The sequence below is a fragment of the Spermophilus citellus genome (genome assembly GCF_964194105.1).
Source record: "Spermophilus citellus genome assembly, chromosome: 5".
Taxonomy (NCBI): Eukaryota; Metazoa; Chordata; class Mammalia; order Rodentia; family Sciuridae; genus Spermophilus; species Spermophilus citellus.
Window position 1 is genome coordinate 17,909,953 of NC_138186.1, and position 134,117 is coordinate 18,044,069.

Consider the following 134,117-nt stretch of genomic DNA (forward strand, 5'->3'; position numbering starts at 1 on the left):
TGAGAGAGAGAAATTGTGTTGAATTCATCCCTTTTATCAGAGACCCACTACTGCAGTAACTAATGCACTCTCATTGATCTAACATGAGGGCGCTGAGACCTAGTCCCTCTTAAAGGTCCTACCTCTTGATACTGTTCAAGTGACAGTTAAATTTCAACACTAGTTTGGAGGGGAAGTTTAAACTTAGTCTGTGGCTTTATTTCTACAACCTCTTCCAAAGACCCTGCCCTGGATGGAGCCCTCTGTGAGCCCCCAGTGAGCTGCAACCCTCCTCCTGCCCCCTCTTGGGCTGAATATCCTGTCCCTAGATCCCATTCTTTCCTATTTCTTGATGACTTCCTTACTTGTAAGAGGGAACACATAGAAGGTTAAGTTTTCTTGAGTTCATGCATATCTAAAAATATATTTATTTACTTTTCACGTGAGTTCTATTTGGATAAGTTTGAGATGTTAGGCCACACATTATTTTCATTCAAAGACATGAAAGCATTTCTCCATTATCTTTTAGCAGCAAGGGTTCCTGGAGAGATGTCTGAAGCCATGTGATCTCCATGTATTTGTTTGTGACGTATTTCCTCGTAGAATTTTCTTTTTAACTCGGGTATTCTAACATTTAGATATTAGATTTAATATCTAAAGTTTTCTTTCTCTCCCCCCACCCCCACCCCGGGACCATGGGGTTTATCCAAGACATAAACATTTGTATTTTTATCTGATTATTAAAATGCTTGAGGTGGGTGGGGGTGATGGAGCAGAGATGTCTGTAGGTCTCAGTACTCATTGTGCCTACTAACTCCCCTTCCCTCATTTTAATTTACCCCTACCTTACACTGTGTCTGACGGCCCATGTCTACAAAATCCAGGTTAATTTTCTCCAGACTCCCAAGGTGTGATTTCTAGTTCCTGTCTCTGAAGTCTCAGAGCCATTAGGCAGTCCTGCCTTCTGTGAGGTAACCTCCGTGTCTGCTCTGAGGAGTTTTTTTTCTTCCAGTAGCAACAACAATATCACCTCCATCTTTATGTTTACCACAGCCAGTGACAAAGACTCTCTCTTACCCAAAGAGAGAGTCAGGCTTCTGACCCATGCCTGGGCCAGGACACTGGCGTCTCTCAGTCTTAGCAAGAACCCTACAAAGTTATTCTAGTCTGGCAAGAATTCCCTTTGCTCCTGATGTCTGTTCACCTTTGATGTCATTATGGTCAGGGTCTAAATGCCCCCCAGGGCCAACGTGCTGAAGGCTTAGTTGCCAGCTTATGGTGCCATTGGGAGCTGGTGAAACCTTTAAGAGGTGGGGCCTCACGGGAGGAAGTTAGGTCATTGGGGGTGTGTTCTTGTAGGGGATTATGAAACCCCAGCTCCTTCCTGTCTCTCTTCTCAGCTGCCATGAGGTGAGAAGTTTCCTTAGCCACCTGCTATATGTATGTGTGTAGATATAGATATATTTAACCATGGAAACTGGGAAAAACAAAACAGAACAAAATTCTAAAAGTGTCCAGTCTATAGAGTAGATTTGGATCCTTTTCTTTGCTTTTCCAAGAACACCACTCAGTATGACAGCTTTCTGTTCTAGAGGGGATAGATTTGTGTAGGTCAGTTCTTCATCCCTGAGTGTTATTTTATCAACTTCTTGGATCTGTTTTGCCCATGACCTTGTCAACGTCTCCTTTGGTAAAAGCATTTTCTTTATCTTGCTTAAGAAAAGCAGGCTGCCGCAGTCCGGCTGCAGCAAAATAGCCAGGGGTGACGAGCAACTTGTGTACATTGATGCAGCAGGAGTGGGAGCCGTTTATTGTAGGACAGGAGGGGTATTTATACATTCCACACAGCTTATCTTAATTAACATAAACTAGATACAGCAGTCAACCAATAAGGAATCTCCACACTTAATGGCTCGCTGGCCTTACTTCAGAAACCACTCCCTCTGCAAAATGCCAGGCGCCTTCTTGACTTGTTTACAGACCCTAACATTTCTCTGGCAAAATGCCAGGCGCCATCCTGACTTGTTTACAGACCCTAACAGCAGGCCACAAAAAAAACGAGCGCTTCCTTTCTGAAGCTGATGAGCAGTTCCCCGTGTTGGTGCCACACGTGCGCAGACCAGATCGAGAGCGACAACCAAAGTGACCATGTGTTTCTGGTTGGGCTAAAACTGAGCCTTTGTGAATCATTTATAATCTTAAATTATGAGCCCTTAGAAACCTGAGGGAAGAGGGCTGGGTTCAATGTTTTATTACTTCACAGTGGGTGGTGAGAACAATAGTGAGGGATTAGTAGCGAGATTTAATGCTGAGAATTGCAATGTAAGAAAAGCTAATGTTATAGTTGATTCTGCAGAAGAATGATAAGAATGCAGGAAACCATGGAGGGCTCCAGGCTGGCAGGTCAACTCATTTCTGCTGTGCCTTTACCACACTGGTCCCCACCCCAGGCCCTAAACAGTTGTGCTTTGTGTAGGAAGATCACTCCGCCACTTAAGGCCCTGTGGCTTTGGGAGGATCTAGGTGGGTGGACCACAGCCAGGTGAGCCCCACCTGGGCAGGTGGCAGACCTGGGGGACCTCTTGGGAACACAGACAGGGCTTCCTGATTGGTGAAGGAATGAGGATTCACAATTAGCTTGGTTTTCCTACCAGTGATCAAAGGTGGTGGATCTTGCTACTGAATGAGAGAGTTCCATCTGCTCGGGCTTTGTCTTGGATGCCTCTTTTGTTTAATGATAACTAGTCATTTAGTGAATTGATTTAGGGGGATTTTGAAGCAGTCTTATTTCCTCCACGACAAAGAAAAGTATACAAAGGCTGCAAGTGTAACCCAAAATATTTTACTTAAAAAAAAAAAAAAAACAGAAAAAAATACAAAAATCTAGTATGTGGCACAGAAATTTGAGTGATGCTTGGACCAGTGGCTTCCATTTGATCTAACAATGTTTCTATCAAGTACCTCTCTTGCCGCAGCCCGGCTGGCTGGGCAAAATAACCGGGGTGGGGGGGTGGGGTGACAAGCAACTTGTGTACATTGATACAGCAGGAATGGGAGCCGTTTATTGTAGGACAACAGAGGTATTTATACATTCCACACAGCTTATCTAATTAACATAAACTAGATACAGCAGTCAACCAATAAGGAATCGCCACACTTCATGGCTCACTGGCGTTACTTCTCAAACCACTCCCTCTGGTAAAATTCCAGGCGCCATCCAGACTTGTTTACAGACTCTAACACTCTCCTCTCTCTCTCTCTCTCTCTCTCTCTCTCTCTATGTATGTGTGTGTGTGTGTATATGTGTGTGTATATATGTGTGTGTATATATATATATATATATATATATATATATATCTCTGGCTTTAACTGATCCTGATTTCTCCCTTACAATGGAGTTTGATCATTTACATTTTCAAAACAAAAAATTACATATGTATACAAATATAAAAAGTTTGTACCCATTTCACATGCTAGCAAGTCCTCTACCACTGAGCTACAGCCCCAGGCTTCAGGAATTTCTTTATGACACAGGTATGAAAAAGGAAAGTGCGAAGAATCTTTTTTCCCTTTTGCCTTTAAAGTAAACAGAAAAGTTAGAAGCAGAAGCAGAAGGAAAAGGAAAAAAGAAAATTAGATGAAGCAGTCATTATTTAACAGCTCATGTTTAGGAAGGGACCATATTGAACATGAGTTTCCATATTTCTTGAGATCTTGCTGCAACGGACTCCTGATGCCCGCCTTAGAATGGAGTTTGATCATTTACGTTTTCAAAAGACAGAATTACTACAAAGTAAAAGACCTCATTCTAGAATCTGGCAACACTTCATTTCATAAAATAGAGCAGTGTTTCCAGGAGCGGAGGGGTTTGGTTTTAGAGGAAAAAAAGGGCTGAAGAAAGCAGGAAAGAAAAAAAATAAAGATTGACCATTTCAGTTACTTTTCTTATAAAGCTGGGACAGGAGACAGGACCATGGGAAAATAACTGGCTAGCGTCAGGGTAATCTAGGTCACATTTCTGCTCAGTATTAAAGCAGAGGGAGCTTTACGTGTGGGTTGGAACTGGGCTGTTTGAGAAGCGTGTTGTGATATCTCTCCTGGTTCCCCAAAGGTCGGGTAACAACGGAGTCTCAGTTTGGTGATCTGGAACCTCAACACGAGTGATCCCATTTTGTTTCAAGTCTGATCCTTTGGGTCCAAGGACAGGAGCTTAGTCCAAAATAGAGCTTTCACTGCACAACGTCATTTGCTGTGACAGTCCCCATCCTGGTAGTGGTTGCATGGGGACCTTTCGCCTTCTATTCTTTTTTCAGAATATTTTACTGGGTTGACCTGCACACGTTTGCACGTGCCCAGGCTTTTTCCAGTGATAAGGATGGCGCTGGGGACAGAACTAGCTGAAAATTACGTAATGAGAGCCAACATCACAGGTGGTGGGCGCCTCCAGTCTGAGCCCTCTCTTGGGCTGTTTTTTTGGTAGTTAGTTTTGCTGAGTCTTGGGTAGACGGTGTCTTAATTCAGATGCTTCTGTGTTTGGTAGTCCAGGGTACTAAGGACATTCTGTTTTCAGAAACAAAGAAGAAAGGAAATGATCTTCCTCATGACAAGGGTATTTCAAGGTGAGAAGCCCATTTGTAAAGTTGTGCTTGGTGTCTTGGGCCTTAACCTTAACCAGAATGAAGGGGGCATTTTGATTTGAGCTATTCTGTTTCAGCAGCCAGGATAGGACATGGACATGCCCTTGCATGATAGTCGGACGTCATCTGTAACAAGAGACGACAGAGGGTTTTGCTGTTGTTGTTTGTTTGTTTAATCATGAAAAGGAAGGTCAAAAACCATCACAGTTGAAATGGCAGAAATAAAACCTTGGTGTTTTCATTCTTAACACGAGGGGAGGTGCTCCAGATCGGAACTCTCTAATAAAGGAGAGAGAGAAGGATGGAATTTCCCTTCGTCCTTCTATTAGTTATGCTATTATCCTTCTATTAGGAATACTATTAGTTATGCCTGTTAGAAAACAAAAAGTTGCACCATTTTAATATTCAGTCTTTTTCTTTCCCCCTTGACTTTGTTTCTTTACTTATTTATTTATTTTTGGTGCCAGGGATTGAGCTCAGGGGCACTCCATCACGGAGCCACATCCCCAGCCCTATTTTGTATTTTATTCCGAGACAGGGGCTCATTGAGTTGCTTAGTGCCTCATGGTTGCTGAGGCTGGCTTTGAACTCATGATCCTCCTGCCTCAGCCCCTGGAGCTGCTGGGATTATAGATGTGCACCATGGCACCCAGCTTGACTTTACTTTTGGAGTCTGCGTTGGCTTCCAGAAGTGCTGAACTACTCCATTGCTGATACCAGTAATGCAATTATGTAACTGACAATACATTTCTTCCATGGAGAGCTTCTGGCTGGCTTCCTTTTGAATAGTTAGGATATTTTGTTTAGAGAGGTTTTTCTGAGTCATCATAAAGTTTGTCTCTGGCAGATCTGCATTTACTTCTGAAGGAGAGAAATGGAGGCTGGTGAGAAATTGGCTAACGGAGCAGCATGCAAGACAAGGAACGAGAGATTGGCAGGGGCAAGAGGCCAGAAGGCAGGGTAGGGTGAAATGGTTGAAAAGAGACACTACAGTCCTTTATTTAAAAAAAAAAAAAAAAAAAAAAGCATGTATAGAATTTGTCAATTCAGCATTTACCCAGCATCTGCTGTCTGGGGCAGGGATTCCAAATTCCCAGCTCATTAGGAGCTGAAGCACCCGGTGCTACTGATGGCTTGGTGACATAGGACTCCTTTCTCCCCCTCCTCTTAAGAATCATTGCATGCCTAAGAAGGAAACTCAAGTGAACTTACAGTTGCATAGTCTAAAAATACTTTAAAGAAAAGTTTATAAAATAATTCCCCCGAAAATAATGATAGTCGTCTCTAGGGAGTCACGGAAGCAGAGCTGGAGGAGAGCAGCCTGCCTCCAGACCTTCATTGACCTGTGACTCAGAGCTGGCCAACGTCCCAGGAGTCCTTTCCTACTGTGGGGAATCCTCTTCCATTTCTGGGGAGTCCCCAGGAGACACCTGTCTGACTCCTCCCTTCAGCGAAAGGCCCTGCACCACCCTTCCCCCACCTCCTGCGGGCTCCTCCTGGGATTCCCAGCCTTCTCTGGGTCATATTGCAGAATTTCTATGTGACCTACCTCCCCTCTTAGATTCTCAACTTTCGGGCCCCTGCTTGCTCCTTATGTGAATTGAAGTACACTTTTCTGGCTTGTCGTAAGTTGAATCAGAATGAAGTTTTCAAGATCAGGTATCTTAAAAACAAACGGCGTGTGTTTTGAGATACTCCCTAGTGATTGAAATACATGAGTCGATAGGAAATTGTCTTTGATGTGGGCACTCACCAAAATGCTTCCCGGAAGACAGGCTTGATTTCCGAAAATTGGAAAGACAATAGTTTTCCTAAGACAATGCGTAGATCGAACTGCTCCGCACAATGACCAGCAGGTATTTCAAAGAAACCTGTTTCTGAACAGCAGGACAAAAGTACTGTTTTGAAAGGGGTAATGACTTGGAACTGAAGAGTTCTGGGTAAAGACCTATTGTTGGGCATTTTCGGTCAGCCAGCCCTGTGTCGGCTCTGCCTGTGCGTGGACCTCCATGCCCTGTGGACCTCTCCGCCCAAATGCCTGACTTTGAACGTGGCTGCGCTGCTCTTACTGGGTTGTTGCTTTTTCTTGCCCAAGTTCAGGCACCTTCTCAACATCATCTCACGGTAGGGATTAAATTTCAACACGTGAATCTTTGGGAGACATTCACACCAAGCCCAAACCATAGCACTAGCAGAGTTCAGTCACTGCACTGAGAAAGAGCTGGTCACAATCCAGATTCCACCAGTTTTGTGACCTTGGTCAAGCCATGTCACCTCTGCATACTTCAGTTTCTTTATTAGTAGGATGGGCCATAGGATTTGTTGCCCTGAGGATTAAACAGAACAGTGCACATGAAGATGAAATTTACTACATTATTAAAAGTAGATGTACATTAGGTGCACCATCGACAGGGAAAGCAGGTGTTTCCAGACTCTTTCCATGAGAAACCAGGTTAACTTCTGATCCTGTAACTGCCCCTCGATTCCTGCTGTTAGATGCTGTGACTGGGTGTACTTTAACGATTTTAACTAAGTTGATTTCTTGGGGAAAAGAGAATGCTGGAGTTGAAGATTTCCAGCCTAGAAGGACATCAACTATTTAACTAATTAATTAATTTCCACAAAGTTTACTGGGGAGTCTGCTGCTTGGCAGACGCTTTGATGGACTCCAAATAAGATAGTTTTTCTTTTTTTTTTTTTCTTCCCTAAGAGGAACTCAGGGTTTAATGAAAAGCAGAAGCGACACACAGACTAATTTGGCAGGAGGAATTTAGAAAAGAGGAAGACTTTTCAACTCTGTTCCCATGGATTCCAGAATGTCCTCTTGAACACAGTCAGAACTGGTTTTGTAAAGTTTTCCTTGGAATAGTATCGACAGTTACCTATTCACAAAGGATGAGAAGAAAGCTTTGTGTGTCCCTGTACTTCCTTCACAGAATTGTAGATTTGGAATATTTAAAATATCAACAGGGAAAATGTTGGGCAACAGCAAATTCTTAGAATAAGTAAACAGGAAGTGGAGTTGGAGTCCATGATGTCGACTCTAATGACACCAATTCATTGAAAAAGAATTTACATTCTACTGTCATGTATAACTAATGAAGACAAACTAAAAAAAAAAAAAGACAAAGAATTTAAAGAAGTTTAGCAATTAGAGAAATGCAAATTAAAACTACATTGAGATTTCATCTCACTCCAGTCAGAATGGCAATTATCAAGAATATAAGTAACAATAAGTGTTGGTGAGGATGTGGGGGAAAAGGTACACTCATACATTCCTGGTGGGACTGCACATTAGTGCAACCACTCTGGAAAGCATAGGGAGATTCTTCCGAAAAATTGGAATGGAAATGCCATTTGGCCCAGTTATTCCACTCCCTTGATACACACCCAAAGGACTTAAAATCAGCAGCCACATCAATGTTTATAGCAGTTCAATTCACAATAGCTAAGCTATGGAACCAACCTAGGTGCTCTTCAATAGATGAATGGGTAAAGAAAATGTGGTACATATACACAATGGAATATTACTCAGCTTTAAAGGAGATAGAAATTATGGCATTTGCAGATTTGTAAATGGATGGAACTGGAGACTATCATGCTAAGTGAAATAAGCCAATCCCCAAAAAACCAAAGGCCAAATGTTCTCTCTGATATGCAGATGCTAATTCAAAATAAGGGGTGTGGGGAGGGAAGAATAAAAGTTCACTGGATTAGACAAAGGGGAATGAAAGGAAGGGGAGGAGAATGAGAATAGGAAAGAAAGTAGAATGACGAATCAGATATCACTTTCCTGTGTTCATATGTGAACACACGACCAGTGTAACTCCTCATCATGTCCAACCACAAGAATGAGAAGTCATACTCCATGTATGTATGATATGTCAAAATACATTCTACTGTCATGCATAACTAAAAAGAACAAATAAAAAAATAAAACTTAAAAAAAAAGAATTTAAAGAGGGAGGAAGAGCCCCTGAGAGACCAGGTGACTTGTTCAAAGTCAGGCAGCTTGTAAATTACTGAGCCAGGAGTGCACAGAAACCACTAGCATATAAAAGAAGAAAACACTTCAAAGTTGCCCTGGAAACAGAGAGAGAAAAGACCTTCCACTCTGTTCCCCATAGTGGTGGCGGTGAGAAGAAACTTGATACTTGCCTACCCATTCGAGCAGGGGCACGTGAATCCTCCCACTCACCACCAAGATCTGGGGAGTGCCTCCAGGTGCCCGGCCCTGTGCCCGGTGTTTGTGCTACTTTCCCAGCAAAAAGGAAAGAGCCCGGCTCTCGTGTGTTTGCTGTCTAGCAAGGGTGGTGCGGGTGGAGCTGGGAGGGTTGATAAACAATGGCTGTGATAGATATTACAGTCCTTTGTGTATAATAAGTTAGGAGGTGACAGGAGCCAGGGAAAAAAGTTAAAAGTCACGCAGGCACAGTGGATACTATGGTGCCTGACCCAGACCCCCTTTTCTAGAATAAGGCACTGCACCTCCTTGTCCTGGGGTTACTGGCTGCTGGTGACCTACATCTACTTCTTGCATCAGGAATTGCTCTAGGTCTTGGGAACTGCCTTGCCCCGGGTGAGGTTCTTCCAGGGTGTGGCTCGGGACAACATCTGGCTGACCTGAGGATACAAGGCTCATACCCTTTCCTCAGTTTAGGATACTCTGAGGGCCATTCCAGCTTCAGAGTTCCCTGGAGGACTGGCTGAGGCTTGGAGGCAATCGGCCATTATTTGCTGCCCGCTTCTCTCTGTCTTGCAGGTGTGTGTTCCATGACAGTCCCTTGCAGCCTCCTGCGGGCCTCTCTGTCTCAGAGTCTTGTTGCAGGGAACACAATCTAGGTAGCAGAGGACCAGGGGTTGCCTCTCTTAGATACAGTGGCCAATGCAAAGCTCATTGATAAAGTGCCATTTGGGCAAAGCTTGAAGTCAGGAGAACATTTTTTCCATGAACAAAAGCAAAGCATAATTTAAATGTTTCCGTGGTTTAATTTTTAATGGCTTAAGGTGAAAAATCAAGGTAAATCCTTATCAGGAAATTAATGGGCTCTTTGCTCAGTGGAGATATTGAAGCTTCACGTGGTAAGGACACTCTGTATAATAAAATAAGAATTCTGCATTAGGGCCCCCGGCAGCCCTGGAGATAAGGAGTAAAGGCTTCCAGGAAGAAAAGGTCTAAGCCAACAGAGGAGGGAGACCCCCAGCCACCTGATAAGAGGTCTGGACCTAGTGCCAAGAAATGGTAACTATTTCTAGGAACAAGAGGTCTGATTTTCAATTTTGGTTTCTTCCTGTATTTCCATGTGTTGGCTGGTGCACACAACACCGTGACCTCCTGGGAGAGTGGCAGGGAGAGGCCCTGTGTCTACATGGGGTTATTATAGAGAGACACAGAAACCTGACGCTCCCAGGCACCGAGCCAGAGCTGGGTGTTGCCGAAAGTGGCACCGCAGGCAACCACCCGGTGACCCTCAGATCCTCCCAGCATCCTTAATAGTGGGAGGTGCTGATCCTTGTGCAGTTACCTGAGGTTATGGCTTGAATGTTCTTATTTGACTATTAAAGAATGAGGAACACCAAACAAGGACGGTGAAGCCTGGGGACATTTGGGTCACAAGAGAAACATGCGCACATAGAAATGATGCCCCTTTGGAGGTATTACCCATTTCTAGTACAATAGAGAGTAAAATAAACATATTTAAGTAGATGCAATAATAAGAAGGGAGACTTTTAAGTGCACTTTTACTGAAAGATGTGGTGAGAACGTTCAACCTTGCATTTCAAAATTCAGATTCATTCTGATGAAAGCTCTTTATTCATGAGAATTTTCATGTGTGTGAGTCGGATTTTACTGCATGCATCTCAGACAAAACTCCTTTCATTCCACCTGCCGGTTGGGCAATGCTCTCCACGGGGCGGGGAGGAGGAAGCTCCTTCCAGAGTCCTGCCAAAGACATCAGCCCAGGCCCTGGGGCAGAGGTCTGGTCCCCTGATGCGACACCAAGTGGAGAGAGAAGTAGGAGGAAGAGGGATATTGAGTTTAAGGAACAGAATGAACTGACCGTGTTCTGACTCTAGCCTGGCCGTGGTTTTCCTTGGCTGCTATTCTGTGTCCAGAGAAGTAAATGAGAGGTCCTGCCCCTTTCTCAAATGGTCTTTGCTTATCTGAGTTTCATTCTTTAAAAGTAATCTTAAAAAAAAAAAAAAAAAACCACCCAAACCTCCTTTTATCCTAAAGGGCAGACAGAAAGGGTTTCCCAGGGTCCCTTCTCTAATTTTCTTACCATTTAGGGCAACTTTCTTCTTTATCTTGTTAAACTAAATACAACATACAATCTACCACCTTAAGCTTTTTAAACAGATGATTCAATGGCATTGGGTGTGCTCAGGTGGTTGTGCTACGATCACCACCGTCTGTTTCCAGAACTTTTTCATCTTGCAAAATGGAAACTGTCCCCATTAAACACTAACAGCTCATTCCCCCCCCCAGCCCCTCATAGCCCCCCTATTCCACTTTCTGTCGTGAATTGACTGTCTAGGTGCTTCTTGTAAGTGGACTCATCCACTGTCTTTTTGGGACTGGTTTATTTCTCTTAGTAGAATGTTTCCAACGCTCATCCATGTCATAATATGGATCAGAATTCCCTTTCTCTTTTAGACTGAATATCATGAATATCATTCCATTGTGTGTGTGTGTGTGTGTGTGTGTGTGTGTGACACTTTGTTTAGCCATTTGTCTGCCAGTGGATACTGGGGTTGCTTCGACATTTGGATATTGTTCAGAATGTTGCTGGGAACATGTGTGCAAATCCCCAATATGGTCTGGCTTTGACCTTCCCAGGTAAAGATAGGAGTTGATAGAGTTTGTGAATGGACTGACTTTCTTTCTTCAGAGTAGATAAATGGTTCATTTTTTAAAAATTTCTTTGATTTAGTATCAGAGAAGGTCAATTTGTTTCTGGGGCACGGACCATGACTTCTCTGAGTGAATAATTCAGACATTTTCAAAACTCCTGTGGATTGAGAATCCAATTCCTACTGAGAACATGAGTTGGTGGACTGAATCCGGGTTAGGGCTGTTATGAGCAGACATCAGGACATCAAGTAAAGAGACTAGTCAGCTGTGAGACTGTGCCCAAGTTAGGAAAGCCCCTGCCTTCAGCTGTTTCCTTGAGTACCTCCGGGTTCAGGCTTTTAACTCGGGGTGACACAGTAGAATAAGTTGGGAATAAGAGTCTACATGACCTGTGTTCTCCGGTCTCATTGGACAGTAATGTATCTGGATAGTGGGTGGCCAACTCCACATGGGCCAGATGATGCTGCGGAGAATTTTTCACTTCACAGTACAGTTTGTCTTGTTGGCCCTAACAGAAGTGTCACAGATTCACGTCCCCGACAACACAGAGGACCTCAGCATCCATGAATGTTTGGGGGGCAATAGGGCCTGGGAATCATTACCAGGACCTAGACCATCCTGACCTCGGGGCCTCCCTCTTTTCCATCTGCCTCTCAGGAGCTATGTGGCTTCTCGTCGGTGTTTTTTCCAACACACCTGCTCTCACTTTTCTTTCAACCGGCTTCCTGTGCTTGCTTATTTTGAATAGTGCTCCAGCATGCCCTCAACCTTGACTTTGCAAGGCTACCTTTATTGACGGCAGAGTTCGTTGTCATCTGCCAATTGTGTCTGTATCTCCCTGCTGAATGTTTTGAAAGAGTCTGATGATTGGCAAGTTTCTGAAACCATTGCCCAATCCAAGTTATGCAGAACTCTGGGGGTGTGTGGGGGGGTGGTGGGAAAGGTGGGGAGGGCCATGGTGGGCAGCCAGTAACAACAACAAAAAAAAGTCTCAAGCACAGGTTGAAAGCAAATTGGATGAAAGAAAAAACTGGTTGCAAACGAAGAGAGAAACATCCTTCCCCATAGCTCACAACCCTGGCACTGTTTACCTCCCAGTCCTCCTTGTGCAATCTGTGGTCCTCTAGACATGACTCATTCATGGGGGAGACTGTAAAACCTCCGCAGAAATGAAGCATTGTGCTTCTGTTGTTCTTTTTTTGTGGAAGGTCCTCGGTTGCATTGATTAATCAGCCAGTTAATTAACTCATCAACCTCCAAATGTTTATCGAATCCTGACCATGTGCCAACCACTGGGCTTTGGCCCTCCCCACCACGTACACAGGCTGTTAGAGCCTTCAGTGCATTGATGTTGGGAACCAAGGCAAGAGGCTCTCACGTGGGGAGAATTGATACCATCTCCTGGCACGGTCGAGGAGCTTTTCATGCATTATCTCATTTAATCCACCCAGAAGTCCCAGTGTTAGGTATTTTATTTTCCCTGTTGTAAAGATTAATCCAAGGCTCAGAAATGTCGGTAACTTGCCCAGGCGACACAAGAGTCAGTGGAGCCTCCAGGAATGATGTCCTGGATAGTCTTTGGCAAATCTTGTGATTTTTTTTTTGCAAGACTTCAGGCCGTTGCAGACTGAAGCATAAATTCTTCCTGGTTTAGATTTTTGCATGGCCTTTCGCAAAGCCGTGCATGGAGGGAGGCAGGCAGGGAGCCCTGGATTGATATCTACAGGCCACGGAGGCAGATTTCCAACTCCCTGAAAGCAGTGTAATCCAGACGCATCCATGTTAAAGTGAATCAAAAGGGAATGTCGTGTCATTTTAATGATTAATCGTTCAACTATTTCATTTCATTTTATTCATTTAATTAAATGGATTTCATTGTAATGGCTGGAAACAAAGTAAAACATACAAATGTGCCTGAAATAAAATATAAAGAATATTCTATCTTTTAAAAGAAATTAGAGAATTTACAATGTTTAAAAAAAATCAAATGATCTATTTTAAACATCTAAAAGTTCTTCAGATCGGTCATCGTTGAACATTATGTTAAATTCATTTTGGTCATACAGTTGAATGCATCTTCACTATCAACTCTCTTATTCTTAAAGGAAATTAGATTTTCCATACTTTTCTATCTCTGTTTTCCATGGTCCCAGGTTCCATCCATTTATTTAAAACTGTTTTCACATTTTCCTTTACACTTGAAACATACAGGACTTAAAAATAATTTGAGTGTTTCTTTCTTTTTTTAAGATAAGGGTCTATAATATTCAAAAGAATTTTATCTATTCTGGTATTTTCAATGTAATGAGTAAAAACTACACTCATAATGTTGTTTCATTCGAAATAGTCATCAACAAACTGTCTTAAAACCGCAGGGTAGTGACTGGAGTGAACTTGACAACCTCAACCTTGCTCAGGTTGGGAAAGCAGTACTCAAATCCTCCATGGGGTCAGCAGGAAGGAGCGGGTCAACCACATATAACAGCAGGATTAATCGTCTCTCTCTCTCTCTCTGGTACTGGGGATGGAACCCAGGGTGCTCTACCACTGAGCGACATCCCCAGCTCTTAGTATTTTTTTATTTTGAGATGGGGCCTTGCTACGTTGCTGAGGCTGGCCTCGGAAAGTGTAATTCTTTTGTCTCTGCCTCTGTCCCTGAGATTCCAGACATGCACCACTGCACCTGGCTCTCTCTAACTTCTTAATGCTAGAATTCATCTGTAGTTTGAAAAGAGAAGTTGAACAGTACAAGATGGACGAAGAAGAAATAAATAACCTGCTCAACTCTTCCTCACCTGCTCCCCGACGGCGGCCCCACCCCACACCCACCTCACTGCCATGAGAGAGAAGTGCCCTGGCAGAGGCCCTGGCTCGAGTACCGGTCCTTCACAGAAAGGGACTGTGCACTTTCCCCTAACACAAGGGTCAGCCAATACAGCCAGTCTGTCCCCTGTGTTTGTATGGCCTCTGAACGATGAATGGTGTTTCCAGTTTTAAATGCTTGAAAAAAAAAATCAAGAGATTTTATGAATATAAAAATGATACTGAATTCAAATTTTAGGATCCATAAAAATTTTTTTTTTTTTTTGGTCACATTTGTTCACTTAGGGATGGTCCTGGCTGCTGTCCCACTGCATGGACAGACCTGGGAGATTTCAGCTGACGAGCTTTTCTTAAGATGCACCCAGAAAATCAATCGAAGGGAATTCCCTTTCACTGGCCCCTCCAGATCTCCTGTTCCATTCTGTCTTTGCTCCTGTTGGAAGGAGCACTGAAGGTCGAATCCCACCTTCTCTAGGGCCCAACCCTTCTCCCCTTTCTGTGTTCTTTCTTTCCTGTCTCCCCCCCCCTCCTTCTTTTCCAGATCCTGCTGATGGGTATCAAAATCCAAGGTATCTGATAACAAATGCCTTAGATAACAACGTGTAAAGAGAAAAGGCTTATTTTGGTCCACCGTTTTGGAGTTTTCAGTCCATATTAATTGGCCCTGATGCTTGGGGTCTGTGGGGAGGTAGCATCCCATGGTGGGTGCATGTGGCAGAATTATTCACCCCAAAGGAAAGACAACTGGCCAGGGCCACACTGTCCCATTTGAGAGCACACCCCCAATGACCTGGGGACATCCCACTGGGCCCCATCTTCTAAAGTTTCTACCACCTTCCTGTAGCACCACCCTGAGAGCCAAGCCTTAACCCACGGGCACATAAGATCCACACTATGGAAGGCACACTCTAAGAGCATGCCTTACATAGTCCTTCCGTGACCCAGTTGGCACCACCCAGGCTCTGGCCCACTTCTCCGCTCCCCTCCCAGGGACCCCAGATAGTGTGGTCTGCGATCAGAGCCCCCACGACCTCTCATTCGTCTCCCTTTTCTCTACTCCACTGAACCCCCATCTTGTAGGAGTCACCTTGTGGCCCACGTCAGTGGTGGCTTCTCTTTATAAATTCTTAAGCTTTTAGCCACCTTTGATACAGTGGATGATTTCTGTCTTAAAACTACCCTTCTTTTCTCTTGCTTTTGGTTTCCCGCCGTCACTTGGGTTTCCTTCTGACTCCTAGTCATTTCCTTTCTGACTCCTCCTCCTCCTCCTCCTTCCTTTTTAATTGCTTCTGTTTAGTTACACACGACAGTAGAATCTACTTTGACATGTTTCCACACACATGGAGTGTAGCTTCTAATCAAGGCCCCCGTCTTGTGGATGCACAGTGTGGAGATTCACTGTGGAGTATTCATGTACATACAGGAAAGTCCTGGCAGATTCATCCCACCGTCTTTCCCAGCCCCATCCCTCTTCCTTCCCTTCATTCCCCTTTGTCTACTCCACCGAACTTCTCCCCCACCCTTACTGTGGGTTTGCTCCACATATCGAAGAGAACATTCAAACTTTGGTTTTTTGGGGATTGGCTTATTTCACTTTTCTGGCTCCTCCTTCTGAGTCTAGTCTCTGTCTTGGGATGTCTTTCCTCTCGAAGGGGTCTCTCTAGTTTTTTTTTTTTTCCATTCTGTTCCTTACAATAAATAGCATTGCTAAGGTTTAAATGAATTCCCAAACCTTCTTGTATTGGAAACTAATATCTAGTGATATGTACATATGGGACCTTTATGAGGTATTAAGGCTCTGTCCTCTTGGATCGATTAGTGTTGTTATTGTGGGGATGTGTTTTAAAAGCCAGCTTGACCTCTTCTTATTCTGTTGACTGTCTTGCCCTTCTGCCTTCTTCCATGGGATGGAGCAGCATGGAAGCCCTCACCAGATGCGGTCCCCTTGATCTTGGACTCCCCATTCTCCAGAACTGTAAAGAACAAATCTCTCTGTCTCATTAATTAAACAGTCTCAGGTCTTCTGTTACAGAATATTGAAAAAATTAATCTCACCTAACTCCTGGGTTTTTGGCTCAATAACTAACTGACTCCAGTTCCACTTATTCAGCTGAAAATGATTAGTGAAGGAGCAGATTTCTGGTGGAAAAGGAGGGCTATATTTTGACCACTGACCATTTTCCATTTGAAATGCCTACTGGCATTAAATCAGCCTAAGACAACCATCAACATGCTATTTACAGCCCAGCCTCTGCCCCTGAGACCCAGACTCGGAAGCTACTTACCGGCCATCCTCATTGGAATATCTAGTAGGCATTTCAAATGGAAAAGGGTCAAAATACAACCCTTATTTTCCCACCACAAATTTGATCCTCCACAAATTCCCTCCACAATGATTTCTGGCTGAAAACGTGGAACTAAAATGATGAGGTCAGTTGTTGAGGCCCCAAATCCAAGAGACAGGTGAGATTTATTTATTTTTTTCAATATCCCCCTGTTCCATCCATCTCAAATTTGCTTCATCAGCACCTCATGCCAGCTTTACCATCAAAATATGTTCTTAAATCTATGAGCCTCTCTCATCTCCATGGTTGTCACTGGGGTACCTGAGCCCTTGCAGGAACTAGTAACCAGTGGATCTCTCTCTCTCTTTACTCTTCACCCTTCCCCTAGGCATGACCAGGTCCTGCCCATCTCTCCAAACTCACCTTCTATCACTCTCCCTCCCTTCAACCTGCTGCCCAGTAAGCCCTCTCCCATCAGGGGACTTGGGGCTTTGCATTATTTAAGTTTCCTGTGGATTCTTCTCCCTCCTGACCCAAATTAAAGCAGATCCTTTGATCCCTACACCCCACAACCCTTTGTAAGTTTTCTTCTTAGCACTATCTTTATAAATACATCTTATTTATTGAGTTTTTTAAAACTGTGTATTTTGCCTTTCTTTTCCATAATTAAAACTCCATGAAAATGAGTACTTATCACATAGACCCAGCACCTAGAATTATACTTGTTCCTAGTCAATACTCTAAATATTAACTTTTTAACTTGTATGTAGACCATCATACAATTTCCTTTTTTTTTGTTTTGTTTTGGAGTGGTGCTGGAGATCAAACCAAGTGCCCACACATGTTCAGCAAATGTTATCTCACTGAGCTACCTTCCCAGTCCCCAATTTTTTTTCTGTGCAAAATTTTACCTTATATCTGTGTTCATATAGTAGTTTTATATACTACTTTTTTCCACTTAACATAGAAGGTATTTTCACATGTCACTTAATCATAGTCCGAAACATTGTTTTCATGATTGCATGATGCTACACACCGTGGTTGTTTGCTTTATTTTACTGTAATTTGGTATTTAGGTCATTTCTAATTTTTCACAGTTATGAACATGAACATGCTTGTTCATTTGTTCATTTGTGTGTGTGTGTGTGTGTGCGCGTGTGTGTGTGTGTTGCCCTGTTTTGTCTGTGCCACCGGAGGTGAATCAGTGGATCTCCATGCTCCTTTCCAAGGGGTGCGCACCTGGTCTGGCTTGGGTGGGAGAATAAGCCTGAGTCTGGAGTGCAATTAGCATTTGAATTAGTGACATGAGGATAAACAGGTGATTATCCCATTTAATAGCTGCTGAATGGTGTTAAATAGACACTGTCTGACAGCTTGAGCTTCAGATGTAGGGTTTATTAACAAATGATTAAGGAATGGGGGCAGGAGGGGAGAAAAGAATGATTGGCTTTTTCCATACATGAAAACAGGATTTCAAAAATAAAGTTTGTTCAAAGTGCTTTAGACCAAACTAAATGAAATTGATTCCAACTCCTAAATCAAGTTTCTTGTTTAAAAAAGTGAATAGGATTTGGAAGATGGTGGCGAAGGGAGTGCATCACCCCCGTGCGCCGCGTCACTGTGTGGGAGAAAGACGAGGTGAAACAGCTGAAGGCTGTCTTGTTGGGAAATTCCAGCGAAATTGAGGTGCTCCAGAATCTAGTAGAGGGATTTCCATCCCATGAGGTTTGGCGGCGGGGGCTCGGACGTGGGCGATTTCTCCACACGGAGGGTCGAATTGCCTGATCGGAGTCTGCGGCATGCGCTGGGAAGCGGCGAGGTGCCGGAGCGGGGGTGCAGCGATGCGGATTCTGGGGGCTCCTGCCAGCGGCGTAATGGCCGTGCTTAGTGCTGAGTTCTGGCTTTGAGACAGAGGAGAGAAGCAGTCCAGTTCGGTTCTCGACACCGGTCGGACCACGGAGGAGGACAGCGGCCGCCATCTTGGAGAGCTGATGGAATCATCCCTGTTTTCTACTGATCTCAGCTCATTCAGCTACGGAACAGGTGATTTCAGGCTGGCATCGCTCAGGCTCAGGGCTAGAGAACCTGTGGGGAATACTCCTTGGGGCTCGCTCCTAGAAAAGCGTGCACCGAGCTCTGAGCGGCCGGGTTCTGGTTCCCACAGCTGCTTTGGCCCAGGGCTGGGGAACCCGCGGAGACTGCGTATTGAAGCCAGCTCCTAGTGGAGCGTGCATTGAGCTCGAAGCGGCTGGGTTCTGACCCCCGGAACAGTTTTGGCCCAGGGCTGGGGAACACGCGGGGTCTGCGTCTTTGAGCCTGCTCCCAGCAGAGTGTGCACTGAGCATGGAGAGCTTGGAGCGGCCGGGCTCTGGCTCCCAGAGCTGCTTTGGCCTAGGGCTGGGGAACCCGCAGAGATCGCTCCTTGGAGCCTGCTCCTAGCGGAGCGTGCACCGGGCTCGGAGAGGCTGGGTTCTGGCTCCCTGAGCGGCTTTGGCCCAGGGACAGGGACCCCGCGGTAACTGCTTCTCGGTCCGGGTCCTGCTGGGTGCAGTGGGGGCCAGAGGGGCAGAGGGGAGCTGCCGCCTGCGCCCAGAACAGGCCAAGTGACCCGCCGGTGTGGTATCATGACACCCCAACTGCAGCTGGGGCCGAAGAGAGTAGCCACCTACGCCTGGAACAGGACCAGCTACCTGACGGCGCGGTAGCCAAGTCACCCCATTTGGAGTAGGGGCTGTGTAGAACCGCCATCTGAGCCTGCAAGGTAGGCAGACCTGCGACCCACTGGCAGGACAGGCCCGGTAGCCTGCCAGCGTGGTGGACACGCAGCACCGAGGCAGTCACGTCACACTAGTTGGAGTGGGGGTGGAGCAGAGCCGCCGCCCGTGTCCGGAAAAGGCCCAGAGACCCGTTGGAGAGGCAGTCAGGTAGCCCCATTTGGAGTGGGGGCTGAGCAGAACTGCCGTCCGAGCCCGCAAGGTAGGCAGACCTGCGACCCACCGGCGGAACAGGCATAGAGGCCTGCCAGCGTGGTAGACACGTCACACGTCACCACAATTGGAGTGGGGGCAGAGCAGAGCTGCCACCCGCGCCCGCAGGGTGGGCAGACCTGCGACCGACCAGCGTGGTAGACAGATCACCCTAATTAGAGGAGGAGCACAGCCACTACCCGCCCTGCAAGGGATATTTTCCAACTATACAAGAGCAATATAAATAAATAGGGGGAAAATTTCAAAAACACAACAGTTTCACCAAGCAGAAAGAAACGCGAGCAGTATGAAAAGACAAGGAAAGAAAGGACCACAAGCAATGAAGGTCAACTCAACTTTAGAAGAAGTAATAGCTGCAACAGATTGAATGTCAGATAAAGAGTTCAGGATATACATGCTTCAGATGATCTGGAGTCTCAAGGAAGACAAGAGACAGCAAAATCAGACAATGAAAGATCACTTTGACAAGGAACTACATAAACAAATCCAGGAAGCAAAAGATCAATTACACAGGGAGATAGAGGTAATAAAAAACAAACAAATAGAAATCCTAGAAATGCAGGAAGCAATAAACCAACTAAAAAACTCAATTGAGAAAACTACCAGCAGAGTAGATCACTTAGAAGATAGAACATCAGACAATAAAGACAAATATTTCAACTTGAAAAGAACATAGACAGCTCAGCAAGACTGCTAAGAAACCATGAGCAGAACATCCAAGAAATATGGGATAACATTAAAAGACCAAACTTAAGAGTCATTGGGATACAGGAAGGCACAGAGCTCCAAACCAAAGGAATAAACAATCTATTCAATGAAATAATACAAGAAAACTTCCCAGACTTGAAAAATGAGACAGAATCCCAAATCCTAGAAGCCTACAGGACGCCGAATGTGCAAAATCATAAGAGATCCACACCTAGACACATTATAATGAAGATGCCCAACATACAGAATAAGGAGAGAATTTTAAAAGCTACAAGAGAAAGGAAGCAGATTACATTTAGGGGTAAACCAATCAGGATAACAGCTGATCTCTCAACACAGACTCTGAAAGCTAGAAGATCCTGGAATAACATATTTCAAACACTGAAAGAAAATGGGTTCCAACCAAGAATCATGTATCTGGTGAAATTAAGCTTCAGGATGGAAGATGAAATTAAAACCTTCCATGATAAACAAAAGTTAAAAGAATTTGCAGCTAGAAAACCATCTCTTCAAAAAATCCTTGGCAAAACATTACAGGAAGAGGAAATGGAAAATAACAATGAAAACCAACAGTGGGAGGTAAGACAGTAAAGGGGGGAAAGTAATCAAAGAGGAAAACAAATAAGGTTTAGTAACATTAATAAACAAATATGGCTGGAAGAACAAACCATATCTCAATAATAACCCTAAATGTTAATGGCTTAAACTCACCAATTAAGAGAAACAGGCTAGTTGAATGGATCACAAAACAAGACCCAACAATATGCTGCCTACAGGAGACGCATTTGATAGGAAAAGATATACATAGACTGAAGGTGAAAGGCTGGGAAAAATCATTCCACTCATATGGACTGCGGAAACAAGCAGGAGTGTCCATACTCATATCAAACAAAATAGATTTCAAGCCAAAGTTAATCAAAAAGGATAAAGAGGGACACTGCATACTGCTCAAGGGAACCATACACCAACAAGACATAACAATCATAAATATATATGCCCCAAACAATGGTGCAGCTATGTTCATCAAGCAAACTCTTCTCAAGTTCAAGAGTCTAATAGACCACCATACAATAATCATGGGAGACTTCAACACACCTCTCTCACCACTGGACAGATCTTCCAAACAAAAGTTAAATAAGGAAACTATAGAACTCAATAACACAATTAATAACCTAGACTTAATTGACATATATAGAATATACCACCCAACATCAAGCAGTTACACTTTTTTCTCAGCAGCACATGGATCCTTCTCAAAAATAGATCATATATTATGTCACAGGGCAACTCTTAGACAATATAAAGGAGTAGAGATAATACCATGCATCTTATCTGATCATAATGGAATGAAACTGAAAATCAACGACAAAAGAAGGAAGGAAAAATCAGGCATCACTTGGAGAATGAACAATAGGTTACTGAATGATCAATGGGTTTTAGAAGACATCAAGAAGGAAATTAAAAACTTCTTAGAGTTAAATGAAAACACAGACACAACATATCGGAATCTATGGGACACATTGAAAGCAGTTCTAAGAGGAAAATTCATTGCTTGGAGTTCATTCCTTAAAAAAAGAAAAAAACCAACAAATAAATGATCTCATACTTCATCTCAAAATCCTAGAAAAAGAAGAGCAAAACAACAGCAAAAGAAGTAGAAGGCAAGAAATAATTAAAATCAGAGCTGAAATTAATGAAATCGAAACAAAAGAAACAATTGAAAAAATTGACAAAACTAAAAGTTGGTTCTTTGAAAAAATAAATAAAATCGACAGACCCTTAGCCATGCTAATGAAGAGAAGAAGAGAGAGAACTCAAATTACTAGCATACGGGAGGAAAAAGACAATATCACAACAGACACTTCAGAAATACAGAAGATAATCAGAAATTATTTTGAATCCTTATACTCCAATAAAATAGAAGATAGTGAAGGCATAGATAAATTTCTTAAGTCATATGATCTGCCCAGATTGAGTCAGGAGGATATAGACAACCTAAACAGACCAATAACAATAGAGGAAATAGAAGAAACCATCAAAAGACTACCAACTAAGAAAAGCCCAGGACCGGATGGGTATACAGCAGAGTTTTACAAAACCTTTAAAGAGGAACTAACACCAATACTTTTCAAGCTATTTCAGGAAATAGAAAAAGAGGGAGAACTTCCAAATACATTCTACGAGGCCAACATCACCCTGATACCTAAACCAGATAAAGACACTTCAAAGAAAGAAAACTACAGACCAATATCTCTAATGAACCTAGATGCAAAAATCCTCAATAAAATTCTGGCGAATCGGATTCAAAAACATATCAAAAAAATTATACACCACGATCAAGTAGGATTCATCCCTGGGATGCAAGGCTGGTTCAATATACGGAAATCAATAAATGTTATTCACCACATCAATAGACTTAAAAATAAGAACTATACGATCATCTCGATAGATGCAGAAAAAGCATTCGACAAAGTACAGCATCCCTTTATGTTCAAAACTCTAGAAAAATTAGGGATAACAGGATCATACCTCAACATTGTAAAAGCAATCTATGATAAGCCACAGGCCAGCATCATTCTGAATGGAGAAAAATTGAAGACATTCCCTCTAAAATCTGGAACAAGACAGGGATGCCCTCTCTCATCACTTCTGTTCAACATAGTCCTCGAAACACTGGCCAGAGCAATTAGACAGACGAAAGAAATTAAAGGCATAAAAATAGGAAAAGAAGAACTTAAATTATCACTATTTGCAGATGACATGATTCTATACCTAGCAGACCCAAAAGGGTCTACAAAGAAACTATTAGAGCTAATAAATGAATTCAGCAAAGTGGCAGGATATAAAATCAAATGCATTCCTGTATATCAGTGACAAATCCTCTGAAAAGGAAATGAGGACAACTACTCCATTCACAATATCCCCCCCAAAAATAAAATACTTGGGAATCAACCTAACAAAAGAGGTGAAAGACTTATACAATGAAAACTACAGAACCCTAAAGAGAGATATAGAAGAAGACCTTAGAAGATGGAAAAATATACCCTGTTCATGGATAGGCAGAACTAACATCATCAAAATGGCGATATTACCAAAAGTTCTCTATAAGTTCAATGCAATGCCAATCAAAATCCCAACAGCATTTCTTGTAGAAATAGATAAAACAATCATGAAATTCATATGGAATAATAAAAGACCCAGAATAGCAAAAACAATGCTAAGCAGGAAGTGTGAATCAGGCGGTATAGCGATACCAGACTTCAAACTATACTACAGAGCAATAGTAACAAAAACAGTATGGTACTGGTACCAAAACAGGAGGGTGGACCAGTGGTACAGAATAGAGGACACAGAAACCAATCCACAAAACTACAACTATCTTATATTTGATAAAGGGGCTAAAAGCATGCAATGGAGGAAGGATAGCATCTTCAACAAATGGTGCTGGGAAAATTGGAAATCCATTTGCATCAAAATGAAACTGAATCCCTTTCTCTCGCCATGCACAAAAGTTAACTCAAAATGGATCAAGGAGCTTGATATTAAATCAGAGACACGGCGTCTGATAGAAGAAAAAGTTGGCTATGATCTACATACTGTGGGGTCGGGCTCCAAATTCCTCAATAGGACACCCATAGCACAAGAGTTAACAACTAGAATCAACAATTGGGACTTACTCAAACTAAAAAGTTTTTTCTCAGCAAAAGAAACAATAAGAGAGGTAAACAGGGAGCCTACATCCTGGGAACAAATCTTTACTCCACACACTTCAGATAGAGCCCTAATATCCAGAGTATACAAAGAACTCAAAAAATTAGACAATAAGATAACAAATAACCCAATCAACAAATGGGCCAAGGACCTGAACAGACACTTCTCAGAGGAGGACATACAATCAATCAATAAGTACATGAAAAAATGCTCACCATCGCTAGCAGTCAGAGAAATGCAAATCAAAACCACCCTAAGATACCATCTCACTCCAGTAAGATTGGCAGCCATTATGAAGTCCAACAACAACAAGTGCTGGAGAGGATGCAGGGAAAAGGGTACACTCGTTCATTGTTGGTGGGACTGCAAATTGGTGCAGCCAATTTGGAAAGCAGTATGGAGATTTCTTGGAAAGCTGGGAATGGAACCACCATTTGACCCAGCTATTCCCCTTCTCGGTCTATTCCCTAAAGACCTAATAAGAGCATGCTACAGGGACACTGCTACATCGATGTTCATAGCAGCACAATTCACGATAGCAAGATTGTGGAACCAACCTAGATGCCCTTCAATAGATGAATGGATAAAAAAATGTGGCATTTATACACAATGGAGTACTACTCTGCATTAAAAAATGACAAAATCATAGAATTTGGAGGGAAATGGATGGCATTAGAGCAGATTATGCTAAGTGAAGCTAGCCAATCCTTAAAAAACAAATGCCAAATGACTTCTTTGATATAAGGGGAGTAACCAAGGACAGGGTAGGGACGAAGAGCTTGAGAAGAAGATTAACATTAAACAGGGATGAGAGGTGGGAGGGAAAGGGAGAGAGAAGGGAAATTGCATGGAAATGGAAGGTGATCCTCGGGGTTATACAAAATTACATATAAGAGGAAATGAGGGGCAAGAGAAGAATAATACAAGTGGAAGAAATGATTTACAGTAGAGGGGGTAGAGAGAGAAGAGGGGAGGGGAGGGGAGGGGAGGCGGGATAGTAGAGAATAGGATAGACAGCAGAATACATCAGACACTAGAATGGCAATATGTAAATCAATGGAAGTGTAACTGATGTGATACAGCAATCTGTATATGGGGTAAAAATGGGAGTTCATAACCCACTTGAATCAAAATTTTAAATATGATATATTAAGAACTATGTAATGTTTTGAATGACCAACAATAAAAAAAATAAAAAAATAAAAAATAAAAAAGTGAATAGCACAAATAATCACATTTCATACTCCTTGCCTTTCCTCTGAATAGTTCAGAGTGATTTATAGGTGCTCCTACAATACCTCTTTAGTTGGGCAAAGGAGCACTTACAATACTGATTCATAGCTGTGTTTTGCCTGTGGGGAAACTGAGTCAAAGAACTGCCCGCAGACTTTCACAGGGTCACATTCAGAAGTAGAAGAGACAAAATCAGAACTCAAAGCTCCAGACTTGAAGCGTTCGCTTCTAAAGTGCCCTCCCTCCCGCCTCTTTTTCTTGTTGAAAAGTGTATTGACATTTTTAGAGTTAGTATCAGGTGAGAACATTTTTATGGTGCATGATGTTTATCTTGACAGTTTTTCTTTAATTACCTGTTTTGGATTAGAGCTGTGGGAACCTCTGCAGTCTGAGCTGGCAGAGCCTGATGAAATGTATTATTGCTACTATTTGCTTTGTTTTCATGAAAGTTTAGGCTTTTTTTCTTTTTCTTTTCTTTTTTTTTTTTTCTTTTTGTGTGTGTGGTATTGGGGATTGAACACAGATATTCACACATGCTAAATTTGGACTTTTCCCCTGAGCCCACTTCTTGACTTCTTTGCCTTAAGTTTCCAGTGTGTGGATTTCAAGTCAAAATAGATGTCAAGCCGTCATGGGTGATTGCATTACATACCAGTGGTCTAAGTCCTCTGGAAGTTCTACAGAAACCAGCAAAACTTTAACCAAGCCAGCCTTCAGGGTGAAGAAGCGGCAGACCTTCTTAGCAAAAAACATGCTGGGGAGAGTGTGAGTTTGATAAATGCAAATGTCATTTTCTCCCAGTATACGAGTATATCTGGACAAGGACAGTATACCATTTCTATTGGGCTTTGTTCTCGCTTCAGACTTTCTCAGTCTAATGCCCAGAAACACATGCTACTTATTCCTTAACACACACAGACACACACATACTGTTTTTCCTGTCAAAGGAACAAAAATCATTAACCTCAGGAAAGCTGATGTTTTGCTATAAGTGAAAAATTGGAAGCAGATACCTCACAAAATGCAGTAGTGGATTCTTTTCTCTTTACCAATCAAGTAGCTATTATCTAGTGTCTGAATCTGAGGAAAGATCAGAAAACTCACCTGTCAGTGGCTAGATTGAGTTGCTCCTTTCATTTTTTTTCCCCATGACCAGTACAATAGTCCAAGGGTTGGACCACCCCAAATAGCAATCTAGTGGCCCTTTATTTGCTTGTAAGAGCAGAATCTTATATTTAACTTTTGGGGTCATGATGGAAGTGAGACAGAAGGTTAGGATAGATTTGAATTGTTAGATAAACTTATTGAATATATATTCCAAATGTTGTGGGAGACATGCAAAAAATCTTTTCATGGTGTTAACATTTATTCACTGAGTTAACTTGATAAATTTGGCCTGAATCTGTTTCCCTACTCTAATGATAAAATTTGGCTCAAAATGGAGAGCCATGAACTAGGAGAAACCTAGATTGATGTAGAAACAAGTTGAAGCCCAACCACAGCTCACCTCGGATCACTGAGCCTCAGCCAACCACAGCAGCTGGACTTCCAGCCAATCAGAGGCTAAAAATGGCTAAACTATGACCACTTAAGACAATGCTGACTACAGCCAATCAGGTTGTTTCTCTTTGTCACTTCCTTCCCACCAGCTATAGACAGTCCACCAAAGCGGTGCAGTAGGTAGCATTTTAAATGAACTTTCCTGGAGAGTGCTGCCAGTTTCTAGCAACATTTTTTTTTTTGTCCAAATAAACTTTGTTAAATTTAACTCATTTCAGATTTTCCTTTAAGAATTGTTTCTCTGAAAATCACATGTAGTTGGGACTCTATATTTTTTATTTGCTAACTCGGGTTAGATTGGTGTTGGGGATTTAAAAATTAAAAAAAAATTAGTTTTAAATGGACCTTTATTTTTTATTTATTATATTTTAGAATATGTTTTAGTTGTTGATAGACCTTTATTTTATTTACTTACTTATATGTGGTGCTGAGAATCAAACCCTGTGCCTCACACAGGCTAGGCAGTGCTCTACCACTGAGCCACAACCCCAGCCCAATGCTTAGGATTCTTTTCTGGAAGGGCATCCTGGGAGTTTTCCCAGCATGCTCTGCAGAAGGAAAGGGGCTCCTTTAAGTTTGGTTTGAACCCGAGCTCTGATTGCTTTCCCAGTGGTGTGCTCCCTTTTCCCCTGGAGAAAGATGGGAGTAACAGAAAGGTCTCTCTCTGATGCTCAGTGAACGCACAATATTGATGGCTTTAGTAACAATTAGTAACTTTAGTTAACAGATGCCTCCAGGCCATTATGATAAGGCAAAGGGGGCGGGATGGGGTGGGGGGATTTGGTAAGTGCCTTGGTAAGACCCTCCCTACCCTATCTGCTGTCCTGGAACAGCCCTTTCAGCAGGGAAGAAGCATGGCATCCATGAGTATAGTTTTATGCCCTGAACGATGCTCACACTCAGAGGAAGCTTTTCAAGGTGTTTCCTCCGTGGCTATCTGGGGCTTTTGTTTTGGGCTGTGTTTTGCACAGGAGCTGGAAAGCTAACTCCCCAAAAGTGAACTTCCTTGCTTTCTATAAACTGACCCCTGGTGGTTGCTATAGCAACTGCAAAGGGCGAATAGTGAGCTGTGTAAACAGTGCTGGGGCAAGGCAGGCCCTCAGACAAGAGAGGAAAGGGGAGGCCCTGGAGATGCTGCAAAGCATCCCCTCTCCCTTCTCTCCTGCCTTTCCTCTCCCTTCTAGAATTCCCAGCAGCCCAGGGAGGAGACACAGGGTGTAGGAGGGCGGCAGGCTGAAGCCTGCCTTTGATGCTGAGGAATTGAACACCAGACAACTGAAAATGAAATCTAAACATTTACCCAGAGCCCTAGGCTAGAAATGTGCCAGGCTGACCCCGAAAAACAAGCAACCTGTGTCGCTGCCATACCTGCTGCAGGCCCGAGATGCCATCGGTGCCAGAGGAATGGGCTGTGCCCGCAGCCTTTAGCCAAGCCGCCGTTCGTTCCATAATTCAGGCAGAACTGCAGGCAGAAGGTTCCTGAGACCTGGACCGCTTGCTCTGACACTGTTTCCTTTTTTGGAAGGAAGGATGGATGGAGAAAGGCCATCCTAAAATACACAGTCCCTAAGAGTTTTGTAATTTTGAAGATAAGCGCGCGCGCACACACACACACACACACACACACACACACACACACACTTTTCCTCTCTAGGAACTTAGCTGCTACATGTAAGACGCTTTCTGCACATGACACGGGAAGTTCCAGGCCTTACTTTCAGTTTTCTGTGGTTAATTCCCTCCCACCTTCATCCAGGTTGCTTTGAAGAAAAGTTTCTGTACGTCAAGTACAACCTGTGGGGTGTGCACACCCACGACTTCCCTGTAAGCCTCTGAAAGAGAGGATCCGAGTAAGTTGGGAAAATGGGTAGAAATCCTGTGTGGCTCCTGTCTTTCACATGGCCAGTCCAGGTTCTCATTGCTTTCTGTAAAAACCCATGTTTTCTCGGTCCCTCTGATAGGAAAATCTAGCCAAAGGGGGCATTTGCAGTTGGTCCTCTGTATCTGTGAGTTTTGCCTCCCTGAATTCAACTAACTGTGGATCAAAAATATTCAGAAATAATTGTGTTCCTACTGAACACATACAGACTTTTTCTCTTGTTTTTGTTTCCTAAACAATATGGTCTACCATCATTGACCTAGCATTGGCACTGTATGGGTAGTTTAAGTACTGCAGAGATGGTTTCACGTACAGAGGGGGAGGTAAGTGGGTTGTCTGTGAAGACTCTGCCCTTTGATACAGGGGGCTTGAACACCTGCAATTTTCTACCTGGAGGGAAATTCAAGCACCAAACCCCTGCAGATGGCTATGATTTTATGATCATCATTGTTATGAACCTCTTCACTTTTTAAAGTGTTCACACATCTGTTATTTCATTGGATCCTAACAATCACCTCCCAAATCACTTGTAAGGGCGGATGTTATCTTCTAATTAATTCTTCAGGTGAGGAAACTGGCATAATGGAGATTAGATGGCTCTATTATGGGGGAAATTATGGGTGGGTTTGAAACTTTGGGTTAAAAAAAGAATGATCAAAGCATAAGTCACTTTTAATTCTAAAATATCCAACCCCTGAATTTATATGCATAGCAGAGAACAGTTCCGTGAGCCCTGTAAGGGCTTGTGTGGAAATACAGAGCATTTCCCTCCAGCCTCTTGGACTCTCTTCCACTTTGTGATGTTCTTTACATCATCTTTACATTATAGGTTACCAGATCCTATTTTTAAAAACCGAAACTCAATTCAGTTCCAAAATTAGTTGGAACTGAATTTCTGTATTTCAATTAGGATTCTTTCTTTTGTCCAAAATATTTGCCTATGGTAGCAATTGTACCTTTATTCACGCTAAACTTTATTCACTCTTGCATCATCTTCATTTTCTGATGGCATTCAAATATGACCATCACGTTCCTCTCAAGCCAAGTTAGCTATTGCCCACGGCTGGTGGGCTTTAAAATTCATTCCTCTTAATTAGGAAGAAGAAATGACAGGTCTCAGCACAGTTTTGGGGTTTTTTTTCCACAAAGTTTCTCCTCTTCCTCCTTCTCCTTCCCTTCCTCCTCCTCTTCCTCTTCTCTTTCCTCCTCTCTCTCTTCCTCCTCCTTTCCTTCACGGGACATAGCATTTGCCCGCCGTGTGTAATTGTAAACCTCCATCCTCCAGGGTGGAGTGGAGGCTCCATGACTGGGAGACCTTTAGTGTGCAATGAGGAAGGAAATATGGACCGATGATGCTGCCTTCTCAGGGAAAACAGGGAAGTTTCTGAAAGAGAGCAGTACGTTAGAACCCCCCCCCACCCTTTGTTATAACTGCTCAATGGTGGAAAGAGATAGCAGCCTTCCTGGATACAATTTGAACTCCTGGGACTCTGTTAGCAGCAGCCCGTGTGGGTGGGGTGGCTGGAGAATCAAGGAACGCATCCATTTCAGGGAACAAACTCAGTCTCCATCCTAAAGACCAAGGGAGAGGATCTGAGAGTCTGATGACAGTTCGTACCTCCCTTGGAACGGGATTAGGCTCTTTGTCATCAGAAGGTACTGGTGGTGTTGAGGTTTCCACAGAGACCATATTTTCTATCCCTCAGCCTCAGGGTTCTTTCCTCAGATGGCACAGAATTTATAGACCTGGATGCTTCCATTCCCAGGTACTGGATGTCATTGAGCTCTGGAGCCAAGATCCCCTGCCAGAGGAGCCAGCCTTCTTTCCAGAGGGGGTTTTCTAGGGGAATGAGGATATGGTATCCTTTGAGTTTTAGGAGAATGATTCCTAACTTCTCCTTTAGCATGAAAACTCTGGTTTTGGTACTTACGGCAGAGAGAGAAAAAGAGATCATAAAATACTATCCCTGGAAAGAAACTGAGAGATCGTTAGGTGGGACTGAATTTCTGTATTTAAATATTAGGATTCTTTCTATTGTCCAAAATATTTGCATATGGTAGCAATTGTACCTTTATTCACTCTAAACTAGATCCATCCCACAGAAACAAAATGTGAGCCCCATATATAACTTAAATTTTCTAGTGGATGCATTTAAAAAGTCAAAGGAAACAAGTCATTCTTTATCAATATACCAACGGCCAACAAACATATGAAAAGATGCTCAACATCATTCATCATTAGGGAAATGCAAATCAAAGCCATAATGCAATATGACTAAAAAGTTAAAAGGTAAAATAATAGAAAGTAAGTGTTGGTGAGGGTGTAGGAAAAAAATGGAATTCTTTTGCATTGCTGGTGGGAATGAAAAATGGCAGAGCTGCAGTGGAAAGAATATTGTGGTTTCCCAAAATATTAAGCATAGAATTATCAAATGGTCTATTAATTCCACTTCTGGGTATATGCCCTTAGGAAATGAAAGCTAGCACCCAAACAGATATTTGTACTCATGTTTGCAACAGCATTAGCACAATAGCCAAAAGGTGGAAGGAACCCAAGGGTCCAACAACAGATTAACAATGTGGTCTCTACATACAACAGAATATTATTCAGCCTTAAAAGGAAAGGAAATTTTGACACAGGTTCCAACTTGGATGAACATTGAGGACATTATATTAAGTGAAATAAGCAAATCAGAAGAGGGCAAATATTTTTTGGTTCCATGAGGCACCTGAAAGAGTTAAATTCATAGAGAGAAAGTAGAGTCGATGCCAGGGTGCTGAAGGTGGAGAGGCAGAATTATTGCTGGCTGAGTACAAAGTCAAATTTAGAAGATGGGGCTGGGGATGTGGCTCAAGCGGTAGCGCGCTCGCCTGGCATGTGTGCGGCCTGGGTTCGATCCTCAGCACCACATACAAACGAAGATGTTGTGTCTGCCGAGAACTAGAAAATAAATATTGAAAATTTCTCTCTCTCTCTCTCTCTCTCTCTCTCTCTCTCTCTAACTCTCTCTTTAAAAAAAAAAAAAATTTAGAAGATGGAAAGTCCTGGAAACAGATGGTGGTGATGGTACCAGAACAACATGAAGGTTGACACTACAGATCTGCACCCTTAAAAAGAACTAAAATGATAAAAGTTTATGTTATATGTGTTTTTCCACAATAAAAGGTGCATAATTTTAATTATATGTTATATTTAATCAGTAGAAGCACAATAGCAGTTTAACTCGTTATTAATACTAAGAAAATTGTTAATGAACTAGTTTACATTTTTTTTTTGTACTATGGCTTCAAAACTCCATGTGTATATTAAACATTTGGCATACTCCATTGGTCACCAGTCAAGTGCTCAACACTCTGTGTGGCTAGTGGCTACTATATTGGAATATGGCTTCAAGGACTCCTTTAAGTTGTTCCTTCATCCTCAAGTCTCTGAAGGCTGAGACCTTAACATGTGGGGTTTCCACATATTCATCAGTTTTCTGCCACCAGCAAGCAGCATGGGTCCTACAATTCAATTCAATTCTGACACCATCCACCTGGAAATAACATCTATTCCCACAGGGGAAGAGCTCAGTCTCACAAGATCACTTTCTACTTCAGACGCAATTTTAAGTAGCAGATTCCTAGGTTATCTGTCACTTCTGTTTGACTTGCCTAACAAGTTGCCCGTGATCCCCTTCATGGGTTTGATCATTTTCTAGAATAGCTCACAGAAGTCATGGAAACCCTTTACTTGTTTTTTATCCATTAATTTAAAAGGATGCAATTCTGAAATAGCCAAGTTGATGAAGGGCACAGGGCAAGGTGTGGCAGAAGAGACTCAGAGGTTCCATGACCTTTGGGTATGCCACCCTCCCAGCATGTGTATGCGTTCCTATTCAACAACATGGGAGCACCCCATAACCCACAGTTCAGGGATTTTTATGGTGGCTTCATCACATAGGTATGATCAATAATTAACTCACTCTCTAGCCCATCTCCCCCTACCAGAGGACGGTTGTGTGGAACTCAAAATTCCAAACCTGTAATCACGGCTTGGTCTTTCTGACCAGCCCTTATGTGAAAGCCGGCCAAGAATCGCTCATTAGACCATCTTCTCCATCCTCACCCTGTCATGGTGGGGAGCTGGCAGATTTGTGGAAGAGCACTCAGTTCTGAGCATCCTCCCCGTCCTCTGTCTCTCTGCTGAGGATGCAGAGGGCCTGTGCTGCAGTTGGATCCGTTATGGATGAGGTTTGGTTTCCAGAAATGGTTCTCACCTACGTGGATTGCATCTCGTTAGCATCCCAAGAAGAGAGGACAGAAATGGAGCAATTACAAAATGGAGAATGGTCCTGTGACCTGCTTGGAAAGACTTTCATTCTGGATGTGATTAAAGTGGGTTTTCTCAGACACCACCCTGCTCAGCCGCCAGCCAAGCAGATATGCAGAAGGAACGTCGTCAGTCATTAGCAGGGCCTGGGTGGCGCTTTGTCCAGCCCTGACCCCCCGACCTGGTGTATTTGTCCTGTAGGGCATGTGTGTTGGTAAATAAACAGGACGAGCAGCACAGGGAGAGAGGATCTCGTTTTGGTTTCTATCCTCATTTTGTGACCTCAGGGTCAATTTCTTCCTCTGGAAAGTCAAGGAAGTGAACTGTCACCAGTAGTCACAACCCTGTTATCTTGGAGGGCAGTTGGCTCTGTCGACGGACACAAGGCTTGTGTTCCTCAAAGCAGAGAGGAAGGGGTGGGGCTGCCATCTGCCTGCCCCTCCTGAAACTGCCACACTCTATCCCACTGATGTGGGGGCTCCTGGGAATTGCAAAATGCCTTGTGTTGGTTGTGGTGGAGGCCCTGCCCTCCTGTGCTCCTTGCACACTGCTGCAGAGAGGGGAAAAGCTGCCTGGGGTTATCCCCATATAGGTTTGTTACTGCAGGGCCTCCAAGGACACCCTGAAGTGGGTCAAATCAATGACCAGATATTGGAGGGGCATTGTGGACCCCCTATTGTGCAGCCCAAATTTCCCCTCCCAGGCCAGCTCTGGAAACCAGGCTTTGTTGGGGAGATGGGGGGCAGGGGGCGGTCCAGATGCACCCATACACTTGAGTGAGATTTGGAGTCACCACTGTGCACTGCCAGCTCCCCGGCAGGCTGTGGGGTCCAAGGACATGGGCCACTCTTCACCTCTGGGCCAGTCTTTTGCGAGCACCTTTTCAACCCCAGAGGCTGCAGCTAGCGTGTGTGGCCGATGAGCCAAGGTTGACAAGAGGATGATGGTGTCAAGGGCTCTGCTTTGATTCCTCTCCAGGATTCCTATCCCATGAATAAACATCCCACAAAGCTCGATTCACAGAAATGCCTAGGACGTGGCATTGGAGCCCCATGTTACCAGTGGCCAGCCTGGGACAAGGGACATGGCTAGGCAGGTAGCTCAGGAGGAGGGGAGGGGCCTGGGGGCTGCTGGCTGGAGGATTTTAAAGCTGCTATATCTGCACAGTGACAAGGCAGCTTTTACTGACAGGACTTGAGTCTAGGCAGGGAACCGAGGCCCAACTGCAGAGCCTAGACTCTGGAGCACTCACCTTGGTGGCCCATGCACAGATGAAGAAACTCAGGGAAAGGAACAGCACTCAGGAACCCAGCTGCTCCGTGGAGACCCTGCCCGGGGCTCATCAGTTGTTGCATTCAATACCTGAGGCCCTTCGCACCCACAGGGAGCTGCTGTGTGCTTGGTTGACAGAGTAGCTTTTTTTTTTTTTTTTTAAGAAGTCTTAAATAAATATGGCAAAATGTTAACATCGATTGGTAGAGTCTCAGGCCTTTGCTCTATTATTTCTGTGCTTTTCTAACATCTTTAAATTATTTCCTAATTAAGAAAGAAGGAACGGGGCATTCTATATTTGATGGAGCAGGAGCTGTTTGGGGAAGTCCGTCTTACCCATGCGCTTTTCCTCTGAGGTTGCTGGCTTTTCCTTCTCCGTTGTGAAAGTTCCAGGCAGACCAGGATTGCTGGACTCATGGACATCCAGGTTTGGCATCCCGGCAGGCCCCAGCTCCCTCTGCACCCCTTCAGGGCAGGAGCATCATGGGAGGCTTGGCACACCAGGGGATCCTGGTGCCCGCTTTGGGCAGCCTCCCAGCTCTGCTCATTCCAAGACCTGCAGTGGAGGGAGGCACCGAGTGCCTCTGTGAGTCTTGCTGTAAACATCCAGCATGAATCATCGGGAAGTGAGGGACGTGGATAGTCATCCACCACCCTGATCCCGGGTGGGGGGGGGCACTGCAGCCTTGTAGGGTGACCAGCCTGAAGCTGCAGAAAGAAGATAAATAACCTGGAGGAAAAATTAGAACTGAGACGCTCCAGCCTGGGCTTTCAGCCGGAGGCTCACGGGGCTGATGAGTTGATTCATATTGTTCTGGAAAGGGATCCACTCTCTCAGGAAGGGCCTGTGTGATGTAGGGGGCTCCGTGGAGCCCTGACCAGTTGGGGACATCTCTGGGCAGCGTGGCCTTCCTCTGGCAGGACTGCAGGTTTGCACTCCAGAACCCAACGGGCTGTTTCTCTGCAGGCCCACTTGGGGAAAGGGGCCAATAGTTCAGACATTCAGAGTTGGCTGGCGGCTCAGGAACTGGTAAGACTGGTTTCCAATGCCTGCAGCTGCCAGAAGATGCCAGGAGGACATGGTTAGCAGAAGTGTTTGGGGTGAGCAAAAAGCAGGGACTGGAGAAGCTTCTGGAAACCTCAACTCTTCTTCTGGCTGTCTCTCCTGGACATTTTGCATTCAGGGCATGAGCTTGTCATGTGGCAACCTCTTTGCGGAGCTGTTTGGAAATAAATCGTGTTATATATCTTTTAAGTCAAAACTTGAAGTGGAGTGACTACATCATTACCCAGAAAATGTCTTCCCCGGGTGTAGCTGCCATACGTCTTGAAAACCAATGTCATTATTTACAGCATCACGTTCAACAGCCCAGTCTGCTGTCAGGGGACTTGAAGATCAATTCTATTTACTGATCTAAAATCCGTTTTGAAGAGGTGCAAGGGTTCTTTGGCTTTGATGTTTTATGAGTGGTTTCTGAAGACGGGGAAATGTTTATTTTATGAGAACATTTGTCCTACCTTAATTTTCAAGGGACAAAAAAAGTAAATAAATAAAATAAAAGTAGCCACCAGCCATCATGAAGCACCATTTGGTTTCTTGTGGAATGTGTAACTGTTGGTGACAGAACTTCTTCTACTTCAAAACGCCTTAGGAATAACTTTCCAAGGGTCTGATCTTGTGCGCTGTCTCCATATCATGTTTTCCCAAAGCCCTCGGAGGGGCGCGGAGGCGCTGATGGGGATCCCACACGGCACAGTTTCCTTCCTTCCCAGTTCAGACAACCTGCCGCGAGGTAGGCAGGGTATTGTTCTCTCCTTCCTCACCCAGAGGAAAGTCCCCATGGCCCATTTTCTAAGCAGTGCTTTTCCACTCTTTCGTAATCTATTATTGTGACCTTGAGAGGGAGAGGGAGGGAGGGAGGGAGGGAGAGAGAGAGAGAGAGAGAGAGAGAGAGAGAGGGAGAGAGAGGGCTTTGGCAGGACTTCACAGGGAGCCAATGCTGCTGGTATCTGTGCCCTGGTGCCACACATGGGGCTGGGACTGTGTCAGACATCCTGCACCTTTCTGTGGCTGCCACTTGCTTCTGGGCCTGCAAGATGGTGGGGGTTAAGAGGTGTGTGTGTGTGTGTGTGTGTGTGTGTGTGTGTGTGTGTGTGTTAGAGAAAGGCACAGAAGGAGAGACAGAATAAAGAGAGGGACCAAGGGAATCAGTGCCCCCCCCCCCCCCCCCGCCCAAGGACTATACCTGATTGGATTCTCACCCAATTGTTAGGAACACTATGCTGATTCAAGAAAGTTCCATGGATGTTGGGAGAGGAACAGAAGGAAGCCCCAGCACATCAGGGAGGAGGCAGGAGCTGGAGGAGGACCCGGGTGCACACCATGACCCCTGCCCCCCGGCCGTGGGGGTCGGGCAGCAGGGCTGGGGGCTGCGGCTCTCACTGTGCTCTGTGCAGCCTGGCTCTTCTCTCCTCTTTGCCCTGGTTGGTGGGCACAGATGCTTCTGCCAAAGCTTCCTTCATCAGATGAAATGAAGGGGAAATCTGATTTGCCACTAATTGGACTCACTGTGGGCAATTAGGGTTAAGCTGGCATGAGGGGACAGGCACAGGCTGGGATTTTCAGTGTTTTTCATCATAGCCCTGGGAAATCTCTTGCAGAATTCAAGTGGTTATAGATCAGGAGAGTAATTTGCAATAATTTACAGTATCTATAGTTTAAAATTAGTTTAAATCAGGATACTGTTTGCCTGAAAATAGCCAGGGCCTCCACTGTCATTTTCTTTATGTATGAATATATCATGTACATTTATGTATCTATCTTTATATGAGTATATATACTAGATATATACCACATGCTAGATACACACCATATACCAGATATACACTTATTATTAAATGCTCTGCTCACCTGGAGAGACCTATATGTACACATTCACACTCTGTACCATATGCCACATATATACCATACATAGTACATATATGTATATGTGTGTGTAGGTGTGAATACTATGGGGCACATATGGTGTATATATCTTGTATGGTGCTGAGTATATGTGTGTGTATGTTTGTATGTATACACATATTCAGGTAAACAATAGCATTTAATAATAAGCACGCACAGTGTTTCCCTTTTTATTCTCTAAGTCACCTGATCCTCCATTTTCATCTGTAGTGAATCTTTCACCAATAATGAGGGTGGAGCGGTTGTTCCTGAGCCTTTTATCTCCCTCCTTGAAGGCATTGCCCATCTGATTAGACTCCTGAGTGTTTGAAATCACCACCTCTTCAACTGTTAGTGGTGCTTCTGCAGGGCCAACTTTCAAATCTTAGATCCTGAACATTTTTTTTTTTTTTGGTACCAGGGATTGAACCCAGGCACTTAACCACTGAGCCACATCCCCAGCCCTTCTTATGTTTTTTAAAATTTTTGAGACAGCATCTCACTAAGTTGCTGAGGCTGGATTTGAACTCACGATCCTTCAGTTTCAGCTTCTTGAGCCCCTGGGATTACAGGCGTGCACCTCCACACCCTGCTAGACCTCACACTTTAAAGCACATTCAGCCCCCTCACCGACAGACCTGCCCATCATCCTACCTTCATTCAGCACTCAGCGAACGTGTGTTTATTGCTTGCTCTCTGGATAGCCATGGACATCGCAGATAGGGTGTGTGGACTGTGTATGTGTGTGTTCCAGGTATGAGTGCCTGTGTGGTTCTCTGTGTGTTATGTTGGTGTTGTGGGTGTGTCTCTGTGTGTCTCTCTGTGATGTGTGTATATGTTTGTGTTGTGTGTGCCTGTGTGTCTCCGCGTGTTATGGTTATGTGTGTTATGTTTGTATTGTGTGTGTTATAGGTATATGTGTACCTGAGTGTGTCCTTAAGTGTTATATGCATGTGTGTGTGGTATGTGTGTTGTTTATGTGTGTTATAATGTATGTGTCTTTGTGTTGGGTATGTGTGTGTGGTATGTGTGGTAGTTTGTGTTGTGTGTGTGTATTATAGGTATGTGTGTGCTTGCGTGTGTTTCTGAGTGTATGTGTGTTACAGGCATGCATGTGCCTATGTGTGTCTGTATGTGGGGTCTGTGTGTCTCTGAGCTACATGTGTGTGGTGTGTGCTTTATGTTTGTGTTATGTGTGTGTGTCTGTGAGTCTGAGTGAGATACTCAGGATCTTTCAGCTCTAGAGCTTACACCCCAACACAAAGGCACACACAAATGTCCCCACCAAGACCGTGGAAGGGCCTCTTCCTACTCTGCAGTTCTCTGGCCTCAGAAATAATTGCTGAAGCCGCGCCCCTCCAGGTCAGAGCCAGCCACCTGCTTTCATTGCAGCAACTGACATTTATGTTTCCATTTCTGGCACTCAGGGGCCTCGAAGAAAGCCGCCGAGGACAAACAGATGCAGACGCACTAGCGGCCTTCTGCAGAGCCACCAAGAGGGTCTCTCCTGGGAAACTGGCCCAAAACAAGGGGCAGGGGCACAGTGGTGGCGGGGCAGGAAGCTGCTCAGGACATGCCACCTCGGTCTCTCTGCTGACAAGTGCGGTCTTTAAGCAGACAGCACGTTTTCTATGGCCAACATTTTCTGCGTTGCCCGGCTCCGGCAGTGGCTCTGGGTCAGGGACTTCCCGCTCTGCACACTCAACCCTGGAGCCTGTTTTGTGAGCTGGGTCCCTTCATCGCTGTCAGATCTGCCTAACTGTTGTGACACCAGGGTGTGCCGACCCTCTGTGAGGCAGTGACTAGAGAGATGTAGGAGATGGGTGAAGTAGAGCAGCCCTGCGGCTCTACAGCTCTGACCTGGGTGGCTAAGTAGAGCATTGGTGGCCTTTGTCCTACAGAAGGACAGATGCAGCTTTCCTCCGGACCCTGGAAAACACGTCGGGTGCTGGACGGTCTAGTCTGGAGGAGGGCCTCGCATGCCCAGAAGTTCCAACGCAGAAACGTCGTCGGGTATCAGGCCAGTGTTTAGAACATTTTAGGATTGAAATGAAGAAAATCAGAATTCCTCCCAGGGACCTGCTCTGTGTGGGCCTTGAGGGACCCTGCCTTGCTGTAGGAGGCCACAGGTAGGGACGTAGGGTCTGTCCTCCAGGGACCTTTTGCCCAGGGAAGGAGTGACTTTTTATCTCACAGTTTCCCTCCCTTCAGTCCTCAAGGAGCAAATCTATAAACCTGTGAGCCAGCTTTGTGTCACCATGACCAAAATGCCTGAGAAGAACATCTTAGAGGAGGAAAGGTTTGTTTGGGGCTCATGGTTTAGAGGTTCAATTTATGGTCAGCTGGCTCCAAGGCTGAAACATCATGGTGGAAGGGCACAGCAGAAGGAAGTAGCTGAGCTTGGGGCTCTTGGAAAGCAGCCAGCCAGAGAGGAAGGGGCCATGGACACATGTAGTCCTGCCCACACCCCAGACAGTCCCACCTTCCCACCTGGTAGTCAAATGACTAATCCATCAAATGGATTAATCCACTAATGAGTTTTCAGCTCTCCCAACCAAATCATTTCACCTCTGCATGGTCTAACACATGAGGTTTTCAGGGGGCATTAAAGAGCCAAGCATAACAATGAGGATTGTTATGCTGATGGTACTGGGAAAAGTAGGGGAAAAGACAGGTGGCTTTCTAGCTGTTAGTTTCTCTGGGAGAGAGTTTCGGTAGTATGTTCTGTGGTCTGTGTTTGAAGCCATTGTTTATTTTGTGCTGCTATAACAGAATACTGCAGGTTGGATAATTTAGGAAGAAAAAAAAGTTTATTTCTAACAGTTCTGGAGGCTGGGAAGTTCAAAATCTAGCAGCCAGAATCTGATGAGGACCTTCTTGCTGCATCATCCCATGGTGGAAGGTGGAAGGGGAAGAGGGCGAGAGCAAGAGAACGAGGTGGATGCAGAACTTGCTTTTATAACAAGCTCACTCCCCTGATAACTAACCCACCTGCTCAATAAAGACATGAATTGCCTCCTACTAGGCCCCACCTCCTAACACAGTCGTGGGGATGAGGTTTCCAACCCATGAACTTTGGGGAACATAGTCAAGCCATGGGAACACCCCTTCCTCCCGTTCTCCATGGTCTGCAGTTTGTGTCTTCACGGGTCACCCTCCAGGTGGGCCCTCTTGGTCTTTTGTCTCCCACCTGCATCATGGCTTTGCCAAACCTTCCCCCCAGACAAGACTCAGCCTGCTGCTGCCCGCCTGTGGCCATTCATCCACCAAGCCCTCCTTCCCAGGTGCTGGGCAACGTCACTGCTCATTTTTGCCAGGTTTTGAATATACACAGCTGTCCCCCAGTATCCCTCCATAGTGGGTTGGTTCCAGGTCTCCTGAGGGTCCCCAAATCTGCAGATGCTCAAGGCCCTTATATAAATGGTGTAGTATTTGCATAGAACCTACAAACATCCTCCTGTACGCTTCATAGACCATCCAGATCACTTATGATTCCTGATGCAGTGTAAATATTTGTTACAGTGTATTGTTTAGGAAATAATGACAGGAAAAGCTGTTTGTTATGTATGTTCACTGCAGACACAATGTTTTAAAAAATATTTTTGATAGGTGGTTGGTTGAATACACAGAGATGTGGAACCTGCAGATACAGAGGGCCAACTGTATGTCTGTGTACACACATGCACACACACACCTATACACACACACACAATATCTATCTATCTATATATTTGTGTATTTAATTATATCAGTGAGATGTGTGTGTGTGTGTGTGTGTGTGTGTGTGTATGTGTGTATGCCTCTGTCATGGTGGCTATGGCTTGATTCTTTTCACCTCCTTCTTAGTATTGATTTCCTTGCCTGGATTTTTGTTTGACTCCAACAGGGCTGTCATTCACCTAAACTAAATCCTGATTCTACCTTGGGCCCCATCCTCTGCCACCTCTTGGCGTCTGCAATCTGTAGACATGTATATGCCCATAGTCACCCAGGAAGTCTCCAGACCCCGTCACTCAGGGGTCCAGCTGCCCACTTTCCAGGGAGAGATGTTCTGCAGAGGGTCTCAGTCCAACTTTTGACCTTTGTAACCTCAGTCCTTTGCCCAGTGACTGGTAAATAATAAGGCCCCCATTTCTTGGACTGATTAGTCCTTGAAACAACAGATTCATTTTTATGTCCACATGCAACATAAAGGTGCAGAACATTTAGGTCTTGCATTTATCCCCCGATGGCAAGGAGAAGCTGAAGCACAGAGCCACTTCAGAGCAGGGCTGGGCGTCTGGTCTTGAAAGCCAAAAGCTGTTTGCTGATCCACGCCCCCACACTTTGGCTGGAATGGGATGTGCTCAGAATCACTGGGGTGTTTTGGCGGGGAGGTGAGGCGCAGCACACATGTCCCCCCCCCCCCCCCCGTCTCTCTCTCTCTCTCTCTCTCTCTCTCTCTCTCTGCATGGCCTTATACCTGGTCTAGTCTTGAAGTTTCCAGTCTACCTGGGGGTACGTCCAGGTTCGTGACTGAGCTCTGAGCCGGAGCCAGGTCAGCCTCCACAGGTCTTTGCCTTCAGGCTCAGTCTAGATGGAAGCTGTTTTCATCTGTCAAAAAAGATGGGATTGGGTCCTGCTACCTTATCTGGGTCAAGTTCACCCCTGGCTTTGAGCTAGCTCTCTTGTATAGGTCTTGGCTCTTAAACTGCTTACCTCCTTCAGCCCTATCCATCCATTAGGATAATTGAGCTTCCCTGGTGAATGGAACACTTTCTTACCATGCTCGAGGGCAAAGAAGCTTGAAGGAGGATGTCCCAGTCGTCAGGAAAGTCCCCCCAGCCCCCATGCTCAGCAGCAGGCTAAGAAGCAAGACCAGCCATCGGATTAACAGCCTCCTTACACAATGGACTGACTTGTTCACGGTGATTATGAATTATTTTTCACAAATGTTGACTCTTATCCTGATTTTGGTGTACAAGTTTAGATTTCTTCTAGGAAAAAAAAAAAAAAGCCTGCCAGGATTTGTCTTTATTTTCTGTAGTCAGGGGCTGTGGTGGATCCTAGACTGTAACATCCCTAAAACGAGGACAATGAGGAGGCATTTTGCAGTGGTGTGTCGTTAATGGGTTTTGCAAATTCCTGTGAGTTCATTTAATTTTTTTTTTTTAGTTGTAGATGGACACAATACCTTTATTTCATTTTTTATTTTCATGTGGTGCTGAGGATCAAACCCAGTGCCTCACGTGTGCTAGGCAAGTGGTAGAGCACTGAGCCACATCCTCAGGCCATTGTGAGTTGATTTTTAAATGTTCAGAAATCTTTGCCAGCTGATTGGCCATGGTGGAAATATTTACACCAGGGGAATTGACAAGTGCTACATCAGGGCTTTATTTTTCTTTTTTCCTTTTTTTCCCCATCTTGTGAAGCCAGTTTTCTAGCACATCTCTGAAGCTGACTGAGAATGGAGTAGCCCGGGAGGTATTATAGGTGGTTAGTTCAATATTTTTTTTTTTTTAGCTTTGACTTTTATTAAGAACACCTATTCACAATGCCACAAGAAGGGTCACCTACAATTAGTTCATAATAGTCCCCAATAAGGTGAAGAATCATGTGATGAAAACTGCACCTGCATTGGAGAGGAGACTTCAGTGTGCAGGCCCTGAAGAGGATGCCGAGGGTGCCCGACCAGGATTCGACAGTGGCCCATCACCTTGGACAGGTGCAGTGATCTGCACCGCTGCTTGTAATCAGCTCCGCTCTATCCTCTCAGACCTCCTCTGGAGACTTGCCCTGCCAGGAAGGAGGCCTGGTAGACCCAGATAATCTACTGCACCCTCTTCCCCTTCCCACCCTGAGCACAAAAGCCACTGGGTGCCTCAGGATGAAATACCTATGTGAGCGTTCTAAGCTGCTAGTATTTAAACCCTCAGTACCTTTCAGTTTTTGCTGATCAAAGGCAAACAGACAAATGCTTGAGGATAAAATAAAGCATCAGAGTAAACCCAGGACATTTTGGATATTTTCCCCCTGTAAGCACCCCTTGCAGAAAAAGAGCTGGAGTTGGAAGGAGTCCTGGCCCCTCCCACATCCATCACCATGTCCAGGGGGCAGACAGTTTGGAAGGAAGAAATGAAAGTTCCTCATACTTTTTTTAGCTCTCATCTTCCTCCCTTGAGCCAATTCAAATTCTTGCTGCAGCCTGTTTTGCACAGGGCCTGGGGTGGGGGACGTTCCTTCTGAAAGATAGAACAGGAATATGTTCCTGCAGAGGTGACAGCTGAGCTAGGACTGAATGGCTAGGAAAAGCACACATAAAGTCCTCCAAGAATGAAAGGGAGATGATCGGATGAGGCAAGGAGGGGAGGCCAGGCAGCAAGCTGAGCAGCCATGCTGCCTGGTGGGCCCTTCCAGTCATGGGGAGAAGCTTCAAGTTTTTCTATGTATAGAAGCTTCAAGTCCCTTACTTTGGTGAGGTGACCACTAATCATGCGTCCCCACTCAGAGATACTATTATAAGAAGTCACATCAACAGATAAATAAAGAAAATATGTTACATATACATAGTAGAATATTATTCAGCCATAAAAGAGTTAAAGCTTGCCATTTCTCTCAATGTGGTTGCAACTGGAGGATATCATGTAAAGTGAAATAAATCTGGTAGAATCAAAAAAAGTTGATTTCATACAAATAGAGAGCAGGACAATGGTCACTAGAGGTGAGGAAGTGTGGTGGGAATGAGGGACAGAGACAACAGTTACCAAAACAGTTATGCAAGAATAAGTTCTAATGTTTTACAGTCCAGTTGGTTCACAACAATTTATTATATGGTTTATAAAAAACCCAAAGAGAGAATATGAAAGATTCCCAACACAAAGAAATGTAAATTTTGAAGGAGAAGAAAATGATCATTATCATTGTATACTTGCCTTAAAATATCACACCGTAGCTGGGTGCAGTCGCATGCGCCTGTAATCCCAGTGGCTTGGGAGGCTGAGGCAGGAGGATTGTGAGTTCAAAGCCAGCCTCAGTAAAAGTGAGGCATTAAGCAACTCAGTGAGACTCTGTCTCTAAATAAAATACAAAATAGGGCTGGGGATGTGGCTCAGTTCCCAGTACCAAACAAAACAAACCACACTGTATCCCCTAAGTATGGACAATTATTTTAGGTCAATTTAAAACATAAAGTATTTTAAAAATATAAATAAACGATCACAAGGTCCTGGACTGAGTGAAGTCCCGGTGGCCTCCCTGTGGTTAAAGGAAACGCACCAAGACTGCCTTTTTCTGGGTCCACCCACGGTGCCTCTCACAATCACATGCCCCAAACTGACCGTGAACTTGAAATCTCAGTGTTCCAAGTTCACATCAGTTTCAAATGGCACTCGGGTGTCAGGGCTACCTGTTGGGATGCTTCAGGCGCCTGGGTCACGGTGGGGAATGGGGTCCAGCCGCTGCCTAGAGGATCACACCATCCGCTGGGCTGTTCTCTGGAAAATGCCAAACAGATTTGCACATCAGGCTCCCAGCTTCCAGAAATGGACTTAGAGTCCCGGGCCAGGTTGGATTTTATCTGGAGAGTGGATGAGGATGTCTCTTTGATTCACTTGGTGATTGCTATTGAAGCTAGACAATTTTCAATATTTTTTTTTCCTATCCATTTTATCCTTTCTAGTGCCCAAATTGCTTCTGGAACGGCTCCCCTGAGCTCAGGACTGTTCCCGAAGACAATCTTTCCTGATCCGGGGCAGGAGACACCCTGGTAAATATTAACGAGTATGTGGATCAAGGTCTGAGTGACTCTTGGCTGTGTGATCTGACGTTTCAAGGAGGATCTCGGAGAGAGGGGCTTCAGATACGAAGCGAGTCTGGGCTGCCAGAGGAAAGAGACCTTAAGTGACTCTTGAGAGCTGAGGCCAGAGGCCAGGCCCTGAAGAGCCTTGGATGCCGTTTTAATGAGTCTCACTGCTGGTCCGCGAGGGATGGAGAGCCATGAAAGAATTTTAAGTAAAGGAATGACATAATCACACGTCACATTTTAAAAAATATGACTCTGGCCGTGATAAGTGGGGGGAAGGACAAGGGCTTAGTTATCACTGATACACAATAAATTACTTCCCGGCCGAGTGGCTTAAACAGCAGCTCGGTTCTTGGGAGGGAAGGCCAGGATTTCTAGAGCTTCCTAGCAGGGAGGTTTTGGTGCAGGGTCTTCCAGAAGGTACTCAGGAAGATGTTGCTGCCACCTCTTCCATGTTTGCCTGGGGCTGAGGTGCTCATTCCTCCGTGGCTCCGTGTCATGGCTGCTGAGCTAGAGACCAGTGCTGGCAGATCACTGGTTCCTCTCTGCATGGACCTTGCCACGGGCTGGGACAGCAGCTAGGCTGGTACTTTTAGGGGCAGTTGACTATGCTTGGGAGGAGCTGCCCCTTTAAATGTCTAATAATATTCCCTCCAAGTTTTCTTCCTTCCTTCCTTCCTTCCTTCCTTCCTTCCTTCCTTCCTTCCTTCCTTCCTTCCTTCCTTCCTTTCTTTCTTTCTTTCTTGTTTCAGAAAATGTCCCCCAGAGAAACTTACAAGGAACCAGCCCCAAACCACTGAGTTGCTCTGACTCACAACTTTTTAGGTGACCTGGAGTAAACTTTGCTCATTATAATACTAAATTCTCCACCCAGAGGCCTTCCTGTCTGCTGATTTGTGAACATGTGATATGTGACTTCAAACCGGGCATGCTCAGGAATGTGCTGCCTCTAACGCACCAGGAGATTTTTTTTTCCCATAAGAATATGTCTAATTTTCCCAAATAAAAGTCCCTTGCTTTTTTTTTTTTTTTTTTTTTTTGATGTTGTTCCGGAAGACCCTGCTTTGAGAAGTATCCAGCATGCTTCTTACTTGCTGCAAGTAATAAACCTCTCTCTTCTCTTGTATCTTCTGGTTGGGTTTGTCACCTTTGCGCTTACCAGGGGACGATCCCATTGCATTTGGTTACAGCAGCTTGAGTTTCCTCACGACATGGTGACTGGCTGTCCCCAGGATGACCCATGAGAGTAAGGCCAGAGTGGCGGTGTGGTTCTGGATCTGACTTTAGAAGTCGTACACCATCGTTTCATCCATGTTCTGGGTGCTAGAGGGAAGCCATTAAGTCCAGCTCACATTCAAGGGTAAAAGCATAGAGGGGTCTCAGAGTTCAACTTTGGGGTGGAGTGTGGGAGAGGGCACTTCTAATACTGTTGGGTAGTGTGGAGGGCCTTTTGGGGTAGATAATCATGCATTTAACTTGGTGACTGTCTCCATGGCCACATGGTCACCTCCAGCGGAGCTGCCTACTTAGTTACAGGTATGATGACAATAGGTGATGTCTGAGGTGCTCTGTGTCTCTGTTCCATCATCTGGAAAATGGGCACAACACTAGCTACGACATGGATTGATGTGGGGTTAGATGAGATAGCAGTATGCACGCTCATAGTATTTAGTAAGCACCCAGTTCAAGGTCACTATTGACATTAACAAATAACCCTCTTGACTAGAATTTAAGCTGTGCCTGGGAGAGGAGTAAGTTAGGGCTGTAAATACAAATGTGTGGAGTGGAGCTTATGGTACGGGCTGCGGGACTTCTGGGGGATTTTGAGCTGGAGTGATTTACAGCCTATTTGGGGTGTTCTGGCAAGAAAGTAGATTGGAGAAAGTTCACAGGAAGATCTGACTGATTCATCTTCCTCACAGCCCATACAACGTTCTGCTTAGATTTTTGTTTTGCTTGCTCGCATCTTGAAGGCAATGCATCCTAGTGGAGGGATCAGAGGATGAAGGATTCCTCTGTTCCTCACTGGGTCTGAGCAGAGCCATATGCCAGGATTCGCGTCCCTCTGCCTTGTTTGGGGGGAACGTTCTGCAGAAGACCTGTTCCTGATCGTTCCCATCAGCCCTGCTGTCTACTGGTGGGACAGTCTAGGAGGGACACGTTTTTCTGAACTGGCTACAGTATGGTGTTCTCACTCAGATGGAAAGAAAGCCCCTTGTCATGGGGCGAGGCCAATTGAGCCGGGTTAAAGCAAAAGAAGCCATGCTTTAGAAAGACACACCTCTTTAGGGCAGCTTCTGATCTCTGGGTACAGAGTCAAGCAGTGCTGTGTCTTCCCAGCGTGAACTTTAGCCACGATGCAGATGCGCATTACCGTGATAAGTCCCGTTCAGGATGACAGGGTGGTGTGATAAGAAAGAGCCCACCTCATGCTGTGACTGGCAGCTGCCCTCATCCACACGGCCATCTTGCCAAAGACTACAAGTCCCAGAATCCATTGCACCTGAATCCACCTGCAACATCCCCCGTTCAAGGATGGCCCAGGGAGGCTCTCCCTTCCTCCCCCAGAAGCATCCCACCTTGACTGGCAAGCTGGCAGGTGACCACCCCGGCCTAGACTCAGGAAAATGCTTTGTTTCAACAGATAGCAGAGACCTTTTTCTTTCTAGTGGCTTCTTTACACCACGATGAGACAGGAAAATCAAGACCTCTGGCAGGTCATGGCTCATTCATTCAGCCAGGAACCGGAACCCTGGCGAGATGGAGGGTATTGTCAGAGGGGACTCATGGCAGTGAATAAAAAAAGTGAAACCAGATGTTCTTCCCTCCAGTTGCTTCACATCCATGCAGGGACTTGGGGGAGGAGGCTATAAAAATGTCACAGCCCTTGATTCCTGAGGCTCAGATTTACGTGCCTGGTAACCTCGCACCATAAATCCACCACCCTGGCTGGAGCATCAGCTTCCGAAGGGGCAGGCCCAGCTGTGGTGTTGACCTGAGGAGGCTCATTGTGCTGGGGGTGGGGGGACGCGGGTGAGGAACACATGGGCAGGGAGTGTGGCTGGGAATCGAGATTGCTTTTCAAGAACTTTAAAGTGGGCAGGAGATTTTACAAGGTTGGCTCGGATGTTGGCCTTCTTAGGAGATAAGCCAAGCTCTTTTACATTTTATCCTGAAAGGGAACTGGGTTTCTGTTTGGAAATGATGGACAGATGCAAGAGAGCTCCTTGGGAATGGATGCTCTGTAGGCAGAGTTCTGACGCGGGTTGAAGTGTTGGAAAGAGAAACAAGGAGTCGGCTAAGCCAGACCTTCCGGGCCCACGGAGGCTGGCATGCGTCCTGAGTGTCCCTAGGAAGCCACCAGACTTAGGCCTTAAAATGGTTATTCTGTCATCCATGTAGAAAATAGGCAAGGGGTGGAGGTGAGACTAGGAGCCAGGAGGTAACTGAGGGCGTCTCTGATGGAAGCCCAGGCGAGTGGTGATGGGCACTTGAACAAGATGGAAGCAGAAAGAAGGTTGAATGGGGACTGGACTCAGAATCCAGGTGGGGAGACCATGGGAAGAGTCAAGGCCACCTCTGGGGGTTCTGGTGTGAACAGTGGAGTGGTCAGCGGAGTCACTGAGACAGGGCATCCAGGAGAAGGACCAAGTTTGTTGAGAAGGTCAAGAGTTTGGTTTTGAACATGTTGGGTTAGAAACCCGTATAGACACCCTATGTGAATGTTTTAGAGGGTTTGGTATACAGGTTTGGGGGTATGAACAGAGATTGGGACTGTGATATTAATTTGTAAGTCAGATAGAAGATTAAAAATATATGATAGAAGAAAAAGGTAGAAGTGGAACTTGTTCCTAGCCCACACAGTTGCCCCTGTTGTGGACACTCTTGCTGTGGTCCCCTTTTGGCCACCATGTCAGAGGGGCTTTAGGTCACAGGAACAAACACATTCAGGGCTAGTTCTCCTTCTGCTCCCTATGGCTGGCATGTATCCTTAATCTTTATAGCTGAACCTATCTGTTATGAATCTCAAATATCCTCAGAAGGCTCATGTGTTGAGGGTTTGGTCCCCAGCTTATGGCACTCTTGGGAGAGGGTGAAATGTTTAGGAGACAGGACCTAGTAACAGGAAGTTAGGTCACGAAGGTGTGCCTTTGAAGGAACCCCGGTTCCCTCCTTCCTCTGTGTTTCCCTGCTGCCATGGGTGAGGACCTCCACGTGTTCCTGCCCTGACGTGCTGCCTCGCCACAGGTCCAAAGACAGTGGAGCTGGAGCAACGATGAACGGAAACCTCTGAAACTGTGAGCCAACATAAACCTTCTTTCCCTGTAAGTTGATTATCTCAGGTAATGTGTCACAGCATGGGGAAGCCGACACACACAGCCCTGAGGTTGCACTACCATTACTATTCACGGCATGGAAGTTTCTTACCATCTTGACCTTAGACAAACTAAATTCCTCCCAAGCTCTCCATTTATGTCTTTTTGCATCATCTGGCTCAAATTTTCTGCTCTTTTACTATTCCCCCCAGCTTGTTGACATTTTTACAGTGGGTATAACCTTATTATTTGATTGCTAGTCACTCAACATAAATGATGGGCTTTTCATTTCATCCATGTTGCTCGACATGTGACATTAGTTTTTAAACATTCTCACCACTAACTTCTGATAGCTGACTTCACAACACATTTCTAGGTGTATGCCCAAGTGACTGATGGTCAGGGTATCACCACTCACCGTGAGGATCAGCCAAGATTTTCCTCTGTGGTACCCACCGGCAAGAACATAGGTCTCGGTCCCCCCATTCTGTTTATGCTTATCATGTTTCATGCAATTTCCATTTTACACAGTGACTGTGGTTTTCATTTGTTCTAATTAAATAGTAGCAAATGTTCAGTTCAATGGATTCTTCATATAAACAGACGCAAATAGCTTCCTCCTCCCTCCCCCAAGTAAGGCAGAAAACAGATGCAAGCTCAGGCTGTTGTATTAAAGACCACATTTGTGTGACTGAAGCTGGAACAGATGCCCTGGGACAGCTGAGTGTTGGGTTCCTTGGGAGCAGGGATTACTATGGTCTGCTGTGGAGTCCTGGTCCTGCTCTGTTTGAGCAGAGGATGGGACCCTTTTTCACTCCACCTGTGACCTTCCATCCCCTCCTGAATTCTGGGAGCCTGTAGAAGTCTCCTCTGGAAGTAACAAATGGAGCTCACAGCTAGGGACAGATGCATTTGTAGTCCTTCTTACTCTCTTAGAGTGCTTGCCTTTGTCGATGTCTGGTCCTCCCTGGATGGGACCTTCAGATTTCATCCCACTCTGAGAGCCCTGTTAGAGATAACTGGGATAACGATGAAGATTTAGAAGTCAGGAGGATATGTGGAGTACATACAAGGGAGGGGAAGGTGTGGACCCAAGTTTTTAACTCATTTGAATAAATACCAACGAGTGTGATTGCTGGGTCATAGAGTAGTTTTTTTTTTTTTTAAGAAACTGACAATCTGCTTTCCAAAATGCCTGTGCCATTTGCATTCCTGTCAACAATGAGGGAGACTGCCCGATGTTACACGTCCTTCCCAGCATCTGGTGTTGTCAGCATTTGGGTCTGAGTCATGGAAGCAGGTGTAAAGTGGCATCTTGTTGTTTTGCTTGGCAATTCCCTAGTGACATCTGATAGGCAGCATCTTCTCCTGTCCTTATTTTTCATTTGTGTATCTTCTTTGGTGAGGTGCCTGTTCAGATCTTTTGCCCATTTTCAATTGGGTTGTTTGATTTTTAATTTTTTGAGGGGGTGGTACCTGGGATTGAACTCAGGGGCATGCGACCACTGAGCCACATCCCCAGCCCTATTTTAGTATTTTATTTAGAGACAGGGTCTCCCTGAGTTGCTTAGCACCTCGCTTTTGCTGAGGCTGGCTTTGAACTCACAATCCTCCTGCCTCAGCCTCCTGAGCCGCTGGGATTACAGGCATGTGCCACGGCACCCAGCTGCCTCACAGATTTTTTTACATGCTATTTTTATATACATATGTGTGGTGGCTTAAAATTATGTGCAAAAATTATTTGGTATTATGTCTTTCAAAATGTAGAGCCCTATTTCTCTTGCCTGGTAAACGGGCTACCCTTAATTGCTTCTAACAAATAGAATAATACAGAAACGATGATTTCTGACTCTTGAGAATAGGTCTATCTCGTGGATTTCCAGCTCTGGCAAAAATTAGCTGCTACGTTTTGAATCTACTTAAGCAACCCTCTGGACAGGTCCATGGGGCAAGAAACTGAAGCCTCTTGTGAACAGTCAGCAAGGAACTGAGGTTTTCGCCAACAGCGTGTGAGGGTTCGCAAAGCCCCAGTCATGCCTTCAGCTGAAACCTTGACCCTGAACTAGAACTATCCAGCTAACAGCTCCCGGATTCCTGACCTCAGATCCTGTGTGAGATAATGCTTATTGTTGTAGGTTTCTAGGTCTTGGGGTAATTTGTTTGCAGCAATAATTAATGCAATGGGTTAATTTCTTCCTGATGATTACTTTTCACAAGTTCTGTTATCATATTATCTCCTCTGCCAAGTCTAATCACTCTCCTCTTGCTCTCTCCATCTCCTGCCCCGTCTGGGTGGGTAATTCTCTTGTGTTGTGATATTTTATAATACATGTATTGGTGTATCAGGTAGGATGCTTTCCTGAAAGAAAGAAACTCAACTAAAAGTGGCTCATACTGAAAGTGGATTTCTTTTCTATCTTATGTACCAAGAAGTCCACAGATAAGGTCACCAGGGGTTTGATCAACTAACTGGCTGAAACACATCAGCAGGGACACAGGTCTTTAAAACTCTGTTTTTAAGCAGGTGCCGTGATGCACATGTATAATCCTGGCTACTTTGGAAGCAGAGGCAGGCGGATCCCAAGTTGGAGGCCAGCCTCAAATAACTTAGCAAGACCCTGTCTCAACATACAAATTTAAAAAGAGCTGGGGATATAGCTCAGTGGTAGAGTGTCCCTGGGTTCAATCCTCAGTACTGCAAAACCAAAACAAACCTAAACAAAACAATATCAACCACCAAGAAAAACAAAGGCAGCAGCCCATATTCCGGAGGGAGACTTTGAGACTCTTTCTTCCTCTAACCCTCTAAGATGTTGGAATCCTTCCGGTCATCAGTCCTATCCTTAGTCAGCTTTGGACTTCATGTCCAAAATTAGGGGCTACACCCCTTCCTAAACTAATTACTACGCAAGGGGAGTAAAATTAGTGAGACTGCCTCAGACTAATGAAAACTTACTCCTGGAACTGGGGGTCGGGACTGTCTTCCCTGACAATATGGCTTTACGATGGAACATGAGGATTCTGAATAAAATGGGAATTGCATAAAAAGTAAATGCTACTGATAGGCAACCAAAAGCATCTACTGGGGGGTTTTATGATCTTTACTGTGATGGAGGCTTCGTGGTGTCTCTTCTAAAAACTAGTAAAGTCTCCTATGCACTGTTGGTCCCTCTCCTGTGCTCTTTCTTCTTGTGGATTTCTGCCACGTTGTTCTTTTATTATAATTTTAAAGAGACCACCTCTGAAGGGAAAAGGGACAAATGTGTGTTTTCAGTCTGTCTTCATTTGGAAATAACTATTAACTATTGCTTCACTATTGTTTCTCAGACTGCCTATTGTCAATTATTAGTCAGGGAGATCCAGAGGTTTAAAACAATGAAACAGGGTAGAAAATACCAGATTGCATTATAGCAAGATTGAATGTTGTTTCATGAAGTGTTTGCTTCAGTAGAGCGTGTGTGTGTGTGTGTGTGTGTGTGTGTGTGTGTGTGTCTGTGTGTGTGCTTGTTAGGGATGTATTTCTTGGTATAAGCTGAACTCAAAAAAGTCTTCCTGGGGGCTGGGGATGTGGCTCAACTAGTAGCGTGCTCGCCTGGCGTGCGTGCGGCCCGGGTTCGATCCTCAGCACCACATACCAACAAAGATGTTGTGTCCGCCGAGAACTAAAAAATAAATATTAAAAATAAAATTCTCTCTCTCTCTCTCTTTCTCTGTCTCTCTCTCTCTTTAAAAAAAAAAAAGTCTTCCTGGGCTTGGTGGTAGGCGCCTGTAATTATAGCAATTTGGGAGGCTGAGGCTGGAAGATTGCTAAGTTCAAAGCCAGACTCAGCGACTTAGTGAGCTGAAAAGCATTGGGTATGTGGCTCAGTGGTTAAGCATCCCTGGGTTCATTTCCTTGGTCCAAAAAAAAAAAAAAATCCCAGAAATAGTCTCAAAGACCCATACAAGGTAGCAGGTCCTAGGTGGGAATAGGAGCACCTTTTTGAGATTAAAGGTAGAGCTTGACTGAAATCTGCTCCTGAAGTCAGGGCTGGCATCTGATTTTCTGTTGCTATAACTGAATGCCACCAGCTAAGTAATTTATAAAGAATAGAGGTAACTATAGCTCACAGTCTTGAAAGCTGAGAAGCACAATATCAAGGTGTAGTATCTGGTGAGGGTCTTCCTGCTGCATAGGGCATCCCATGGTGAGGCAGAGCAAGTGTTCTAGCGGGGGTCTCTCTTCCTCTCTTTATAAAAGCATCAATGCTACCATGGGGCTCCCATTCTCACAATTTTATCTAATCCTAACTAACTCCCAGAGGCTCCACCTCCAAATACTTCCAAACACATGAACTTTGGGGGGGGCATATCTAAACCACAGTTGCTGATTCACAAAACGCTCTGCTTCCAGGAGCCACCTGTCCCTCCCGTAAACATCTATGGAAAGATTGCAGGGCTGGGGATGTGGCTCAAGCAGTAGCACGCTCGTCTAGCATGCGTGTTCGATCCTCAGCACCACATACCAACAAAGATGTTGTGTCTGCCGATAACTAAAAACATAAATAAATATTAAAAAAAAAAAAGATTGCATGATCAGATGTTCAGAGAGTCGCCAAAGAGGAAAGGTTCTGATTTTATGCTGAGTTGCTGGAGCTGCACACTGTAGTAGGATCACAGTTTATTTCCAAGGCTTACATTAGACCCATCTTGCCTTGGAAAGCTATGTGTACCATCAGAGCCTGGTGTGCACATTTTCCGATGCCTAAAATTTTCAGAAAGCAAAAACATCCTTCTGTGAATGAACATTTTTTTTGTAACAAAACATGCCTTGGTTAGGAAGCTCTTTCCTCTGTCTGGGTGGCGTCACTGTCAGGTGTTCTGGGGACATGCATGAAACCTGACAACCTGACAATCTCTTGGCCCTCGGGGTGGCCTGGAGAACTCAGTTTGACAGCTCTTTGCTGTCCCCTGTTGCCTTGGTGTCCTGCCTTTGTGGACAACCCACTCTTGCTTTCATCTTGCTCCTGTTGTTGCCCGCGCCTTCTGCAGTTCATTTAAAAAAATATTTCATTAATATCTACTTACTTCCTGTACCATTTTTCCCCCTCCTCTTTTTACTTTATCCAAATTTCTTTATCTTCTTTTTCCTTCCTAATGTCCATGTTTTGACCATGTCTCTTTAATTTTTTTTTTATTTAAAATTTTGTCCTTTGCCCTCTCTGCCCCATTTCCCCCTCCACCTACCCAATCCCTGTGACCCTGTTTCTTTCCCTGAAGCCTTTGACTTTCTATTGGCCACTTACTGCCAAGGCCTAGACTCAGCAGAAGACACTTTTAGAGTCAGTGGGACAAGGCAATGGGGGGAGGGGAGGGGACTGAGGGATCGTCAGAACTGGGCCACCCAGGAGGCAGAATTGCCTGGCCATGTCTTGCCCCACACTTTCATCATATGTCACCCATATTAAGTCATAAAGGTCAATCTTAACCAAATCTGTTGGTTACTCAATGGAGAGAGATGAGTACACATCGAGGGTGCCAGGAGCAAGATCCAAAAACATCTTGGAAGACATGGAAAGGGGCTGAATCTAATAAGAAAATGTTTCACTTTCTTCGCTTGAGTGGAAAAAGGAATTGCATAAGCCCAGGAAGGGGCACATGTGGCCGAGCAGCAAAAAAAAAAAAAAAAAGACTTAAAAGGCTTTTAGATAAAAGCAGGGTAAAAAGGAGGCATCAGCAGTTCTGATCCCTCCTCCCCATAAAGCTTAGTTGAGGTTGGGCTTCACCAGACAAGTTCAAAGTCAAAGTTGAGCTGGGCCAATCAGGCTCCGCCCCCAAGAGAGAAACAGACACCATCTATGTTTGTCAAGACCGTCTGAAAGCATTAGGGATGATTAGGGAGGTGGAAAAGAAAAAGGATGCAATAACTATTCAAATATTGAGGAAGAGAAGTCAGACCCATGGTCCCAGGAAGAGGACCAAGTTCACTGGAGTTGGACTTCATTTTCCACACAAGGATGCTCTTTGCAGCAGGCAAAATTGTCAAAGATAGACTGAGATGCTTCATGGGATAATATGCCCTTTCTGGTGGAAAAGTTGGAATGCTTGGTGCAGCATTTTGAAAGGAATCCAAGCATTGGATACGTGGTTGAGCAAGGTGTCAGTCATACCCTCTTATGGTCCATACTAATAGTAAACCATGTAATAACTAACATTAACTGAGCACTTATTATTGGCTGGGAACATGGTGCTCCATGCTTTATCTGAGCTACCTAATTCAATCCATACAATAATGCTATGAGAGATAGTTACTATGATTACTACCATCTTGGGGGTGAGAAAATGGGCTCAGGAAGGTGAAGAATGTGTCCAAAATCATGGAATGAAGAAATTTAGTGTGACTACATAGCACAGTATAATTGGGAACCCAAAACCCTCCCAAGGACATGAAGGCACCCTTCCATTTCAAGTCACTGTATTCTATTTTGCGAGTGCCATAGCTACGTTCAGTTTAGAGGCCTCCTTTTCAAATGAAACCACTTAATTGAACGGGGAGGAGCCAAGATCCTTGGGTCTGGGTCTAATGGGGAAGAGGGAAGGCACAGAATTGAGGGTGCTCAGAGGACCTACACCTGGGATGTTGAGCGCAGGTGAAACACTTGGGAACTATGCTCAACCAGCAGCAATGGCTTCCCATAGAAGCTTCAGGCATGGAGACAGACTCGACTGATCACCTCCACCTGATCTAGCCAAAGTCACCTGCTACGTTTCCTGGTCCAGGCAGAGAGATCTTAGGAGGAGAGAAAATAAAATAAAATGAGACTTGGGGTGGAAAGATGGTGCATACCCCTTCCAGCTCCAGCTCTGGGCTCTTGAGACTTCCACGCTGGTGTTCTGTCACCTTCAGCTGGACACTTTAATCTGCCCAGATCTTTTGCTGCGGAGCCTACTATGCACAGATCTTCCAATCAGATGGTGCTATGAATCAGGGCTGTCCCAAGGAACTTGCCAGAAGAAATGAACGATAGCATTGCACAACCCCCCTTGCTTCCTGCCTCTGGTGACCTGCACTGAGGTACCCCCACTCCCCACCCCACCCCACTTTTCTGTTCAGCATCTCCAACGCCCTCCTTTGGATGGACTTCTTGGTAAATCAGAAAGAGGTGCCTTGGTGGGAGAAGGGACGGAGGCCAATCAATCCTGGTTGCTCCAGGGTCCTTCATAGCCCGGAGCTGCTCTGACAGGGGACTGCCTGACTGGCATTGTCCCGTGAAGGGATGCCACGTTCTTACCTCGCAGGCAAGGCCGGGGCGAGGGCTGGGGGTGGTGGGGGCACGATCGGGGAGCGTGATACACATGTGTTCAGAGCCTAGCGGCTGGTCTCAGAACTGGGTCACCTCAAAGACGTGCGACGACGATCTGCCCCGATTGCAGGGATCGGATTTCGTCCTTCCTTGTCAAACCCAGCCGTGCCCCAGCTGCTGGCAGCACCAAGGCGCTCTTTGTCCTCGCGTTCCAGGAGGCCGAGGAGCGAAGTGACACAAAGGGCCTGGCGCCCGAGCTCCCCACCCCGCTCTCTGGCGCTCACAGGGGCCCCGGGCCCCGGGGTGTCTCGGGGGCGGGGTGGTGGTGGTGCGGGACCTCTGCGGTTTGGTCTTTCCAGGCGCGGGGCTGCAGCCTGACTTCGAGCAGCTCTTGGGACTGGAGGATGCTCCCCCTTCCCCTTCCCCGAGTTCTCTGCAGCTTGTTTTTTTCTGCTGACGCTGGAGCCCCAGTGCTTTTGCATTTGGCGACACCCTGTCATTGAAGGGCGGGGTGGGGGGCTGACCCAGAGCCGGATCTGTGCTCTGCGACAGGCTCATGCTGCCCTCTAATGGCCCCTGCCTTGTTCGTTTGCAGGCTGGACGGGGACAGACTCGCAGGCCAGCCTCTTGGAGGGTCTGCGGGGGTGAATTTCCTTCCTTTGGGGTCAGTGAGCTTTTTCCCTTACAGCTGCTCCAAGAAGCAGTCGCTTCTCTTCATGGGCAACAGATGCCAAAAGTCAGGCAGCGCTGGTGAGGCTGGAGGAGGGGAAAATGGCCCAGCCCTTCTCTGCCTGACCCCAGCGTTTCTTGGCCCATCTCCCCCTTCCGTTTAGGAACAGAAGGGTCATCTTTTCCTTGTCCCTTGCAGCTCCTGACAGCTGGACAGAGGAAAGCACAGCGTGTTGGCAGAGGCGGCGCCTGTCAGCAGGTCTGTGCACACAAAGGGGGGCTTCCTTTTCCTGCCATGCTGGTGGGGAGGAGTGGAGGGGGGGAAGGGTGGCCACTGTGGATCCACCCCTCACGACTTTCCACTTGGCGCCTGGGGAGCCAACTCCAAAGCCAAACACAATCCTCTAGAAAAAAACATCTGCTGGGTTAATGTTTGAAGAACCTGAAGACACTGGTTGGAAACGGTCCAGTTCTGTTCAGAGGGGAATCTAATCCCACTTAATCAAGGAACAAAGTTCAGAGGTGTGGGAGGCAAACCTGCGACATGCTTCTGTTTTGGTAACTGGGAAGCTTTGTCACCAGATTTGATGGGAAGAAGCTGAAAGAGGGACCCATTTTCCTCCTGCAAGCTCAACTCTGGCCAAAGTAGAGCATGGTGCTATGAACGCGCTCCATGGCTGGGCAGGGAACAGGGCAAAAGTGGGTGCTCCTGAGTTTAGACTGTCCCATGTTGTGAAGTTTATTGGGGAAAAAAAAAAAAACTAAACATGAAATAGAGTACAGAGTGGACCTCCTTCAGCTTTTCTGAAATTGAGGGCCAGTGGTCATGGAGATTGACAAGGTCATACTGTGGGAAGAGTTGCTGGGGGTCACAAACCACTGCTCTCCTCTGCCTGGTAGGGGGGGCAGTGGAGGACAGGAAGTGGAGGAGGCTGAGCTGATATTAGAGTGAGCATCATTTTCACATGAGGTTTACATACAAGTAGTCCACCCTCCCTTTTCCCTATGTAGAAATGGAAAAGAAGGATTTATTTTATTTGGAACTTTGGTTGCAAAAGCCTGTCATTGGGAAATGAATCTTTCCCTACCCCTTGCCCCACTCAACCTTAAAGAATGATTTAAAAAATTTTTTTTTTTCTGATAATCCTGAACAAATTCTAGGGGGGGAAAAGTTTAAAATGCCCCCCCTTTCTCTTTCTCTCTCTCTTTTTGACAAAACTGACCTGAAATCTTGGCTTTGTCTGTCTTTGGCTGCCTGATGGTGCATATGCAGCCCGAGACTGTATGGAGTGGGTTTCTAAAACAATAGGAGCCCTTGTGCATGTGCTGTCCTGGCCTAACAGGGCCACAGGGTCCTGCTCCCCAGCTGCAAGGGATTGGTGGTAAAGGGTAAAGCTAGCTCTTGGTGCTGGCTCCCCCAAGGGACAGAGCTGGGTCTGAAATAAGTCGTATAAGTTCTCGCTTAAGATTTGGTTTGTTTTATAACCTCCACCCCCAAGTAAAAGATGGCGTGGTGTGATCTGGGGTGATGGTTTTCCATCTTGTTCAGCCATAGCACTTTACACAGGTGTTTCCCCAAGGTTAGGTGCATGCCAAGCTGCTCAGTCTGCTTCTTGGAATAAAAGGGGGGGGGTAACTAGAAGACATCTAGAGACTCCATTGTTACTGTTATCATTATTATTATTATTATTAGTGGTTAGTAGTGTGGGGATGGAACCCAGGGCCTTGTGCATGCTGGGCAAGTATTATATACCACGGAGTCATCTCCAGCTGGAACTCCAGAGAATTCTTTAAGTCCCTGACATTTCATGACTCCCTGTGAATGTTCTTCTATGACGAGAAAAAGACAGGGAGATCCACATGTCGAGAACCCAGCAGGAGACTTAATCTCAGCAGAATGTACATGAGGCCCCAAATACACCTGGTATGATAGGTAGCATGCGAAAGCCAGGCAAACCTTGCATCCTGGATTTGCAAATTCCTACTTCTCTGAGCTTCAGCTTCTTCCCTGTTAAAATGAAGAAGCTGTGAACATTAGATTGTATGAATTCAGGGCTTGATATATTGTGAAGAATCCACATAGGTTTTTTTTTTTTTAACATATTTTTTTTTTAAACAGTGTTGGGGATCAAACCCAGGGTCTCAGACATGGCAGGCAAGCACTGGACGACTGAGGTACACTTCCAGTCCCAAGTTATTTTTAAAAGCCAAGATTAAAAGGGCCGAATGGCAGTGGAGTGTAGAACAGGCTTCTGTGAGCCCTAGGCCTTGTAGTCAGGTGAGGGAAGGAATTTAGAGTCAAGTAGAAAAAAAAAAAAAAAAAAGCTTTGGAAAATGAGGAGGCAGAAAGGAAGGAGACCTAGGACCTCTTGTGGAGAAAACAGCTCAGATCAGCTGAATGAGTAGTGTGGGGAGCCGCCAGGGTCCAGGAAAATGGGAGAAAGCGGAAGATACCAACTCTGATTCTGGGGAATCCAGCTGAGAGCAAAGTCTGGCAGAAACCAGGTTTATGGCCCAGAAATCTGCCGAGAGAAGTTCTGGCTAAAAGAGGAAAAGGGGAGCTGCAGGGGCCCCAAACTGGGAACCAGTCCAAAGCCACCAGTCTGCCAGGCCAGAGAGGAACTTAGAGCAACAGCCGGTTAAGCACCTGATTAATGAATAAGCTGCTGGCTGGTCCAGGTAAGGGTGCACCTGTGATTTACCTGATCCTGCCAAAGCTGCACCCTGAGAAATCCACACACTCAAGTTGTTTTTTACTTAAACTGTTCGATGAAACCTAGATGTGTCAAGTAGCCTTGGGGGAAGGGATTCCCAGGATTATTTTTTTTTTTTTAAATCAGACTTTTTTGGAGTGGGGAAGTGGGGGGTGTTGATCTTGCCCATGAACAGAAGTGGCCATGAAAACAAAAGTCAGAATTGTTTTATAAATGTGAGAACTAAAGAAGCTGTCCCTAGAGCCAAATGAGAACACAAGTGAATTGTCTATCATATATTGTTATAGACTTGAGATTACCTTTCGGCCTGTGGACTTTCTGATTTAGTTAGGTTTTAATTTTTATTCATCTAACTTCTCAAACTTTATTTATTTGCAGTGCTGGCAATCAAACTGGGGGCCTCATGCATGCTAGAGGGGCTCTCTATCCACTGAGCTCTATCCCTAGCTCTTTTTCAAACTTTTAATTGAAGCATAACACGCATTCAGAAAAGTGCCACATCCTAAATGTATAGTTTGATCAATGTTTGCAAATTTAAAAATGCTCATGCAACTAACACAGTGATTAAGAAACAGTACATTACCGGGCTGGGGATGTGGCTCAAGCGGTAGCGCGCTCGCCTCCCATGCGTGCGGCCCGGGTTCGATCCTCAGCACCACATACCAACAAAGATGTTGTGTCCGCCGAGAACTAAAAAATAAATATTAAAAATTCTCTCTCTCTCTCTCCTCTCTCACTCTCTCTTTAAAAAAAAAAAAACAAAAACAAAAACAAAAAAACAGTACATTACCAACATCTGGGGGCCTACCTTCTCTGGCATCAGCTCTAATTTCACCTGGGGCTTTAGGGTTTAGTATGCCTGTATTATTCCCCCTTCCAATTCTGCTTTCTTTTGAAAAAAATTTTTTTTCAGTATTGGAGATCGAACCCAGGGTCTTGCACATGTTAGGCAAGTAGTCTACCACTGAGCTATATCCCTATCCCACACATGATATTATAAAATTGTGTTATCGTATGTTATCGTATATAAAACATATTTTAACCATTTCGAGTGTGCGGCTTAGAGACATGGTACATCACATTGTAATACAACCATCACCCCCAACAGAAATTCTTTGTCTTCCAGAACAAGCTCTGTGCCATTAAGCTCTAACTGCCCACCCGCCTTCTCCCAGCCCTTGGCAATCACCATTGCCTGTCTCTATGAGCTGTCTACTCTTGGGAATCCTATGGTATTTGTCCTTCTGTGACTGACTTATGTCACTTAGCATAATATCCTCAAGATTCATCCAAGTTGTACTATGTTCCCTTTTAACACTGAGTGAATATTCCATTGCATGTACATGATCATTTTTAATTTTTCCATTCATCTTTTGGTGGACACCCGAATAACTTCCACCTTTGGCTATTGGAAACAATGAACAAGGGTTTATCAGTGTGTCTTTGGAACCCTGATTTCAATTCTTTGGGGCATACACCCAGAAATGGAATTGCTGGATCATCTGACAATTTCATTTTTAATTTTTTTGAGGAAGAGCCGTGCTGGATTTCCACAACTAGTGTAAATAGTATTTTTTTTGTGTGTGTGTGTGTGCCACGTGGAGATAGAACCAAGGGCCTCGGGCATGCTCCACAAGTGCTCCACCGCTGAATTACACCCCCCATCTCTATTGATATATTTTTTAACAAGCATCTAGTGTTGTAAGGAGTTACAATTTACTCAGGTTTTGCTTGTGTAATTTTTTTTTTTAGAGAGATAGAGAGAGAGAGAGAGAGAGAGAGAGAGAGAGAGAGAGAGAGAGAGAAAAGAGAGAATTTTTAATATTTATTTATTTATTTTTTTTAGTGATCTGCGGACACAACATCTTTGTTGGTATGTGGTGCTGAGGATCGACCCCGGGCCGCACGCATGCCAGGCGAGCCCGCTACCGCTTGAGCCACATCCCCAGCCCCTTGCTTGTGTATTTCACAGTACCTCTTATTGTTCCAGTCCCATTATCAGCAGGGCAGCATTTTGTAAGATTATTGACTGCAGTAGAACATTTCTTTTTAAAAGTTCAACCAAAACCTCTGCTGAGCACATTTGTGGAAACCATGCCAGTTCCGTGATTCTAGTCCCCCCTGGGGACCTGGCTCACAGCTCTGTTTTGAATGCTCTAATAAGTTTCATGCTCTGAAGGTCCAGATACCTGAGAGAAGATGCCTTTGGAGTCCTCGAGTTGGGCCTATTCACATGGTAATATTCTTTCTAACTTTAAGACTCCTTCTGTAATTTTATGACAGAGTACTCCGATCAGCCATCCAGTTATCTTGACGATAAACACTTTATCTGATAAGATAACCCTGCATTTCCACACCTCCTCTAAACTGGCTATTCTAATGAACCCCTCCATCCACCACCACCCCATTGGAAAAAAAAATGCAGTTGAACCACCTATTTGCAGAGCCCCTGAAACCCGGATGGATTACATTCAATACTTAAAAAAAAAATCGTTTTTGTAGATTGTTGAGAAAGAAATACATGGGGTAGATCAGATGATCCTATTTAGCTGTGTGTTAACCCCTAAGAGGCCCAGCTGAATTGTTCCCGTGAGTTCTAGCTAGGCTCAGGGCAGTAAGGGAAGTGTGTCCCAATGTGGTCTGTTGGAGGGTAGTGACCACATAATAGCCATCATTTCCTCGGAGGAAGGAGTGCCCAGGAATAGAATTGAGGGCCTGGCAGTCTCACTGTCCCTCCCTAAGGCTGCCAGCCTATGATGGTGGAGAGGGAAGGTCTGTGTCCATGTTCTCTGGAATCTCAGGATGAGTGTGGGATAGGGAGAGCATGGTAAGGCAAAGCCAGGGGTCCTGGGTATGAGTCCCTCTTCTGACTTGTAGCAGAAATGTGACACTGAGCAATTCACCTTGTAAGGTGATATGTAGAAACAGTAACATATACAGAGATCTTAAGCTGTGTTTTATACGCATTTTTTTAAATGCATAGATTCCCAGAAAGCTGTCAGGCCTCTGGGCTCATTTTGTTGGTTTGTGGTTCCAGACTGAAAGCAGATTTTGTCTGAATCCAAATTCACCCTGTGGATTTTGTTTTGAAAGCTTGCAGTCATTCAGAAGATGTTGCTAGATCGTGTGCAGGGATGGGGTGTGTCTATGTGTGCATGTGTGTGTGCACGTGCATGGGTGACAACGGAGGCTGGTGCTTATGGTTTGCCATAGTTTTCAGGGAGGGGAGCAAGATGCCCAGCACAGGTAAGACAGGGTGCTTTCCCATGGCTAGGAGTCAGTGGGTTGGAGTGGTTGCTAGCTTTCTGTTACTGTGTCGAATACTGGTGATAAGTTAACTTAAAAAGAGGAAAAGTTATTTGGATTCACAGTTTTAGCAATTTGAATCCATGATTGCTTATCCCATTGCCCAGGCCTGTGGGAGGCAGCACAAGATGGTAGGGTGGAGCCAAGCTGCTCACCTAATAACCAAGAAAGAGAGGGGCACAGGAGATGGAGGGGTCAGGGTCCCAATACCCCATCAAGGGCACGCCCCAGGAACATAACTTCCTCCCGCTAGGCCCCACCTCCTAAGGTCTCCACCCACTCCCAGCAGTGCTTTAGGCTGGGACCCAAGGTCAACACTGGGGCCTCTGAGGGACTTAAGGAAACCACAGCAGTTTGGGATTCCAGAGGGAGCCCTGGGAATCTGAGTCCAGCAGGTGATTAGGCCTTGAAAGGGAATGACCGCTTGGTGTCTCCTGTGAGCAGAATGGGGCAGGAGGAGGGGCCGACCTTCCTAAGGGCCTGGGAGCCTCACAGGCAAGAGGGGGTGCACAGGGGCTTCCTCAGGCTTCTGCAAGGAGTGACATGGCCTGCAGCATCCACCAGAGCAGGATGTTGACAGTTGGGGTTGCTTCCTGTGTGGGATGGGCGGGGCGGGGCCTCTTCACAGCGACCTTAGTTTATCTTGGGGGGAGAGATTCTAATGCTCCCCAGGGAGAGCAGTGGAGATTTTCTGAGCAGATTCTGGGTCCACACCTTATGCTTCGGCTGTCTGCAGAGAGTGATAGAAAGTGGTTTCTTTGCTCCTGTGAGAGTCAGTCAGTTACAGGAAACTTGAACTTGCCTGTGTCCAGCTCGGTCAGGATCAGTGGAGATCTTTGACAGTCCCAGTGCAGGACAATGTGAACCACATGTATCATTTCAAGTTTTTAAAAAGTAACTACATGGGGCTGGGGTTGTGACTCAGCAGTAGAGCACTTGCCTAGCACGTGTGAGGCCCTGCGTTTGATCCTCAGCATCACCTAAAATAAAAATAAATAAAATAAAGCTATTGTGTCCAACTACAACTAAAAAAAAATATTTTAAAAAAAGTAAATACATTATCGCCGGGTGCAATGGCACATCCCTGTAATCCCAGCGGCTTGGGAGGCTGAGGCAGGAGGATCAGGAGTTCAAAGCCAGCCTCAGCAAAAGCGAGGTGCTAAGCAACACAGTGAGACCTGTCTCTAAAATAAAAAAGGCCTGGGGATGTGGCTCAGTGATTGAGGGCCCCTGAGTTCAATCCTTGTATCCATATCCCCCGAAAAAAAGTAACTACATTATAAAAAGTAAAAAATAAAGAGGCTAAGTGAATTTTTATATTTTATTTTACCTAATGTATAAAAACTGTGTCATTGCAGCATGTAATCAATATGAAGTACCAAGAATCTAAAAATATATTAATATAAAAATATATGTGAGATAGTTTACTTTGTTTTGTTTTTTCATTTAGATATTTGAAATCCAGGGTATATTTTATCCTTAGCTCATCTCAATTTGAACTAGCCATGTGCTCAGCGGCCACCTGTGGCTCTGGATTACTGCACAGGACTACACTAGGGATCTCTTCTGGGCAGGTTCCTCTGTCCAGGGACATGCAGCAATGTCTGCAGGCATTTTTAATTGTTATGCTGAGAGGGGTACTACTGGCAGCTCCTGGGTAGAGGCTGGAGTTGTTGCTAAACATCTTATGAGGCACAGGGCAGCCCCACAACAAAGAATTCTCTGTTCCAAGGTATTGGTAGTGCCAAGTTTGAGAGACCTGGTTTAGGCCAAGCTCTCTCTTGCTCTATCCCCTGATGGTGTGGTTTGGATAAGTGTTCTCCAAAGGCCTATTTGTTAAAGGTTTGGTCCCCAGCCTGTGGCACTGTTGGGGAGTTGGTAGAACATTTAGGAGGTGAGGCTTAGTGGGAGGAATTTAGCTCATTGGAGATGTGCCCTTGGGAGGGATGGCTGGACCCTCTTCACCTTTCTTTTTTTGCCTCCTGGTTGCTGAAGGGTGAGCAACTTGTAACACCACACACTTCCCACCATGATGTGCTGTCCTAAAGAAATAGGACCATCCAATCACCTCTAAAACTGTAAGTCCAAATAAACCTTTTGACTTTATAAACTGATTATCTCAGGTGTTTGTTACAGTAATGGAAGACTATCTAACTCTTTTATCTCCCCCCCCCCCGCCACAGTGGCAGAAATGAGGCACCAAGAGTCGGTTGGTAGGAGGACAGATGCTGGCACACAGGGCTCTTGAGCTGGGTCCTAGGGAATCCCCAGCATCACAGATGGGAGGGTAGCAGGTATTCCCCATCCTTCCTCCAGCACAGCTCAGCATAGGAATATAAATGTCAGGACACAAGCCACAATCCAGAAACCCCACCCCCCCACCCCCCATGAAGTTCCTCCACACAAGAGTTTCTTTTGTGTTTCATGAAAATTTAGGGAAAATTCATACACTTGTCAGAACCTGAAGTAGGACCCAAGAGACAAAGGAAATGCTGAACCCAGCAAGAATTCTGCAGCTGACCCTCGGCCAGCAGTGGAGGAGGTCTTCAAAGCATGGGGTGTCAGAGGGGAGCATCTTGCAATGAGATCGGGTTTCTTACACAACCACCAGAGGACCCTGAACAGTTCCTGAAACTGTTCCTACTCAGTAAAAAGTACTTTACACTGAGCAGAACCCACAGCTTAAAGGTACAAGGACTAACTGTGGTACCTTCTCCTTAGTCTCCAGAGGGGCTCTTTTTATCCCCAGTAGATATGGACGTGGAAAGACACTGGCCAGGGAATGAGTGATTGAAGAATAAATGAACTGCACAGAGAAGCTGAAGCCAGAAGCTGACCTTTGTTCTTCATTTCATTGTTAAACCACCCAATTGTTTTATAGTTGTTCTTTGCTGACCCTTGGCCTCCTTGGCTGGTGGTGTCACCTCCCTCCTTTCTCCTATCCAGCCCCATTCTGCATTGCTGAATTTATTTGTGGGTGGATCCACTCCACCTTGGAAATGGGGTGACACCCTTGCTCCTTGGGTGTAGCCTTGGGACTCCCTGCAAAAAAAAACCCTTCCTTTTCCTGTGTCCCACACTCCTGGGACTTCCTGAATCAGTGACCTCTGGGCCCTTCTTGAGCCTGTCCAACCTCTACAGGGAGAAGGGTCCCTTTCTGCACGTTTCTGCTGATCCCGAGTCCTGCAGCCTACACTGACACAGATTTCACACACATGGAGAGACTCCGTTAGCTGAAAAACCGTAGGCAATCACTTATTCACTTCTCGGCTTGTAATCTATTTGGAGACTGTGGCTTATTTTTGCCCATTTTTATGTGTGTGTGTGTGTGTGTGTGTTTTGCCATTCATTGACTTGACAGGGGATGAGCAAACAGAACTCAAACAGGCACCATCCATTTTGTCATTAGGACATGTGAAAGACAGAGTTGGGGAGGAGGTGGGAGTTCCTGGAACATGAGACTAGAGGAGAAGCTGTGGGCTGTCACGCATGGCTGAGACTCCACTCCGTCTGCGTAATGGTGGGCTGAGAGCCAGACTTCTGGCCCCCAAAGATGTACAGATGTCAAGGACTGAGAGGCACTTGGGAATTCCCAGCACTCTGATCCAGGAGGGCAGCGGGCCCTTCTCCCCTGTGCACCCTGGTTTTCCCAGGCTGTTGTGGGAGATGGGTCTGCCTTGCTCCACTGGGTGTGCTGGGTATCTGCTTAACGGCCCCCCAGACAACAGTCTGGGCCCTTGGAAGTGGAAAGTAAGGTGCCTGAAAGCTGAGAACCAGGGACTTCTCTTAGAAAATAGGGAGCGCACCCTGCACCTGACCTGAAGCTGGATGGGTCTCCTCGGTGTCCTCCAGCAGTGGGCACACACCCTTGGTCATAGTAGGAGCTGGATACGCGGTGACAACTACAGCAGCCACTGAGTGTGTTCATGGGGGGGACCTGTCCCCAGAGCGGCCTGGTCCAAGCACAGGACTGTTCCCTACACCAACAAATTACAGATGAAGTCCTTTGTTGATGGGGAGAACTGCGTCTTCAGGGAGCTGAGGGGTAGCTTGAAAAAACTGGTTTCCTTTCCGCTTCCTGCTCTTGTCATTATTTTACTTATAAAGCAATCTGTTCAATGTCCTTTTAAGTTAGACAAAGCCCAGAATTGAAGGATCTGTTTCAAGGTGCAGTGGGTTTTCTCCAGATCACTCGGGAGGGCGCTGTGGAGTCTCGCAGGCTCTCAGCTCAGCTGCAGTGAGGAGGGGGCGGCTGCGCATCGGCTCAGCCTCTGCGGCTGGGCTCAGCTCAGCAGGGCCATGAAGTGAGAAGCAGAGGAGGCTTCCCTGCTGCCGTGCAGCTGAGGTGGACCCCCCCCCCCCCCACCACACACATACGCAGGCAGCTCCTGCAGCTGGACCGCGGGGTGTCCTACTGTGCAACATGGCCTGGTCAGACGCCAGGACCGTGCAGACCCCCTCCTGCAAACACCGCGGTCCACGGGGAGGAAGCGCCCAGGGCCCCGTTCTGCAGGCGTGTTTACTGATCCAGCACATCGCATTAGCTGGATCTTACCGAAAACATTTTTGGACGGGGATGAACATTACAGATGCCTTCATGCAACCATTTCGGAGCCCATTTGGCCCAGGTTCTCCACGGGACACGGGGCTCCTCCAGCGGCTGTAGGAGGGCCGTGTGCTCCTGGTGTGGAACTGAGGCCAAGCATGTCATCTGGGAACCACATCTGGCTCTTTCTGCACCATCCTCGGTCCTTGTTGCTTGTGTTTTGATTCTGAGAGCTGATTCCGTGTTTTGGCCGAGGGTGCAAAAGCCATTTTTAGTGGGCACAAAAGAAAACCTGATGTTCTAACTGTACTTATTTTTCTGGACTTTTTTCCTAACACGGCTGCAAAAACTTTGGGAGCCCAGAAACTTCTAGGAAGACAGGCCGGGGTGTGTGTGTGTGTGTGGGGGTGCTTTAATGACACGCGAACCGATCTTAAAACCATCCATCTTGCAGCTTGTCTATGTTTGAGGACTCAGTGTGAAGCCAGGGACATAAAATCCAATCTGCGCAGCGGAGACTCGGCCTCCAGGGCTGCAGCCAGCGCCCCGCCGCCACCACCGCCCCCCCACTTTTGGAATGGCGTCTGCTGAGCCCTGGCGCGGGCCGCGGCTCCTGCAAACCATCACTGCTCACTTTTGCACGCCTCACATCATCTCCCGAAAAGAAAACACACTCAGGCGCTGGCGCTGGCTTCTCTGTCCTTCTGTGGCAATTCTCTTTGAGTGTCCTCTCCCCCCCCTCCCCCCCCCAGGAGCCCAGAAGTGTGGCCATGGAAAGCCTGAGCGCCAGATGTAAGGGGGGAGGGGTGGGGGCTGCAGTGTCCTCTGTCATCCTACCGCGCTGCCCTCGCCCTCTGCCCTCCTTCCTTGGCACTTATCTCAGTTCCTGACAGATTTCCACACGTAGGACTAGATTCAGGCCCTGAGAGCGCGGCTGCTTGGGAGGAGGGGGAAGGGCATGTACTGATGAGGTTGGGCCTGGGGACCCAGGAGACTCCCTCTGCGGGGGGCCTCTCTGCCAGCTCCTGGGAGCCCCCCTTCCCTCAACAGGCTCTAGAGATGCACAGAGCAGCCTCCCCCCCCCCTTCACCTTCCCCCTCCATTAGGAAAGCCGCTTGTTTGCCTTCCTCTTTCAACATTTGGACATTTGATCACACCCAGGAGAGTTCAGAGGACTATGCAGCTCCCCCTGGTTAGGACATGGGGGAGCCGAAGAATTATGACGGCCTTGCTCCCCAGAGGTGGTGGTGCAACTCGAAAATGCAATCAGACATTAAAAGGTCTCAATGGATCTAGAGGTGACTGGTTTGTAAAAGCGCTCAGAGGGATCTGGGCATTACACATAGATAAACCCAGGCCGGCTGTAAAGAGGACAGTTAGGGGGAGGCAGATAGGGTCCTCGCAGGAGGAGGGACCCTCTGCCCACCTCCCTGGCAGGTGAGAGACTCTGCTGGGGCCTGGCACCAGGAATGAAGCAAGCCTTCCCCTCACCCTGTTTTTAGACCCTTTTCAGCAAGGGCTGGCTGGACGTGAACACAATTCACACTGCAGACTTCTTGAACAGCATCCTGTAAGTTTACTGAAAAAGTCTGTAAGGACGTGAAGGGGGAAAGTTTGGGTGTCATGTGGATCAACATGGTGGAAACTTCTGGAAAAAAAAATCCCCTTACTCATTTGTGTCTCCAGTTCTCTGCCTCCTGGAGACTGCTTAGAATCCCCCTCACCCCCACCCTACCTGGAGACCGAGGCACAACAATCACAAGTTCAAGGCCAGCCTGGGCAATTTAGCAAGACTCTGTCTCAAAATAAGATGGAAAGATCCAGGAACTCGAAGACCCCGTCAATGGTCAGCTCATTTTGTTTGGTACAAGAAGTTCAAACTGTCCATTCCCTTAAGGATGGTCTCTCTTGCCACCAGCCTCTCCTCCACTTCCTTCTCCACCTCCAATAAAACCCAGAGCCCTCCTTGGGCCCCACTTGGGTGCTTCCCCTGCCCACCGTCACTCATCAGGTTCCTCTTTCAGTCCCCTCTCCTTCCCCTTCCCTTTCTCCGTCTCTGGTAAAGTTCCCTGCTCCCACCTCCAGACCCCCGCTGCAGGAAGGTCAGCTCCTGAGTGCCCACCTGCACAAGGACTCACTCAGATTTACATGAGACTATCAAAGACTTTCCCGACACTGAAAATAGGGACATGTTTAGTCATGAATTCAGTCTGGTCTTCCAGGCTGTTCTCCTGGGCTTTCTGATTTATACCAACTTTTTCAGCTGTCTGTGCACCAGACATACCATTTTATGTTTCAATAAAGCCAAATAGGTCACTCTTCATGAAGACTTTCAAAGAAAGCAGGACATCCCTGATGCTTATAGACTAAAACCTTAGAGGAAAGACTTTGGAATCCATTCCCTCTGTTTCCTTTCAAAAACAGATTGGCCAAAGGCATGGGATTTCAGTCCACAAGGAAAGAAATCTGCCTCTAACTGTAGATGTGGATTAGAGGATATTAGGTAGAGTGACTCTGGTTTTGGCTCTTGGTGACTGAGTTACTTTGTTTCTGTTACTGTCTTCATCTGTTTTCTGTTACTATAATAGAATACCAGAGACTTGGTAAATTATAAGCAAAAGAAGTTGATTTGGGTCTCAATTAGGTGACTCATGAAGCTCAAGAGGATGATGTTGGCATCTGGTAAGGGCCTTTCTGCTGCATGTACCTGGCTAAAGACACAGAGAAAGGAACTGAGGCTGAACTCAACCTTTGTATCAGTCACAAAATAACAAACCCAGTCCTGTGATATCAGCATTAAGACATTCATGATTCCTCTTGAGATGCTCACTCCACAGACACAGGCTCAGTCTGGAAGGCTGAACCTCTCGGTGTTGAAATAGAACTTTCTGTGCCACTCCCAACATTACCATAATATCCTCTAGAGCAAGGATCCTCTGAAGTATCCAGCCTGTAATTCAAGGTCTCATTGACGATGAGCTCTTAGCTCCCATCTTTAGTTCCTGTGGTAATCTCATCCTCTGAATAAAGAAGCCAAATGGGTTGCCAGTTAATCTATGACTTGTGAGCAATAAACAATCCCAGGTGTCCTCCACCTGTGGTGGACCTCCACGCCATCTGGCCTCTATCCACCTTTCCTGCAGTCATCAACCACGCTGGGCTTCTCTTAGCAAAACTTCCAACCCCCAGGCACAATACCCCTTTGCCTTCCCATGGATAGGTCAGCCATGCACACGAACCATCATGCCTCAGGGGTTTACTGAGGTCCCTACTTACTTTTCTCTAGGACCTCAAATGCAGACCTGAGAGATCTAACCTTTCTCGGCAACTCTGTCCTCATCCAGTGTGTAGATGACATTTTTCTGTGCATGTCCGATCTTGGCAGCTCATTTATCAGCACCTGCTATTTACTCCATGCATTTGCCCACAGGGGACATCAGTTCACTAAAACCAAAGTCCAGTGATGGGGTCCTCAAGTTGCAACCCCAGGGGAAAGCTATCTCCTGTAAAAGGAAGAGCTCATTCTCTGCAGAATCAACACCATCGTTGATTTTCCTCTTCCTAAGAGTTCACGCTGATGTCAGATGAGTCCCAACCACTGCTGGCTCGGTAGGAGTGATCCACTCCATCTGTATACTCACTCCATGAAGTTCAGAGCCTGCTGCTTACTAGAGAATACCCAGCCCCGTCCCCACACTCGTCTCCTGCAAAATCACACCACTGCCTCCCTCTAGCACCACCATCTGAGGCTCCAAAAATCTCAGTTCAGCCACCCTCCCTCCCTCTCCTTTGAGGGTCGACCTCAGTATTGCTTCAACACCAGGCCATCTCTAGCCCTTCCACACCAGGACACCACTAAAACGGCTCTCCGAGGCCCTCAATGTATATTCTGTGGATGTTTCTCCCCTTGAGTTACAAGTGAGAAGTTTCAATGGTGCTTATTACTTCAAGCTAAAAATGAGAAATTTCAATGATCAGATTGACATCCCCCCACTGAGTTCCAATCCATACCTGAGGTTAATTTGACCCAAGCGGTTGAACCGATGGCCCTCGCCTGAGCTTCCACACTAGCACGAGATAAGAGACCCAGTGTTCACGGATAGCCAATATGCTGTGGGGATTGTGCACCATTCTGCTATGGACAGAGGCCTCATGACAGCTGCAGGGGACACTCATCAAAAAAAGGAACCCGTATTGGGCAATGATATCGGTCAAATTACATTTTATATTGTGTGCATGGAATGAATAAGTAACAACAAATCCCACCACTGTGTACAACTCTAATGCAAATTGCTAACCTAAGACAGTCTTTGCTGCTGCCCACTGAACTGTTCCCAAATCTGTCATCACTCTAGTACTCAGACCTCCAAAGTGAGAGGAAACTCCTTGTCTGACAGGAAGACAGCTGATTTCCCAAGAAAACCCTTCCTGATGGCCTGCAGAACCTCCTTTAGGGACCGAAACTCTGCTCCAGAAACTTCAGGCACAACAACTGCCATCTCATGAGCCTGGTAAAAGTAACTGGAAATGAGCTGGGTGCTCTATTCACCCAGATGAACCTTGGCAGCACCCAGATGATCAGCACCCAGATGACCTAACATCCCTCACCTGAAGTTCTGTCTGGACCTTCTGGAACATGACACATGGTAAAGGAAATCTGAAAGGCCTCCTGATGGTGAATTTTATGTGCAAACTTGACTGGATTATAGGTGCCCAGATAGTTGGTGAAGCATTATTTCTGTGAGTTCTGGGCTCTGGCCACTGTGGGGGCTCAGGTAGGTCATGTGGGAGCACCAAGCCTGTGCAGAGGAAAGTACTGGACTCAGTTCCATAGGATTTCGCTACAAAGTCCTCCTATGAACAGTGTTTTTTTTCCTTTATTAATGTTTTCTAAGGACAATGAAATAATTCAGTTTCCTTAAGATCAGTGATTTTTAACCCAGGATAATCTTGCTCTTCAGGAACATTTGGCAATGTCAAGAGACACTTTCCACTGTCACAATCTGAGAGGACCAAAGGCCATCACCATCTATGGGGTAAAGGCCAGGGATACTGCTTGCTACCCATCCTATAATGCATAGGACAGCCCCAGGGCCAAGAATAATTCTGCCCCAAGTGTCCCAGGAGTGCAGGTGTTGGGAACCGACCCCCGGCTTAGACGACAATGTGTTTCCACGACACTCTCCAATTTTATTTGAGGAACAAAAAGAACTTACCCAGTTTGCTCCACGGATGGAGGCCAATTCTTACAGTACTGTTCTGCCTTTGAATTTTATGAGTGTCTGTGTGGAAATAGAAACAAAATCATTTTTTCTGTACAAAAATTGGTGTTGGTCCCATCGTGAAGGGCCACTCTGGGAAATAAGGTATTGGTGCTGAAAGAGAAGATTCGACCTGGTGGTAGCACGGGGCCCTGGCTCCCATGCCAGCTTGCTGAGTGTCTTTGGGAGAGCTGCTGTCCTCTGTGGGAGGAACTGAGGCCTCCTCACACCCCCCTGCTGGGTGCAGGAGAGCTGATTCTAGAACAAGTCCATGCATGAATCAGCTCAGAGAGCTACTAAAGCACACCAAAACCATCGAGGAATAAGGAAGGACCAACCACCCTGGCTCTGCCCTCCCACTCCTCATGTGCTCACTGTGTGGCCCACTGCCCCTCATCTGTGTGGGCCTGAGAGCCAGCTGTTGAGAAAGGATGAGGTCTGGCCACCAGGAAGGCCAGCTGGCGGTGAGCTCCACGCTCCAGCGAGGGTGAGGCCCTGGTTATGTGAGAACGTGCTGGGCAGAGGGAGCCCTGTGGCATGTTTTCAAAATGAGGTCTGGGGTGAGCAGTGGCCTGGGAGTGCAGTCAGCCCTCGGGTCCAACCCACGGGAGACTGAGAGTATCCAGAACAACACTGCACTGTGCTGAACATGGGTGTTTTTTCCCTTATAAAAAACAACAACATCAACAAAAAAACAGTGTGATAAGTATTTACATAGCATTTCCATTGTGTGTGCATATATATGAATATACATATACATACACACACTATATATACACACACATATATATATACACACACACTATATATATATATATATATATATATTTCTACTTATATGTAAATGTTATGCCATTTTTTTTGTAAGAGACTTGAACATCATGGATTTTGGTCTCCTGGAGGTATTTGGGTACCTGAATCCAATCTCCTGAGGATGCCAAGAAAAAAACTGTACCCTCAAGGAAGAAATGGGGACTGGCCTCCGATATTTTGATATCCCTCTTTGAAAAGATCTATCAATTTTTCTAGAGTGAATTCTAGCTCGTGATGATTTGTCTTATTAGTATAACTCCAGAAGTTGAATTTCTGTTTTTAATTGGAAAGAAGTTGATGTTTTTTTTTTTTTAAATTCATTTTTGGTTTTAGAAACGGGTCGAGTAGGTGATTTAATGAATATACGTATTAAATCCTTATAAGACTTACAAAGGTAATCCATGCACATGGTAAGTAATATAAATATTTAAAAAAGGTGTACAGAGAAAGAAATAAGTCCTCCTCCTTATCTCAGGAGCAGAAGATCCTTATTTTATTAACCACTTGGTCTTGGGGGAACTGGAGAGGTTGAAGCGTTGATGATTTAGGGGAGCATACCCCAAAGTGAGGTTTTCTATGTGACATCTCAGGAAAAAACAGGGTCCCAACGGGGCAAGAATTGGAAGTTTGGAGTTACAGGTTGGACTCGTATTGAGTTTTCTTCTGGAACAGTTCACTAAGGTGTATTCATCCATGACTTCTGTACTTCCTCCTGTGTTGTTATTTTCAGAGTAGTTGGCCAACACAGTGAAGTAACCATTATTGTCTTTCCATGTTTGAGAAAATCCTGATTTGGATGGTGCCTCCAACGCTCAGCCAGGGACTTCACATGCTCACCTTTTGCTTGCTCTGAGTGCAGCAGGACTCCCATGTTTTGGGTCCTCTGTGGGATTCTGCACTCCAGGGGCATCACCGATTTCATGTGAATGGGTCAGCAGGGAAGAGTGGACCCCCATATTGTATATAGCTTCTCTGCTCAAGTGCATGCTCCTATAGGACTTCCCTGCTAAGCCCTAAATTTAAAAATAATAATATTGAGAATTGCAAGGTGGCAGCAGCAGAATATCGCACCAAGTGTGAGACCCGTCTGGGCACCAGGGCCCGTGCATCACCTGTGTAGCCATCCCTGCTGAGGCATCTTGAAACCAAGAGATGAGCTGCCTGAGGCTAGAAGCAGTGTCCTGAGGATGGAAGAGCCAGGCGTTGGGAGGAACTGGGTATCCTGCTGACCTGGCTGAACCATCGGTTTTAATCTCTTGGGACCTAACCAGACTTCCTATCATCTGAGATAAAAATATCATTGTTTAAGGCTGGGTTAAGCTCAGCATTCTGTTACTTACAGTAGAAAGCTTTCTAGTGTATAAGGGAGGACGATTTGTCTATCATAAGTGAATGCCATACTAATGTACCTCCTTTACCCTTACCTGTCTGCAGGTCACTGTCCTACACTTCTGACAAAGGTGGCCACTTAACTCTGAGGGCCTCTTAGTCCTGAGAAGACTTTGGAACTCAAAAGCTAAGAAGACTAAGGGACCATGCTGGAAATCAAACTTTGCAATTGGATTCCAGATGAATGCCATTCCAAACAATTATCGAGCCAAAATTCCCTCCATAAAGATGCTGTATTTACACCCACTTCTTCTTTTTCTATTTTTTTTGAATTTGTTCTTTTTAATTGCATATGACAATAGAGTGTATTTTGACATATCATACATACATGGAGTGTAACCTCCATTCCTGTGGTTGTACATGATGTGGAGTTACACTGGTCATGTATTAATATAGAAACACAGGAAAATTATGTCCAATTCATTCTACCCTCTTTCCTATTTTTCATTCCCCTCCCTTACCTTCATTACCCTTTGTCTAATCCAGCGAACTTCTATTCTTCCCTCCCCACTGCCCTTTTTGTGAGTTAGCATTCACATGTCAGAAAGAACATTTGCTTCTTTGAGATTGGCTTATTTCATTTAACATGATATTCTCCAGCTCCATTCATTTACCTGCAAGTGCCATAATTTAATTCTTCTTTATGGCTGAGTAATATTCCATTGTGTATATGAACCATATTTCTTTTGTCCATTCATCTGTTGAAGGGAACCTAGGTTGATTCCATAGTTTAGCTATTGTGAATTGAGCTGCTATAAACATTGATGTGGCTGTGTCCCTGTAGTATGCTTATTTTAAGTCCTTTGAGTATATACCAAGGAGTGGGATAACTGGGCCAAATGGTAGTTCCATTCCAAGTTTTCTGAGGAATCTCCAAACTGCTTTCCATAGTGGTTGCACCAATTTGCAGTCCCACCAGCAATGTATGAGTGTGCCTTTTTCTCTACATCCTGACCAATATTTATTGTTATTTGTATTCTTGATAATTGCCATTCTGACTGGAGTGAGATGGAATCTCAGAAATGAGATGGAATCTCATTTCTGTAATTACTAGAGATGATGAACATTTTTTCATATATTTGTTGACTGATCATATTTCTTCTTCTGTGAAGTGCCTGTTCAGTTCCTTAGCCCCTTTATTGAGTTATTTGGGTTTTTTTTTTTGTGTGTGTGTGTTAAGATTTTTGAGTTATTTATATATCCTGGAGATTAATGCTCTATCTGAGGTGCAGGTAGCAAAGATTTCCTCCCATTCCGTAGCTCTCTCTTCAGGTTCTTGATTGTCTCCTTTGCTGAATGCACGACTTGTTTAGGTAAATGAATTACTTTGTAATGGTCCCCTGATCACGCCCAGAGTTAAGTTAATTTTCTGTGTCTCAATGTCCCTCTGTGTAAATCCCTTATGCTTTCAACCTCAGGGTCATTTTGTTTAAGTGGTGAAAAAATAATAGCAAACTGTGGACCTCAGAATGTGACCTCAGAAACCATTAGCCCAACTATAGGGCCATGGCATGAAATTCTACAGGCTGCAAATGTTTATTCACCTTTCCTGGGTTTGATAAGTGCCCACCCAGGCTGCTTTAATCATGGTACCAAGACCTCCGAGGATATTGCTGACTTACAGACTCAAAGCCACCCCCCTTTCCTCAGAGGAGAACCTAGGAGCTGTTGGGTTAAGACCTGACCTATGGCCCCAGATGCTCACTAATGTCAGTCACAATTGGGAGGATTCAGGGAGAATGAACTCGAGTAGCTGAGAAATGCTACTGACAGTTTGATAATATTGCTGTCGACATTCTTAAGTGCCTGCAATTCATAGAATCACAGAAGTTTATGGCTGCAAACATCCCTTAGAGGTGACCTGCTTTCCTCCTACCGTGGAGGTAATTGAGACGCAGGTGAGCTTTGCTCAAGGTCGGGCCATGAATGCTGATCCTGAACTAGGCGTCCTGCTTCCTTGTCCAGTGCCCTGTCTGCACACCTATTGTTTACTCTAATTTATTGCAGGTTCTATTACCACAGTCCCCTCTGATTGGTTTATGTTTGTGGATAGTCTCTTGAGGATAAGATTACACTCTTTTTTTTTTTTTTTGGTATAATTTCCACCATACTCCCTGCTTCCCAATGCCTCAGTGCTCTAGGGTCACAGTTGCTGAGATTCTGGCTGAAACCAGTCAGAAAGATCTTCTTGCCAAGTGACTTTTGCCCAGCCAGCAGGTCTGAGGAGCTGGGCGTCAACGAGAGTCTCGGTTTTATTTTCTTCTGATATGTGTTACACATCACCCTTGAGCTGATTTACTCAGGCTCCAAAATGTGCCCCAGTTACTCTGCACACCCTCAGGGTCACACCGTATCAGGTCTAGAAGGAGGTTTGGAGAGAATCTAGTCCTGTGGTTCCCTAACTGAGCTCCAAGGAACCCTAGAGCGTGTCTGGGGGTTCCTTTCATTTGACCTGGAAGAACAGGTGGGCTAGGGCCCTGAGCAGACCCAGGTTGGGGTTTTGGTCCCCTGTCCTGAATTCTTTTCTTTGAGTCTGGTTCTGTGTTAGATTTCTTGTGAAGAAAGGACTTTGATGCTTAGAAAATGACTAACGGGCATGGATCTAGTGGGTGGTCTCATTTTCAAGTCGAAGAGAACAGAGGCTCAGAGTGAAGAGGGCCCTGTGACCAGTACCCACACAACTGGGCACCTGGCAGGTGACAGAAGCCGGGCGGGGAACTGTCCACAGACGCCCCCTCACGACCCCGCAGGGATGTCCTGGCCCTCTGAGAGGTGGTACCTGGCGCTTGATGGAGACTTGATTCTTCAGAAATGAACTTTGTTTTCATCTGGGAAAGAAGAGGGACCAAGTCAACAGTGCTTGAGTGATTGCTGCTTGACAGCCATAGAAAATGACTTCACTGACTTGGGGCAGATTCCGTCCCTACCTGTTGGGGACATCCTTTCCGCCCCACGTGGGGCCTGCAGAAGCCATGCCTTTTGCCAGGAAGGAGAAGGGACTTACAGGGTAACACAGCTCCTAAGTAGCAGAACCACATCCAAGCTGACCACCATGTCACTCCCAGCTGGCTCTGCGTAGACACTTTTCATTTTTTTAAGGCTCAGGAAGTCCTCAGCTGCTAGTTGCATGTAAGACTTTCAAAGAGTCGAACTCAATGAAAAACAAAAATGGAAAAAAAAAAAACACCCCAAAACTTGAATTTCTGTTTGTCCTGTTTGGAAAATGGTGGGGTCCCCACGGCCTGCTCTGGTGGGAGGTGGGCATGTGGGATGGCTTCTGTCTCTGTTCAGGCTCTGGTGACTCACTCACATGGGACTTCGGCTCAGTCTCCAGCTCACAGTGGAAAATGCTGCTCATCTTGCCACTTGGCTGCAGGGTGGGTCTTGGAGCAGCTGTCCCTCGGGGACATGGGTGAGGCAGAGCACTGTGTGTGTGTGTGTGAAAGCCAGAGATGGAGAGATAGCAAATGTGCCACGAGGGCTCATTCCCATGCACAAGGGACATCGTCACCTGACCTAGGCTTTCCAACGACATTGTGTCTCGGGACACAGGCAGCAACTTCGGAAGCCATTTCAGGTCCTACTTGTTGATCACATTTGAGGTCCTTCCCTGGTGGGCTCTGCTCAGTTCCTGGTTATAAAAATAAATATTCTTCACAAAGATCAGGAGTCATTTGGAATAAAATGCACAGATATGGTGCTGGGAGGGGAAGACGCACGTGGGAGGGAAGGGAAGGCTTCGAGGTAGATTGTTGGGTGCCTGTGTCAGTTTCTGGGTCTCAGTACTGAGAAATAAGATGGCCGCGCCCTTTTGAATATTTGTGTCGTCAGCCTTAGCACCTAGGATCTTCTCTCTAGCTCCTAGAGGGCGGGAAGTTTAATGTAGTGAGGGTAACCTGGGCCTGGCCAGGACGTCTGAAGACTAAGGCTTATATTTGATGTTTTTTTTTTTCCAGCTCAAGTTGTAAACATTACTGCCCTTCAATTTTAAAATCAAATCAACTCGTTTTGAAAATATTTGGACTCTTGCAGTAAGCTAAATAAATTACTTCAACTGAGCACAAAAATTATAAAGGGATTAAAACTACTGCATCATTTGGCATCTTTCTCATTAATTTTGAAGTTATTAACTTCTGATCATACTCTTTTCTGATAACTTTCTATATTACTTTTTTTTTGGTGTGTGTGTGGGGGGGGGGGCGGTTACTGAGGATTGAACTCAGGGCCACTCAACCCCTGAGCCACATCCTCAGGCTTGGTTTGTATTTTACTTAGAGACAGGGTCTCACTGAGTTGCTGAGCACCTGGTTTTTGCTGAGGCTGGCTTTGAACTCACAATCCTCCTGCCTCAGCCTCCCCAGCTGCTGGGATTACAGGCGTGGACCACCACACTGGGCTCTATATGACTTTTAAAGAAAAATGATACACTTTCCTCCCAGGCAGCTAAATATCTCATTCTTGGAATGAGAGAAAATATTTTCCAGATATCCATATAGAGGGTTAGTATCCAGAATGTATAAAAGACTTAAAAACTTAACAAAACACAAGTAATTTAATTAAAAAGTTGGGAAATGATCCTGAATAGATACTTTCCAAAGTAAAAATACAAATTGCCAACAGATATTTGAAAACTATGCTCTCTATCAGTGACGAAGGAAATTCAAACCAAAACTACAGTGAGATTCCATTACATCCCAGTTAGAATGGTTATGGCCAAAGAAACATAAAATAACAAATGCTGGGGGAGGCTTCAGAGAAAAAGGAACACTCTCTTGGTGGGGATAAAAATTAATGCAGCTATCACAGAAAACAGTATGGAATTTCCTCAAAAAATGAAGAACAGAACTACCATGAATCCAGGGATCCTACTCCAGGATATTTATCCAAAGAAAATGAAGTCAGCTACAAAATACGGACCCGAATGCCCATGTTTATTGTGTCATTATTCACAATAGCCAAGACATGGAATCAGCTTGGGTGTCCATCAACAGATGGATGGATACAGAAACGATGATATGTAAATGCAATGGAGTATTATTATGTCACAAAGAAGGATGGAGTCCTGTCATGGGTAGCAAAATGGACGGAACAAGAGGACGTCATGTCAAATGAAATAAGCCAGAAACAGGAAACCAAGCTCTGCGTGTTCTTTCTCATGCGTGGAAACTAATTGAGAAAAAAATAAACAAATAAAAAAAAGTTTCCTTGAAAGTAGAAGAGGGATTCCTAGGAACTTAGAAGAGTAAGGGGGAGAAACACTAAATTCCATTCATCTGGACAGTAAAACTAAAATAAACACTAAAAAGTAAATAGATGTTACTTTTTTTTTTTTTTTTTTTTTTGCTCCTTACCAAAGGTGAGGCAGCCCTCGGCAAAGACTCTCTAGGAAAGATCAACATCAAAAATGAAGATTGCGATGTAGCTCGGGGGGCCACGGACACCAGAAGGTGGTTGGATCTGTTGTGTTTTTGGTGTCAGAAGGGCTCAGCTGCTAGTTGCATGTAAGACTGGCCCCCAGTCTCATGGGAGCACACTGTCCTTTCCCCAGGGCTGCTCGATGACAGTGGGGACACACATACCCCGGGGCAGGGGTCAGCAGCCCTCCTGGCTTTCTGTGCACAGAGAAAGCCTGACCCAAACTCACCATTGGTGGGCGGGTGGCTGTGGTGCCTAGGGGGGGCTTCTGTGTGGGTCTCCTCATTTGAGGGTTCCCCGTGGAATCCCAGAGAGGACAGAACAGGTTGTCCCCCACTGGGGACAGATGCTAGCGTTGATATTGATATTCACGGGTGATTTCTTCTGACTCTCTGTCCTTTTTAATGATGGTTGTGAATTTCAATAATTTTGTGAAAGGTTGTCCTTGTTGGTTTTTAAGGAGAGGACATCTCTATTCTCAGGCCCTGTGCTTCTTCGCTGCCTCTGTTGGGGGTTTCCTTCTGTCTGAGCAAACCCCTGACCTCACAGGACCGGGACTGTTGAAAGGGACCCTCAGGAGCCCCGGAATGGGCCAGCCCAGAGCTCCCAGGGTGACATTCCTGAGCTGAAGAGCTTAGAGGTTTGGAGCTGGTGGCAACTGGTAAAAATTTTCAGTGTTTGGTAAACCGCCAGCATCCGGAACTCTGGGAACAGTCTTCTTTAGCTCTTTGTTTCAGTTTTGGGTTGGAGGCTCCCAAAAAATTGGTGCATGGGAGACCAATTAGCAAGCACCACTCGTCCACAGCTGGGCGGCCAAGTGGGCAACGCTGAAAGACTCAAGCTGACAGCAGAGACGGGGGCCAACCAAACAGCCTTGGGCCAACCTTTAGAGGACATTTTTTTTTCCACCCAACTGCTCTGCATCTGCCTGGACGTGGGCCAAGGATCTGTGCACACCACAGCTTGGTATGCTTTGGGTGAGGCTGGTGGCCATGGTAACAGGATGGGAGAGACCCAGGGCCTGGGAATGAGAGGATTGGCTCAGAGACAGATCAGGCAGGCGAGGGACACGCAGGGGAGGTCAAGGTTGAAGTTGGCTGAAGAATGGGGTCCTTTGATGGTTGTGGGCAGAGTGGCTACAGCCAGGGGCTGTGTGTGGTCCACCTCACGCTCCCCCCCAACACCAGCTGCAGCTCCAGTGAGGACCTTCTTAGATCCCACCCTTGACTAGTTCCCATCAGACAGAGTAAACGAACTATCTCAATTTGGATTACGTACCGCTAAACTGCCATGGGCTCGCCCTGGTTGAAATATTGATGTGAAAGGCCATCGTGAACCCGAGAGCATGCACTTTTGATTTCCCTTGGCTAATTCTACAAAGAAGGAAAAAAGATGAAACCCTGCCCAGGGACCCAGAGGTTCTGTAGGTGGGAAGGCTGCTGTCAGAGCCCCCGGCTCAGCTTGAGGCAAATTCTCACCCCAGCAATGGCATGGGTGTCCCCACCCACCCACAATGTGACCTCTGTGCGCCTGCATTTCCTCATCCATAAAACAAAGGCGTTGGTGAGGCCATCTACAGGGGCCTCTCCGGTCCTGACCCTCTGGGTCCACAGACTGTAGCATAAAAGGTTACAAGGCACGTTCACCCATGGGATCTTCTTTGTGTTCTATTTCCTTGAAGGCATCAGCTGGAGTTGAGGACAAGAAAAAATGCATAGATTTGATAAAAATAAAGACTTTAAATTTTCAGAGCAGCTGTAGGTTCCCATGGAGAGAAGACACAGCGATTTCCCACGTGACCTCTGCCCCTGCACGTGCATAACCCTCCCCTGTTGTCAACGTCTCCATTAGAGAGGCACCTTTGTTAGAGCACCTGCACAGAGGCTTCATCAGCACCCCGAGGTCTTGGTTTACACTGGGGTTCTCTCTTGGTTTTGAACATTCCATGGGCTTGGGCAAACGTATCAGGCTGTGTATCAACCATGAAGGTATCAACAGGTGGAAGATGTCTACCTGTGTGAGCTTTTCGTCATGAGGACAAATACCTGAGAAAAACCACTTAGAGGAGGAAGGTTGATTCTGGCTTACGGTTTCTGTCCAGAGGCTGGGGACAAGAGGTAGCCTTTCAGGGCACACCCCCAGTGACCTGCTTCCTCCCACTAGGATCCACCTGTTGAAATTTCCACCAACTCCCGGCTCCTCCCTTCAGTTAGGGACCCCGGGATGGTCCCTCCTCTGTTCACCGCTGCGCTGGGCACCAGGCCTTCCACACACGGGTCTTTGGGGAACATTCCAGAATCAGACTGCAACATTGCCCTGACTATCCTCTGTTCCACCTACTCATCATCCCTCCTCCCTCCCCTCCTTGGTGACCACTGACTATTTTTTTTTTCCTATCTCCATATTCAGCCTTTCCCCAAAGGCCTTGTGGTGGGAATCGAGCAGCAGGTAGCTTTTTCTGATGGGCTTTGGTCAGGTCTCTGTTCCTTCCCTCCTGTCCTTTCTCCCCTTCTGACTCTTGCGGAGACACCTATGTCATGACTTGGTGGTTGTTTTGTCAAGGCAGGCACTTGTACCATGTCACTCAGCTCTTCTCCGTCTGACCCGGTTCCCTCCATCATGGTCGGGAACTCCGTCAAGCCTACCTAGACCCTCTGGCTCCTTCTCCTGCCCAGAACTGGCCATACCTCAGAAGTGCCCACTGCCGAGCCCCACCCCTTTTTCTCCATGATGACCTTCACCACAGACCCAGCACTTAGCATTTGAAACATTTCATTTGGGGCCATAATTCTTAACTATGCCTAGGTCATTGGATCAGGTGGGAAACCGAAAAGGAAATTAAAAAGTTACTTAATTAATTAATCCACGCCTGGAGATTCTGATTTAACTGGCCTTGGATGGAGCCCGGGGCACTGGTGTCTTCTTGTTTCCCATGTAATGTTAATGCAGGGTCACTCTGGAAGCCACTCCTAGAAGAGAGTACATCTCCTGTCATTGAACGGGTGACCTCTTTGCCGTACCGCCATGGGGGCTATTTTCTTGCACTCTGGGGTGGCTGCTCTATGAGGCATGGCCCTTAGCTTCAAGATCACTCCCTGAGCTTGGTGACCTTGAAGAAGGTCCCATGTCATCCCTGATTCCTGGTACTCAGGGCTTTGTATGAATCCGTACCCATAATCCTGGGCAGCACCTAGTGGCTCACTTCTAGCTAGTAGCACACGGCAGAAGGAATGTGATGAGATTGATTTACAGAGTCTGTGACTTGTGTCCTGCCCTGCCTGTCTCTCTCCTGTCCCCCTCCCCTTCCAGAGCTCTTGCTCGAGGGAGACAGGCTTCTAGTTGTGAGCAGCCCAATGGCAGAGGATTGATGACCTGCATGTCAGTGAGGACCCGAGGCCTGCGGATTCCCAGGTAAGTCCCTTAGGATGTGAAATGTCTCTGCAATGAAGCTGTGGGGTGACTGCTCAAGATCTGATTTCAGCCTGTGTCAGAGTTCCCAGGTCGATTCCTGATCCACAGAAACCACGAGATAATAACTATTTCTTTCTTTAAACCACCCAGTTTGGGAGTCACTTGTTACACAGCAAAGATGACTGATACACTTCTTGAGAGAAAGAGATGGTTCCTTTGAACAGGGACACATTCCTGGGAAGGACAGGATTTACACCGATTTTGAAGAGGGGTGGGCCTAAGAGTGTGCTCCTGGTGGGTGGCTGTTAGGTAGGCAGGGCCCACTTTGCTGGGGTGGGAAGGAAGTGGCCAGTGACTGCATCCTGCTGACTACACTGGCCTGGGGAGCCGGAAGATGCTGATGTTGTTTCGGGTCTGATGGGGCAGGGATGGCACAAGCTCCCAGGTGCTGCTGCTGCTGCTGGGGTCACCTGTTAGGGGACAAGGGGCTATGCCCTGGGGAGCCTCTCTCTCCATGGCTACTTGCTTTGTAAATAGTCCTCTTTATCCCAACTCTGACTGACTTGGGCGTCAGGGAGACAGGATGTGGCCCTTTGCCCTCGGGGAGTTTAGGAGGTGGAGCAGCACCCCCTGGAGGTCACAGGGTGGAGGAGGTAAGAGGATGACAATCTAAGATTTGGGTGAATCACATGATGTGATCATTGACATGGTCAAACAGTGGCAATCTCATAAGGGTTCAATTAGTAAGGGTTCAAAGTCTGTCCACCATCTCCACCAAGAGCTCCTTCCTTAGTGCCAGTCTTGGAGCATCTGTGTTTATTTGTGTTTCCTTTTTTTTTTTTTTTTTGATACCAGGAAATGAACCTGGGGGCACTTAACCACTGAGCCACATCCCCAGCCCCTTTTATTTTTAATTTTGAGACAGGGTCTCCCTAAGTTGCTTAGGACCTTACTAAGTTGCTGAGGCTAGCTTTAAACTTTTGATCCTCCTGTCTCAGCCTTCCAAGTGGCAGGGATTACAGGGGTGTGCCACCACACCTGGCTAATTGTATTTTTTTTTTTTTTTGGAAGGGGGAACAAGGGGTTGAACTCAGGGGCACTTGACCACGGAGCCACATACCCAGCCCTATTTTGTATTTTATTTAGAAAAGGGTCTCACCAAGTTGCTTAGCACCTCACTGTTGCTGAGGCTCACGATCCTCCTGTCTCAGCCTCTGGAGCCGCTGGGATTACTGACATGTGCCATCGCCCCCAGCTAACTATTTGTATTTTTAAAAGAAAGTGTTTCTTCCAATTCTTTCACCCAAGCTGGTTTCACAACAGAGGGGCGGGAATCCTGGGAAAGGAAAGGAGAAAATCCTGGGAAGTCCTTTCTAAAGACTGCCCATCCATGTGAATCAGTGGACTGTGTCTACTGCAATATTAATCTGATTCCCTCCCTAGCTACATATACGGAAGACGGCCCTAGGAAGATGCACTTGATCTCCTGGTGTGCACCCAGGAAAACACCTCACTGGGTTTGAGGAGGGAAGCTCAGTGGACACTCCACTCCCTCGAGTCCGACTCTGGGATTCCAGCTCACCCCCAGGCCCCTCTGCTTCTGCACCCTCCCGGGCCTCTGTTCCTGTCCCCACAGCCCATCAGCCCCAAGTGTGGGTCCAAGGTCAAGCATTTGGGCCGTGCTGTCACCACCCATGCCCCAGACCTCCCACTGCCCACTCTGGAGAGACCCCACCCTCCTGGAGAAACCGCCTTCTGAAGACCCCCCTCCCCTGGAGAGCTTCCCCCCCCTCACTGACCCCACCCTCCGGGATTCTGCTCTGACCTCCAGCTAAGACTCCGCCCTCCAGGCCAGACTTCCTGTGCGACAGTTAAACCCACCACCGTTTCCTCTCCACGGGCTTCTGGGGAGCAGTTTTGCCATGAAAAAGTCTGTGATACACACACACACACACACACACACACACACACACACACACGGATGTGTGTGTATATGTGTGCGTGTGTATATATGTGTATGTGTGTATATATCCATGTTAGTGAGGATGCCTATACACACACACACACACACACACACACACACACACACATATATATATATCATAAGAAAAGAAAATTACACCTGAATATAGAAAAACTAGGAGATTCCCCTCAACTTCACCATTCTCAGCCTCTCGTGGGCACTCCCTGGGGGTCTTCAGTTCTTTTCCTCTGACGTCCCCAGACTTTGCCTGATGACAAGTACATGGGGAGACCATCCTAGTGACAAAGATTTTCCCTCCCTCCCCAGTTCTACAAATTGCCAAGTGTGTGTGGGGTGTTTGGGAATCCGCACTCCCTGCTGCCGGCTCCTCTCCCAGCCGAGCTTGGGAAGCCAGCTGTGGCTCAGCCCAGGACCTCCCATCCCAGACCCCCGGGCCATCAGGACCTCTGCAGCCCTGTCTCCCAGCACCTCCCAGCAAACTCCTCTCCTCTCTCCCTGAGAAGATGGAGGCCATCTGCTCTCTAATTCCTATGCTCCCACCCCCACCCTCAAAATTCTTTCCCCTCTCTCCTTCTCTCCTCCTCTTAGGAAAGACACATCTTCCCACGGCTGCCCTCTCTCTCCCTGGGTGTGTGTCCCTCCCTGCCCGTCTCCTCTGGCCCGATGCCCTATTGACCCTCCCTCTTTCTACATTCATTCTTTCACCAAAGAATTTTTCAAAATTGGACTTTCTGTCTTCTCTCCCCTAAAAGAGCAAACATGTCCCAGTAGCTTGGCTTCCCTCTCAAGCTACCAGCTCACCTCCCTCTTCCCCTCCCTGGGCTCAGTTCATGTGTTTGAGTCTTGCTCTCCCTTCCTCTCTTTGGTCTCTGGGTGAGCCTGGGTTAAGCGATGAGTAGGGTCCCATGGTAGCGTCATAAGGCAGTGGTTGCGGTTGGAGAGTTGAGGACGAGGGGGCTGGGGTGCTGCTCAGTGATAGAATGTTTGCCCAGCATGTGTGAGCCCTGGGTCTGATCCCCAGCACGTGGAAGAAAAAAGTTGAGCTCTGGGCTTGCTCTTGGCCTGGGCAGACACATGGATTTTATCTTCCTGGAACTGCTGTTTTGATGCAAGCTGACATCCTTGGTGCCTCCCTACAAATACACAGGGTTTATCTTTATGTGTTAGTCAGATCTCTGTTACTGTAACAAGATACCTGAGATAATCAATTTATAAGGAAGAAAAGTTTACTTTGGCGCAGGGTTTCAGAGGTTTCAGTCCAGGGTTAACCCCGTTGCCTTAACCCCGTTGCCTTAACCCCATTGCCTTTGAGCCTGTGACCAAGCAGCACATCATGGTGGGAAATGGCTGGTGGTGACAGGGAAGTAAAGAGAGAGAGAGAGAGAGAGAAGGGGTCAAGATCTCAATATCCTTCAAGGGCAGGCTCACAATTGCTCTAAATTTCTCCATCAGGCCCACTTCCTGAAGATGCCACCACCTTCCAACAGTGCCACAGGGTGGGGACCGAGCCCTCAACACAGGGAACTTTTGAGGGATGTTTATTCAAACTACAGCAGTGAGCATAACTAAGGGAAGCCTACGGGGACGGGAAGAGGACCTGCCTGCAGGGCTGCGGAGGACAGGAGGTTGCTGAGGCCTACGAGTGAGACTCCTTGCTGTGGTGTGGGTCCCCAGGAAGGGCCACAGGGAGCTGTGGGGCATGTGAGCCAAATCCACTCCAGACCGGGCTCCGGGGCCCAGTGCTTGTCACGCTCAGTCTCACCTGTGCCCACCAGTCTGTAGGCGATTCTGGACGTAAAAAAATGGGCGCTCAGCGTTGCTCACCAGCCTGGAGCTCAGGGCTTCCCACATCTTGCCTGGTGGTGGGAACCTTGGGGATCCTGTGACCCAGGATGACAGACGGGCTGGAAAAGCCATGTGAGTGGTCCTGCCTTGCTGATTCTGACCAGGACCAAAGATCACAGCCAGGGAAACCCGTGGCTTTCGTCTCTCGCCTTCACGATTCTTCTGGAAGGCCTTGGTCTTCAGCAGTTCACTGTGACCCAGGAGGTGTGGTTGGGAGAATTCTTGGATAAAGACTTTTTTTTTTCTTTTCTTTTCTGAATTCAGATTCTGAAACTAGAACAGGCATCAAGGGAGGAGGGTGGCTGACTGTTCCGTTCTTCTCTCTCATGTCATTTTGCTGACTTCATAGTCCACTGTTGGGCCAGTCTGACTCAGGGGTCTCTTCTGTCTCCCCATAGGCAGCTTATGGAATCTTCGATTGATAAAGAGCTGATCAAAGAGAAGAAGAAACTTGGATTTGAAGGGCAGCCATCAAAGGAGTTGGTGCTGTCCTTGTGGTTGGTCACCTTTGCCATGAGTCCCACTGGGAGCCTCCGGCAGGGCCATCACCGTGTGCTCCTCCATCACCCCTGCGTCTGTCACAGAACTCCTTGTTGACCTCTGTGACCTTGTGCATTGCTGTAAGTTTAGACAGAGAGCTATGGTCAGTGCCTTTTGTGCTTTATTCTTGTTTGTGTCTGTGCTAGTCAGCTTTTGGGTTCTGTGCCCCAAGATACCTGATATGAACAACTTAAAGGAGAAAAGATTTACTTTGGCCTACGGTTACAGGGGTTTCCGTCCATGGTCGGTTGGCTCCGTTGCTGTGGGCTTGAGGGAGACAGGGCATCATGGTGGAAGGGCGTGGTGGAGCAAGACTGCTCAGTGCATGGCATCCGGAAGAGGGGAGTAGGAGAGAGAGAGAGAAGAAGGAGGAGGAGGAGGAGGGAGAGGAAGAAGAGGAGAAAGGGGAAGAGGAGAAGGAGAAGGAAAAGAGAGAGAGAAAGATATCAGGAAGAAGAAAACCCTTCCGGGGCATGTCCCCAGGGACAAGTTGACCTACTTGACCAGGTCCTGTCACCCAAGTTCCTGCAGAGGAGACTTCGACTCAGGACAAGTGGAAAAGAATTTCAACACGTGCCAGTCAGAGACACAGACAAAGGTTTATTTAGGCAAGCAGAGACACATTCAAGGGGGAACACGGACCATCCCGAGAGTGAGAAGCCCCTGCTTGGCTTGGAGCTCCATTATTTTTGGAGGGCAGTAGTCGGGGTTTGGACTGGAGGTGGAGCCAGGGTGGAGTAGTGCAATTTTATACCAGTTTTTCTAGCACTTGTGCATTTCCCAGGGTGACTTTTTGTAGGCAAGGCATGGGCCAAGGGTGTAGGCTGGATTGCTCTGGAGTTGCAAAGGTTCATGGGTGGTTTTTGCATTCCAATGGGTCAAGAGTATTTCCTTTGAGACTCAATATTTCTCTCTCTCTCTCTCTCTCTCTCTCTCTCTCTCTCTCTCTCTCTCTCTCTCTATATATATATATATATATATATATATATATATATTTATTTATTTCCATATTTACCAAATCTCTGCCTCCTTTTCCCCTTCATGTCCAGGAACCATCTTTTCAAGGTCTTTATTGTTAATAATCCTGGTTAATTGTATGTCTCTCATGTAACATGACCATTACTCACGGTGCTGTGGCTCTTCCGTACTTGTTTGTGTTGAAACCACACAGGTCTTCTTGCCTCTGCAGCTTCCTAATACCATATATTTAATGGTGGTGACCTCATCACGCATGTGGCTGTCTTGTCCTGTGTGTGTCTGGGCTACTGGCTTCCCTTGTCTCTCTGAAAGCCACTACTGTGCTTCCTTGGTAACAGCCACCATAGGAGCAGAAAAAAAAAAGGATGAGTCCTTTCCTGTCCACCTTAAAGGGTCATGATTAATGTTCCTATAACAAAAGGCAGGTTAAGAAGAAGCATAACAATTTATTTAGTCATAATTTTGTGTGACACAGGAGCCTTCCGGCTGAAGACTCAAAGACCCAGGGTGAAGTATCCGTTTTTATGCTCAGGCTCGTGAAGCATGGACAGCCACGTAGAGGCATTATGGGACCAGAAAGGAGATGACATAACAGGCACAGACTGTGGGAGAAGTCCAATAGAGTCTATGGGTTCAGATTCTTCTTGTTTTTCTCTGTTTGGCATTTTTCTCTTGTAGAAGGCAGGACCTTTTCTGGGATAATATCTTATAACCTCAAATGAAATGAGGCAGATAGAAAATTTCTCCATGACTAGTTTTTATTTAGAAAAGTCGGGGAAACTTAGGGTCCTATTTTTAGGTTTTTATGGTTGGCTTTGAAGAAAAGGGTTTCTAGTTTCTGTGACCCACCACTCTTCAGGCTCTTATATAACAGAAGGCACTAGAGTTCATGCAGCCCTGAGGTGACACTCTGACGGAAAATTGTGTTCCGTCCCACATGGATGCAAAACGTCTCTCATCCTCTTTTAATTGGAAAGCATGCATCTTCTGGGTCAATGGCTACACACCATGTGCTCAGGGCCTTGTGAATCCGTTCTAGCACAGACACCCTGTCAACTCATATGCAGACAGGGCTACCACATTTTTAATCTTTGTGTAGACGATGATCATTCTCCAGGGTTTATCCAATTTCTGCAGGGGCCAGACTGGTGAACTCAAGTGGAGATATGATCACAGTTTTCACCCTGTATCCTTGAGGCCTTTAACGGTAAGTACAAATATCTACTGTCTTCCTCAGAATGCAGTATTGCTCATTATTCACTTCCACGAGGGATGGGGATATTTCCAGAGCTTTCTATTTGGTGTTCTCCATAATAGGTCTTATATTGTGGGCCAGGGACCGGGTGTTGAAGCTCATCTAACTATCAGCATATTAATTCCAAATGTGCTGTTAGGACACAGGGAAATGTCCACTGTGTGTCACCAGCCCAACTGTGGCTTGGGCATTATCCAGGACTCCACTTAGTTCCTGGCCCTGGGGGGGCCTCCATTCTTTTTTTTTATTTTATTTATTTTATTTTATTTTATTTTTATTGGTTGTTCACAACATTACAAAGCTCTTGACATATCATATTTCATACATTAGATTGAAGTGGGTTATGAACCCCCAATTTTACCCCAAATGCAGATTGCAGAATCACGTCAGTTACACATCCACAATTTTACATAATGCCCTATTAGTAATTGTTGTATTCTGCTACCTTTCCTATCCCCTACTATCCCCCCTCCCCTCCCCTCCCATCTTCTCTCTCTACCCCATCTACTGTAATTCATTTCTCTCCTTGTTTATTTTCCCATTCCCCTCACAACCTCTTATATGTAATTTTGTATAGCAATGAGGGTCTCCCTTCATTTCCATGCAATTTCCCTTTTCTCTCCCTTTCCCTCCCATCTCATGTCTCTGTTTAATGTTAATCTTTTCTTCCTGCTCTTCCTCCCTGCTCTGTTCATAGTTGCTCTCATTATATCAAAGAAGACATTTGGTATTTGTTTTTTAGGGATTGGCTAGCTTCACTAAGCATAATCTGTTCTAGTGCCATCCATTTCCCTGCAAATTCTATGATTTTGTCATTTTTTATTGCTGCATAGTACTCCATTGTGTATAGATGCCACATTTTTTTAATCCATTCATCTATTGAAGGGCATCTGGGTTGGTTCCACAGTCTAGTTATTGTGAATTGTGCTGCTATGAACATCGATGTGGCAGTATCGGGGGGCCTCCATTCTAATGGGTGAGAACACAGTGTCACATTGGATGTCCATGTGTCGATGTCAACTTAGACTTTGTGTCCAGGAGTCTTTGAATGGTTGGGTCTTCTCCTTCCCCCAGTCGTCAGTCACCTGAGCAAATGTCAAAGGTTCCTTTGGGTAAGGACTATTGTAGGTTGAATTGTGTCCCCAAAAGATGGCCGGTCCATTGAAGTCCTGGCCCCCAGTGCCCGAGAATGGGACTTTGTTTAGAAACAGAGTCTTTGCAGATTTGACCTAGTGAAGATGAGGTCATCAGGGTGGATCCTCCTCCAGGGTGACTGGAGTCCTTATAAAATGGTGAAATTCGGACAGACTGTGCGGTAGCCACGCGGATTGCACGAGACAATGCCTGAGTGTGAGTTCCACTGAGGATGGCGGGTGGCAAATGAGTGCCACTCCCCTCTCCAGGCGCAGGACACTCTTCACAGTGGCCTTTGTCCTTTGTGGGGGGAGTGACTCAGCTCCTGACACATTCTCAAGACAGGAGAGCAAGTGGTCTCCGAAATGAAATCTTATTCCCCAGCTAGGTAGGAGTCCAGCCCTCTGTCTCCAGAACGCTCTTTGTTGGGAGCCCTGATTCACTAACTGGCAGCTCTGTTTAATGAGTATTCTCTGTGACTTCCAGGTATTCTGTTAGGACACTCTTATCCAAACAGTGCAAAGCAGAACCTGAGTTCACGGGACGACATTCATTTCCTTGGGTTCTTTGCCAGTTTTTGATTGAGGGAAGTGAAGGGTGGAGGCTTTGGTAACCATGGTGAAGAGAGGAGGGAGTTAGTTGTGTGTGGAGACAGAGGGTTGGGGTGGTGGCGTGGGCAGTGGAGGGGCTGCTGTTCTAGGAGGTGGGGGAGAAGGCCTGTACATCTCCAAGGGCCCCACAGGGTCACTGGTCCCTGTCAACTGAGTGAAGGCTAGGAAGTACTACTATGTCACGGTGTTCAGTCCTGAGTTACTTGTTTTTAGGCACAGAGTGAAGATAGAGGGGAAGGGAAATTTCTGTCTGCTCCTTTCTCTTTTACTCTCTCCACCAACCAGACTAGCCCCGGGCACCTCTGGGTACAATGTAAATAGATTTTCTTCAGAGGAGTCTGTGTTGGGGTCTCTGAAGACAAATGTTTACACACACACACACACACACACACACACACACACACACACACACACACATGCCTTTGCCATGAACACTCATGCACACACAGGTACACCCTAGTGTTTTTGGTAGGGTTCCTACAAGTGGTGTTGCAAAGAGCCCCGGAGTGTTTCCATGATCAGAAAGGCCCCAGGCTGTGCGGGGTGGTATTAATAGTTCACCCGCTGGCCTGCATGCACATGAGCACGCGGAATCTGATAACAATACCATCTTATTGTTTTATTTCAATATTTTTCTTTTGACCAAGGGAGGAAATGGACTATCTACTCTTTCCTGCCCCCTGCCCCCCACTTTGCTATTCACACACACATTTCCCTGTTTAACTCTTTAGTGTCAAGGAAAGGGAATTTCTATAATCTTGGGGCCTACACGCCTTCTGTGTCTAATGCCTGTTGACCTTGAAAAAATACCTGGCTTGTCTTCGACAGTCTCAGGAAAATCTCTTTTCCTAGCCCTGATCCTTCCTTCAGAAGAACAGTTTGTATCACGGATGCCTTCCTCAGTAGGGAATAGTTACTTGGTTAAAAATTGAGGTTTGTATATTTTTCTCGTGCTTCTCTTTCCTCCTGGTAGGATATCTTCATGATCTCGATTTCTTTGAATTATTTTATATAAAGGCCCTTCTGTATTTCAAGAGGTAGTAGTAGTAGTAGTTGTTCTTATTGGTGTGTGTGTGTGTGTGTGTGTGTGTGTGTCTGTGTGTGTGTAGTAAGGGGAAGGAAGGAAGGAAGGAGGGAGAGAAAGGGGAAGAAAGGGTTTGCTTACACCCCACTGGTCAGCAATTCCTTTCTTTTATTTTTCTCTCTTCCCACATTTTTCATATTGGTACATTATAGTTGTGCATAATGATGGGCTTTGTTGTTACATCTTCATACATACACACAGTATTGCAAGCTAATTTGCTCCAGCAATTTCTGCCAGCTTTATGGATAAAGTATCCTAGGAAGAGCTTCCTAAGGTAGTGCCGAGGTGGAATAGGCTGATGAGGATTTTGGCTGGGTTGGGGTGATCTGGGAAGGACAGAATTGGCAGGATAGGGTACCAGTTCCTGAGAAGTGCAGGATAAGAGGTTTGCATTTGATGGATGGTGAAGAGCAGTAGATGTTCACACGGGGAAGCCAGGCGCAGGCTGAACTGGCGTGGAGAGAGCCCAGGTGCAGGCCACCACAGGGGGCAGCTGCTGGGGATCCTTAGGCAGAACTGCAGGGGCGCAGGGCAATGCTATGTGCAGACAGATGGGGAGGACATTTCAGAGGCCTGTGACTCATTCTTGAAGTGATCAGGAGTCTAGGAAGAAGGAATCAGCTCCCAGCAAGAAGGGTGAGGTTTGGAAAAGGGTGGGGCCTGAAAGGGAGACAAGAAGGTCAGGTGCAAGGAGTGATTCACCAGATGAGGGTAAATTCTGTCTCAGAGGTGGGGAGTGGAAGGTGCCCTAGCATGCCTGGGAGAAAATGTCCACTCTGACACAGCAAATGTCATGATGACCTTCAGGAGCGAGATTTGGGCTGAAGGTGTGCATAGGAGCATCTCCTCTCAGAGGTGAAAATTGGAACTGAAAATTGGAGATGAGATTTCTGAGGCATCACTAGTAAATAAAACATTTAGGACATGTTCATGGGTTGGTTATGTAGTTATGTATGCACATAAACACACACACATACCTAAATACATACATACGTGGTATATATCTTACAGGCTGAATCATGTCCCCCCCCCCAAATTCATATGTTGAGAGCTCAATCTTCTTGTACTTCAGAATATGACCATAATTGGAGATGGGGTCTTTAGGGAGGTCCCTAATGCAATCTGACTCATGTCCTTTGTAAGAGGAGGAGATTTTGACAGACACAGAAGAAAGACTATATGAAGACTCAGGGAAAAGATGGCCAGGTATAAGCCAAGGTGAGAGACTCACACCTTGGTCTCAGATTTCTGAACTGTAAGGAAATAAATCTGTTGCTTAAGCCACCGAGGCTGTGCTATTTTATGATAGCATCCCTGGGAAACCAATCCCATATCCATATCTACACCTGAATACATACACATAGGTATCCATAAACATGTACCCACACATATATACACACATGCATGTATGGGTATATTTTTGCCTATAGCAAAGCAAACAATGCCTAATGGTATCTTTCTGGAAGTGGTATTTAGGCAATCGTGGCTCCCAGGGACTGCCTGGAGGCAAGTGACCCAACAAAGACATCATATTAGCTGTGATGATTTCCGGAATATGAAGGTAATTTAGATGATTCATTTATAGTTTTCATGTTCAAGGGGTTTTCCAAAGCCGTACGCCCATCCTTGGCAGGACTCACTCCCTTGGAATGTGCCTTTATGAAATTAGGCAGGGAAAAGGTATTGAGCACATCTGCTCACCATTCACACCAGACGCATCCCCAAGACGTCTGGATCTTTGCAATGCTAAAGCAGAGGTGGCCATCATCTCAAAAGGCCCTCATGACTGGGGACAGCTGTATAAAAAGTGCATCTTAAGCCTCACATTCAGCCCTCCTTGGGAGCCTGCAATTATGGAAAGCAAGGATGGATCCAGTTCTACGAATGCTGAGCAGCGCCTAAACCCATGCACAAGCTCCTGCTCTGCACACGAGCAGAAACTGAGTCCAAGGGCGCAGTCTCCTTGATCTACAAAGGCCTCTCTGGTCCTTCCCTTCCTAATGTTCCACCTGTACTTAGGTTATTGGAAGACGAGGCATTGTTGGAAAGGGGCTAGCACAGTACCCAGCATATAGATAAGCCATGGGTCACTGCTGGCATTAATAATCATTATAATCTTGCCATCTCTCTTTCCCCATGGCAAGGCTCATCAGAAAAAGATTCCTGCAACCTTGGTGTTGCATCCCCTACACTAGTCTGTCATGGACAGGTCAACAGCGTTTCAAAGGATTGTAGAGTTTACTTTATGATGTCACAGTGTTAGTTTTTGCCTTTACAGTGTGGGACTGTAGCAGTCGCTATAGGAATTGAAACTGTATAAAGCAACTTTAAAAAGCAATGAGGAAAATTATGTATGAACTTCATGAAGAATAAAATAAAAATTGTGATAATTTTCAAAATTTTGATAAAATATTAAACCTTTCTTACTGTTGATATAAGGAAATTAAATAAACATTGATACTTATTTGTTTTTTTATTAATTTTGCAGTACTGGGGATTGAACCCAGAGGCTCACACACGCTAGGCAAGTGCTCTACCACTGAGCAACATTCCCAGCTCTTATTATTTTTTAAAAAATTTTGTTGTTTTTAAATATACATGACTGTTTTAGAGTGTATTTTGACATATTATACATATATGGTCTTTTTGTTGCTTCAAAACAGGTGCTTGCTAACTTGCCCAGGCTGACATCAAACTTGAGATCCTCCTGATTCAGCCTCCCAAGTAGCTGGAATGACAGGTGTGCACCACTGCACCCAGCTCTTTTTGATTGACATTTAATAGTTGTACATATTCATAGGTTACGGTGTGAAATTTCAACACAAGCATACAGCCTGCAGGGTAATTAGCATTTCTGTATCTTTGTCACTTCTCTGTGTTTGAAGCCTTTATGTTCCTGTCTTCTAGATCTTCATAGACTGCAAAATAGGTTATTGTGAACTATGGTCATCCCACTGGGCTCTCAGACACCAGAAGTTATTCTTTCCATCTAACTGTGTTTCAGTACTGTTATATTTCTTTGTTAAAAAAAATGATCAAGAGTGAATTGAACAGTGCTTGCCTGCTTCTTGTCAAAAAAAAAAAAATAGCAGTCAGGGACTGAGTGTCTTTTATATAACTTGGCAAACTGTAGCACTTGTTTCTAAATTTGGGTAAGTTTTCCAGCATTTTATCCTTCATACTTTCAATACCATGAAGTATCTCCAAGAGTTCCTTAATATGAAGTTTTTGACAACATCTTCATCCTAAATCAATCTGGCTACACATCCAGAATCTCTCAAAAGACAGCAGCATCCAGCATCCATAATCCCCCAGGGACGATTTCTTCTCTAAGTTCATCCCCATCTGATTCAACTTTTGTTTCTGTGTGTGTGTGTGTGTGTGTGTGTTGCTGAGGATTGAACCCAGGGCCTTGTGCATTCGAAGCAAACACTCGACCAACCAAGCTATATCCCCAGCCCTGACTCAACTTTTACTTCCAGCATGCATTACCACATTTTCGTGTCTCTGTCGGCAAATTCCCTCTTTTTGGTTGTCCCTTTTTGTAAACTGTCACATGGCTTAATCACTGGGAGCCGAGTAGGTAGCACAACTACACTGTTGGCTGTCTGTGCATGAACAGAAGACAAAGGCACAGTGGCCAGTCACTCACTGATGGATTTCAAAGATTAGTCACTGCTCATGATGTGTATTTGTCATTTGCAGAGTGATTTGGGGTTTGAAGATCAAGCAGTGGTGTTTATACAGTTGCTTCCTGTGAATGTGCCCTGGTAACTGAAATTGGAACCCTGTGGTTGGGGATCAATGTTAATTAATTTTAGTTACCACAAAGTCATGGAAATTCATGAATTTGGGAAATGTGCCATTGCCTGAGCATTCCATATGTGATGTGTGTCTGATAGATGTCACATATATTATCACTGAGGTTTTCCATGAATCTTAACCTGATATTTATAGTTCTTATGGATGGTATCAGGTTGTTCATACGTGAAAGATCTTTATTCCTACAAGAAATGGCATTCCTAATCCTCTTCTTTGAATTCCTTGTTCAAAAGATATGAATGAGAAAATTTTGTTTACCTGGCATTTTCTATAGAAAAACTTTCCTGAAGCATCACCCAGAATGTGGTTTTACATGGTGAGTAAGCATGAAGAGCAAGCATTTGAGTTAAAGAAGATGTGGGCCTTTAAATAGACCATTGAAGCTCAAATATACACTGTTTGAGCTTCCCTGAGACCTACCCTGTTCCTTAGATTCTGAATTACTATCATTTAAAAGGTGTTTGTGTTGGTTTTCCATCACCATGACAAAATACAAGAGATTATCAACTTATAAAGAAAAAAGGTTTATTTGGCTCACAGTTTTGGAGGTTTCAGTCCATAGTCAATTGGCCCCCTTGCTTTGGGGCCTGTAGCAGCACAACATGATGGAAGCATGTGGCAAAAGAAGGTGCTTACTTCATGGTGTCAGGAAGCAAAAAGAGAGAGAAAGGGGTTGGTACCCCAAGTCCCCTCCAACGGCATCCCCACCCAGTGACCTATTATCCTTCCACTAGACCCAAACCCTTTAAGGTTCCACTGCCTCCCAATAATGCCACAGGGTGGCTACCAAACTTTAGGACATGGGCCTTTGGCGGCCACCTATCCAAACTATCGCGGTGCCTTTGCTTGCTAGGGCTTCCATAGTGAGTAGCACACACCGTGGGTCATAGATCACAGACACTCACTGCGTCCCGGTTCTGGGAGCTGGAAATCCAAGATCAAGATGGCAGCAGGGATGATTTCTCCTGAGGCCTCTCCTCTTGGCTTACAGGTAGTCACCTTCTTATGGTCCCCCATGGTCTTTCCTCTCTGTATGAGCATCCTGGTGTCCCTTGGTCCAAATTTCTTCTTAAAACACCAGTCAGATTGGATTAGGGCCCACCGTCATGCCCTGGTTTTAACTTGATCACCTCTTTAAAGACTCTTAGGACCTTTAAAGACCTCAGGATATCAGGCTCCTTCTGAGGTCCGGGCGGTTAGGAGGCCAACATATGAATCTCGAGGGTGGACACAGTCCACTCTGTGATAGGCAGTGAGGAAACACGGCACACAGATTTTAAGGTGAATCTGATTTCAGAAGCTTTGAAGATGGGGGAAAAGCGAGTGATAGAATCAAGAAGGTGCAGTAATATACACTATTTGTCAACTTCATTTGACTTTGGCACACGTTTCACAAGTCATCTCATTGAAGGGGCATTCTGTGGATCACACTTAATCCAAAATGGTAAAGTGGCTGGTAAATAGAGAGTAGGAAAGAGCTCCGCCATTTTTGTAAAATAGAGATAAAAATACTTACTGTAGTAAGGTTTTACTTGGGGTCTTGAGTGTCTAAATGTTTACCAGCATTAGACCATAATAAGTCAAAACTCATGATCTAGGTGTATAAACACAAGTTTTTTTTTAAAAAAGCTCCTTCTTAATTGTCAATTCCAAGATAATCCCCCCAGTGTGCATGGGTCCTGCCTTTTGTGTCCTTACTGGGTGGAGCTGCTTGGGTGAAACATCCACACTCCATTAGTCCAAATTCTTTGGGCATCACATGAAAAGATTCTGTCTTAGAACAGTAGGGGCAAAGAAGGAGATTCACTGATTGCATATTGGATAGCTTTTGTGACCTGATGTGGTTAGTCCCCTTTCCTTCACTGTGGCAAAATACTCGAGATAAACAACTTATGAAGAGGAAAGGTTCATTTCGGCTCACAGTTTTGGAGGTTTCAGACTGTGGTCCGTTGGCCTCATGACTTTTGAGCCTGGGGTGAGGTAGAACATCCCAGTGGAAGAGGCCGCTCACCTCATGGTGGTCAACAAGAATAAAAAGAGAGCCAGGAGGGGCTCAGGGTCCAACATCCTGTTCAAGGGCACAACTCCCCAAGGACACGACTCCCTCCCACTAGGCCCCACCTCCGAACAGTTCCACCATCTCCAAACAGTGCCACAGTTGGTGACCAAGCTTTGAACACATGGGCCTTGGGGAACAGGCCGGATCCAAACGGCAGCAGCCGTCTTGCCTTTTCTCTGATTTATCCCTCATCTTAGCCTTGGCTTCACCACACTTTGTGCTGAGAGTTCTTCCCCCCATGTGGGCTGCCTTTGGCTTCCTTCTGCAATGGTCCTGAATCCTGGGAGGAGTCCCCTCAAGGACCCACCCGACACTCATGGCTGCTATGCTCACGCTGTAGGAGAAGGTCCTGTCTCTCGTCCCCCTGGCAGACGACTCCCACACCCTTTCTCTGAACAGTTCTTTGGTGGCCGACTTGGCAACACATCCAGACACGGAATCTTCCCCTCCTCTCCTTCCTGCTTCCTGAGGGTCTTCCCAAACAAGCTTCCTGTTCTAATTTTGCATAAACCCCATCTAAGGCAAAAGGAGTTTTATGTCCAGCCAGATCCAAGACCAGGGTGTTTGACTGGGGTCCTGAAAGAGGAGAGAGAGAGGGGACAGGGTACTGTGGGGAGGAAGAGTGAAGGGGACGCAGATGGCCAAGGGACCACATGTTCATTTGGCACTGGGACTGCCAACTATGGAGCCAGTCCTGGGTGGGGGGGGGGGAGAGAAAAGGGGGGAAAAAGACTCTGGCCTCTTAGGACCATGGCTCTGTGTCCATCATGTGACAGCAGAGGGGAGACACACCTGCATGGACCAAAGTGGGAGTGGGAGTAGAGAAGGAGGAAGGGAGGGAGAGGGAGCGAGAAATCATGCACCATTTTTCTAAAGGACGTAGGTAATGGTGGAGACCAGACTCCTAGGGACGTGGATGGGACTGGAGGTTTACCCACGGTTGTGGCCTCGGGGTCTTTCATATCCCTCCATGTGCCGTCAGCACACAGAGGACAGCGGTCCTTCTCAGATTATTGATCCCCATAACGCACTCGTAGAGGAGGTAGCCCATCATTCCCATTGTAGAGATGGGAGACCAAGGTGAAACCATTAGCCGACCTGTAAAGCCGGACAGCCAGTCTTGCTGATTTGGGGATTACACTTTGGGCCTCCTGCCCAGTGTGCTTGGACCACACCTTTTACTGGAACCAGCTCTTGGGAAGAAGGTCTGCTGTGTTTCCTGGAAGGCAGAGGTTTGCATCTGTATTCTTTGCACGGGGGCATTCTGCCTGGGTGCAGGAGAGAGCTGCAGCTCCGTGATGCTCAAAGAAAACACAGGGTGGGGCCGCGGAGCCTCAGAGCAAGCTGGACTGCGTCATCGCCCGTCTTCCCATGACTGTACTTGCTCTGTGGAGGGAGAGCCTTAGACTCCATCCACGCACACCATAGGGCAGGACTGGACTCATCTCAACAGATGTGAGTCATGTTCGAGTTCTCTTCTTAAAAAAGAATACTGTTTGTGGTTGGATGCAAAAGCAAAACAAAACACAACAAAAGATGAAATAAAATAAAAATCACCCTCAGTGGTAAGCTGTTGTTTTGTATGTGTTGGTGAAAAATATGACTCTCAAGAGAATTGGTCCCCACCTAGGAATCCTAGGGGAATACAGGCAAGAGCAGGTTTCAAAGTTGTTTGTCTTTCTTCTTTGGGGGTTTCTTTGCAGAAGAAGGTCTGCTGAGTTTCCATACTGCATTTGGAGTGTGGGAATAATGGGGGCCTCACAATGTACTTGGTGTTCAAAAATGGCCCAGCCTCCCAGGCTTCTTAACCCTACGTGTCTCATTCCCAGCATGGCTGACTCACCCTGCCCACCAGCCGCAGGTGCTCTGGAGAATCCACAGCAACAATAACCCCAAATCATGGGCTTCATGCATTATTTCTCCTAATTTTTTATTATGGATGCCAGATTTCTCTCCTTTCCTAAAAGTTATCTTTGGATAACTGTAAAATATACTCGTTGGAGATGAATGGATAAAGAAAATGTGGTACATGTCCACAATGGAATATTACTCAGCCTTAAAGAAAAATGAAATTATGGCATTTGCAGGTGAATGGATGGAACTAGAGGAAATCATGCTAAATGAAATAAGCCACTGCCCCCCAACCAAAAGCCGAATGTTTTCCTCTGATAAGCAGATGCTGATCCACAGGGGAGGGGATAGGGAAGAATGAAGGAACTGTGGATTGTGTGAAGGGGAGTGGGGGTGGGGTGTGGGGGATGGGAAGGACGGTAGGATGAGGCAGACAACCCTATATACATGTGTGTTTACACTAGTGGTGTGAATCTGCATCATGTACAGACAGGGGAATGAGAAGTTGTGCTCCATTGGTGTACAATGTATCAGAACGCTTTCTACTGTCATATATAACTAAGCAGAATAAATTAAAAAAAAAATAGAAGGAAGACCAGTAGAATACAAGAAGGGGATCAGGGGAGGGAGGAGGGAAAGAGGAGGGAAAGAGGAGGTAAAAGTGAATGAAATTGATCAAATTATACTGTTTTATTGTGTGCATGGATGAATATATTATAACAAATCTCCCTCTCTCTCTCTCTCTCTCTCTCACACACACACACACACACACACGCACACACACACTCTATTGGCTTGTTTATAGCAGCACAACTCAAAATAGCCAAAATAAGGTGTCCACTAATGGATGAATGGACCAAAAAAATGTGGGAGTTTTATTCAGCCATAAAGAAAAATGAAATGATGTTTTTTGCAGGTAAATTGTTGGAACTAGAGACCATTATTTTAAGCAAAATAAGGCAAACTCAGAAGGCTAAGGGTGATCTGTTTCTCTCCTATGTGGGTGCTGGAGAGGAAAAAGGAAAAGAAAGGTGGGGGTGGGTGGGGATCTCAGGAAAATCAAAGGGGAGAGAAATCAGCAGGGGGGAGGGGAAAGGAGGGGTGAGTGCGGGGGAGTGATATTGGCCAATTTTTGTTGTTGTTATATTGGCTTCAGGTCCCACCATTATGTGCAACTATAATGCACCCATAAAAAACGAGGAAAGAAAAATATAATTAAAAAGTTGAAAATAAATAAACGTACGGGTTGGAGGGCTTCAAGGGACGAACAGAGGCGCTCACGGTGAAGCCTCGTGCCCTTATTTCATTGATTCTATTGGGAGTGCTTGGAGGGCTCTCATCTCCAGGACTCCTCGCTTTGGCAGGGTGGCCCTGTGACCTAGTCGGTGCATCTCTGGGAGCATCGAAGACAACATCCCAGAGCAGGCATCAGAGGCTTGGAGGGAATCCTGCCACAATTGTGGAGCATGTTCCAAAGCAAGAGGGCCTCCCCCAGACTCTTGAGAAATCACTGGACAGCTCCGAGGACAGTGTCAGGGAAGACTTGGATGCAAAAGACCCCGAGTCAAAGAGTCACTCCAAGGGTCAGCTCCTGAAGGCCAAAGCGTTCTAGGCCGGAATCCATCGATTTACCGACTTTTCCCTTTCGCCCATGCAGAAGAGAGACTAGAAGAGAAGAAGTGGGTCCAGAAGAGCTCTTTGCATGGATCCAAAAGAAAAGTTCTGAGAGAACACGTGGGCACACGTACAGGGACGGGATGGAGCTTCTCCTTTCTCGGTCTTTCATTTCTCCATTCTGCCTCCAGCCCAGATGGAGTTCCAGAGAGCACGAAATGGTAATTTTTATGCCTTACGTTTCAACAGTGGTCAATCTGTTTCTAATACATTTGTGGCAAAACATGTGAGCCATCTTGCCATTAAACAATTTTTGAAATCTGGTGGAAGCCTGCCAATCAATGTTCTCTCTGTTAGCTAAGAAACTTACTTGCATGTGAGGGGGGAACTTCCAGTAGGGTAAGGCTGTATTTCTTAATTTATTTTGGGTGGGAAGGTTTTTGTTGATCCTGCCATTGTCTAGAGCAAAAAATAATTAAATAAATGAAAGGTAAGTGCATTACAAATGTTTGCATGATAAAATAGCAATCTAGCACCCCCGCGGTGGGTGGCACATGCCTGTAATCCCAGTAGCTCTGGAGGCTGAGGCAGGAGGATCTCAAGTTAAAAGGCAGTCTCAGCAATAATCAAGGTGCTAGGCAACTCAGTGAGACCCTGTCTCTAAATAAAATACAAAATAGGGCTGGGGATGTGGCTCAGTGGTCGAGTGCCCCTGAGTTCAATTAACCCCTGTCCCCCACAAAAAAAAAAAAAATGCAATCCAAGGAACAAAAAGTTAATGGTGTCAAATTGGTAAGGCTTTTGTGAAAATATTTTAGATTAAAGGGTTTCCTATTTGCTCCCATGTTGACTGACTTTTGATTAGACACCTTTGCTCCTTTTAGTTCTGCTAGTTTGTCCAATGGCTGTAATAATGAAAATATTGAAATATACAGTACGTTTTCCACTTTATCATCGGTGTAGCAGGTGTATTTATTTATACTATCTTTGCTTTTAGAAAAGCACTCTAATATCATAAAAATATTTCAACCTTGAATTTCTTCCCACAAGAGTCAAGTCTCCTGCGGCTCCTATCTGGGCATAAAGAGAAATCGATATCGTCTGAAGGGCAGTGGACTTTGGTTTCTGCCACACTTTTTCAGATAACAAATGCCCCACGTATAAGAGAGTCATTCTTTTCATTCTGAGCCATTCCCTCAGTATGGCCACTGCCATGTGGACCACAGACCTATCTGGGCTGATAGCAGTTTCTAGGCTTGGAGGAAATTGCATTTCCAAGAAAGCAGAATGCAAAGATCTCCAAGTTTATAAACATTTGCATTCAATAAAGTCCGCACCTAAAGAGAGCTCCCTGACTGGGGATTCAGAGCCCCGTTGGCCTCTTGAACAGAGAACCCCTCACCCTAACCCTAACCCTACTGTCCTCAGAGAGAGGTGTAAACTCCTAAACTAGTTCCTTAACTCCTCCTTCACCATCTGATTGGGTTTCTGCCTCTCCTCTTCTCTCCCTGGTTCTCCTTGTGGATTCTTTAGGTACTTGAATGTCGCTCGCTTCCCTCAAACATACCAGGCTTTGCCATCTCCGCACAAGGACTGGTGTGGGGTCCACTGGCTTTTGAGGTGGTCCTGGAAACGCCACCCCCATGAGCTTCATGATTTTGATGGCAAAACACCTCCCAGAGCCATATCAGAGCCTGGAGGGCAGGACCTGCACAGGCTTTGTGAAGAGAATCCAGCCCAGGGCTTGCAGCTGACTCCTTCCTGGTCCAGGGACCTGTTCAGAGCTTTGGAAATTTCCACACAGGTAGCTCAGCCGTTCTGTTCCTGCCTGGTGGGGCCTGGGTAGTCATTTAGAATCCTTCTGGGTGGACAGTGGTGAGCTCCACATCAGTCCTAGAAAAGAGCACAAGTTCCCATGAGACTGCAGACAGGGACAAGGCCATTACACCCCGAGCCCCCAACAACAGGCACATGACACTCACACTCCCTCACAAGACACCCGGGGCTGGGGCGAGCTCCTTCTCAGTGATTAACAGGTGTGGAATGGGTATTATTAGTCGTGGCTTTTCATGAGTTCCCACCTTGTTCCTGCCCTTGGCAGGGTACCTTCCCTTCCCTGGAGTTCAGACAGGAGCTCCAGCCTCTGCCTCACTTCGTGGTGTATGGTGCCACTGAAGCCAAGGACTCCCCATGACGCTTATTGAAATCAGCAGGTGTTTTTTCTCTGACCACAATGAAAGCACAGGCCTGCTCAGGGGACCGGGGCATGGGGGCCAGAGTCAGGGGTGCAGAGTAGGAGGTGGCTGATTCTCAAGGGGCCTTGTGAAATGTTTTCAAGCAGATGAAAAAAAATAGCCTCAGGACATCTTCCGTGTGTGTATGTGTGTGTGTGTGTGTGTGTGTGTGTGTGTACATGTGTGTGTGTTGGGGGGGTGCGTAGGCTGGTGGCTATGATGAGCCTCTGTCTCACTTGCATCTTCTGGGCGTTTCCTCTGCCCTCTGACCATTTCCCAGCAAGTCTCTGCCTGCGATCCTACTGCTTTTTGGGCACTGACACATGCATACGATCTCAATTGTCACAGCTCTTCCCAGGTGAGGCCTATTGTCTCTCTTTCCCATAAGGAGGTGGAGGCTCCAGGGTTTTTCCCTGCTCACCCACATCAGGAAGCTGGGTCCCTCTGACGCTATGGCCCCTGAGCTGTTCTGCCACCATGCATCTCCCTGGGGTTCACAGGGACACGGAGGGGGCTTCCCTCCTGCAGAAGAGAAAGGAGACACATTCTAGACTTTTCTGTAACATTCTTCAAGGAGTACTCAGAAATTCAGGAACTGTGGCTTCAGGCTGAGATTCAAAGACATGCAACTGGAGACCTTCCAACAGTCTTCTTTTCAGGGTCACTTCTAAGTCGCTTAGACAGTTACTCCCCTGCTTAAGACCTTTCTGGTTCCTCTTAGGGTTAGGTCTGCAGACCTCATTGTGACTTCCCTTGTGATGCAGTTTCAAAGTCAGCAGTATTTCCATTTTAACCAAAGTCTCTCCGGAAGGACCTGCGTTTGCATGAGAAAGGCAGTTGGCTGCAGCTGGGAAAGCATCTGGGTTCAGTGACTGTCACCTCTTCTCCTAGAGATGCAGGAGGCTCCCAGCTTAGACTTCACAGAGCTGGGACCGGTCTCCCCCGGGCTCCTCCCTTCCCACCAGCCGCGGGGGAGGTCGGAGGGTGTGCGGGCCTGGGCGCCTGAGCTTCTCCCGGGGCTTCCTTGAATACAAAAGAGTGTTTTGCTGCTGGGAAAATATTTATCAAAGGTCTGGCGATAGCTGGGGGGGAGTGTGACAACTCCAAAGGCCACAAACCTTCTTTATCTGCCGGATGAGGTTAGTTTCTGTTTGGACCCGATGTTTTTGAAAGAAGGAAATCATTTTCATAAGCATCCGATGAGGTCCAGGAAGTGTCCTCCGGACAAGGAGAAGTGGACTCCGGCAGCGAGTCCGGACTTTTGTCGTTGGTTTGTACCGCCATCTGCTGGCTGAACTTGTGAACTACATGGCAGGGAACGTTTTCTTCCCTCCTTGGCTCTTGAATACAAATTCTCTCCATGGTGCAAAAGCGAAATGGCAAGAGTTCTGTTTTTGTTTTTTGTTTTTTTTTTAAATAGCAATTATTAGAGTATTTCTTAGTTCCCGTGGTGATAAATAAAGCAGGCAGAAGGTGGAAGAATAAAGCTACAGCAAACTTTGCTCATCTGAGAATAGAGGGTGAAGGATTCCTCAACATGATCCACTAGACCTTCTGATTGAGCCCATTCTGAATTCTTAAGACCACCCCGTTAGCAAATTCAGGGAAATATACGAATTATTTTTTTAAATGAGCAGTGTAAAAATTGATCGATTAAAAAGTGAGAATTGCCATGTCTGATTGTAGAATCTTAGGCACACTTTAATTTGGGTAATGGAACAGATAAAAGATGTGGGATCTTTTGTCTCCAAAATTTCATGTTAGTTTTAAATACAGGGCCTTAACCTCTAAAAATTTAAGTTCCATACCAGGTAAGGGATTATTGTAGCATACATATGACACACTTGCACAGACAGACTTAAAAAAATAGGCTTTTTCTACTATTTTAAATTTATTCTGGGAAAATTTGCTTTTTATCTTTAATCTCGAGAGAATGGAGGTCCATATGAGGATGACTTCAGAACCACATTAGGGATACGGATATAGACGCCCCAGAACCCTTTTCTCTTCTTCTTTCTCTTGCCAAGACCCGGATTCTAGTGTCCCCCCTGTTAGTCTGTGTCCTTTGAGAAGCAGATGCTGCCAAGGGATTAGACATGTAAGGAATTCATTGGGGGGGGGGGCGTCTGTTAGAGGAGAGGGGGAGGGTCTAGAGGAAGGCAAGGAAGGCCCCAGACCCCAAGGCAGGAGAGATGGAGGGAAGGAGGAAGAGGCAGGCTGGACTGGCAGGAGCATCCCAGACTACAGAGGAGTTCCGGGAAGTTAGGCAGAACTGTGGAGCATCCTTGTGAAAGGCCAATTTCCAAGGTGACTCCTGATGATCCCTGCCTCCTGATAGCCTGTGCCTGGTGTCATGCTTTCCCTTTGAGTGGCTGGCTTCTAGCAGCAAAAGTGATGGCATGTCACTTCCACGCTGTCACCTAGCCGGACTTTCTTGCCATATTGCCCACAGGGGAAGATTTAGGACTCCCAGCGACACGCTGACCTAGTATTCCTGATGGGCTCAGTCAGCTGGGAGCAGCCCAAGTGTGAGCTCATTGCAGATACCTCCATGGATATCCTCCCTCCCCGCCCCACTTTCTCTTCCCTTCTCCTTTGTCTGTCTCTGACGCTGGTGGCTGGCTGGGCAAAATAACCCAGGGGTGACAACTTGTGGACATTGATACAGCAGGAGTGGGAGCCGTTTATTGTAGGACAGGAGGGGTATTTATACATTCCACACAGCTTATCTAATTAACATAAAATAGATACAGCAGTCAACCAATAAGGAATCTCCACACTTAATGCCTCGCTTTTGTTACTTCACAAACCACTCCCTCTGGCATTTTGCCAGGCGTCATCCTGACTTGTTTACAGACTCTAACATGTCTCTCCTCCCGTTCTCCTTCCCTTCCTTCTCTCCCCTCTCTCTTCCTTCCTTATTTCCTTTCTCTCTCTCTCTCTCTCTCTCTCTCTCTCTCTCTCTCTCTCTCTCTCAATGGAGTCTTGCCCAAGCTGGAGTGCCCTAGCAGTAGGGAGGGGAGACCAGCGGCCACCTCCACCAGGTGTGATCACACTACTGATCAGCACATACAACCTCCTGCTCCCCTGTCCCTTAGGAGGTCATGCTATTGATGGCAAACTTGGTTGTCACCTATCAGCATAAAGCACCGTAGCTCAGAACTTCTGGGCTCAAGGGTCATCCTGCCTTAGCCTCCCTAGCAGCTGGGACTAGTGGTGTGTGCCACCTGCCCTGCTGTGGTGAGGGATTTTGGAGAAGCTGCTGGGGCCCTCAGATCATCAGGTATCTGAAAGGCATAATCTCATGGTCACCACAGACTCTCAGAGCAGAGGTTACATTTCTCATTCTCCCTTGAGCCTTGGGTGGCTCTCTTACTTGCTGAATTCTGTTTCCATAAAGCTGGCTGCCATGTTGGAAAGTCCCGTGTAACAAGGGAAGCCAGGAAAGACCTGAGGACCTTCGTTATCTGAGATGGCCTTCTCTTACATGGGTAAGTTATATATTTGACTTCTAGAAAGAGTTCCTCAAGAGGTTTATCACTCCCTTGTCCTTTTTCCCCTCTTGCTGGCTGGAATGTGATGAGATCACTGGATCTGGAGCTGCCATTTTGGATCAGGAAGTAGAAGCTGTGTGTGGAGAATGATGAAGCCAGAAAATAAAAGAAATCCAATCCCCCAAAGTGATCATGGGGCCCCCCACAGACTGTCTAGGTTCACGGGAGAGAGAAATAGATGTCCAACTTGCATAAACCAGTGCTTGATTTCATTTTAATTTTTTTTTTTTTGTCGTATCAGAAGTTACTCTGAACTGAAAAAAAAATCAACATTTTATTAGGAAAGTCTGAAGGTGAAAGGAACAAATGTTTCTCATTTGCTAAATCATGGTAAAAAGAAAAGTAAAATTACTCGGAACTGTGACCGGAAGATGATACCCGGCTCCCTGGGGTGGAGGTGGCCGCTGGTCTCCCCTCCCTGCTGCTAGGAGGTGTCCCTTCCCTCTTCCTTAGCAAGGACAGAGAGGAGGAAGCCACTGATTCTCATCATGGTGAGGTCTTTGAAAGCAACCCCTGAGAAAGCACGTGAAGTCCCTTCACTGGGTGCCAGGCTCAGAACATCGGCTCCCCCTCCCCCGAGGCTAAGAAAGTTTGTGGCATGAAAGACCAAGGAGAAACCAGCTGGGTTCTGATGGTCTATCAAATCTGTTGAAAACACTTTCTCTACGCTCATCTGTTTTGAAGCTTTCCAAGCTTGAGAACATAATAAATATTACTTTTGTTGGGCTTGTCATTCACTCAACCCAGTCTAGTTCTTTGGTTGTGGCACGGGGCGGGGGGTTGTATTTTCTGGAAGGCTGAAGTTATCTTCTCTGATGACTTTCAAAACGTGCATTTACCCATCAGGACTGTTGGGTGGACTGGGGATGCAGCTCAGTGCAGGGAGCTTGCTTCGCAATCCCAGGGCCCAGTATCACGGGGTGTGGGTGTGTGGGGGGGATCAACTTTTCCTGCAGAAAGCAATACCTCTACTAAGACCTGTGGGAAAGGAGCCCAGGAAAGAAGGAGCCGCACATCCTGGATGGGAGGGCTGGGAGGTCGGGAGGGCGCTGAGCGTGCAGGAGCTACACGTGGCTTGGTGCTGTTGCCGAGGACACTGTGAGGTGGGATGGCTGGAGGCTGGAGAGAGGAGGTGAGGCCAGGTGACATGAGGGATGGCATCACATGTGGGGGTGTAAGGACAGGGGCAGGAGGGGCTGTGCAGACTTTAATCAGGAGCCATGCCTAGCTTGTGTTTTAGAAGACCTCTCTGATTACATCGTGGGGCTCTGGTGCCAGGTAAGATGGATGAAATACACACCACCCTGTATCTGCTCCTCAAATCAGCTGTAAAACCTGGACAGAACGCATGGAGCAGCTATTCGAGGACCCCGAGACTTAATAGTCGCAGGTGGATTGAGGAAGAAGACTAGAATTTGAAGTATGGCTGAACCAGTATGGTGTGTGCATTCTTTTTTTTCCTCCAGTACCCCCTGGACTCGACACAGCCAGAAACCTACAAGGGTTCTCCGAACAGAGAAAGATCCAGGAGAGGCTCCATTCTCTTGCATCCAGTCCCCAAGGAATCCTGAGACAGCATCAGGGACAGTGGCAACAAGGGCACTTAACTAAAAGCCTCAGGGCCAGAAGGAGAGGAGACTTCTTCATCTGGGGGGACTGAATCCTTGTTACTTTAAAACATTTTCCGTCCGTTCGTTGCTTGGCCCAGGAACCTGGGACCAGATGTGGGCTCAGATGCAGCCAATATGTGGCAAAATGAGATAAAGCAACCCCCAAATTTCTGGTGGAGACTGAAAAGGAAAATCTCAGGGACCCAGAAAGGGTTAGGGAAGAGAGGAGAGGAGGAGCTCAGGAAAACTACCTGATAAAACTGTTTATGAACTTATGGACTCATCCCGAGCTGCAAATGCATGGAGAGGACCCCAAGCATAGTATTATAGACATGGAGAGTTGAACTATGGGATAGACAACAGCCCCAGGTACAGACTTACCACTGATGACCCATGTGGGTCACTTCTAAGTAGCACCGAAATACTTTGGGATATAGAACTGATATTGGAATCACATCGACAAGTTCAAGCCAGAACTTGCAGCCTATAACCAACAAAGTCAGCTGAACAAACCAGTTTGCCTGCCTAAATGAAAATATCAACATTTTCCATAGAGTTTAAATAAGACCCAGAGCCTTAAGACACAGAATACTCAGAAAACCATCCAAAATCAGCAATAATAATAAAAAAGGTACATTTCAAATTTCCTAGTGGGGAAACTCAAAATGCTAAAGTAAGAATGTCACAGGTGTTGAAATTATTTGACAAATATTTTAAAGTGCTTTTACAAAAATGCTCCAAGCAGTAAGGGCAAATCCTGTTGAAATGAATAGAATGTTAGAAAGTCTCAGTGAACAAATGCAAGATATTTAATGGAAAAAAATATTGAAATTTTAGAAGTGAAAAATACAGTAATCAAAAATTTAAAAACTGGGCTGGGGATGTGGCTCAAGCAGTAGCGCGCTCGCCTGGGTTCGATCCTCAGCACCACATACAAATAAAGATGTTGTGTCCGCTGAAAACTAAAAAATAAATATTAAAATTCTCTCTTTCTCTCTCTCTCTTTAAAAAAATTAAAAACTAACTAGATGGGTTCATTGGAAAATGACAGAGGAAGAATAAGTGAACTTGAAGATAGATGAATAGAAGTGATCTAATCTGAATAATAGAGAATTTTTGACATTCAAAATTGGTTGTACAACCTGACAATAGAATGTGGAGAAAGAAAACATATTCTCCTATTTTTAGCTTCTATTTGGTATCTCAAGAATGATGCCTGGGAGTCTTAGATCTTAGAACTCATACCTTAGTGTAAAGAAGATACCTGTCTTGGTAACGCAGCTTGCTGTGCTGAGTAGAAGAAAGAGGGAGAATTCTTCCCTTTTCATCCTGGGAGATAATTAGTGACAAATTAGAGAGAAAGAGACAGGAGAGTTGACTATAAAATAAACAAGTGCATTTGGTTTGACTCAAATGTATAATTCATGAAGTTTTTTTTTCTTATTTCTAACAGTTGATCACTTTTTTTTTTTTTTGTAAACTGAAATTTGACCTCAATTTTATTTTGCAGATTCAAAAGAGACTGGAGCTTGTGCACATGAGGACTAACCCTTGTGTGCCTCTCCATGAAGTGGGACTTTGTTCTCAAGCTAATAAATACAGAAATTAAAAACAATTTTTGGGGGGTGTTATTGGGGATTTAATCCAGGGCACTGCACATGCTAGGCCAGCACCCTACCTCTGAGCTACATTCCTAACTCTTTCTATTTTATTTTTTTATTTTTATTTATTTTCTTTTTTTTATTGGTTGTTCACAACATTACAAAGCTCTTTCTATTTTATTTTGAGACAGGGTCTCACTAAGTTGCCCAGGCTGACCTCAAACTCAGGATCTCTCTGCTTCAGCTTCCCAACTAGCTGGGATTACAATTGCGCCCCACGGAGCCCAACCTGAATGATCAGAATCAAACTTAGGAGAAGCCGGTTGATTAAAAAAAAAAAAAAAAAGAATGCTGAGTTCCTTTAGTTGTTGTGAGACAAGTGATAGCCGGTGTACTGGAGTGTTCCCAGGTATGTAAGAGATGCACAAAGAGAAACTAGATCTACTTTAGCCCAAGAACCTGGGACCAGAGAAATGAAAATAAACTCAAATTTAGGTACCTTGTCCGTCGCAGGGTTGGAACTCAAACACTGACCTCCACCCCCTGCCATTTTGTTCAAAGACTCTAGAATTGAGGACTCAGTCTCATTCCTTCTCCTTTTCTCACACAAGAGAAGCCAAGTCACCGCTGGAAGGCTGCTTCCTGAACGTGGAATTGGAATGAGAATTTAATTCTGCTTGCCAAGCAAGGAATTCTCCAGGGGCTCATTTTTCAGAGACACAAATTTTGACTCCTCTTTGTCTGAGCTCCATGAAAAAAAATATTACGGGGTTTGCACTTGGGTCAGAATATGCTCACTGAAGCCATGTTGGTTTTGAGGTACGTGCTAAGCCTAATTGCCGTGGTAGGGATCTGGCTTGAGTGTGTCCCTCAATCATTCATGGCTTGGAAGCTTGGTCCTTAGTGTGCTGGTGTTGGGAGGTGGTGGAACCTTCAAGAACCTAATGGGAGGTCATTGGGTCATTAGGCACAGGCTTTTGGAAGTATCCTGGTTAGTTCTCCAGAGAAGGTTGTTAGAAAGGAGACATACTTGCTTCTCATTCTCTGCCTTCATATCTTACTATGTGATCACTTTTCTTCTGTCACCACGAGGCCCTCTTCCACACTCACTAAGGCCAGGCAAAGGCTGATGCAATACTCTTGGGCCTTCAAAATTGCAAGCTAAATAAACATCTTTTCTCTGTAAGTATTCAGTCTCAGGTATTTTGTTATAGCAACAGAAAACTAAGACACCGACACACACCCTTGACTGGATTTGAGTTTGTCTTCTGTTGCTTAGTCACACTGATGCAGATCATTATGATTGCTTCTGTTGTTGAGCTTTGGCTTGGTCAAGGGTTGTGTGGAGCACATCATAGGCTCTGCCACTTTCTCCACATGGACTCACAAATTGGCTCTTAGGGAATATACTAGTTTCCATCTCAAAATGTGGTCTTTTCCTCTTATCTGTGGCCCTCTATGTATCTGTGTGGAGCTGTCTGGCTGCCACCCGGAACCCCACACCCCTGGGCCTTTGGAGGGCTCTGAGGACCCTGGGGGCCCTTGGGAGAGCACCCTACTCTGTCAAGCTGGGATTGACCTCCCAGGGACTCATGTCCTTGTTGGCTTGTGAGCCAGCCCGGTGAGTGACTTTGGGGAGACTTCATGCTTGCTTTCTACAAAGAGCGAGGGCAGAATGGAGGCTTGGAACAGAAATCGAAAGGGACTATGGGAAATTTACTCTTCCAGGGGTTACACACATCCTCCAGAGAACTGCAGCTGCCTGCTCAGGATTTAGGGCCTCAACCTTGAGATTTGGGGTTCTGTGGTCCCTTCATGAGAATAAATGACAGGCAAATCACCTAGTGAGGGAGGTGGACAGAGAGAGTGGAAAAGTACAGCAAGAGAACTGGGTGGAGCCCCTGAGCTGTCCTGGGGCTACAGGGAGACGCAGGAGGAAGAGCAACAGGAGAAAAGGAACAGAAATCCTGGCTTGGATTCTGCATTGAGGACAGGCTGGCCTCTTTGTCCCCTCTGCCTGCGAGCTCTGACCATTTGGACCACTGAAGGCTTGAGAAATAGAAGAACGGATCAAAAACAAACCAGGAACTGATTAAAAGAGCAAACACCTCATCCAAGAAATCTCTTCAGGATTTCTATGTCAAAGGTTGACATGAGGAAAAGAAAATCCACAAAGGCCCTTTTGATTGTGGTAAAATGCATGATATAAAGCTACCACTCTGACCAGGTATGTGTTGGTGGTATGAAGTGCGGTCACAGTGTGACCATTCATCTCCATAACTCCTCCGTCCTGCAAATCTGAAACTCTGTCCATTAGACAACCCTCCTTCCCGTCTCCCCAGTTCCTGGTAACCATCATTCTACTTGATTCTATGAATTTGACTATTCTTGGTACCTGTGTTAGTCAGCTTTTCATTGCTGGGAACAAAACACCCCACAAGAACAATTTAGAGGAGGAAGAGTTTATTTTGGCTCAGGGTTTTAGAGGTTGGCTGACTCTGTTGCTCTGGGCCTCAGGTAAAGCAGAACATCATGGCAGAAGGTGGTGGTGGAGGGAAGTTGTCAGTTCATGACAGCCAAAAGGCAGAGGAAGAAGACAGAAAGCATCACGGATAAAGCATAAACCCCTCTGGGTGCGGTGGCACATGCCTGTAATCTCAGCAGCCTGGGAGGCTGGGGCAGGAGGATCATGAGTTCAAAGCCAGCCTCAGAAAAAGCAAGGTGCTAAGCAACTCAGTGAGACCCTGTCTCTAAATAAAACACAAAATAGGGCTGGGGGTGTGGCTCAGTGGTGGAGTGCCCCTGAGTTTAACATCAGTACCCTGCCTCCCAAACAAACAAGCAAGAAATATAAACCCAAAGGCTCACCCCCAGTGAAGTACTTCCTCAGTCACAGCCTGCCTGCCTACGTTACCTCACAGTCCATTCATTCATATTCCTGACTGAGTCAGAATCTCCCTCCCTTTTAGAGGTGGATAATATTCCATTGTGTAGACAGACCATACTTTATGTATTTATTCATCACTGATGAGTACTTGGGCAGTTTCCACCTTTTGGTTATTGTGAATAATGCTGCTATGCATGTGGGTGCACATGTTCTTGTCTCTGATTTCACTTTTTTTTTTGGGGGGGGGGTTTATACCCAGAAGTGAAATTGCTGGATCCTATGGTAATTCTTTGTTTAATTTTTTGAGGAACCACCACACCATGCACAGAGTTTTATACTTTGCAGGTTAGGACAAACCCATTACCTTTCCAGAACTGATTAGGCACAAGTCAAGATCCTCTAGGATTTGCTGTTCCTTGACAGCACTGAGCTTGAATATTTTAATTTAAAGAGGGAGTCATTTTCTCTTCTGAAGAGCTAGACTGGGTCTCATCTGGGTTTATCCCTTTCTCTGGCTTGTGTCCACCAGTATGGATTGGTGAGAAAGCTGGAATAATGACCCCTGGCCTAAAGTCCACCTCCCTATCCTGGAGCCTATCATCTTACCTAGCAAAGAGAGTTTGCAGGTGTGATCAAGCAGAGGACCGTCAAATGTGGAGAGGATCCTGGATCTTCTAATGGGACCAGTGTCATCACAAGAGTTTAGAGGTGGACAAGAGAAGCAGGTGAGACTCAGAGGAAGGTGTAAGTGTGGAGGAAAGGTACAGAGAGATGGAACATGTTGAAGAGGGGACCAAGAGACGCAAGTGACCTCTAGAAACTGGAAAGGGTGAGGGAATAGATTCTCTCCAGAGTCTCCATAAGAAATGTGATCCTGCTTATGCCCTGATTTTCACTCAGCAAGACCCATTTCAGCCTTCTGACCTCCAGAACTGAATATGATGAATGTGTGTTGTGTAAGCCATTATATTTGTGGTACTTGTTACAGCAGCAGTGAGTAGCTGATACAATTGGGTACCATAGTGATATGGTTTAAATAGCATTTGTTCCCATGAAAACTCATACTGATGTTTGGTTCCTGATATAATTGTGTCAAGGGGGTGGCGGGTGGATCCTTTAAGAGAAATTCGAAGTCATGAGAAACGTTTTCCTTGTGGGAATGGTTAGCTTTTGTGGGATTTTGCCCCCTGCCTTTCCCTCTCCTGCAGGTGCCCATTGACCTTCCACCATGAAGCACTCACAAGAAGTCAAACAGAGGATGCCCCATGTTTTTGAACTTTCAGAACCATGAGCCAAACAAACTTTTTTTTTTTTTTAAATAAATCACCAGGTCTCAGGTATTTTGTGATAGTGACAGAAAACAGGCTAAGACATGTAGTGTCCTGGGTTCATAACTTGCACTCATTATTTTCCATCAGTCTGAAAAGGCACTGAGATCAGACACTGTTCACATTATATCCTTAGCCTTGTTCATGCCTCACCCTCAGCCTCTGTCAAGGGCTTTCTGGGAGAAGCTTAATGGATACTTGCTGAGGAATTCCAAATTTCTGTGTGTCAGCACAGAAGGGACAAGAGGCGAGTCAGCTTGAGCATGGGCACCATGCTGCCCCCTAAATATCCACAGGTAATGAGTGAGGCACTACTTTCAGATTGGGGACAGCAGCTCTGGGTGTGTGGTGTGGGGGAGGCTGGCCTCTCCCTGGAAACACACATCTGGTCTCTATAATTCTCAAAAACATGTTAGGAACACACCTCCTTCAATGACTGACCAGCTATTGACTTCGGTCATGGTAAGTGGGCAATTTGTTTAACGTCTTTCAACCTCATTTCTTTGAAAAAAAAATTTTATAAATGGGGATAATATTTCTTTACAGGGTAGTGATGACTTAAGTCAACTAATTTATGAGAAAGTACCTAGCACAGGGCCCTTAATTGCAAGCCTGTGATAAATCATTTGAGGATGGAGTAAATGGAATAAACCACTTATGGTAAAGTCAGGGTCAAGAATTCGCTCAGGTGTTATTTTCTCCCATTTTTACTCTTTCTAGAATATTTATTTGAGCCAATATTTGTACTTGCTGTGCATTAGGGCTCTCTGCTTCCTTCCTTTGTGGGAGTTGTGGGGAGACAAAGAGAGAGAGGGGGGGTCAGCAGAGAGAGAACTTACTCAGTATTATGAGGCCCCCTCAAGACAAGACCTTGATTCTGCGTTTCTCTGATAAGAGATACTTTCCTGTTTCAGAGTTTCGAGACTGTTCCCGGCCTCCATTGAAGGGGCTGTTACCCTTAAACAGAACAAAGCATTTTTGAAAAATTTAAAGAATGCCTTTGAATGAGTTTTTATTATAGTGTCAATGTCTGCCAGCATTTCTGGATCAAAGAAATTTGAATAGACTTACACGATAGTAAAGGCTTTGTAAAAAAACGTTAAGTGATGGGGAAGGGCATGCCAGGTGGGGAACAGTCAGGGATCCATTTTCTTTTCCTTGCCCCACCACAAAAAATAAACTCAGAATAAAATGCTCTCTATTTTTCCAATTAAAACCATTCTAATGTAAACATTTTAACTATTTTACATGTTGACAAAATAGAGCATAAAATTTACCTTTCAAACTCTTTTCCTCTGGCATTAAGACCCCCACAGTGTTGTGTAACCGTCACCGTGATCCGTTTCCAGAACTTTCTCATCTTTCCCAGACTTAATAACTTTCTAGTTTTCAAGGCACAAGTTGCATCAGTGAACGTAGAGCCCCTATTCTCTTCTTGACCATGTTAAAAATCGTCATCATGTTCTGTATAAATAGCACATGCTTGTTTTTAATGCATCTGTTTAAAAACAACTTAAAGGAAGAAGATTATAATATTTATGGAGAGCCTTCCAAGGCCCAGTGTGTCACCTATTTCACACACAATCTGTGAGGCAGGGGTGGTCAGACTGTGCTACAGATGAGACATAGAAAAATCAAGACGCTCCGCAAAGGTCCTGCAGCCAGGAAGCGTGGCAGAGCTGAGACAGCCTGCCCTCAGTGATGTCACGCCCTCAAGTTTTGATCACCATTAGCACAAAGAAGGAAGGAAGGGTGAAGGGAAGGGAGGCAGAGGAGGAAGGTAGGAAGGGAGGGAGGTCTGAGGGAGGGCTTGTGTTCCATCTGGACTTGAAAACTGTAGTTTTGCTACTTGCTGAAAATATATTTCCAAAAAGAGTACGGATTTCACTTTCTTAGGGATTCTCAAGGACTCTGTTGCTATTCTCCTGTGCAGGACATTCTTTGCCTGAAAGGACTTCTGACTAAGGCATTTCTGTGATTTGCAGTCACGTTAAAGCAGCCCATTTTCCCTGGTCTTGGTGACATAGTGGCAGTAGGGACACAGATGAGGAGGGACGGGGTACCGAGAGCTGGTGTCAACAGAGTGCTGCAGCCGGAGGCGTCTGGGCTGGGCAGCTGTTTTGCTCTGAATGTTTTCGGAGCAGAGTGACTGGGGGCGGAGGCTGAGGAGGACACAGATGGCTCTTCCAGACATGGAGGACGAGGACAGCTGTGCTTTGTCACCCTTCTCAGAATCAGAGAGGAGACTCAGGCCTTGGGTTTGCTGCATTCTGGTGCAGCCCCAGAGGCCCTAGGTAGAGTGATACCGTGGTGTGATATCAGCTAGTCTTTGTCACCCTGTGTGCTACACCTTGTGTGGTAATTACTTGCACTGCATCTCAAAGGACATGAAAACATGTCTCTGTCATTGTTCCCACTTAGCAGATGAGGGACAGAGGACTTATGTCTTGTAGGTGGCAAGGTGGGATTGTCCAGAGGTCCGTCTGAACCTCAAGTCCTTGCTGGTCTCCACCATGCTGTGCCAGCTATCCAGTGCTGGAGTTATGTGCCTGGGCATTGTATCTGTTCCACAAGTTACTACTCTATGACCCCTGAGTCTCAGTTTCCTAAGACTATGAAAAATTGAAAAAGCCAGGCACAGTGGTACATACCTGTAATTCCAGCAGCTCAGGAGGCTCGAGGCAGGAGGATCGTGAGTTCAAAGCCAGCCTCAGCAACCTTGTTAGGCCCTAAGCAGCTTAACAAATGTGGCTGGGGATGTGGCTCAGTGCTTGAGCACCCCTGGGTCCAACCCAAAATACCAAAAAGAAAAAAAAATTGAAGGCAAACTACCCCCCTCATGGATTACTATGAAGTTTAAATAAAAATGCCCACCTGAAAGTGTTGGCCCTATGGTGGGCACTTGTTCTGGGTTGACTTCTCAGGTTGCTTCTGTCCCAGCAGAGGAGACACATAAGTACACAAGCAAGAACAGTGGGCTATGGCTAGTGTCGTGCCATGGTCAAGGCCAGGGGAGGGTGCTCCAGGAGCCAAGGAGGGCTCATATATATATAATGACTTTTTGTTGTTTGAAGAAGTCCTGTTCTAGTAAACACGAAAGCCAGTGAGGAACTACAAAGTTAGAGGGGAAGCCACATGTTGGTTCTATTCAATGGCTTTGCCTCCGGAATAACTTTTATCTGGGATGCTTCCTCATGAAGTTTGAGGGGTGATGATTGGTGGTGACTGAGAGCTGGGGCAGGAGAGCATAATGATGAGACCAGAGGGTGTCAATCACAAGCAGAGACTGAAGTCTTCTAGAGGAAGAATATTCCCTTTATTTAGCTTTTTTCTTTAATATTTGACAAGAGGCAGAAGAAGGTTCCAAAGCTTGACCTGGACTTCCTGGTTAAGTTGTCTAGGTTGTGGACTGCAGAAAGACCCCTAGTCAAGGGGAGAGTGAGGACTGAAATCCAGTATGTACCCACATGCCCAGGCCACGTGTCCTGATCTACCTCTTTTCTTTGTCCAAAAGGACCATCTGCTTTCCTAGTTGTACGTCACCCATGCCTATTCTGCCCCCAAAGGCCACTATTTTCTAATGTACCAAGGTGCCATCTATGCTGGTGGGACTTAGGGTCCAGCTTCATGACCAAGCATTGTCTCATTGGAACAAAGGCCAGCTACATGTTGGAAGGCTGCCCAAGAGACCTGGTTGCACAATTAGCTCCTGGCTGCATGGCGATGCTCATCATAGTCCCATCTCATTAACAAGTTGCTATCTCCCTATCCGCTTGCTGGCTGGAACTTTTATATAGCTTTGGCTCATGCACCCAAAGTCAAAATCATATCTAGGTTTTTGTGGAGTCTAGAGAGTCATTGGGGTCTTGAGTAATAAACAAAACTCTGAGTAATTGACTAAAAAATGTTAGTTATGAATATACCTATATCTCTAGGACAATGTTCTTTACAAATCTCCTTCCTATCATGGGATTAAATGTCTAATACTTTGTCAATCACCCTGAGTTTGGAGTGTCTTCTTCCCTAGATTTCACTTTTGGAGTAAGTGGATAAGCTATGGGGCCGGTGGGGGGTATGCTCAGCTCGGAAGGTGCACGGGTGGCAGGGTCTAGTGCTCATCATCGGGGGAGGGAGAAAGGGGGACCCTGTTTGTACCAGGGCGCTGCACCCTGTCTTTCTAAGAGCAGAGGGAAAGGATGCTGTGGGGGACAGTGCCTGCGTTACGAGGAGACCAAGTGGACTTCCAGATGGCCGTGGAGGAGGGGACAGAAGGAAATGGGGTGGAGTGCTTGGGAAGGAGATGGGATCCCCGTCTGGTGTGGCTCTGGAGGAGGGGGATCCTCTTCACCGGCGACACTGGGATTGCTGGAGTGCCAATCGTCTGTCCTATGCAGACACTCGAACAATAACAACTTAATTAAAGGTCACTGACTTGTAATCCCACTGGCGTGTGACAGAATCGCTTTAGGCTTTTCTCATGTCCTACCCTGGTCATTACTGAGAGCCTCGTGGCAGCTTAAGAGCCCTCCTTTCCTGCTGCAGCCTCTCCCCTCCCCCCAATCTCTTGTCCAGGATCATGAAGTCCCTTGCAGGCAGGTCCTCGCTGCTGCTGGGAGGGCCAGGGGCAGCGTGGCGCCAAGGCCCAGGTCTGGCTTGCCCTCCCTCCCCTTTGTGCCAGGGCTCTCCAGCTTCATGGAAAAAGCCTTGCTACGTCCCACCCTCTGGGCCTTGTGCCATCTTGTCACCAGGTTGTCATGCGATGCTGCAGCCGCCCTGGCAGCTCTCCGAATCCCCTGTGAAGCCAGGTGCAGCTTCTCTCTCCTCATGGCGGTATTGCAAATCTGGGGGGCTGGGCACTGGGACCCCAGCGTGTGCTTCCCATTCTTCCTCTGACCCCAGGAGTCTGCCCACCGCAGGATGCTGACATCATCACTTCCACCTTGAAAATACTCAGATGAGATGGCACCGTGTCTTTTGCTAAGCTGAGACTCAGTTTCCTTCAAAAGTTGTGCTTATTTTTAATAATTTATTTATTTATTTTTTATATTTACTATTTTTTTTTAGTTGCAGTTGGACACAGTATCTTTGTTTTATTTATTTATTTTTCTATGGTGCTGAGGATTGAACCCAGGGCCCCATACGTGCTAAGCGAGGGCTCTACTCTGAGCCACAACCCCAGCCCCTAATAATTAATTTTTTTAGAACTCTTATTTGGGGATCCTTCTGAACTTTCTGAGACCAAGAACAGGTTCAACTAAGCTCTGTGTTGGTGATTTCTTTCAGATTCCAAGATTCTGGAAATCAGAACATGACAGTAGACTACTGAAGTCTAAGCCATTCAACATCTACCAATGAAATCCAAAAATAAGCAAAATAAACAAAACAAGGAGCAACTTCAGACCTACGGCCTTCAGGGTGTGACTGCTGTGGGGTGGGGACGCTGACACAGGCAAGGAGTTTGCTATCTTGAGAGGCAGCTGGGCAAATCCAATATATGGTTATAAAAAACTGTGACTTGGGACAAAGGCAGGGGTGACAGGTATCTTTCCCTCCAAATAACTTTGCTAAATGACTCTTCTAAATGTCATAATATTTGCCTCCAGGCTGGAGAAACAGTCCTTCCTCAGAGCTGGAGAATCAGGCCAGGTTGAGCTTTACCCTGAAGTCCACGCAGGGGAGTTTTGGAGTTAGCCTGTCTCTCAATTCCTTTCATTTTGTGCCCAAAATGAAGTGGGAAAAGGCAAAAATAAAAGGAGAAAAGAAAAGAAGAAGAGAAGTACTAACGACCACTACCCTGGTTCCTGTGACGTTGTAGATCATGAGTTTTATCTTTTACGGGCAACGCAGCACATTCTGAAAAGTGAATGTATGGCTAAAGCAGAAGAACAGAGTCCTAGATGGCCACGACCTGGCCCTGGCCTGTCCTCTTGCATCAGGCCTATGTCCTGGATCCTCCTCTCTGCAGACCACCTCTTACAGGGCTGATTCTGGCCCCTGCTTCTCTGACTCTCCAACCTCTGCTCTCTCCGTGCAGCTTCTGTTCTGAGTTCTGATGCTGCTTGTGTTCTGACAACCTGCTCAGCCTAACTGACCCTGTCCTCAGGGGACCCTCCACAGAGCTCCTGCTCACTGGATCGGCCCCACACTCTCTGCACTCTCCCGTGGATTTGGAGCATGAGTCAAACATGAAAAGAAAGGAGGACACAGGAGGTCGTGAGAATAACAGTTGTTCAGGAGGATGACAGGGGCTTATTGTTGGGGGACAGGCTTAGAGTGGGTTTGGGAGCTCTGGGTCCTCTGTAGACTTTAATACATATTTGCCAATTCATCGAGTATTAAGAATCACAGCTAAGAATTAAAAGGAAAGCTTTATTATATACTTTTATATACTTTCATCTAAATTGTGTTCATTGCCTAATGGGAGCAGAAACACACTGTGTCCCAGAACTTTAAATGGAAACACCAGGATTGCAGGCCAGGGCAGCACAGCTGGGACTGCTTCCTGTTGCGGGCACCTCTGACATCCCATTCACACTTCAAGATCCAGCTCCTAGGCTCCCAGCAATGATCAGAGCACTGTCCTTCTCCACCTGCAGCCAAAGTGCTCCATTGACATGGTGTCTCCATCATAAGTCATTTTTCTTTCTTCTTCTCTTTTCCTAAATATAAACTGGCTTTGACCAGGGATTACATTATATATTATTTGTTTTCAGATTCTATACATTGTGCTTAATACAGCACTCAATGGGTCGGAGGTGCTGAATATATATTTATGGAGGTAAGTAGGGGAGGGAGGAGAAAGTGAAGGAGCCACAACTTTCTGGTTGGTTCGTCCAGGTGGGTCTGACAGTGAGTGACCTTAGTTTTTTGTTGACGAGTACAGGGGAGTTCCTGCAAGACACAGAACTCAGAAGTTCAGCATCATGACGGTCTTTTTCCTTCTGTACCTTGTCCATGGATTAGTCTTACTGTTTGTCTACTCATGTTGGTAGCTTGTTTTCTGCTTGGGTCAGCAAATTCTGCAAGCCCACAACTAAAACCATAGGGTGCTTTTAGCCAAACAACAAAGACAACAACAAGTAGAAGGAGTGTGGATTCAGTCAGACAGAGTTGAGTCCCAGGGGAGTGGCTGAGCTTACAAGCCTGGGGTACATTGGGACAGTTACCCAACTTCTCGAAGTGCCAGCTTCGTCTTCTATAATGAGTATCTTTGTATTAGCTACCCATAGGCTGTTAAGTATTGAGATTATGCATTAAGATGCAGGTGAAATACCTAGCACAATGCCAGACGTAGAGAAAACACCTGAGTTATTGTTAACCTTTAAAAATGTGTTTTAGCAGGGAGGGGTGGCACACACCTGTAATCCCAGCGACTCAGGAGGCTGAGGCGGGAGGATTGCAAGTTCGAAGTCAGCCTCGGCAACTTAATGGGGCCCTACGCAACTTAGTGAGAACCTGTCTCAAAAAAAAAAAAAAATGCTGGGGATGTGGCTCAGTGGTTAAGCGTCCCTGGGTTCAATCCCTGGTTACCCCACCAACAAAAAGAAAAGAAAGGGAAAAAAATGTTTAAATGCTTTATTTTTATTATTGCTGTTCTGTCTGCTCAGATGTTGTCTTTCTGCACTCACATTTTTAAAATCACTTGAGTCCATCTTTATGTGGAAACCTGGTGGCATCTATTCTCATTATTTTTATAATATTCTGTGGCCCCTCCTCTACCTCTTCTAGGCAAGAGAGAAAAGGAGAAAATTCACAATAACATGATAAAGGCCTGGATATTTTCTCTTTCTATTATTGTTTGGATTTCAGGGAAAAAAAAATCACCTAGAGGAAGGAGTCATCATTTTTGGCCAAAGGAGTTGATGTATAAACTATTTTCCTAAGGAATGAAGAGACCAAGATACTGTATGAGTCTGCTTTCTGTCACTGTGATATCACTGTGATAATCATGTTGTAAAGAGAAAAGGGTTATTTTGGCTTACAGCTTTAGAGATTTTATTCCATGATCAATTGGCCCCATTGCTTTGGGTCTGTGGTGGGACAGCACAAATGGGGTGGGGCATGTAGGAGAGCAAAATGACTCACCCATCAGCCAGGGAGCAGAGGGAAAGAGAACTGGCTGGGGTCTCACATCCACAGTGATCTAAGGACCTCTCACTAGGCCCCACCTCTTAAAAGCTCCACCATCATCCTATGAAGCAACACAGTCTGGGGGCCAAGACTTTAACATACGGGCTTTTGGGTGACACTATTCCAAACCACGGCACATGTTAAAGGAAAGCTGTGATACAGAAAAAAATAATTCAGACTGTTACATTTGAAGACAGCTGAAGATTTCAGTTCCAAATTGAAAAACTGAAGATATATAATACTAGAGATAAAATAACTCATTCTTGACTCCTACAGGACCCCTACTTGCCTGGGAAATGAGGCACTGATTTGGCAACTGAGAAGAATCCAGCCAGTTCAAATCTGAAATGAAACTGCTGAGATGGTAAGCTGTCTCCCCTCTAACAAATCCAGATTATAATCAGGATGTGGCCCTTTCCATTCTCTCACTAGCTATTTTGGGGTTTTGTTCTTTTTTCTGAAGGCAGACGTAATTGTTAAATTTGCAGATGTTACATTTAGGTCTTCACATCTTGGCTCTGTGTGTCTTTATTTGCAGGAAACAAGTTTAATTAACACACACACACATTTCAAAGGCCCTTTTTTGGCCTGGTTATAGTGTTTCTGTTTTGGGGGAAACTTGTCTTTCTGTTTTGGGATACAATGTTACTATTACATATTTTGCAGAGTTGTGGTCCATGCAGACAGCTCAGGGAACATGCCCCCTCCCAGGTCTGAGAAAGCTAGCTACCCTTAGGAACCATTTCAGGACCTAGGAAGGAATATGAGTTTATGAGTGAGGGCTGGGCTTCTATGATTATTTACCCCCTGATGTAAGAGGACAGGAGAAGGAAACTAGGCAACCCAGTGCTCTGTCTGCACAGGTGAGCACCCACCCTAATGCACTAATAACTCACTTTTATTGAATAAGATGTCCAGCACTGTACTAAGTGCTCTATATGCATTCTCACATTTAATTCTCACAATTTCTCTATAAGGTTATTACAGTTGGAACTCAGAGATGAGGAAATGAAGGCTTGGAAAACATATTACTTGCTCAGTGAGCAGCTGGAGAACTGAACTCAAAAACTGGCCTGATTCTAGATTTGTTCTCAATTTCTAACATCTTTTCCCTTTACCTTCTTTGGACTCCCTGCACATCCACTTAGGAAATGTGTGGCACCTCTAGAACTGACACTAATTCATCTGCAGGGGTGGAGCCTGTGACTTAGGCCAAGCCAATCAGGGAAGGGCTAAAGTGATTGGTTAGGAGTGGTCATGTGACCCAAGCTAGTCCAATCAGAAGTGAAAGGCGGGGCTTCAGGAGAAAGCAGGGCTCCCGTCTTCAGCCTTGAGGACAGAGTGGGTGTGAGGTTGGCAACTGCTGAGATGGCATGGTTCCAGGAAAGACTGCCTGGTGGTGTGAAGCCAATATTCCGGGAGGCCAGAGGCGGAAGGAAGATGGGCAGAGAAATGGAGGGGAAGGGCTGGCGATAGCGTGAACCTCCACAGCAAACCCTGGCAGCTGCCTGGGTCTCCTCAGGGCTCAGAGGTCACAGGAGCAAACCAAGTCTCAGTACTTTCGATCCAGGTTGAGTTATGAAATTTCCTTCAGAAATATTTAAAAAATGCTTTATAGACAGGGATTGAAATTTCCCTCAAGATATAAAGCAGGGCTGGTAGGTGTCAGAATGACTGGAGCTGGCTGATTTCCACAAGAGTTCTTGGGTTCTGGGGACATCCACTAATTCTGGACCAAACTCTACTCCCCTTTCACAAGTCTATTGTGAACAAATCTTTGTAGTTTTTGATGGTGATTTTTGAAACAGCAGCGAACTCTGTGAGAAGAGAAGTAAATTTAGGGTATTGGATAGATTGGACCATTTTACCACCCCCTGGACCACCACCCAGAGGTCTGGCTTGAGCTTGGCTTGTGGTACTCACTCCTCCTGCATCCTGGGGTGCCTATTCCAAGGCCCGTGACAGGACATAAAGAAAAAGGGTATTTGGGGATAGAGAAACATTTTCTGTTTCTCTCAAGTCACATCCTTAGTGAAACTGCTCCTTACTGGTGCAGTCACTCAGCCATGCCAAGGGTCAGCTCCATGTATGGAAATCACTATTTAATCCAAACCTAGGGTATCTGAATTTCCCCCACCCCCGATGTCAAATTAAAGGAGAAGTGCAAAGGATAGGAGCAGCTGAGTTCTGTGTGTGCCTTTGGAATCTTGTAACAGCTGTCCTGAGTTGTTGGGATATGTGAGTACACAGAATCTCCTCAGGCCCTTTGCATGTTGTAGGACTGTTTACTGAGAAGAGAGTAGGGCAAATATCTCCAGCTGAAGGGAATAGTGAAGGGTCAGAAATTGTTTGCTGTTCTTGTGTATGACAGCACCATTCCCTGGGTTTGTGTCCAGAGGTTTGCTCCTGAGCCTGGTGCAGTCATAAATGTCTTATCTGAAGGATTACAGACCAGATGGGGATGCTGCTATCATTTTGTCTCTCTATTACCCAGAAAATCTCAGATGCTGGTTTGCCAACAGGAGCTTACGGCTGGCCATTCCAGGTGGTTTAATTATTTCCATGTAGGAATTAATAACAATAAGCCTTTTTTGAACTATGGGATTTTTCCTCTTTTAATCTCTAACATAGTGGCACTTTTGTGATATAAAAGATGATTAGATGGGCTGGGGATGCGGCTCAAGCGGTATCATGCTCACCTGGCATGCGCGGGGCGCTGGGTTCGATCCTCAGCACCACATAAAAATAAAATAAAGATGTTGTGTCCACTGAAAACTTAAACATAAATATTAAAAAATTCTCTCTATTTCTCTCTCTCTCTCTCTCTCTCTCTCAATAAAAAAAGATGATTAGATGACAAAGTCAACCCACCCATCCTACTGAAGACCAGTGGCAAGAGCAAGAGGGCCAGACACTGGGCCCAGGGACCATGGAAGGAGAGGAGTGGGGAGGAGGGAACAGTGTGTTGAAGGGACTGCAGAGCCTACCATGCCATCTGTACTCCAGGAGATGAGAAGTTGGGCTTTGGAGCTGGCTCTGGAAATAAGATGGGCAACTTGCTCATTTATTGAGGAATTGAAGATGCAGATGAATTTGTTCACTGCTGGTCATGTGGCTTCTTAATATTTCAGGAACTGCCTCTTGGAGACAAGGGCAGTACCTGTTTTTGTTCTCAGTGTATCCTAGGAGCACAGTGCCTTATATGCTAGGTGTTGAGCACTTTTTCCTTAAATAAATGAATGAATGTAGGAATGAGTGACATCATGTGCTGAGGTCAGGTGTAATCATGCTCTGGGGGATGCTGTAGTTTGGATCTCAAATGTCCTGAGAGGCCGATGTTGAAGGCTTGATTCCCTGGGGTGGCACTACTGTCAAGTGGGGGAGCTGTTAGCAGGTGGGGTCTAGTGGGAGGTCTTTAGGAAATTTGGGGTGTGCCCTTAAAGGGGACTGTGGGACCCTGATCCCTCTTCTTCCTCTTTGCTCCCTGGCCTGTGTGGTGAGTGGATTTGCGCTAACACATGCTCCCACCATGATGTGCTGGCAGCCACAGGTTAAAGCAGCAGGGGCCAAATGATTGTGGACAGAACTTTCAAAACTGTGAGCCAAAGTAACCCTTTTCTCTTCATAGGTCAATTGTCCCTGGTATTTACTGTGGTGACGGAAAGCTGGCTGACACAGAGGATGAAGGGGAAACGAGCATTTTGTGAGGTTCTCTAGTTGCAGCTGGAACATCATGCTTCTGAATTTCTTAGAGGGACTTATGCTGTGCCAGCAGGTGACACCTGTCTGTATCTGGAGAAAATGACTTTTTAATGACAGTATTGTTCTACGATATTTTGAAAAATTCATGCTGAAGACTTGTGAGCTAGTTTTCTTTATTCTGGGTAACGGTGAGGAAAAGCTCCTAAGGAATCCAAAAGAAGGGAAGTCTGAGTTGCTAATTAAGGAAGAAAGGACCCTGGAGACTGCTTAGTGACTACTGACAGGCGCCCCGGAAGCACATAATTTCCAGGGCTTCATTCCATCTGTGGAGTGTGCGGACATCTGATTCTGAGGCTCAGCTTAGCTGCTGCACTGCTCAGGAAGTTCTTCAGAGTCTCTGTCATCAACTGGTTCTTCTTACAAAGCAGGTTGAGTCTGGGGGCCTTGGAGTTCCCATGAGAATGAGCTTACTGGGCTTTGGCCTGCAGGCCACAGTCAGGAGGCAATGACAGTGACATTGGCACAAGCCACTGTGGAATGGTTTTCATTATATAGTTTCAGCAAAACCTGGTATTCTCCCTGCAAGAGACACAGGGAGAATTGTTAGGCAGGGGACACACACTCTAGTCAATCATTCAGCAGCCAGCCTTCTGGGCCTGAGGTTTCAGCATCCACAGCTTCAACCAACTGCAGACTGAAAATGTTTGAAAAAGAGTTGCATCTGTACTGAACAGCTACAGACTTTTATCATGGTCATTATTCCCTAAACAATACAGTATAAAAACTATTTATGTAAAAAAAAAAAAAATATATATATATATATATCTATATATATACACCAGGGATTGAATCTAGGGGCACTTTACCACTGAGCCACACCCCCAGCCCTTTTTTATATTTTATGTAGAGACAGGGTCTCACTAAGTAACTTGAGCCTTAAGTTGCTCAGTCTGGGTTTGAAGTTGCATCCTCCTGCCTCAACCTCCTAAACTGCTGGGTTTATAGACATGCATCACCACATCCTGCCTATTTATACAACATTTATATTATATTAAATATTGTATTAGGTATTCTATGTAATCTAGAGATGGTTTAAAATATGCAGATGATGTGCATAGGTCGTATGCAAATCCTACACCATTTTATCTAAGGGACTTGAGCATCTGTGGATTTGGGTATTTGAAGGGATCCTGAAACAACCCCCCCCAGATGGACTGTATTTATTGAGCAGCTCTTATGTATAAGGCCTGGTTCCAGATACTGGGGATGAAGTAGAAGAAGACAAACCAACTCCTTGCCCTGTGGGGCTCTGTCTTTCTGGGAGAGATGAACAAGCCACACATGAGGGACCATGGAGAGCTTGTTAAATACTGATGCTAAGGAGAACAGGGCAGGAAGGAGTAGGTGGGAGAGCTGGGGAGGGTGGGACTAATGTTGGTTTGCAGTTTTCAAAATGTTTTTATGAGTGCATCATCATTATGCAAAATAGCAGGCTTCATTTTGACATAATTATACATGCATGGATATAATTTGCTCTGTCAGTCCCCAGTTCTTTCTGTTTCTCTTCCCTCCTTCCTCTCCCTGTTTCCCTTTCTATACTCTACTGGTCTTCCTTGCATTTATTTATTGTTTTTTGAATTGGTAAAATTCACTGTGGAATATTCATATACATACACAGCAGAATTTGGTAAATTTCACTCCACATTTCATCCCATCCCACTTCCTTCCACCTCTATTCCCTTCCTCTACTCCACTGATTTCCCTTCTATTTTCATGGAATAACCCCCAACCTGCCTTTCCTGTTTTATTTTGTTCTAGCTTCTGCACATGAGGGAAAACATTTGACCCTTGACTTTCTGAGTCTGGCTTATTTCATTTAGTATGAAGTTTTCCAGTTCCATCCACTTACCAGAAAATGCTATAATTTAATTCTTTATGGCTGAGTAAAACTCTATTGTGTGTCTGTGCCACATTTTCTGTATCCATTCATCTGTTGAAGGGCACCTAGGTTGGTTCCATAACTTGGCTATTGTGAATTGAGCTGCTATAAATATTGAAGTGCCTGCATCCTTATAGTATGCTGATTTTAGTTCTTTTGGATAAATATCAAGGAGTGGGATATCTGGGTCATATGGTAGTTCCATTTCTCCTCTTTTGATTCATCTCCATACTGCTTTCCAAAGTGGTTGTTCTAGTATGCAGTCCCACCAACAATGTATGAATGCACCTTTACCCCTGTATCCTCAACTGGTTTGCAATTTTAAGGATGGTGGTCAAGAGAGGATCTACTGAGAGAAAGATCTTTAGGCAAAGACCTGAAGAAGGTGCAGGGGGGCGCCATGCTGCTCTGGGGCTGATGGCTCAGAGTTTGAGGAGGCCAGCGGTGCTGCCAGGAGAGAAAGGAGAGGAGGGGAGAGTGGGAGTCCACAGGAATCCAGAACCTTAGGACCTCATAGGTCAGGGTGGGGATGTTGGCTTCCAGTCTAAAAGGGTCTAAAAGGGACTCAAGTTATGACCGTTTTCCCCAGAAGAGTGGTTGTATTTGATTTATGTGTGAATAGAATTTCTCTGGCTGCCATGTTGAAAAGAGGCTGTAGTGGGAAAGGGTGAAGCCCTATGATTAGGTAGGAGAAGACTGCAGTCATCCAGGTGAGAGGTGAGCATGACTTGGTGGATAGGGAGAAGGGGCTGGGTTTGGGATAGATTTGGAAAGAAGAGCCACTATGATTGCTGAGGAAACCCAAGTGAGTGAGAGGCAAGAGATGGATTAAAGCCTTCTGACCTGGGCAATTGGGAGGATAAAGTATCATTTGTTGAAATGGAGGAAATCCCGGTGGGGGCAAAATTTCACAGCATAGAACCAAAAAGCTCTATCATGAAGAAGGGTGCCATCTTTCAGGATTCCTTTCTAGCAACAGTACTCTAGAGAGGGCTCCCTTCATTTGCTGGTGGCATATAACCACTTAGAAGAAGCCATGACAGCCATGCTATATGAGGAATTGTGGGAATATCCCAGGGGTTGACATGCTTCTGTCTTGTTCTCTGCACACTGTGGTAGCATGCCTGTAGACTCACCAGTCTGGAGAAGAAAACTCAGAGTGGTGAGAGGTAGTGGCAAGCAGAGCAGAAAAGTCAAGAGAGAAGGACAATGCCTGGCACATCTTTGAACTGCCTGTCACCCAAAGGAGGGAAGGAGTTTAATCTGTATCAAGCCAGAGGGCAGGAATAAATCAGACCATTGGATAGAAGTTGCAAGATCAGGAGCTTTTGGTAGCAGAGGGCGACTTTCTAGCAATTAGCAAAGGCTCAGGTGGAAATTGCATTAGAGAGAAGCAGGCTATGCTCTGGGTGATTCTTTGGGTGTGAGGACTGATTAGGTGATTTAGCTTGAGGATTCTGTGATTCTTCAGGTCAAATGTCAAGCAGCTCTGATATTAGAAGCAGTGTTAGGAATTTCACCAAAGCAGTGTAAAAGTTGGAGAATGAATTATGAGTAAAGGCCAGTTGAAATTTATCCGATGGTGTTTCTTCATCATCACCACCACCACCACCATTATCACCATAATCATCATCATCGTTATTCTCTACTTCTTGTTTAACTTTCCAAGTGCATGTAAGCCCACAATCTGCAAAATTGTTGAAAACCAAATGAGTTTTTCATTATTGCTTTATGAGTCGAAAAGAAAATGGAGTATTTGGAGGAAGGTGCTCTAGATGATGCATTACAAGACACACATACTCTGGTAATAGTCTTTAGGCAACTGTGACAATCTGGGGACAGGTGGACAGACGGCTGCAGTCTTTGTGCTCTTGATGAGGACACTGCATTTGTGAGTTAGGAATGTGTATTTGCTTCCTTGGTTCAGACTATACCTATACTTTGTTGTCCATATGCTTTGGGAAGCCAAAGGATCTCTAAATTCTAATTAAGAAGATAGAAGGCATAAACAGATATAAAATTGCATGCAAGACTTCAATTTAGGCTAAATAATTGGGTGTGTTAGATGGAAAATAAGCTATTTGGGATGGTTTGGAATGTTTCCAAAACAGGATAAATGTTGAGATGATAGACATGCCAATTTTATGACTGTACATTGTATACAAACATTGAAATATAATAGTATATGTTATCAATATGTATAATTATTACATGTCAACTAAAAATAGTATTTGTCTATTTCTCTACCTAAAAAATAAATGAAAAGTATTACCAAGGCACTTAATATCGAGCCACATTTTTGACCAAGCAGGGACTGCCATTGTCCCAGGCATGAGCCTCAGAAGGGGAGGAGGCCCTGGCCCAGGCTGAGGAGACCTGACCATGGCTTTGCCCTCACATCAGGTCATGTCTCCTTTAGCACTGCTCTGGGTTAAGGAAGCAAGGTACTGCTTTTCTTCTAAGCTTAGCAAATGACTACAATAGGGTTTGGTCCCTGAGTCATAGTGGTTTGACTTAGGATGACTTGAGAGTGATATGCATCCAGTAGAAAAGATATTTGGAATTTTGACTTTGGATCTCTTCTCAAGATAGTGACATGCAGTATGATCCTGTTTGGATCCTGGGCACCAAGAGAGAGCTGGGGCTTCTTCCCATTAGCCACACAATCCCAAGTGATAGCAACCAACAGTCTACAATGTACTTGTGGCTAAGCTAGGATGCTTGGTAGGTTAGGTGCATTACATGCATTTTTGATTTAATATTGTAAGTTATTTTCAACTTACAATAGGTTTACCAGGATATAGCCCCCTTGGAAATCAAGGAACACCTGTAAAGCTTTTACATCTCTGGTGAGTTTTCTTTCAGAAGGGTTCTATGACTTTAAAAAGTCCTTTTCTATTTCACAGCGATTGCTAAGGGCAGCTAGTTAAAGAAAAAAGCCAATTATGCAAAATGAAAATCAATGGTTAGCAACTTTTATGCCAGTCTCCTGTGGGGTAGCAGAAGGAAAAAAAAAAAAAGATTCAAATAGCAAAGATTTAAGGAGGAAAAAAAAACACTATCTGGAAGTTTTTTTGGCCTGGATCCTAGAAGTGAAGAGAGGATGAGTTTTCCTTTCTTGAAAAATTTCTATATTATACTGAAACACCTAAGGAGAAAACTCTGCAGATTCCAGGAGAGAAAGCTGGGGTTTCCACCCAGCTGTAAGAACAAGGGTAGTGAAAACCCAAGGTGGCCTCTCCAGATGCTGCTGTGGGACAGAAAACCCAGAGGCTGGGGCGGAAAGGAAGCAAACCCAGAAATGAAGCTAAGTGGAGGAGATTCCTTATGGATGAGTCTTGTCTCTTGTGGCTCTTTCAGGTTTGGGATGGCTGGTAAAATGAAGTTCAAAACAAAACAAAGAAATTAAATGATTACATTTCCACAATTGTTTTCGTGCTCTTGCGTAAGATTCTTGAAGGAGTAGCATATTGAAAATATATTGCTTATGCCAGAGCAGCTCGAATTCAGACATTTCATAAATCACATTATTCAGAGTTTTAACTTTTATGGAATAAATATAAATTTCTAGTGTTAGTTGTGAGTCTTGACAGTGAAAGTCCAGGACATGAGCACTTTATTTAGTTAGCCTGCCTATGTATGGTTTGAATGTTCCCACCAAAACCTGGTTGAATTTAATCCCCAGTAAATAGGTGAGATCAGGTGGGACCAAGACGTGATTAGCTTGTGAGGGGTATACCCTAATAAATGGATTAATCCATTCTTAATAGATTGATGGGCAGTCTGTAGAGTGGGTCTGTTATAAAAAGCAGTTTATCTCTGTCTTTTCTGTGTAGTATGTGATGCCTCTGGGTTACACTGGGACCCTGCAGAGAGTCCCCACCAGCAAGAAGGACCTCACCAGATGCAGCCTCTCTTAGAGACCTCTTAGTCTCCATGGTCTGAATAAACCTTTAGTCTTTATGAATTGCCCAGTCTGTGACATTCAGTTATAGCAACAGAAAATGAACTAAGACACAGCCCATGGATAATAGTTACAAGGGCGACATTTAAGCCTTTGTGGTTTTATGCATCTTCCTTTCTCTGAACTGCCAGTCTGTGCGTGGTGCCTCCCCTACACCCCAATCAGTGTAGCCATATGGAGCCCATAGACCTTGGCAATCCTGTGCACAAGACTCCAGCATCCTTCTCAGTTGGGTTTGTGCCTGGAAAATCCCTAATGTTTCAATGACACATCAAATGAACATCCAAAAGGGCAGAGCCATG

General features: G+C 45.6%; 2 protein-coding genes across 3 annotated transcripts in view; one reads left to right on the top strand and one right to left on the bottom strand.

The window, feature by feature from the left end:
- Positions 1-57,101: 57,101 nt before the first annotated feature.
- LOC308649261 (uncharacterized protein) lies at positions 57,102-111,879 on the top strand. Of its 2 annotated transcripts, XM_081294904.1 has the most exons (6): positions 57,102-57,315; positions 57,434-57,493; positions 102,910-103,087; positions 108,501-108,591; positions 109,895-110,093; positions 111,775-111,879. In XM_081294904.1, the coding sequence occupies exons 1-5, from the start codon at positions 57,135-57,137 to the stop codon at positions 109,934-109,936; spliced, it is 552 nt and encodes a 183-aa protein (XP_081151030.1). In that variant the 5' UTR covers positions 57,102-57,134; the 3' UTR covers positions 109,937-110,093; positions 111,775-111,879. The 2 variants fall into 2 exon arrangements, 1 of the variants encoding a protein (XP_081151030.1); XR_014022056.1 differs by lacking the exons at positions 102,910-103,087; positions 108,501-108,591; positions 109,895-110,093; positions 111,775-111,879 and adding an exon at positions 75,309-75,489.
- Positions 111,880-128,089: 16,210 nt separating this feature from the next.
- LY86 (lymphocyte antigen 86) overlaps positions 128,090-134,117 on the bottom strand; it is a 59,200-nt gene continuing 53,172 nt past the window's right edge. The window contains exon 4 of the mRNA XM_081294641.1: positions 128,090-128,491. Coding sequence (XP_081150767.1) covers positions 128,460-128,491 — 32 coding nt within the window. The 3' untranslated portion in view covers positions 128,090-128,459. The remainder of the gene's footprint in view (positions 128,492-134,117) is intronic.

Bases quoted from the DNA above. Each gene is read 5' to 3' on its own strand.
- LOC308649261 (XM_081294904.1), top strand. From the start codon at position 57,135: ATGGCCCCTGCCTTGTTCGTTTGCAGGCTGGACGGGGACAGACTCGCA. The intron at 57,494-102,909 runs GTCTGTGCACAC...TCGCCCATGCAG, and splicing joins GAGGCGGCGCCTGTCAGCAG to AAGAGAGACTAGAAGAGAAG. The intron at 108,592-109,894 runs GTAAGTTATATA...CTTGTGTTTTAG, and splicing joins GATGGCCTTCTCTTACATGG to AAGACCTCTCTGATTACATC.